Here is a 144179-nt window from a genome sequence, read left to right as displayed (position 1 = left end):
CTAAGACTCCATTCCCATTGCAAACACGAGACATAACAGCATGAATGCAACCAACAACGTAAATTAGAATACAGTCAGGGTTTGGGGGTTTGTTTGTGTTTTCCCTGAAAGGAAAAAATACAGATCACAGAAATTTACATGATTTTAGGCAAGTTCTTTATACATACGTGTATCCATTTCCTGCAATCATGTCAGCCATATATTTGGTATTGGGCAATTGCCAGCCGAATATGTCTTGAATGACGATCACGGCTTTGCCCGCATCAACGGGAGATCTGGTGACATAAGCCTTGATGTGCTCAACTTGAACTTCACGGCCCATCCCTCCATACTCTATCTTATGGCCAATATCACACGGGCAAGGATGAGCTTCGTTAGCCATTGGAGATATTTGTCAGCCTACAGAGAGAGAACACGCCTTACATTCCAAACAGTGCAAATCCAAAGATTATAAACAGTAAGTCAACTAAAATCAAGATTACAGTAAACAATTAATTTTAACTCTACCCCTAGTGCATTCATGCCAGAAATCAGTGGTAACTTCTGCCTCTGGCAACATGACAGAGTGGGGCTAAGACTCCATTCCCATTGCAAACACAAGCTATACCAGCATGAATGCAACCAACAGATAAAAACAAAAATGATGGGGCTCATAGGAAACAGAGAACAACACCTGAACCAGGACTGGAGAGGAAACTGAAACCAGGTTCAGGATGGCATGAGCAGATGCCCAGCGAGCATGGGCAGACTGGGACAGGCCAGACCCAGCACCAAGCCCTAAACAACCAGTGCTTTGGAGTCTGTGGGGATCCAGTGAGGCCTTGGGGCCCTGTGAGACGAGATTTATAGCCGAGACCTCCCCATGAAGCCTCAAAGGTTCCTATTTAGTGGGGGAAATAAAACAAACAAACAAACAACAACAAAAATAAAACAGCCAACCAGGACTTCTAAGAATATGGTAATGAAGCCCAGGAAGGGGAATAAAAACCAGCACCTAAATTGACACCGTCCTTTCCAAATAGGAAAACCTGAGCTGAGACATTAACATAACAATTGGCCCTGGGCAGAAACAAATGCAAAGCTGCTTTATAGCAAGACTTTCCTCAAAAATCCCCACAGGGCATTGAAGAGGAACTCACTTTGAAGCACTACACAGGAGGAAACTGTCCAAATAAACAATAATAAGGAGAAATTAGGGTGACAGGGGGAGTACAAACGAGGGAGGGACCTCACAAGTTTGACCCAACAAACAAAGCAGGAAAGGAGAAGAAAACAAATTAAAACCTATCAACTCCAAAGCAAGAAGTAATGTGGCTGAAAGAGATGCAAATAAATATAAGTAGATTAAATCCATATTGGAGACGGATTCTCAAATTGATTTTTTAAATCATTTTTTTTCTGTGCAATTATTCTGCAACTATTTGTTTTTTAACTTTTATTTATTTTAAGTGTATTTTTCCAGGACCCATCAACTCCAAGTTTCAATCTAGTTGTGGAGGGCGCAGCTCACCCTGGCCCGTGCTGAGATCAAACCCGCAACCCTGGTGTTACGAGCATCGTGCTCTAACCAACTGAGCTGACTGGCCGCGCCTCAAATTGAATTTTTACAAATCGAGGTGCCATCGGAAAGGAGAACCTGGGACCGCTGAACCTAAAGATGTACATACAGAAAAAAATGACCAGATGTCTGGGATTTGCTTCAAAATAGTCCAGTGGGTGACAGCGATGAGAGGAGAGTGTGTGTGAGTCAATGTTGGAACTGGGTGGTGAGTTCAGGGCTGTTCCCTGTACTTCTTTTCTCTCTGCTCTTATGTATGCTCACGATTTTCCACAATAAAAAATTTTTCATTTTTATTAAAATTTTAAAAACTATAAAAGGCTCCATACACAAAGTGAGAAGATACAGACTAGGGGATGATATTATTCTCAAAGCAGAATTCCTACCTAGGTAAAATACATAAAGAATTCTTATAAATCAAGAAGAAAAAGACCACCCGGAGAGCAAAAGGCTCCCGTTATGGACAGGCAATTTACCAAAGGTCACTGGTATTTAAGGAAATTATATAAAGAACAACAAGATACCATTTTATATCTTGCAGACTGGCAATCAGTCTGTTAACACCAAGTGATGGTGACCCGGGAGGGAAAACTGATACAAACTCTGGAAAGATGTGCAATGATAACTACACCCTGTGAGACAGGAGGGCAATTTCCTACTGTTGAGTTATTGGGAAACGTCAGTTGCTGGATCCTGGTAAGTTTCCCAAGAATATCCGCCCTAGGGTACCACCGATGGGCATCGAGGAACCTTGGGAGGCAAGCCACAAAGATCTGCGTACCAGCAACAAGAGACTTTCCCTATCACCACACAAGTGTGATGAGGCCTATGGTGACCATCTCCCTAATTTAAACACTAAAAAATCACGCCCAGCGGTGGAGATTTGCCGTACTGAGACATGCGATGCTTGAAGAAGCATGTAGCCACACTGCACAGGCGCCGAGAAACCTACGCCTTTTCCAGCCTAAACGTAGCTTTCACCCCGCCCTGCTCCCTTTACAGCCCTGCCCCAACTTCTTTCGAGGAGCCACCCTTTCTCAGTGTTGGTTCCCCGGTGCACACACTTAATGAACCTTTGCCACTTGCCTGAACTTTCTTGTGATCTCTCTTGATTTCCACCCTGGGAGACGGCAAGAACTCAGGGCACCGGTAGCATCTGCAACCCATAAACCCCACCACTGAAAATCAAGTGTGTGTGTGTGTGTGTGTGTGTGTGTGTGTGTGTAAGTTATATTCTTAGCAGCACGGATATGATGACAACAATTGGAAGCAACCTAATTAACCATCAGGAGGAGAACGGGACAAACCGTGATTCGTTATTGTGGCCTGGAATCTGTCCCTGCGGAAGACAGTTCAAGTGCTGCCCCCAGAACCCCCGAATGTGCTCTTATTCAGAAATGAGGTTTTCAGAGAGGTCAAGTTAAGATGAGGTCATCCCGGATGAGAGTGGGTGCTAATCTAATTATCGACTGCTGTCCTTGTAAGAGGGAAATTTAGATACAGAGATGGACACACAGGAGAGAAGGCCATTCGAAGACAGAGGCAGGGGTTGGAGGGATGCATTTACAAATCAAGGAACACTAACATTGCCAGCAGCCTCCAGGAGCTAGGAGGGAGGCAAGGAAGGATTCTCCTGGAAAGGTTTCAGGAGAGCTTGAGCCTGCCAACACCTTCATTTATGACTTCAGGCCTCCAAAACTGTGAGAGAATACATTTCTGTTGTCGTAAGTCACCCAGTTTGTGGTAATTGGTTTTGGCAGCCCTAGGAAATAAACTCATAAAAGGAATATTGCATGTAGCAGTTCAATGAACAAACTATATATATTTACCAATATCATAAATCTCAAAAACATAATGCTATAAAAAAACAATAGCTTTTCTGATGCTAATAGTAAAGCACAAAAGAACACATTTTTATTAATAAATATAGGGAAATAGTAAAAGTATAACTCAAGGAAATAAAGCTCACCACCATTAGACAGTGGCTATTGGCTGGGGGGAAGGGATGAAGATTGCTGGCTTTAATTATATTTGTTACATTTCATTTCCTTAAAAAGTTTTGATTTGAATTACATAGGACAAAATATTAATTTCTTTTAAATCTGGGTCACATGAATATGGAGCGCTGTTATATCCTATCATGTACTTTCTAGAACATTCTAAATGTTCATAACTAGAAATAAAATAACTAAACTTTAAGGAGAGAAATTAATTGGATCAAAAAAACGACTCTATTTTGCGAGGTTTTGTTTTCATAAGCTACATTAGAGAGCTGTGATGAGTAAGAGAACAATCCAATGTCAATAGCTGTGAATTTCAGGCCCCACAGCATTGTTGAGAACTGAGTCCTGGGGCTGATGTCTAACCTGGGCTGTCCTCTGAGGACGCAGAGACCAGGGAAAATCCCGGCCATTCCAAAGCAACCGTGTCTCTCAACCTTTTATTGACACCCACTTTCCAGAAGAAGTGTTTACAGCCAGGAGGTTCACTCTCTGGACTGATCCTGCAAGGTTATTCTCCTGCAGAAAGGGGTGGCAGCCAAGAGTGGCCCGAGCGTGCTGCATGTGGAAGGCTGGGCTCCTGCCAGACCTTCATGGCACAGCAGCCTGTGTGTCCTGGGCCAAGGCCACGGTGGGCACAGTCCACAGTGGCTATGGACTGCCTGTTATAAAAAGGAGCACGTGAAGGATTTTGTTTTACTCGGATGATAGGAGGGAATGAGACAGATGTTGTAACTGGTTCGAGGGAAAAAAGAAAAGAGCACAAATTTATATGCAGTAAAACAATAGTGAGATGAATTGCAAATAGAGACAAAACTGATGTTTCCAAGCGAGGGGAGGAAGCCAATCAATTCGCTACCAGACAGGAGAGAATTTACAAGTCTATCAGTTACCCTGGACTTTCAAAGCATTGCAAAATAGCTCAAACACAGTGAATGGGGCTAGAATCAGACATCCCAGAAGGATGTATGCTATGAACGATGATTACTTTTCCACTGGAAAGTAGAAGTTTCTTCTACATGACGTTATAGGGTCATTCATTGTGCATGATAAGGTTTCGGTGTCCTCATAGAAGGGGATGGGGGCTGTGGGTCTGATGTGTAAGGTGGGGTTCCCATCAAATGTGTGCCCAGAACAGCTTCTCTGTCATGGCACGTGGGCTTGGCAACACATTCCGGCCATCCTGAGATCGGATCTGTGGTCTCCACTGCGGAAGCCTCTGGAAGTCATGGTCCTCTCTATGGCCAAGACATGCTTCTGCAGAGGACACCCTGATGGGCACATTTTTGGCAATGCCACACCAAACGCAGCACTAACACCCGTGATTGCCCCATAACATTCATGCAAGATGCCACATGTATGAATGCTCGAGGGGCCCACTCCCCTACAGACTGACTTTTATGGTCCCTTGATGAAGATTCTCTCCTTGACCAAGCTCCTCTGAACTCTCTTCTCAATTAAGCCCTGACTTTTGGGCTTCCAAGTTCATCTCTACATTGTCCAGTTTTAGTGAAAAGCCTGCTAAGTCAATTTAGTAGAAGCCCTCACTCTCCATGTCTGGTCCCGTTCCTCACCCTCTGCCATCCTCCAGCCGATGACTGATGGCCGTGCCTTGTCTTCTGCCTAAATCCTGTTAGGTTGGTTTAGCGGGATTCCCAGGTCCCTAATGCTTCCTCTTAGTAATATCCATCCACTGACTCCTACCCTGCTCCTTGGCCGTAAGTCCCCACTTTTCCTTGTTGTATTCGGAATTGAGCCCAATCAACTCTACTGCAAAATCCCATTGCAGTGGTCCCTACACCTGTGGATGATCCTAAATAAGGTCTGCCCTACTGTTCTTCAACAGGTGTCATGAATGAATAATTTTTTCCTGAACACCCTCCAGCCCTGCCTCATGCAGCAAGTGCCTCCATGAAATGGCAAGTCAAGACCCATGGGAATCACTGTGCGTGTCTGAGCAGCAAATCCTGGGAGGCTGCCCTGTCCTGGCTCCTCTCCTAAGGGGTCCCTTCCTCAGGCATTCCTTACTCCATACAAATGTGTGCTTCTTGACTTCTTTTTGGAACCAATTCTAACATCTGCCTGGTTCCCTCTTTAATGCATAAAACAGAAGCTTTAACACGTGCTCATTTTTATATCTGTAGAAGAGTCATGATTTTGCCTTTCGCTGAAAATTATCTTTTAACAGTAAAATTGAACAGCATTCCCCTTTTCTCACTGGAAGTCAGAAAGACGAGCAATGGGTGGTAAAGTGTGATGCAGCAAGTGTGGCTTTCCTGCTTTCACTCCCCCAAGGATTTAAAGAAGTCTGACTCAGAAGTCACACTTCCCAACGCAATAAAGCTCTCCACCGGAAATAGGGAAAACAGATTTTGATGAGCGAAGAGGATTGGCCGTAAATGGGATTGTAACAAGCAAAAAAGCCTAGCAATCAATTTCTGGAAGCTTCAGAGATTTAGAAATGGAAACCATCTGCGAGCTCAACAACATTAACACTGAGAGAATACAGGGAAGCGGTGGTTACTAGAAGGCTCCGCGTTTTTGTTTGTTTGTTTTTTACTGGGCAAAGTGCACACCCACGATTTTCAATCTTGCAGCGGGGAAGCCAGGGCCCTACTTCTCCTTAAATGATTCTATGAATGTGAACGCCTCCAATTACTTACTTTTCAGCAATCATGCTTGTATTTTCCAAGGGGCGCACGGTCCAGACAGCATTAAAGAGAAAGCTAGAGGCCAAGAGCACACACTGGCCTGTGAACACGCCAATCACGTGGCTGCCTTTGACCTTTTCTTGGGTGGTTCCACGCCTAGATAGGATTTCCCTTGATATCCGCAGGGCTCACGGCTGACCACCGTGTTTTAAATGGGCTCAGAAAACAACAGGTGGCAATTTCCATCAACAAGAAACCTAAATGGCAGTGCCCAATGATAGCAAGGCCTGGGCAAGGCGACACTCCTGCCTCCCAGCCCAGTGGCTGTGGGTGTGTACAGTGTAGTCTTTCTTGGCAACAGGTACCCAGCATCCAGAACATCACACCCCTAGACCCAGAACCTCCGCTCTCAATATCCTTTAAAAAAATGCAAGTATGCTCATCCCCCCCCCCCATAGTTTTATATTAATAGTAAAAATTATACAACCAAAATGGTTAACTGTAGAAAAACAGTTACAGAGAGTATTTAATGGCAGGGAGGAAAGGTTTCTGGCATAGTGTTATACGGGGGAAAAAACAAAAAACCGACCACAGGTTTACATACAGTATAATTTGGAGTATGTTTTTTAAATGTGTGGCTAAGCAATACAGGAAAATATGCCCAGGGGGGGTGGTGGGGGTTGCTTTTCTGCAAAGACAACGAACTGCTTTGATAAGCCAGGTGTTGAAAATGGGCTTCGACAGGCTCACTACCTGCGCACATGGCAAAGACCTTCCTCGCCTCCCGCAAACACGCGCGCGAGTTAGAGCGGAGCGGGGTCTCCGCCGCGTTTCTGGGCCGGGGAAGCGCACGTACCTCGTCTGCCGCCTGGAGACTGCGGTCTGCGCGCGCGGAGGGGGCGACACGCGGAGGGCGACCGTCAGGGGCGAGCGGAGTGGGAGGCGCCTCCTGGAGGACGGAAGTGGACGCGGGGACTGAGGGCGGCGGATCCCGCGGGCCAGTGGCAGCCCCGCATTCCCAGCCTCCCGGGGAGGCGGGCCGGAGGGAGAGGGGAGGGGAGGGGAGGCCGGGAGGCAGGGCTGCGGTGGTGCAGAGGGAGGAGGGGAGAGGGAAAGCGGCTTGGAGAAGGAACAGCTGGCCTGTGAATTTACGTGTGAGCCTGGCTCCTAAGACCTGTAACTTCTCTGCTGTGAATCGAAGTTAGGCTATTCTGCAAAACAAATTATTGCATAATCATATTGCCCTCCACCGCCCCGCCTCCACTCCGCATTTTGTCTGGACAGCTAAGGTTGTGGTAACCATTGAAGTAAGAAACTGTTCAAACCTGTAGAGGATTTTTATGAGAATATTTGAGCCAAACTGAGGACAATTGCCAGGACACAAAATCCCAATGGGTTGACAAAATGCTGCAGAGAAGGGCAGTTTTGCAGCTTATTTTATACGTTAGCATCAAAGGAGGAGATGTAAGAAGGGGGGTTATATGAAATCCATTGCTGGTAGATTTAAGGGGGCTGAAGAAAGCAAAGGGGGTGGGAACCTGTGGGGTTGGATGAAAGGAAAATGGAGAAATATATGCTTCCTTTACATTTGTAGGTACAGGATAGTTAATAATTAACATTTACAGCACATAGAGATGGTATCCCGGGGACAAGATAGCAATGAGGGGTTCTGTGGGCTTGTGCTCTGGTGTTCAGCGGTTGTGGCTTGAGGGGTCGGGAAAAGAAGGTTACTCTGACACTTCAAAGGTGTGCTACCTTAGATGCACAAAGACAAGAGACAGGCTCACTGAGGTAAAGATGGACCTTTGTCAAGGACGCTACAGGCCTAGGACACAATTACCCACCATAACCCACTCTTAGTTAGGAATTTTTATGTTTAGACCACCCTATATGATGACTTTTGTTCTCTACGAGTTTGTAGCGTCCACCAAGCAGGCCTTTCCTGAGCTTGTCAGGTTTAGTATGTGGCCCCTTTTTCGTCCACATAACCAATTCAATTGGCTACAAAAGAAGGTTAAGAAAGAAAATAAGAAGAGATGTGATTAGGAAAATAAGTGACAGCAGGAAAAGGAATAGCACCTTTCTGATGCCACAAGGATTTAATTTAAAAACTTAGGACCCCAGCAGTAGAAACTTATGAATTTAGATGCTTCTGTGGATGGAAAAAAGGGTTCTGTGGAAAGTAACCTCACCAGGAGATCTGAGCATGGCTTCCTAACTGGGCAGGTCATGGTGGGTGGTCACGCCCCAGGCCTGTAACTTCTTTACTGAAAGGTTAAGCCAGCGCTGTCCTTGTTCTTGTGTGTTCAGGTGGACACACCTTTGAAATGCCAGCTGTGAGTGTTCTCCCCTGAAAACACCAAAGCCCAATGGGTGGGCTTTGCCCCCTATCCCTGTCAATTTTCGTCAACCCCAAGACAAGTTCCTTCTTTTTGGACTCAGTTTCCTTAACTATAAAATGAGGGAGTAGAAGAGATTTGGTTCTCTAACTTTAGCCATCAGAGTCCCCTGAAAGGCTTGTTAAAGCACAGAGTGCTAGCCCCAATCACAGAGCCTCTGGTCCAGTATGTCCAGGGTGGACCCCAGGAATTTGCATGTCTGTTAAGATTCCAGGTGACAAGGCAGAAGCTCCTGGTCCAAGGACAACACTTTGAGAGCCACTAGACCAGAATCACAGTGACTAATAGACCCACTTGACCGATCTAGGAAACTTGCAAAGTTCAGGTGTCCTGGGCTCAGACCAACTGAACCAGAATCTTCAGGGAGGCACTGCATTTCAAAAAAGCTGCCTAGATGACTCTTATGATGGACCAAGTTTAAGACTCAGTTGAACGAGATAATCTGTACAGGACATGTCAATGTCAGCCTTCCACGATTTTACGTTATAGATCCAGTAAGAAAGGCCCAGCTGAGGGAGGCAGGTACAACTCTCAGGGTGGAATACTTCTTGTAGCTCACTCAAACTGGAAGCATACAAGAAAAGGGAATTCTGGGAAAAATAGCTCAACCTGGCCAAGTGGGCACATTACCAAACCATCGCAGCATAGTGGGTGCTCTCCAGCTTTCCCCACTGCAGAGGTGTTGTCCTGGGGAGATACAGGTTTTACCATCATACAGATCCCTTCACACCTGTGGGGACAGAACCAGGAGTGCAGTTTCCAGGCTCTAGGCCTCACATGGAAAGGTGCTGGCTCAGGTAGTAGATGGCTATCAGCTGTGATCAGATGGCCATCAGCTGTGACCAGTTAGCCATCAGCCACTGAAATAACTGCTGTGGCTAAGCTAGCAAGGGCAGATTGCAGTTAGCAAGGGGTTTGGTTGGTTGGCAGAGAAGCAGAAGGCAGGCTGCGGATCATGTGGCTCCTGCTTCCTGTGTCTCCAACTGTGGGGCCAAACCCCAAAAAGCAGTTTCCAGGCTCTCGGCCTCACATAGACAGGTGCTGGCTCAGGTAGTAAATGGCCATCAACTGTGATTGGATGGCCATCAGCTGTGGCTAGTTGGCTGTCAGCTGTAACCAGTGAGCCATTGGCCACTAATATAACTGCTGTGGCTATGGTAGCAGGGAGAGAGAGAGAAAAATGGGGGCTAGCAAGAAGATGGTGGCTGAGCTAGCAAGAGCGGATTGCAGAGAGGCGGATGCCGCCAGCGAGAATATAGTGGTATGACTCCCCCATCTATGGCTCCATGGGTGTTTCTTTTTGGCCTCACCATGTTCTGCGTTCTTGTATGGGGAGCGGGAGCAGAGACCCCGCAGGCCTCCCTGCACGACACCAACCCAGCCACCAGCCAGAATATAGTGGTATGACTCCCCCATCTATGGCTCCATGGGTGTTCCTATTTGGCCTCAACATATCCTGCGTTCTTGTGCAGGGAGCAGGACCAAAGACCCCGCATGCCACCCCGCGTGACAGCATCCCACTCTGAAACATCCGCAATCAAATTATTTTACTGCCTTCAGATTTTTCCAAAATAATGGGTAGGTGGTTTTTGTTTTTGTTTTTGTTTTTTATATTTGAATAATTAAAAGAAGTCACCAGAGTGTTATTACCCAGAGAAAACTGAGGACCTGAACGTAAATTCTTGTTTCGATCCTAAAGCATACAGACTACTTGCAACACCCAAAATGGCAGTTTTTGCAGCTTCATCAGTTTTAGTTCCAAAGTCCTCTGGAAAATTTATCACACAAGATAATATTTAACCCAGGCTCCAAAAAAAAAAAAAAAATTAAAGTTACATTCTTATAGAAACTCTTCTTGTAAGGAAATACTAGGATTTCATGGAGTTCCTTAATAAATTTAAGAGCTATGACTCAGCAATCACAGCTGGTTATCCCTCCAAAGTTGTTTTATTTTTCATTATGAAATAAGGAACTACATTCCAGGGACTGAGTGAGCCCAAGCTGAATTAACAAAGAGAGCAAAGGAGAAGTTAAACAAAACTGTTGACTCTGTGATTCACACTGTGATTTCACACTGACCTTGAAGGCAAGGTCAGGAAAAGTATTCCATGGAACTGCTCCTCTAAAGAAATTTTGGGTCAAAATCAGAAAAAGTGCTGGTGTGTTTCAGAACATCTCAACAGAATACCTGAGGGAGAACCTGAATCCAGGTCATCTGTTACCGTTTATGGGACCTGTTGCTGACTCAGCCCCCAGACTTTGAATGCAGCCATAGGTCGCAGGTCCTACTGAGTTTTGTGCGAGGGGCAGGCATTCCTGGTGAAGACAGGTCAGAGGCTGGGTAGAAAAGCAAGTAGCTAGCTGGTTTCTAGAAGATTCTTGAGCCAATAAGCCATCACCTCCAGACAGACAGAAAGCCGAAATTCACGTTTTTAACTTTTTATTGTGAAGAGTCACAAATATGTAAAAACTAGAAAGAAGAGTACAATAAACTCCTACATACCCCAGACCTACATATAATTGTTGTTCATAGTTTGCTAAATTTGTTTCATCAATTTCTTTTTTTGCTGGAGTATGCACATTATAGACACATGACATTTTGCCCCTAAATGATTTTGTGGTTGTCAGCCTCCAAGATGACTACTGCCTCTGAGAATTCATACCCTTGTGTCGTCCCCTCCCACGCTGTCCCAGGATTGGTCTGTGGGGCCAGTGGAATCCAGAAATCGTGATGGTGTGTCTCTTCTGCTGTGCGGTTATGAACGACACTGTGGCTTCCATCTTGCATTCTTCTCTCTCTCTCTCTCTCTCTCTCTCTCTCTCTCTCTCTCTCTCTCGTCACTTGCTCTAGGGGAAGTCAGCTGCCATGTCATGAGTAGCACCATGGAAAGGTCCATGTGACAAAGAAAGCTTCTGACCTACAGCCATGTGCCTGGGCCAGGCCATCGTGGACAAGGATCCTGCAGCCCAGGAAAGTTCCAGATGACTGCAACCCCAGCCCACATCTTGACGGTAACCTCCCGAGAAACTCTGGGCCAGAACCACGTGGCTGAGTCACTTTCAGATTCCTGACCCTCAGAAACTGTGCTTGATAATAATTTCTATTGTTTTCAGCTGCTAAGTTTGAGGCTACATTGCTACACAGCAACATATAGTTAATACACATTTTGATACTTGCAAGAGGAGAGCTCTGCGACTAAAAAACCTAAAATGTGGGAATGACTTTGAAAGCGGGCAGTGGCATTGTTGAGAGGGTGAGTGAAAGCATGAAGTGCCTCGAAGAAAATGTGAATAAAAGAGTCAAGGTCTTTAAAGATTCGGGTAAGAGCTGTTAAGTCAGGCAAATGCTGTTAAGAACCGAAGTAGGGGGATTCTGGTAGTGTTGTTGCCTGCAGTTTGTGGGCAGAAGGAAGCGGGACTAATGGACACACGGCAGGTTAAGGAGATTGGGGGTCAGCGTGTTGAAAGTGCTGCTTAGTTTTTCCTAATTGTTTAGCGTTTTCTCAGGTGCTAGAGGAGAGAGATACATGAAAGGAAGGGCCGTTAATCAGAAAGAAGTTATGACTGGATGCTTTTGAAATTCTGTCTTTACAAAAGGCAAATTATGCTAGAATTAAGGAATGGCTTCCAAGCAAAGATCAAATGCAGGGCCCTGCCAGAAAAATGGTGGTCCAGAGATAAATCCTACAGTGTACCTGTAGAATCATTTCTTTTTAATTTTTTATTATTTTTTTCATTTTTATTGGGGAATAGTGTGTTTTTCCAGGACCCATCAGTCGTTGTCCTTCAATCTAGTTGTGGAGGACGCAGCTCAGCTCCAAGTCCAGTCACTGTTTTCAATCTTAGTTGCAGGGGGCGCAGCCCACCATCCCATGCAGGATTGAACTGTCAACTTTGTTGTTGAGAGCTCGCACTCTAACCAACTGAGCCGCCCCTCCGGCAGCTCATTGCCTTCAATGTACCATGTTTCCCCGAAAATAAGACCTAACTGGAAAATAAGCCCTAGCATGATTTTTCAGGATGACATTCCCTGAACATAAGCCCTAATGCGTCTTTTGGAGCAAAACTTAATATAAGACCCGGTCTTATTTTCGGGAAAACATGGTACTTGTGGAGGGCGCAGCTCAATGGCCCATGTGGGAATTGAACAGGCAACTGTGTTGTTAAGCGCTCACGCTCTAACCAACTGAGCCATCCGGCTGCCTCTGTAAAATCATTTTTAAGAGATTCAGGAAGATATAAGGTGGTACCCCAGAGTATTATTCAGTCAGACAAAAGGGCCTCTAAGGAGATTAGAGGTGTGCCTCACTGGCATGGTCTGAATGTTTGCATCCCCCCAAATTCCTATGTTCAAATCCTAATCCCCAGTGTGATGGTTTTAGGAGGTGGGGACTTTGGGGAGCTGGTTAGGTTGTGAGGATGGAACACCTCTGAATGGGACTAGAGTTTTTTAAAAAGAGACCCCATGCAGCTCCCTGGTCCTTTCCACCATGTGAAGATACAAAAAGTCTGCAACTCAGAAGACGGCCCTCACCCGACCACGCTGGCACCCTCCGGAACTGTGAGAAAGAAATTTTTGTGTATAAACTGCCCAGCCTGTGGTGTTTTGTTATAGCAGCCTGAATGGACTAAGACTTTCACAGACCCTGTCAATCAAAGGATGGTACTCCTAGGACGCTCAGCTGTATTGTCCCTCAGCTGTTTGCAGAAACCCCACACGGAGAAGGGCATTAGCTCCAAAAGATCTGTGGGTATGGCCTTTGTCTAATGGAGTGGGTTCCTGTGAGATTCACAGAAAATTCATGAAGATTTTAAGAGAACTATACATACAGAATCATCACCAGCTTGGACTGAAAGGCACCACGCAGTACCAGATAAAAAGAGGCCTGAGTACTCTCAAAATTCTCCTTGCAGGAAGCAGTCTGAGACTATGACTCAGCTGAACCCGTGATACCTTTCATGAAAAAAGAAGGAAGTTCGCAGGGAAGAACCAAGAGCCCAGAGGACAGGCAGAGGCGGGAGCCTTGGAGCATAGTTCCCAAGCCTTGAGACAAGTAAGGGATTCACATTTGTTTGCCTGGCTAGATTCTAGAATCTATATGGACCAGCAACTTCTGACAGGCTCTCATCTTCTCCCTTTTTGAGCAGGAGTGCCTGGAGTGGTTATTCCACGTCTGTCCCATTGTACGTTCAGTGAGCAAGGATGTTATTTACTGAACGTTTGTGTCTCCTCAAAATTCATATATTGAAGCCCTAACGCCCATGGTGCTAAACTTGGAGATGGAGGCTTCAGAAGTAATTAGGTTTAGGTGAGGCCACGAAAATGGGGTCTTCATGGTGGGATTAGTGCCCTTATAAGGAGACAGCAGAGACCCAGCTCTCGCTTTGCCGTGTGAAGATACATCAAGTAGGCGGCCATCTCCAAGCCAGGAAGACAGTCCTCACCAGAATTGACCGTGCTGGCACCCTGACCTTGGACTTTCAGACTCCAGAGCCATGAGAAATAAATGTCTGTTGTTTAAGCCCCCAAGTCTATGGTATTGTGTTATAGCAGATCAAGCTGACTAATGCAGAAGGGACATGGGGGGCAGATCACTTGTCAAGAACTGTTCTGGAGGAACTATACTTAAGGAAATATAATCACACCTGGACCCGGTTTAGATTATGAGATTTGGGACATTGAGCAGATACCATAATGAGATGAGACTTTGGGGAACTTTGGGAGGGGTTGACTATCTTTGGCATGTGGGAAGGGTATGAATCTTTGGTGGACTTTGGTAGTCTGCAAGTGGCCCACACTGATCCCACCTCCTGGTATTCATGCCCTCACATGGTTAGTCAGTGTGACCAACAGCATACAGCAAAAGTGATGCTATGTCATTGTGATGTTAAGTAATTCTCATACGTGTGGCTTACCTCTCTCTGTCAGATTGCTTGCTTTGGCAGAAGCCAGCCGCCCTGTGAGGAGGCCAACGTGGGGAAGAACTGAGGCTGCTGGCCAGAGTCAGCAATGAGTGGAGGCTTCTTTCCCACAGCCGTGTCCCTGGGCCACCTTGGACACAGATCCGTAGACCCAGTCAAGGCTCAGAGGACTGCAGTTCTGCCTGGCGTCTGGATAGGGAGCTCCTGAGAAACCCTGAGCCAGAACCACCTTCTGGCTAAGCCACTCCCAGATTCCTGACTCTCAGAAAACGTATGAAATACTTAAAGGATTTTGTCACTATCTGTATTAACCATGCAATTCTGATGCTTTGACATCTGGGGCCTTGCTGACCCTGGAGAGCTGGGGCCTCCCAGGGCTGGCCAATTCCAGAGATAGCACTCGCCTTTCATAGGCAAACTTGCTAATCCAGAGCCCAACCACCTCCTTTGTGGGACTCTCACACTCTGGGCTGCTATCTGCCTGCACTAATCACCCGGGGCCAAGTACCAGATACCTAGAAATAGCACCTGTGCCCCAGAGCCACTGACATTATTCAGACTAGCCGATCCTAAGCCTGCCTACCCTCCCTCACCGCTCCTCCCTGTGGAAACCACATTAAAGTCTCTTGCCCACATTCCACCTCCCCTCCCCGCACCCTGCACACCGCTCCTTCTGCCTCTGGATTGACCCTGGCTTCACCTGTGGCATGGTGTGCCCACTTCTCTTGGGATGTATAACAAACTATCTTTTCAATGGCAGTCAACTCCTGATCTGTTGAATTTGCCTTATCTAAATAATAGTAAAACTTACATTTAAAATACTGGAGTGATTTGTTACATAACACTAGGTAACTAATGCATTAAACATATGTGTATGTAGATACTGTTCCTTCATACCACAATGTCATCTTCACACCTAACAAAATTAACAAGTATTTCTCAATAGCATCTAATATTTAGACGATCTGATAAATGTTCTCCATCTCTCCCAAAATGTCTTTACAATTGGTTTGTTGGAGAACAGGATCAAATAAGGCTCACATATTACGTTTGATGTTATGGTTTTCAAGTTTCTTTCTAAAGCAGAATTTTATAAAAGGCAAAACCTGAGTATCACATAAACATAAAGGAACTAGGTATCTAACATCTCATTGACTCACTAATGAAGGACGCAGCAGGATGGCTAAGTTGTTTAAAAGAAACTTGGAGAAACTGAGTATAGATAGACATTGGGAAATGACTGTTAAGTTAGGTTTAAAAAAAAAAAAACCACAAAAAACGTGAATAACCTCCAAGGCAATAAAACTGATAATCAAAACCTTTTTGATTTTTGCTACCAGACAGGCATCTCTACCAGACAATATTAATCGCAGGTAAGACTCATTTGCACCACTATCAGTTTTGTACATGTTACCAGCTTCCCTCACAGAATTGTAAAATATCCTAATTAATCTTAAATAGTCTGAAATAAATAGTCCAACACCCTAGAGTGATAGACGGTGCCCCAGCATGACACTGAAGGGACAGGACTTAAGTCATCCGTTTTCTATTTCCAAGTTTTGAGGGGTTTTTTTCCCTCTTAACACTGTTTTAATCTAGAATAGTCTTCCCATTGGGTCCTTATCCTATAGAAAGCCCCACATCTAACTTTATTTGCTTGCTTCCTTCTGGTGTATTTCCATCAAATGTGATTTTTAAAATCAATATCTAGTTGCTAAAACTAACACATATTATTAAATAGATAACAATGTTTTTGTGTGTCAACAAGATTTATTAAGTCATTATGGGATGTTGAAACAATGTTTTATTAGTTTATTCATTTTATCATTAACCTCAAATTCTAACACATAAGATTCCCTTTGGGTACTCTCAAGAAGGGGAAGTGGGCTTGCTTTTGAGGGCATGATCCTGGCCTTGATTCAATTGTGGACCTCAGACACGGTTGTCCCCTCACGTCCACCCAGGAATCCGTCAGCACTTAACAGATGGAGGTTTCCTGGTGGATTTCTTTGAAGCCCTGGGCTGGACGTTTGAGGGGCTCTCTGTCCCCACCGTTATAGCCCACTCTTCTTCCTCCTCAGACTTTCATGACAGTCATGGAAGTTCTGCTTTTTGTGAAGTACATTGGTTTTTTTCCCTCGATACCAATTTCTGATTTGTTCTGCTCTTTCCTGTGCCTTTAAGGTCTTCAACAGGGCTTTGTTGCCCAGTTTAGTAGAGGGATCCCCACAAGTACCCCGGGTCTGTGTACACAATTCCTGTGTCTCCTTCGGGAAGAGAGTCCTGTGAAGCTCGTGTGTCACCCACTTGCGAGGAATATTAGCTAAAAGGAGAGCATTTACTAAGAAATAGAGGTTCTTATTTCCCTTGTGATAGCCTAATTTCTCAGTCTTGAATTTGAAAACTTCACCCTGAATTGGACCCCAAATTATCCTAATGTATTTATCTACTTTTGATTTTGAAAATATAAAAAAGTTAAGAATTAGTGCAATGAACACATTTATATTCTCCACGGAGATTCAAGTGTTACTGTTTTGCTTCATTTGTTTTCTCTTTTTTTCTAACCTGTTTGAAAATGAGTTGCAAATATCATGACATTTCACTGCTAATTGCTTCCGTCTGCATCCTCTAAGTATAAGGACCTTTTTCCACAATGCCACTATCACATCTACGAAAATGATCAATAATTCCATAATTCAGCTAATATTTATTTCATATTCAGGTTTCCCCAATTGTCCCCAAAATGATTTTTATGGCTTTAAAAAAAAATTCCAGAATCCAGTCAGGATTCACACATTGCTTTTGGTTCTTTTATCTCTTTTAACCTAAAATCTCCCTGGTGGTGATTTTAAAATTATGTCCACAGATTCTTTGATTCTCTCTATTCAAAAGATAGAACTTCCTCTTGCGTGTGAGCTGTACTTAGTGACTCATTTCTACTAAACAGAATGTGCCGGGAGGGCCAGCTTGTACCTTCTAAGACCAGGTCATCGGTGGCATTGTGCCTTTCTCCTTGCTCTCTTTGGACCACTGTGTGAGATAGTGTTCATTGTTAAGTAGCTACTTTGGGAGCCATTTGTTACTCAGTCACTGAGAACTGATACAGTGTCCATTTAACTAATTCCTCTACCACCCCCTGTATTTCCTGTGAACCAGAATTTAAGTTTAGAGGGTTGATGAGGTTCTGGTTAAACGTTTTTGGCAAGAATCTTTACAGGTTGTGTTAAGAACTTTGTGCCCTTGTACATCAGGACGTACGTAATGTTAGATGCCTCCCACAGAGTGAAGCATGATGACTTGGTTCCATTACTAAAGATCTTGTATCATGTGGTAGATTATTGTTCAGAAGTCCTCTCCCACCCACCCTACTTCCATAAGAGGAAGAAGTGTACTTCCCCACTCCGCTGATGCTGGGCTTGGCCGTGTGACATGCTTTGGCCAGTAGGATGCTAGCACACGTGATGCAAGTAAAAGCTTGAAACATGCTTGCAAGTGTGGGCCTGCCCTCCTGTGCTTCTGCCATCACCATAAGCAGAGCTTCGCACAGGTATCTGTGAAACTGAGCCCCAGACAGTCAGCCCTTAAAGCAGGACCATCCAGCCAACCCCAACCTAGATCAGTTGGCCTGTAGATCTGTGAAAATAAATAACTGTTGTTTTCATCTACTTCATTTTGGGTTCTTTTAGGCAGCATTTTTGTGGGGACACTAGCTAACCAATATACAACACAGACAAACAAGACTGCTATTGCTAGTAGACATTGTTCAACACCAGCTTTCCTGGGAGAATCAGCTTTGTGAGGCACAGACATAGCATCTGCAGGAATGTTTAGATTGCAAGATCCTGTTCCCAGGCCATGATGGGCCAAACCAGGGTGGGCGCCTGACCCAATAAAGGCTTTGGTTTGAGGGTGAGTGAAAACTAGGTGGTTGCTCTATGTGGAATAGTAACACATAAGTGCAGGAGCTATGGGGATAGCCATATTCTCCATGGAAGCCAGTCTAAAGTGAGAAAAAACAATGAAGCAGACCCAAGACAAATAGGGAGCGCCCTGCCAATTCTGGGTCTCATCCCTTTCTCAGGCCCAGATCCTTTCTTTCTTCTCTCTCTCTCTCTCTCTCTCTCTCTCTCTCTCTCTCTCTCTTTCTCTCATTAATTGGGGAACATTTGGGGACAGTGTGTTTCTCCAGGGCCCATCAGCTCCAAGTTGTCCATCAATCTAGTTGTGGAGGGTGCAGCTCAGTTCCAAGTCCATTCGCCGTTTTCAATCTTTTGTTGCAGGGGGTGCAGCCCACCATCCCTTATGGGAATGGAACCAGCTCACGCTCTGACCAACTGAGAGCCATCCGGCTGCCCCTCAGATCCTTTCTTGACCTTCAGTTCTTGTAAACCTTATTCTTACAAGTGCCCATTTTATGCAAGAGATAGTGTCACTGAGTTCCTGTACTTGCAACTCAAAAGTCTTAATACACGTGCCTAAACCTACCTCACCCAGGTGTGCCCCTGGACACACCTGTGTTAGTTTCTTGGGCCTGCCATAGCTAATACCACAAACTTGATGGCTTAACACAACAGAAATGTGGTCTCTCCCAGTCCTGAAGACCAGAAGTCTGGTGGGGCCGTGCTCTCTCTGAGGTCACTAGGGAAGAGACTTTCCTTGTCTCATCTAGCTTCTGGAGGCTGCAGGCGTTCCTTGGCTTGTGGCTGCACCACTCCAGTCCCTGCCTCCATCTTTCCATGTCCTGTTCCTCTGTGTCTGCGTCTTCTCTCCTTCAGTCACCTATAAGGACACTGTCATTGGATTTAGGGCCCACCCAGATTATCCAGGAAGATCTCATCCCAAAATCCTTAACTTAATTACATCTACAAAGGCTCTTTTTTTCAAAAAAAGTCACATACGTGCACAAGGTCTGAGTATTAGGACACGGGTCTCATACCTCATGTAGGCGTCTCAGCTGGGCAGTTGAATAACCTCATAAATCGGTACCTGTATGGTATCCAGAATTCAACTAGATAACATGTTAAATACCCATAAAAATGGTGTGTGGTCTTAAAAAATAAGAGACAGCAAGATTCCAACAATTATAACATTCTTTTTTTAAAAAAAAAAAAAAAGATATTTTATTGGGGAAGGGGAACAGGACTTCATTGGGGAACAGTGTGTACTTCCAGGACTTTTTTCCAAGTCAAGTTGTTGTCCTTTCAATCTTAGTTGCAGGGGGCACAGCCCACCATTTCTTGCGGGAGTTGAACTGGCAACCTTGTGGTTGAGAGCCCACTGGCCCATGTGGGAATCGAACCGGCAGCCTTCAGAGTTAGGAGCACGGAGCTCCAACCGCCTGAGCCACCGGTTCGGCCCCTATAACATTCTTTCATGTTGAGAGGAACTGGCATATACATAGTTTAGGATCCCACTTAAAGTCAATAGTGTTTGAATTAGCAACGTGTTTAAGGGGAGCATAGGAATATGGGCCGCACCCACCCATGTGCCTTCTTCAGGTCATGGAATCATTGACAAAACAGTTGTGGAAAGGTCTGCCCGTGACTGTCAAGGAGTGAGAGGTCCACTCGAGATCTCAGCTGTGTCCGGACTCATGTTTGCCTGCAGCCCTTGCCCTGAATAGCCTGTTTACTGGGGCTAGCGTCTATTGTGTGTAAACATCTCTTAGTCAGGGAAGATTTATAACTAAATATCAAAAACTTTGAAAATCAAAACCATAGTACTGATATAAAATTTGTTAAGTAGGATATGTGCATACTTGTTGTTTCATGTTCTTGGAAGAGTTAAGAGAATTCCACCTATCAGAAGGTCAGCCATGTAACAACAATTTAAGATGTGCAACTAGCAATTTAGACTTCTGATTCGAGGATGAAGTCTTCCCAAGTTGACAGTGTAGAAATGATTATGAGAACTTAAGTTTTGCTGCCTTTGTAAATTTAATTTATTAGATTTCCTATAATTATTTAGCATTCAGGAATGTTTTTTTGTTGTTGAAAAAATAACAAAAAAATGAAACAGTGAAAATACTGTAAAAGGAAATGAATCACATTCCATTTTCAAATGCAGTTAAAAAGATTTGAAGACGGTTAATTAACGAGGTTAGTAAATGGGTTCAAGTATTATCCAAAGACCTCTTAAAAGTGCTGCCTCAGATTTGTTAGATGTGTAATAAGAAAAATGAGATCTGTAATCTCGAATTTAATAAGTAATAAGAGAATAAGGATTTAGGATTTGTAACTTTCATATATTGAAAATTAAAACGTAAAGCCAAAATAAGCATCTGACAGCTCTTTCTGTACCCAAAGCTACCCTCAAGAATTGTGTGCCAAAAACACATCAGCAAATCCACAGCATTTCTTGTCCATCTCTAGCTGCCAATATACTAAGTACTTTCTAAGGTCAAACCAAAATGTATCAAGTTAAAACAAAATTTTGTTTTCATCTCTCCATCTTCAGATCATGTATAAAGCTGCCCTGCTTCAAACCACTACTTTATCGTATTTCTATCTATTATATGGACTTGATCTTACTTTTTGTCTTGAGTTGTCATAATTTCTGGGGACATATTAAGTCGTGGTAGTTATTTTATAAAAAGGTATTTATCTAATAAAAGTAATGATGCAAAGGAAATGCTTATTTAACCCCCTCAAAAAACCTACTAAAATAAACACTTTAAATAAATATCAAAGTATCCTAAACTACAGTTGAATATTTCTGTTGATAAAGTTGTATTGAAATAGACAGCATTACAGTTTTATGAATTAAAATAAAGAGACATTTGTAGCAGCTCTGTTCATAACTGCTCCAAACTGGAAGCAACCTAAACATCTTTCAATGAGTGAATGGATAAACAAACGGTGATACATCCATACAATAGAATACTACTCAGCTACTCAGATATAAAAAGGAGCAAACTATTTGTACACCCAAAAACATGGATAGATGCCTGAAAGAAGGCAGACTTAAAAAGCTACATACTACATGATTGCATTTATATGACCTTCTGGAAAGGCAAAACTGTAGGAAGAGAGAACAGGGTGCTTGAGGTTGGGGGTTGGGGGTTGGCAACAAAAGGGCACACAAGGGAGCTTTCTGGGGGGATGGAAAGGTTCTTGATCCCGAGTGTGATGCTGGATACACGCATGTCCACATATGTTAGGACACACAAAACGGTGCACCACAAGAAAAACTTGACAGTATCTAAATTTAAAACAATTTAAAATGCATAAAGAGACAAGTATCAAAAGATCTAAACAGTAATTTCATAACTCATTCTTTTTCTGTAGTATTTGTTGTCCAGTGTTCTGGCAAACAGAGAAATAAATTCTGTTATGAAATTCCTTAATTTCAAGAGAACCCATGAAAGGAACATTGTCCAGTCATGTGTTTCTTTTTCAATAAAAGAGCAAAGAGGTCCTTCCTGAAATCCTGATATTGGGAGATAAGTTTTAATTTAAATTCCTGCAAGAGAGAAAGTTCGTGATGTCAGGGTGAGAGCACAGTGTATACTTGTGTGGCGAGAGCTGCGGTGAAGGAAGTATTAGTCTGGAAAGGGGGTAGAAAGGAAAGCACAATTTTGCTAATTCCAAGCCAAGGGCAAAGGAGGACAAATTCAAACTCCTTTGAATTAGAAGTCAGCAGCGAAGCCCTGGGTAAGGACGTGGAGAAGCAATCACTGATCCCACTTATCAATTTCTTTTTCTTTCTCCCTAACTAACTCTTAATCTGAATATTAAAACTCCTCAGGTTTTTTTTTTTTTTTTTTCCAATGGGTAAACAGTATTGGCATTCAAACCTAAATTCACAGACTTTCTGGAACAACTCTTTCTTTATTTCAAAAGTGAAAACCCTACCTGACTGCTCTGAAAAATGGGGAAATGTCTCATTTGTTTTTAGCGATGAGGTCTATTTTTATAGAAAAAGACTTCGTTCTGTCACCATATAGGGTACTACTTGTATTGGTTACCTATTGCTGCATAACAATCGTCCCTAAAATGTTGTGGCTTAAAGTAACAATGTATTATTTCTCAAGCTTCTATGGACCTCCCCTGGGTTCAGACAGCTGGTGGAAATGCTGAGACTGGACAGTCTAAGATGGCCTTATGTCTTGGTCAGAGTGTCCGCTGGGCTTCTCTCTCCACATGGTTTCTGAGTGTTCCAAGAGACTGAGCTAGGAACATACATTACCTCTTAAGGCCTAGCCTCAGAGGTTGCACAGCGTCACTTCTGCTGTGTTCTATAGGTTCAAGCAAGCCCAGAGTCAAGGGGTGGAGAAATAGATGTCACCTCGATTTAAGGAGGAGCACGAAGTCCCATTGCAAAGGGTGAGGGCACAGGGACACCATGCTTTGGGGGCCCATGACTGTAACAGTGCTATTATTAATGATGTTTAACGCTTATATAAACATTAATTACATTAGCGCTTGGCTCTGAAACTGTAAGCAGAAGGAAATCAGGCTAAAGATATATTTTGGATCAGGAGCTCGAATTCATTCCAGCTTTGATGTAATGAATCCTTGTTTTAAAACTATTAGAAACCACTTACAGATGAGTCAGAGAAATTGGACCCTGTGGTTTTTATGGGGATTTTAACCATTAACTAAGAGGAAAGTAACATGGAATCCATTAGCTATTTTAAAATGCACTATTATTATCTGATTGTATGTCAATGCCCACAGGTTTCCTGATGTCTAAACATTTCAAAATGTTGTAGAATTATGAAAGGATCCAATTCCCAAGAGGATGTAGGCAAACCTGAACTTAAATGTGAACTAGAGCTGGAATGCTGGTCGGTCTCTGGAGCAGAAGTCAGAGAAAGGCCAGGATAACGACCCTGGTGCCCGCAGCTCAGACTTGGCCCTCTGCCACCACCGCGGGCTGCCAAACCTGCCACATTCTGGCAATAAGGAAGGATGCTTGGATGGGGACCAGGGCCATGCTGATGTCTGATCACGTTTGCAATCTGGGCTAATTCCAAGAATTCCCTGGGAAGAAAGTGCCTATAGGTTCAAGTCCAAATGCCCTGGCATTGAAGTCAAGCCTCAGTTTACCCTCCTGGGCCTGCCTTCCCCACTCCCATCCTTCTCCTTTCACCACTGCCAAGTGCACCAAGCACTCCCCCAGGGCTGGGCTTTACCCCGTGCTGTTCTCCCTCCCTCCTGCAAAGTCTCTTGGAGGTGGAGGTAAACATTATTTCAGCTGTAAAGCCATGCTCCTACCTATCCCCCACCCCAAGCAGCCACCGATGGGTGTTCCTGTGTTCTGCTCTCTGTGTAAAGCCTCAGGAGTGGGTTAGAGCTGGGCGTTGGGACGTCTGTCTCCCTTCTCCCTGGGAGGAGGATGTGCTCACTGGACCCAGCCCTCCCTGAGCTTTGTCTTATTCTTCTAAGTACCCTGAGCAATTCCTCTCATAGGTCTCCACAGAGTAGGCTTTCTGTATAGAAGGTTCTCCGTCAACACCTGGGAGGTCGTTTATCCAGTGCCGCTGCAGGCACATTCAATTGCTTTTTGAACTGGCCCTACCTCCCTCTTCCCAAAATATCTAATATTAGGTCTTAGACGGTTCCTTCAAACATAAGGCTTCCGGTGGCCATATAACCCAGCATTCCATTCCCAGGTATATCGCCAAGAGAATTGAAAACATACGTCCATGGAAAAAAAAGTATACATCAATGTTCACAGCAGCATTATTCACAATAGCCAAAAAGTGAAAACAACCCAAACATCCATCAAGTAACAAATTGAGAAATAAAATGTGCTAAATCCCTATAATGGAGTATTATTTGGTGATAAAAAGGAATGAAGTATTGATATATGCTACAGCGTAGATGAACTGTGAAAACACTGCGCTGAGTGAAAGAAAGAAGCCACAAAAGATCTTATATGGTTTCGTTCATATATGTGTGTGTGTATATATATATATATATATATATAGAGAGAGAGAGAGAGAGAGAGAGAGAGAGACAGAGACAGAGAGAGAGACAGAGAGACAGAGACAGAGAGAGACAGAGAGAGAGAGAGAGAGAGAGAGTAAATTAGAGGTTGCCAGGGGCTGGTGGGGGAGGCAGAATGGGGAATGACAGCGAACCGGTACAGGTTTCTTTTTACAGGGGGGAAATGTTCTAAAATTGATTGGGGTGATGATTACACGCCTCTGAATATACCAAACCACTGGATTGTACACATTAAGTGGACGAATGGTATGTATGGTGAGTTATAGCTCAATAAAGAGATATTTCCCCATTTTTCAGAACAGTAAGGTAGGGTTAAAAATAAATGTCGTTTGAACACTGTCCAGGGGTATCTAGTCCTTAAAGGATCGCATGTTCTATATCATTTCTGCTCCAAGCACAAGTACATCGCCTTCGCCACTCGGCCCTTGGGCCCTTCGCCTCTTCTGCGGGCCTCCATTTCCCTTTCCTGTTCCTTCTTCCCCTCTCGGATGGGGTGGGTCAGGCAGAGTTGTCAGCACCGCAAGGATTGGTGAGGAGCCTCTGGTCCACGTCCAGGGGAGGCCAGGGAGGACCCCCCCCCCCCCCGGCGACCCTGAAAGACGCAGGGTGGGCCTGCACCCCTGCCAGCCCCCAGAGGCTGCGATCCCGGAAAAGGCTGGCACCTAACACTAATAGACCTCTTTGTGCCAGACGCTCGCCCGCGGCCCCGGGAGATCCTGAAACCAACTAGAGCCCCAGTCGAGAGAGGGCGTTTGAGAGGGCGCGCGGGTGGCGGCCACCAACGCTGTCGGCCACCGGGCACCCGGCACCTGGATCCCGTCACTGCGGGGTAGCTGCCGACCTCAGGCTGCGGGGAGGAAAACGAAGAGCAGGCGCCGTCGGGGGCCAAGACCGGAGATATTCTTGGGTGGGCGCGATGCCCCTCGAGAACCATCCGGGTTGGGGTTGGGGGGCCGGAGAGGGAAACGCGGGGCAATAATACGGGGTGCAGAGTCAGCGGAATCCGCCCTGACTCTCCCAGAGAGACCTGACTCAGAATCAAAGGGACGGCAGGGGGCAGCAGGTTTGGAAAAACAGCAGTGTTTGTACTAGGGAGAAAAGCAAATAGGAGTGTCGGAGCAGCAGGGATTCGGGGGCGGGAGTCGCCGAGAAAGCAGAAAGGAGGCAGCTAAGAGCTAGCGTGGGCGGCGGGGGCTCGGCGGAATCTCGAGGGACCCCTGTCGGGCCTGGGGGCACAGTGGGCAGGACAGGCTGGGCACAGGCCAAGAAGCCGGAGGAGTGCGAAGGGAGACAGTGGTGTAGACGAAGCGTGCAGACCCGTAAGATGCACGGACGCGGGTTAAACACTACCGTCGTGTGCTTGCAATCCATCTACTGGGATGGAAGCCGCGTCCCAGGCGCCCAGGGTGTCTGGGTTTTGCCTCTACGATGCGTGTCAGCTGCAGAAATCGCAGAGACAGGCAAAGTGGGGACGTCTTGTTCTTTGCCGTCTGGCGCCATTCACCCGGGAGGCTTGCCTTTAGGGCCTCCTTGGGCCACTTTGTCACAAGTTGCTTCCTCTGCTGCCCTTGGGACAAAGTGGCAAGGATGTTTGTTAATGCTCCAGGAGCCCGTGGCAGATGCCAGCAAGAGGTGTGCAAGAGGACGGCTGTCCACCTGGGCCTTCTGTCTTAGCGCCTGTTTATTGCCAAAATAATTTCTGTCCATTATTTAACACCATGCAAAATACACTGTGATAGAATAATGACCCTCCAAAGTTGTCCACCCCCAAGTTCCCAGAACCTATATATATGTCATATGGCCGAAAAAGCGGAGCTAATGGTGCGTGTGTAGCTGGAGGGAACAATGAGGGAATCTCAACGGCTGTAGCGATGAGTGAAATAAGTCAGATGCTATAAAGGTCCTACTGTCTGATTCCATTCATATGAAGTTCAAAAGCAGAACAAACTGATGGTGATGGAAGTTGCATTGCTGTCCACGGGGAATGAGTGAGCATTGGGTGGGAACGGCAGGAGGGCATTCTGTGCGGTCCTGGAAATACTATCTTGAGCTGGGTGTCGTCACATTTTTAGCAAGATGTGCACTTAAGTTTTGTGCACTTGTTACTGTATATGCTTATCCTCCGTTTAAAAAGGTTAAGACCCGCCCCCCATCCCCACCTTGGCGCAGCTGCACTGAGACTGCGTCCCTGTTAACACGGCATATACACACATTCAATAGATTCGATTTACGTTGTTATTTCGTTGCTAAGCAACACTGTCCAAGCTGCCCAACCAAGTGATGCCAACCGTTAGCAGCCGACGTGGTGGATATGCTTAAGCCAAGGATCGGAGAGCGATCGACCTTTCTGCTCTGAGGGGACGGGCGGGGGGCGAGGGGGGTGGGGCGGGGGTTGCGCAGCGGGACGCGGCAGCAGGCGCGGCCCCGCGTGACGTGGGCTGGCTGCAGTGAGCCACTCGCCAGCCTGCTGCATCTATCCCTATGGCAACTGCTCCCCAGTACTGGGACTAAAATGAGGCTCTGCGAGTCACGGCAGCGATTGGAGGGCTCACCTGCCGTGGAATCCAGTGGCCTGATGAGGAAATAATGAGTCAGTCACTGCAGGAAAAAGCTGATGCTTGTTGCACAGGGTCATTCTGGTGGAAACGGGACAGATATGAGACTGAGGGACAGGCCTCGGAGAGAGTGGTGAAGTTTATCTGAAGGGCAGAGGTGGGCAGGGCACTAACGGAAAGATCTAAGGACCAGTTATAACTAAAACGATGTGGAACTAAAGAGCACCCAAAATGAGAAAAGTACAAATTGTTTACTCAGTTTGTTATACAAAAGGAGCCAGCCGCCTCCCCGGTTTGGCGGAGACTCAGAGGAAGGCAGGGGAGCAGGGAGCTTCCCAGTGGAAAAAGGCAGCGCTTCAGACGTGCTCTGATTGGTGGCTGTTGGCAGCTGGAGGAGGGCTAACTAGAAGGGAACGTCCCATGTAATTGGTTAGGGGAGCACATTTGGCTCTCTCTGGTTGGTCCTAAATGGAAACGGGGCCAGAAATTAAGGAAGCCGGACAGTCATTGATCATGTGCTGAGGTTCTGGGCCAATTGCTGCAGAGGTGTGTTCTGGCTTCCTGGGCTGGTTGCTGCCAGTGTGGGGCAGAGATCTGTTGTCATACATGGTCTGGCTTTGGCCCTTTTGAATATTCAGCCTCTCAGGAGCTACCAGAAGTTAGACAGGTCACGAGAGTGGTCCCCACCGTCTTATTAATAAGGAGGTGAGGCATTGTGCAGTGTAAGGACACAGCTGTGAGGGTCTCCCTGGGAGAAATGGGACAGAGCATCAGAAGGAGGGAAGTAAGAGGGGTAGGTGAGGTTAAACTCCCGTTGAACTCAGAAATATGGGGAGCAGGGCCACCTCTGATGGAGACTCACAGAGTTTCTCTTGAGAGCCTGGGCTGTGTTCCCAGCACAGCCCTGGAGCCAGACGCTGAGGGCAGCCACTTCGGAGGTGTGTGTGGGAGCTGGGAACTCACTGAACCTGTGTTCTCTTCAGCTCCTACCTCATCCGACTGCTGAGAATCGAATGTGTTAACCAGCATCAAGTTTGTTGGACAGTGCCTGGCACTCAGCTAGTACTCAGTCAATGTTAGATACATTATTTCAGAGCATCTGAATAACTGGTCCAAGTTTAAATTAAAACATCATTAGAATCAATGTCAGACTGTTGATGTAACTGAACTAAAGTGTCGGAAGCCTTCACACAGAGAGCGATGGAGAAGGGTAGTGAGTGGATTGCAGGAAGTAAAGCACAGCACCGAGGGGACATTGGGTCCAGCCCAGATTGCATGTCCTCCCAGGGGTGGGGGAGGAAGAGGGGATGGGCTAGTGTGTGTGGGGGGGGCTGCAGCACCCCTAGAACTCTGCATTTAGACTGAGGGAGGAGCCGCTCTCTAAGAGAGAGACAGGTGGTGTTACCAGAAGAACCAGGGTGGAGAACGTCACAAACAAATATAACACCTACCAGTACGTGTGTTCATCCGCATCAATGTTTGTGGTCCAAAAGAAAACCTAAACCTAGGAAATCCAGAAATTCTAGTTAGGCTTCAAGTTCAATCTAAGCAATCAGAATGGTGATTATCACATGGGGTCTCCAAGTGAGGCTGTAAAAAAGCTGCTTTCTTGTAAAACTAGGCAGTCGTCCCTTCTTCAATGGTGGCCTTCTCTGAGGACAGGAATCAGGCCTTGGACCTCTGTGACCTGCTTATCTCCAGGTCTAACACAGCATATTCCATAGAATAAGCACTCAGTAAATATTTGATGATAAAGAAGACATACAGGAGCATAACAAAAGCAATGCAGCTTCCGAGCATAACGGTCTCCATAAATACAGGGGTGGAAGGTGCCAGATAATCCCTACAGGTTCCTTTGGGTTCCATGAGTCTAAGAGAGAATCTGCAGGGAAGAGCTTCCCGTTAGGGCAACTACACAGTTTCAGGTTAGGAGCCAAAATATCAGCTGGAAATGTGCATTTCAAGAGACTCATTTGTCAGTTAGCGAAAGAAGCCCTCTGGGCCTGGAGCTGTCCTTGACCACTGCGTGTAGCGGTGAGTGGGTTGAAACTAGAGACTGGGCCACAGCCTCTGGAGTGTACATGTCCATGTTGAAGTCTAAACTGCTGGTGAGCGTTAGTTTTCTGTGGCTGCTGTGACCAATTGCCACAAACTGGGTGGCTTCAGACAGCAGAATGTGTTCTCTCACAGTTCTGGAGGCGGGAAGTCTGAAGTCAAGGTGAGTGCAGGGCCACGTTTCCTGCAGCAGCTCTGAGGAGAACTGGTGGAGGAGAACTCTGAGGAGAATTGGTGAGGAATGGTCCTCACCAAGTCAGCTTCCAGTGGCTGCCACCATTCTGTGGCCTGTGGCTGCATCATTCCAGTCTCTGCCTCCGTCCACACATGACTTTCTGTGTGTCTCAAATCTCGCTTTGCCTCCCACTTGTAAGGGCACCTGTCATTGGATTGCTGGTCCACCTGGCTAATGTAGGATGATCTCATCCTTAATTTAATTGCATCTGCAAAGACCGGTTTTTCAAATCAGGTCATGTTCACAGGTTTCAGGGATTAGGACATGGGCAAATCTTTTTTGGGGGCGGGGTGGGGGGCACCATTTAGCCTACTACACCACATCCCAAAGGGACATTAGGAAGTTCGCTCCTGAAAATGCTTGACTATCTGGAGCTGAGCCCACGAGCACACACTGGTCAGCCTGGCACCCACTCTCGGAGGTGGGCATCCTTGCTGGCGTGGGGTGATCTGACTTAGCTTGGGAAATCCAACACAGCTTCAAGGAATTCCTGGGCTAGGATCCTCTGGGTATGGAAGGTTCCACAGGTGATCTACATGCTTTTCTACTCTCAAGGGTGGACCTCTTGGTTCATTTATCCTGGGGGTCCACGGGGATTGTGTAGTTCAGCATTTTGTGGAGTGGATGCTCAGGCACTCCAGCTCTGTGAGATGGCCCCTTAAGAAAGGGTTCAGTGGCCCTTTTATAAATTTTAATACAGTAAAGGCACCCAGAAATCCTATTGTAGCAAAGTCTAGTATTTCCCAACTTGCTGGCAGCTCCTTACAACTCATAAATCACATTTTGCTTTGGAAGGGAGGTCTCCAAACAGGAAATGCATGGGCCTGTGTTTCCACTGTTTCCTCTGGGTTGACAGAATGAGGGAGTGTCAGATTATGCCTCTTTCTGACCCTATTTGCACTACCAGGGCTGGTGCCAACTGCTGACTCTAATGGGCTCTGTTCCCTGCTAGGCACGCACTCACCTGCTGGGGTTTTGCCTCATTGCAGGGCTCAGCCGTGTTTGTCCAGGGCTTATTGATCTGGCTCATCGAGGTGGCAGCCGAGAGCAGAATGCTCAGTTAGGCTGAGTCCCCCGCCGCCCTCCCCAGACTCTGACTTTTCACAGTCCTTAGGGAACATGCCCTGTTTGTGGGCGAGCTTTTGCATATGTGTGCACTAAATAAAGCATCTCTTTTATCTGGCTTCATTCAGTAATGAGGCCAGAAATGTGGCAACTCGATCAGAATTTATTTGTGGCTCACAAAGGGGTTTCCAGCTTCTCTTTTTTCCTCCTGGGGTCTCTTCAGAAGGAATTCTCAAGACCTGCTCTACATCATATGGATGGACGCTGTCACTCAGGAAGAACTGTAGTAGTCAATCGTGATTTGTCTTTCTTTTATTCCTTTTATATTTATTTATTTATTTATTTATTTATTTATTTATTTATTTATTTATTTATTGCAAGAATGAGGGCATTGACACAAACAGAACAAGGTTTTATTTCACTGGAAAAATCATGGAAGAATTTTGTAACAAAGAGCTTAGAAGGTTTTGTAAGATACGCATCATTATGAATATCAACAAGGATGTTTTTAATGATGACATGCAATTTCAAATTTTAACATTTGGCTGTCCTTAATGGAGAAGGTATGAATGACAGCATGGGAAGGACTGCGGCGTTTCTGTGTTACTGCACGTATTATTAATAAATGGTAGCCATCACCGTAACTCAGCAATCAAACTCAGCAACACTAGCAGTGGTCCAACCTGACTTTCTGGCCTCCTAATCTGCTGCCATATGAAAAACACAATGTCATCTCTGAAATAGTCTTGCCAAAAAAAGTTTAACTTGAATCATATCAAGCCTCTCAGCTAACTTCTGGTTTCTAGGAAATACAGGGGCTAAAGGAACATGTTAAATGACACCAGGAGAAATCAGGACAAATCTAGAATAAGGGATAGTGTATAAAACGATTGTCCTGTGGTCTTCTAACAGGTACTGTCATCAGAAAACTAAAGATACAGTGACTGTTTTAGAATGAGGGAGACTATATACAGACTTATACCAGCGGCAATGCATGAAGCTAGATTGGATCATTGTTCAAAAAATAAAATTCAAAACAAAACTATAAAAGACATTCTTGTGATGATTATAGAAACTTCAGATTCTAGATATTATTATGGGGTTGGTAATGGTTACAAAGAAGATTATTCCAACTCTAGGATATACGTGCTCCAATGCTTAGGGGTAAAGATGTTCAGACACATATTTCCAAATGATACAGAAAAGGAAAACTATAGTTAAAATACATATGGCTAAATGTTCGCAATTGTTGAATCCAGGTTAAGAGCGTATAGGAGTTAACTGTACTATTCCTTCAACTTTTCTGTGTATCTGAAAATGTTCGTAATAAAAGTTTGGAGAAAAAAGAACTGTGATCTTAAAGGCCTTCATCTCAGCAACATTTTGGCTTAAATTATAAGTAATTTACATGTGAACAATGTCTGTGGAAATGTTAGGAATAAGAAATAGTTGGGACTCTATTTTGATAATTTGATTTGACTGTACATTTTTGTTGAGAACATCTGCATGAAGTATTGAAATTGAATTTATTACAACCAAGAAATGCAGATACAAAAGTACAGACACACTAAAATTAATGTATCATTGTTGCTCAATTGATATTTCAGCTACCATATGAATAAATGCCAAGGGAGGCATTTACACCTGTTGCTTTTTCAGCAATAAAAGTATCTCCTGGAAAAATACAGTTTATCGATTCAGCCTTTATTCACATGCTACACAGGTCAAGGCCTGTGTTGGCCGCAGGGAAATATCAGTAAATGGCCAGAGGAACCACAGGCCACAGACCCCCCCACCCCCCCTGTGCACACGGACAGATGTAGCTTCATTCATGCTAACGAGCCAAGTTCTCTAAGGATTTTACTTGCATGTCCCCTAAAACATTATATACACTTTTAATTCTTGATAAATAACATTTTCCACTTTATGTTTAAATGGTGGCAAAAGATAATATTCTGGTATAAAATTGATATTTTAAAATAAAATTGTTTTATCACTGTCGCGTCCAGCGCAGCACGGGCAGTGAGGGTGCGAGAAGGGGCGGTTTGGGTTAAGTTTTTAAGAAAGAAACAAACAGAGACTTAATGCAGTTAAATCTCTCCGAAGGCCAGGGGTCTCTCAGTCTCAGAGGACTGGAGCCCAGAATAAGGCCGACTGGGGGTTTTTATTGAATAGGTATACAAAAACAAGAGAAAGCAATATTGTTTCTTACAAGGTTTCTGAAACTCACACATCACAACAGAGAAATATTTATCTCAATCACCCTTTGTCAGTCAACAGCTGAAGCACAAAGCCGACAACAGCTTTTCCCAGGCAGGGGGAAGGGGAGGCAAGGCCCCTTCCCATATTTTTCTAAGGCAGCTCATTGGGGGTCCCCACTCGGTTCCGCCTGGCTTAGGTTGTATCTCCCGTGAGATATCTTACCCGTCTTTGGCTGCAAACCTTCTTTTGGGGACCAGACAGAGAGACATAAGGTGTAAACATAAGGATGGAACAAAGTCCCAGAAAGGCACAGTCTCACAGACTCTTCTTTCCTTAAGGAAAGACATGGGGGGACAGTTGGCTAGGCTGTTGTGTGACTACATATCACTTTTTAAAAACAATCATAAATCTAGTTTCTTTATAATCTGTCTGGTAATTTCCATACCCAAGGTGTCTTTGTGGGATGGTTTCAGCACCTGTCGTCTGTTAGTTCTTGTTCAGGTACCATGTTTATCCTGGTACATATTTGGTTATGTTTATTGTGTGAAGCTTATTCTCCCTGTGAATTTATTTGTGGAGGTTACCTTGAGGGCTAGTGTTATGAACTATGTTCCTCTAACATTCATTTCTGGAAGCCCTGGCCCCCAAAGTGACTATATTTGAAGACAGGGTCTTTAAAGAATTAAGGTTAAGTGAGGTCTAAGTGTGGGGTCCCAATCTGCTGGGACTGGTGTCCTTAAAAGAAGAGGAAGAGACACCAGGGATGCACGTGCACAAAGGACTGGCCATGTGAGGTCACAGTGAAAAGGCCCATCCACAAGCCAAGGAGCGAGTCTCAGGAGAAACCAACGCTGACGCTACCTTGATCATGGACCCGTGAGAAAACTAATTTCTGTTGTTTGAGCCACCCAGACTGTGGTGCTCTGTTATGGCAGCCCGGCTAAGATGGCTGGGAAGCAAGGACATTCCTCTAGAAGGAATGTGTGCTTGCTTCTGCCAGATGCTTACAGGTCCTAGCAGTCCAAGATCATTTTGAACTAAATTCACTGGGATATTTTTGTCACTAGAGTGACATGAATTTGGGGTACAATCCATGCCAGGGCTGGTTCATGGGTACAATTTTTCACTAAGTTGCAGCTGAAGACAACTTTTCATAGCAGTTGGAGAGGGGTCAGGTTTACTTCTGGCTCATCTTTCCTCTGAGAGAGCAGTCCTGTGGGCCTTGGGGAGGACCATGGAGGAAAGTCTCTTAACAAATGCCTCACCTTGGGCAGGCTTTGGGCTTGGATAGCCATTCTTTTGGCCTCTAGAAACTGTTCAAACCCAAGTTGAAGTTTGCCTGGATCAGTAGAGCAAAAGGAACTTCCACATTTTTGGAACTCCTCTTGTCCTCAGGTTTTGGCCTGGTAGTTATTATACTACCTTTTTTTTTTTTTTTTTAAATTTTATTGGGGAAGGGGAACAGGACTTTATTGGGGAATAGTGTGTACTTCCAGGACATTTTCCGAATCAAGTTGTTGTCCTTTCAATCTTAGTTGTGGAGGGCGCAGCTCAGCTCCAGGTCCAGTTGCTATTGTTAGTTGCAGGGGGCACAGCCCCCCATCCCTTGTGGATGTTGAGGAGTGGAACCGACAACCTTGTGGTTGAGAGCCCACTAGCCCATGTGGGAATTGAACTGGCAGCCTTTGGCGTTAGGAGCATGGAGCTCCAACCGCCTGAGCCACTGGGTCCGCCCCTGCTATACTACTTTTGTGCTTTTAAGAATATGCTTTTTATATTTTATCAGGTATTTTCAGTTGTTGGTCTAAATAACCTAGCCTGCTATATTCTTGGAAAGGAAAGTGAACATCATCATTTTTATCAATACTTGAACTGAGAGGTTCTTTGAACCTGGGGTTTGTGCATGGACTTCAAGGCACCCATGAATTCCCCTGAAATTGTGTGCACATTTTGTGCTTATGGAATTCTTCTGGGAAAAAAGTCCTTAGATCTCATCAGACTGTCAAAGGTGTTTATGACTGATCCTGTAAATTTGAGACCATTGCTTTGGAGTTCCATCAGCATTTAGCAATTTTAATTTTAAAGAATGATTTCAGAATAATTTCAAGCTCATAGAAAAGTTGCAAGTACAGTACAAAAACACCTCCATATTAACCACCCCCACAATTCACCAACTTATAACTTTCTCCCCTGCCTACCATACACACATACTTAGTCTTTTTCTGAACCACTTGTCTACAAGCTTCAGACCTGATTTTGCATCACCTAAATAAGCACTCCCAAGAAGTCAGGAAATCATCATTGATACAACACTATTGATACAACTAATAGGGCCATTCAAAGGCAAGATTCAAATTTCAATTTTGACAATTGTCCCCCAAAATTCTTTTTTAATTTTCTGGTCCAGGATCTCATCCAAAGACATACAAGGTCAGACAATTAAGTTCACAGACTCATCCTAGAAAAAGTGCTACACACCTCATTGCTGAGTATCACTATGGTCACCTTCAAAATACTCCCCTTGGGAAGCTATGCACCGACACCAGTGCCTAGTCCACCTTTCAAAGTAATTTTGGAACTCTTTCTCTGGAATGGCCATCAGAGCTGTCGTCGTAGTATTACCCTTGACGTCCTAAATGTCATCAAAATGTCTTCCTTTCAATATTTCCTTTATCTTCGGGTAAAGAAAGAAGTCATTGGGGGCCAGATCAGGTGAGCAGGGAGAATGTTCCAATACAGTGATTTGTTTACTGGCTAAAAACTCCCTCACAGACAGTGCCATGTGAGCTGGTGCATTGTCGTGATGCAAGAGCCATGAACTATTGGTGAAAAGTTCAGTTCAGGTCGTCTAACTTTTTCACTCAGCCTTTTCAGCACTTCCAAATAACAAATTTGGTTAACTGTTTGTCTAGTTGGTACAAATTCATAATGAGTAATCCTGTTAATATAAAAAAAATGTTAACAACATTGTTGCAACAAGTTCGGGAACTTAATTGTCAGACCTGGTACATTGCATTTAGTTGTCAGGTCTCTTTGGTCTCCTTCAATCAGGAACAGTTCTTCGGTCATTCTCTATTATGCCCTTGAGAGTTTAAAGGGATACAGGCCTTATATTCTGTAGGATGACCCTCCACCTGAGTCCTTCGGATGTTTCTTCATGCCCAGACTCAGGCATGCATTCTTGGTAAGCTTTGCTTTTCTCATGTCAATCTTTTCATCACTGGTGATGTTAACCTTGACCATTTGGCTATGCTGATGTCTTCCCTGTAGAGTTACTATTATTCTTTTGTAACTGTTGGAAAATGTGTCAACAATATGCAAAAATCCTGTTCTTTTTCGAATTTCACCCAATCTTAGCCTCCATTGACAACTCCAGCCTGAAGCGCTATATGTTTGGCAAATGATTTTCTATTTATATCATACCTTTTACATTTATTGGTTGGCATTATACTGCAAAGGAAGAGCCTTTTCTTTCTCTCCACTTATTTATTTGTATCACTATCAGCTTATAGATTTCTATTTTATTTGATACATTATAACCTGTTACTGTAAATATTTATTTTCATGCTCAAATTTTCCCCAATTCGGGGAAGGAGAGCCCATTTGAGCTGGTTTCTGTATCCTTTAAGCTGTTCCTATTAGTCTTTGAGCACTTCCTTAATTTTTGTCACAGGATGTTCTAGGCTCATCTTGTAGTTTTTCTACTCTAGCCCTAAGATCTGGTATTTCCTCAAAGAGTCTTTGTTCCTTTTCTTCCATATAAATACTTAAAAAATATACCAGACTTTATTTATTTATTTATTGAGCAGTTTAGGATTCACGGCAGGTTTGAGAGGAAGGTACAGAGATCTCCATACACCCCTGGCTCCCCCACAGGCACAGCCCCTCTCCCCCATTATCAACATGCCCCCTTAACAGTGGGACATTTGTTACAATTGATGAAACCATACTGATACATCAAAATCATCCAAATTCATAGTTTACATTATGGCTCACTCTTGGTGTTTACAGTCTGTGGGTTTGGACCAATGTGTAATGACATGTTTCCATCATTATGGTATCATACGGACTTGGTTCCTTTTAGTGGAGCATGGTTTTAGAAACCAAAATCCATATACTCAGTGTACTCAAAGCCACTGGGATATTACTGCATATAGACCTCGTCAGAGGACAGAATTAGGAAATGCATGTAATTCCCAGTTTTAATATCTAATATCTAACATTTTAATATCTAATATATATTACATGTAATATATAGACTCACATGTATATACAGAGGGTGCCAAAAAATGTATACACATTTTAAGAAAGGAAAAAATGGTACCAAAATTGTAATATTCAATATATACCAATAACAAAAGAGTACAAGTCGTGTGCATACCTTTTCTTTTGGCACCCCTGGTATTTCTATGTTTGTTTATATATTTTTAAGTGAGTCCATAGTGATACCTACATCTCTAATCCAACACGTCAGCGTTGTTTCTAGCTTTCGCCCTTTCCATCTTAGTATTTTCTCCAACGATGGGAAATCTGCCCTTCATTGTTATCAATACCTTTACTCATTTGCTCACCATAATCAATTGTCCAACCACATCAGTCTTCTTCTCTCTCTGCCACCTGCATGCTTCTCCCTTTAGCACCCATGTTCTCGCCCTGTTGTGCCTCACTGCAGGAAGGGAAGAGAAATAGAAAAGATGGAAAGAAAAGGAAGGTAGGATGGGAAGGGAAGATAGGAAGGAAGGGAAGATGAAAAGGCAAGAGAAAATAGGAGGGAAGAGTTTAAGATAATGCCGTAAATCACCTGCAATAATTTGTTTATGGTAGTAATTTTAAGCTTATAGTAAGGCCCTTTGCCTAATTCACATATCTATGCTTGTTCAGCAGCAATTCTGTGCAACTGTTGCAAAGTCACGAGTTTCTGGATAAATATGGGCTCACAGTAGAAAGTTGAGAGTTCAATGGCAGTGTTAAGAGGGTGGCTGCTAATGGCAAATTGGTGAGGTTTAACACTCAGAGAGGCATGGAGTTGGACAGCCCTGTGCTTTAATTCTGGTTCCTCCTATATGCGTATGGCCCAGAGTTAGCTACCGATTAGCTGTCAGGCTCACATTACTCACCTGTGGAATGGGTACCATATGTACTTCACAGTTTTGCTATTGATGTTCATTGGACATAATAGGGAGTTTGGTTAATTATTGTTATTGTTAGTTTGTTATAGTTAGTGCTCAAAAAATTATACTGTGTCTTCTTACACATCTCTTCTTACTCATTTTATTGCTGTATGAAAACCCAGCATTACTAGACTATAGTACCCTTATGGCACAGTAAACACACACACACACACACACACACACACACACACACACACACAAATGAGGCTAGAACATGTGAATGCTATACCTTTAAATGTGTCTTTTAATCAAAATAACACTTTTTTTTTCCAGAGTGAAATTCTGTACCAATTCTAACATTGGTTTCCTTGGATAAAAGTGTGGCAGATGAAAATATTTCTATGTAATATTGGTGTTCTCATTTGAAAACAAGGAGAATTCTAATACAATGGACATCTATTGTTTTGTCTTTGCCTTTCTTGTGGGAAATGCTCTTTCCTCACCTGAATAATATAGTTCAGTGGCAGTGTCCACGTTCTTACACATCCTAGTTCTTTGGTACCGTCATTTGGTTCAGGGGTGGGCACCTAGCTGGACCCATTAACTATCCTTCCCTGGGAATTTTAACTTGGAACAAGAAGTTACAATCCTCAGCCTGTCTGATGGTGAGGCTGAAGATGTGACCTTGAGAGCTATCCATGGGCTTGTCTCCAGCCACTTGGAGGAAGCTGGTCTGACAGCATAAAGCTAATGTGAAGACAGAAGCAGAGCTTCGGGATGGGGTAGAGAGGGGGACTCTGGCAGAGAGCAGTCCCTGAGGCCCCGTGGACCACTATTGTCCCAGTTTATTCATAGCAACAATATATTCCTCCCGTTTGCCTACCAGTTTAGTTGGGTTCCTGTCAATGGCAACCAAGAGAGGTGTGACTGACTTATGTAATCTGTCATGCGGGACGGCCTGCGGGGTCTCAGCTCCTGCTCCCCACATAAGAACGCAGGACATGGTGAGGCCAAAAAGGAACACCCACGGAGCCATAGGTAGGGGACTCATACCACTATAGTCTCACTGGCAGCTGGATTCACATGACTTGCGACCTGCTGTCCACTATTCTGCCAACCGACGGACTCGACTCTCGACTCCACTCCCCGGCGCAGCTGCGGCAGTTATATTAGTGGCCAATGGCTCAAGGGTTACAGCTGACAGCCATCTACTACCTGAGCCAGCACCTTTCCACGTGAGGCCAAGAGCCTGGAAACTGCTCTCTGGGGCTCTGTCCCCACAGTATCTCAAAGGGCTGTCGTGAGGACCGGTGCCTGGCCATGCAGGGACTCAACAAATGTTGGTTTATACTCTTATATTCAACCTTCAAAGGCTGAATGAAAAACGTGTGGGGCAATTCTCAATTCTAGAAGGAGCTTTCCTTCGAGCATCACTAAGGAAGACACCTAAAGACGAAAGGAAGGAACCCTCCATCCTCACTCCATAAGTATACACACTCCCCTCCAATCCTAACGCGATTTGGCTGCGTGGAGGTTCACATACCTGCCCTGAAATACTAGTGCTTCCTTCAGCAAATCTCGAACTCCGTCTCCCTCTCTCAGAATCCTTCCCCGTTTTGCTATAGGACATGAGACTGGGTCTGGGGGTCCTGAACTGTGTCTCTGGCCTGAGGTGATAGCAAGTGCTCTGCCATTGGCTTTACAGGGGTGTGAGCACATGGGTGTGTGTAAGCTCATGGGGGGTGAACTCAAGTTGGGGTTGCCTTGGGAGATTGGGGAATGAGCCTCCTTCAGATTCAACATCAAAGCCTTAAATAAGCTCATTTCTCTAGGTCAGAAGCCATTGAAATCAGTGGCTTTATTGTGTCAAGAATGTGCTTTCAGCCTTGGGTAACATGAGTGACATTCGTCAAATTCTGAGTCTCATTCGGATTGAGAAGGCCTTGGGGGAGGGGTCGTCCGAATGCCTTCTCGAGTCTATCTCTGCAAGTCACCTGCATATTGTTCAAAATATTTTTTATTGGTGTTGGAACATCTTTACTTCTGCTCAGGCAATTCTAAGGTGGTGGCCTTTCTATCTGTCCTTTCTAACCAGTTCTTCATTTACAAAGCCAAGATGAGGAGGAAAAGCGGTGTATGGCGGCGGCGGAGCCAAACCTCCCCTCCGGCCGAGCCGCTCCGGCCGTGGAAGCGTCCACAACGTGGTGTATCAAGCTCCGTCCGCATACGAATCGGTTTCTTCGGTTCGTGTTTCAACCCCCAACCTAAGCAGTTTAGCGCAGTCGCCCTGCCACCCAAATGCAGAAGTGTCCCCGGGAGGAACCTCGGCCGCGTTAGTGCTTGTCTTGTTTTCGGCGACGTTTCAGTGCTTCCTTTTACAGTTAGTGCTTCCTCAAAACGTGCATCAGAGCTACCCGGGACCCGACACCAGCGCACCTTCCGGGCGGGGGTGGGGTCGCGTATTTCCACCGGCGCCCAGAGAAGTCTGAAGCCCCCCAGGATCCGCCTCCGTCGTGCACCGCGGCCGGGGCCGGCGCTGGGGTCGCCGCCTCGCCTCAGGCGCCCGCGCACGCTGCTCTCCCCTCGCGTTCTCTGTCGCCTTCTATGGGGCCACTAGAGCTCAGCCCCGGCTTAGGTTCCAAGCCCACAGCTGTGCACAGTCCTCGGGACAGGCCCTGAAAGCCCGGCGCGCTCGCAGGAACGCCGTTCCAGCCCGGGTCCGGCCCTCACAGCGCCCAAGGCCGCCACCGGAAATGACGGCACCGGTCGTTGGGGGTGTTCCCGCCCCTTCCGGCCCGCGCCCCGCCCAGGCCTCGCCCCTCCCTCCCCCGCCCCTCCCCCTCCCAGCTCTCGCCCGCTTTCTGTCAGCCTCTCTCCCTCTCCCTCTCCCCCTCTCTCCTTCCTCTCGCTTCCTCGTTCACACCTGAGCCCACGCACCTGCCGGGGCCCGGCCCAGCTCCCTCCTCCCTCCTCCCCTCCCACCCTCCCCGCCCCGGCCGGAAGGCTCCGGCCTCGGCCGCGGGAGCCTCGCGGCTGCGTCACCACCGCCCCCCCAGACAAGATGGACACCGCGGAGGAAGGTAAGTCGGTAGCGCCCGCGCCCTTGCACCAGCGCCGGGGTTCGGGCCCGGCCCCTGCCCGGTCCGCGGCGCTCGAGGCGGGCGGCGGGGCCCGGGCGGCGCGGCGGGGCGCCTCCCTCGGGCAGGGGCGCGCGGTGACAGTGGCTGGGCCGGAGCCCGAGCCGTTTGCCCGCCGAGCAGCCGGCGCGAGGGGCGGTGGGCCGCGGGGCGGGGGGAAGGTGACCCCTCGGCGCCCCCCGCTGTTTCCCGCCCGCGCGCGCGGAGGGCGGGGACCCTGCCCGGCGGGGGCGTCCGCGCTGCGGGACCTCGGCTGGCCCGGCCCCTCGCCCCCCGCATTCGCCAGGCCCGGGGGACGGGGCTGTGGCCGCCGCTCTGAGTCGGGGGGCGGTGTCCACACCCTCCCCCGCTCGGTTTTGCCTTTCTTTCTGTCGCTTTGCCCGTCGCTGTGCAGGCCCTACCCCCTCGCCGCGGAACTTCTTTGTTGACTCTGAAACTTCGCGCAGAATCCCCGCCAGGTGACGGCCGGTGACTGCGCTGACCCCTGTTGAAAACCTCGCACCCTGTTTGTTTGCGCCCCGAGAGAGTGTGTTTACCGGCCGCAGAGGAGGGAGGTCCAGCGAGGTTACTGGAGAGGGAGGCTCCGTAGAATCCTTTTGTTTTGGTTGGTTTTGTGTTTAATCCTTGACACGGAAACACGGGTGTGTGTGTGTGTGTGTGGTTTTGTGAGTGCGTGTGTGTGGACACGGTGTTTTGGAACAAGCCTACCCGGGTAAACTGAATACATAAGGTAGAAACATCCATGGGTATCGAAATGCGTTTGCTTATCCGAGACTGAAGGGGGTTGGTTATTTTTAAGCAGTTTTATCTTTTTACAGTCTATCACGTAATTTAGTGAGTCTATGGAAGAAATCACTGAATTATACTGTTTCTTGATGTTTTGGTCATCAGTGAAGATACATTTATGCTTTGGGTATATTTATATGGGGAAGTGATAAGCAGCCTTCAACCTTATCGGTTGCAATTTTGGTGGTTTTAGATGAAAATCACGGAGCACTGACATGGCGTGCAATAATGAGTGATAAAAAGCTTGATGTTGTCTATATATGTGATGAGGTGACAGAACTTGATTTATCATTTTCTAAAGCCTTTGGTAATCAGTAAGAACCTCACCTGGAATGACATTTGCGTGTGACACTTGGCGGCTTTCAAAGCAAACTCAGATGCGTTCACATTTGATCTTCACAAGAACCCTGCAAAGTAGCTAGGTATTATCTTTTATAGGTGTGGAAATGCAGGCTTAGTTGTATTAATAGCTTGTCCAAGTTTCACACACTAGTAAGAGACAGATTTGAATCTAGGCATTCTGGTTATAAATAAGTTTTCCTTTCATGATGCCTCAGTTGTTTTGACAGAATATTATTTTGCATTTGTTTTATGAAACTACTAATCATGAAGTGAAAATGAATTTTAATACTCCTCATGCCTACTTTTGCGAAATTCCAAATTAGAAGTCTTCTGAAATTTTCAAAATTAATTTAAATTTAACTTGAAAAAACACTGCAAGGAAAGGGAGGGTTACAGAGAATTTCATGTTAAAAGTGATAAAGTCAAGATGCCAGAAAACTTAGAAACAACTTCTGTTTGCTACATTAGTTACTACAGATTTCTTAAGTTTAAAAAAAATGCAATTGGGTTTTTATCTGACTACCAAAGAAAACATTTTTGTAGGAGACTTGGAAAATAAAGTTAAACATAAAGAAAATTAAATTGGAAAAATTTTTAATCCTATCACCCCTTATTGAAAACACTGATATTTTTTTTCTCTTTAATATGTTAATCTGAGCAAACAGACTAAGAATGGTGCTAAAATACCAACCATGCAGAGTGTAACTCTTACCTCTTTTAAAAATAGCATGTTGCTTTCCTCTAGTGGCACCATATATGATGTTGTAATGCTCAGGTTGTTTTGTATTTGTAGTCAACAATACTGAATTTTGTTAGAAAGTTGGTTATTTGCCACATGGATTTTGGCCATTCATATTAAGTGTTTGCTAGATTTTAAAGATCTCTTAAGTGTTCAGTGTATTAAGTTTTATTTTTGTAAAATCAACAGGTTTATAGTCTATTTTCATAATACCAGAGGATGGATGAATTATTGTTAGTATGTAATTTGTATGAGTGCAGACGTGTTACATAAACTGTTACCCATCATCAGACCTTTAAACTTCAGACCTGGAGGAGACCATAGATACAGTAACAGCTTTCTCATTTTGTGGATTAAGAGTGATCCTACAATGCACTGAGATTTTTCAGTTTCAGGGAAAAAAACACACCTGTCCTTTGCTCAAGGATATGTGTTTTTTAAAAGGAAAAGCACCACACTATTAGAATAGACGTTGCAAGCAAGTATTGATGTGTGAAACTCTCGAAAGATATTAAACATTTTGCCATAGTAGAGTGCTCTCATTCCAGCCCAGTGATACGTAGAGAGCTGATTTTTATTTTCGTTTTGCCAAATTACTGCTTACACTAGCAGAGCATAATACAAAATCTTATCAGCAGTTTTTTTATGGAGTGCCAAAGCAGTTGTTCTTTATGAAACTTGTTCATTGAGAAGGTATGAAGCTGAAGTGTATTGCAGTTGATCATGTTTTATTTGCTGACAAAATTTGAGGTGACTTAGATTTGGAAGAAATGAGCTAGAAGGATGAGATGTTGTCAGGATCAGACACAAAATACACAATTTCCCCCTTAAGCACCCCCCGCACCAAAAGTAAGAAATTATGTCACAACTAGAAGTTGTAAGTGCTGTGGAGAACAGTAGATGGCGAGGGAATACAGAGGATATGAGGACCAGGTTACAGTTTTAAATATGGCAGTAAAGGAAGGCCTCATTGAGAAGGAGCGAAGGAGGAGAGGGAGTCAGACATGCAAATAAATGCTCTGTGGGCAGAGCATTCTAGGTAGAGGGAAGAGCCAATGTGATGGGAGTATGCCAGGAATGGTCACGAAACAACCGGGAGACTGATGTCAATGCAATGGAGTGAATGAGTTGGTAGAAGAGTAGGTAAGGTGAGGTCAGAGAGAGATCATTGACCCAGTGGAGAGTGGAGAGAGGGGGTGCGAATGTGTAGGACTTACATTGACTTTTACTTTCGTGAGGTAGGGAGCCCTGGGAGGATTGTGAGCATAAATTGTCTTGCCACTCTGTCACTGGCTACTTTCCTGAACCTTTTCCTGCTCAACTCTTAAACCCAAATTTCTGGGAGCTAGAATCTGTTTGGCCCGACTTTGGTCAGGTGCCTGCCTCTGATCCAGGTAGTTGGGTGGTGGTGAGAAAGACAATGTAAGAATAAAAATCATGTCCAAAGGTACAAACTTCCAGTTATAAAATACAGCCTAGGGATATCATGTACAGCATAGTGACTGTAGTTACTATTATATTATGTATTTGAAAATTGCTAAGAGTAGGTCTTAAAGGTTGTCGTAACAAGAAATATAATTTGTAACTGTGGTGATGAATTTGACTAGACTTATTGCACAGCATGTATATGTAGTGAATCTTTATGCTCTACACTTGAAACTAATATAACATTATGTCAATTATGTTTCAATGAAAAAACACACAAAAGAACAAGAATAAAATCATGGCTGGCTGTGTCCATTCTTGATCTGGGCAGACATCCCAAAAGTCGTCTGCTACATTGTTGAAGACCTTCTAAGCTGGAGTGCTGTGAGTGATTAATCCTGGGCTGCCCTGTGTCCTCTTCCAGACCAGGCTGATTTTAGTGGGTTTTACTTTTCTCCTGGAAGGACATGAAGAGCGTTTATTTTTAGTGTAATACAGGTAGACTGGACAGAGTTCTTAAGGGAACAGGAAGTAAGACCCTAAGGAAAAACGTATTAATTCAGACTAAATTTTAGAATGCTATTGCAGTGAGGTAGGCAAGATATTACAGGCAGACCTTGGGGGTGTTGCAGGATCGGTTCCAGACCACGGCAATAACGCGAGTCTTGCAGTAAAGCGAGTTGTAATCTTTTTGCTGGTGGAGGGTCTTGCCTTCAATTTGTAAAAAGCACATCTGTGAAGTGCGGTAAAGTGAAGTGCAATAAAACGAGGTATGCCTGTATAGAAGTTTAAATTAGGATAGTGGGAATGGGAAGAATGAGAAAGAAGAAACAGATCAGGGTGGAATTAACAGAATAGTGATCGATGAGGTGATGTAAAGGGGAGGAGCATTTTAAAATGGTTGATTTCTAGTGTAGTTTCATCAACTGAATGGGAAGAGAGACGTGCAGTTTTGAACATTGTATAGTTTGCAAGGGTTGCCATAACAAAGTACCACAGACTGGGTGGCTTAAGCAGCAGAAAGTTATTTTATCACAGTTCTGAAGGCTGGAAGTTTGAGATCAAGTTGTCAGCAGGATTGGTTTCTTCTGAGGCTTTTCTCTTTTATCCCTGGGTCTTCACCTGGTTTGCCCTCTGTGCATGTCTATGTCCTAATCTCTCTTTGTTAAGGCACCAGTCATATTGGATTAGGGCCCACCCTAACTACATCATTTTAACTTAATTACCTCTTTAAAGACCTTGTCTTAAGTGCAGTCATTCTGAGGTACTAGGGGTTAAGACTTCAACATACGAATTTTGCTGGAGGTTGGGGGAACAGCACAGTTCACTCCATAACACACATGATGAGTTCTGGGAGGCGTGGAAGACATTGAAGCATTTTTGTCCATTTATTTCTTCTTTCTTAATTTCATTATAATATCCTTCTTACTTTCCTGTCTCTCTTCTTCCCTATTCCCACCTGACTGTATTCTTCAATGATAAGTTAATAAAATATAATTTACACACAGTAGAATTTACACTTTTTAATGTGCAGTTATGTTCATAGTACTTTTGGGATGCAACATTTAGAGCTTGCTTATCTTTTTTCCCTTCTCTTCTCCACTTACCAGATATTGAGCGCCTGCTGTGGACTTAGGTCCCTGCCAACAGTGTGTGAATTTCACTCCCCCCCCCACATTGCAGAGTTCCTTAGAGTCACTTTTATTGAATGGAACAGTTTGAAGACCATTGGTCTTAGGATTCCTTTACATTCTTAAAAATTGAGGATCCAAAGGACTCGTGTATGTGTGTGTAGTTTTAGAAATGAAAACAACTTTAAATGTAATACATGTGTTAAAAATAACTGATAAATGTATCTTTTTGAGACACAAAACTAATGAGAAGAATAGTACTGTTTAAATTTTGCAAATCTTTTTCATGTCTGGATTATTAAAAGACTGTTGGATTCTCATCTCTGCTTCTGCAGTTACTCTGTTATATGTTTTAGTTAAAGTATGTGAAGAAGATTTGGCCTCAACAGTTTGAAAAGGGAGACATATTTTCAGATAATTTTGGATAGTCTTATATTATGCCCAAACTTGACAAGTAATAGTTTCTTAAGCAGCAGTATATCTGAAAACACATCAATCAACTTTTTAAATATAAATTGACTTAAATTAAAATCCACTGGTCTGATGGTTCAAGATAGAGCCCTGAAAGAGAACCATACATATATATAGATGTGATAAAAAAATTTGGTGAATGTTTAAATTTTTAAAAAATTACAGTAAAAGACACATTGTCATTAATCCCCCTCGCTCCGAACACACTTATCCCATCATTCTTGCCACTTTCTGAAGCAGTTCTGGAAGTCCTCTTTCATGAGTGTCTTTAGTTGCGCTGTCGTTGGTGCCTCGATGTTCTGAATCGTTTCAAAACGTTTACCTTTCATTGGTCATTTTGATTGGGAAAGAGCCAGAAGTCACATGGTACCAGATAAGGTGATTGAGGACACACTGTAATGTTTTTATTTGTCAGAAATTGCGACACCAGAAGCGATGTGTGACACGAAACATCATGATGGAAACTGTCCATTTCTCAGGCCATTTTCTACGCACACTGTTTCTTAAATGCTTGTCAAGACATTCACGAAAGAGGACTTGCAGAAGTGTTTCAGAAAGTGGCAAGAACGATGGGATAAGTGTGTTTGAAGTGAGGGGGTGTATTTTGAGGGGGATTAATGGCAATGTGTCTTTTACTGTAACAAATTTTCTTATTTTAAACATTCACCATGTTTGTTGATCACCCTCGTATAGACAATTGATTTTTGACTAAGGCACAAAAGCAATTAAATGGAGAAAGTACAGTTTTTCAACAAATGGTGCTGGAATAATTGAATATCCATAGGCAAAAGTGAACTTTGACAATACCTTGCACCATATACCAAAATTAACTCAAAGGGATACTAGACCTAAATGAAAAACCTAAAACTGTGAAACTTCTAGAAGAAATATAGGAGAACATTTTTGTGATCTTGGTTAGGCCAAGATTTCTTAGGTACAACAAACACTAAAAGCATGATCCATAAAAGAAGAAATTGATAAATTGTATGGCATAAAAATTCATAATGTCTGCTCTTTAAAAGACACAGTTAAGATAATGGAAGACAGGGCACAGAAAGTGTTTGCTTGCAAAATACATATCTGATGAAGGACACATTTAGAGTATATAAAAAGTCTCAAAACTCAGTAAGAAAATGAATAACCCAGTTTAAGAAATGATCCAAAGATTTGGACATACACTTCACCAAAGAATATATGCGCATGGCTAATAAGCACATGAAAAGATGCTAAATAAGCATTATTAGTCAGGTACATGCAAATCAAAACCACAGTGAGATAAGGCACACCATCAGCATGTAGCTTTTTTGTTTTAATTATGGTTAGCAATGGTTAACTATAATCCTAGGTTTTTGTTTTGTTTTGTTTTTTTTAATGGCGGGCACAACTCACAGTGGTCCATGCGGGAATGGAACCTGCAAGTCTTGGTGTTACCAGCCCCATGCTGGAACCAACTAACCAGCCATCCAGGATGTAGCTTTTTGAGTCTGGCTTCTTAACGGGATGCTTTTGGGATTTACTCACATTGTTGCATGTATCAGTAGTTCCTTCCTTTTTAATTACTTTTTAGTGTTCTCTTGTAGGGTTGTACCACAGTTTGTTTATCCATTCCCTGGTTATAGAATGCTTGGGTTGATTGTTTCCAGTTTGGGGTAATTATGAATGAAACCATTATACATATTCACATAGATTTTTTATGTGAACGCAAGTTTTCATTTTACTAGGTTAAATACCTAGGAATAGAATTGCTGGATCAAATGCTAAGAGTTTTTTTCTTTTTGTCATTTAATAGGTATGTAGTGGTACTTAACAGTGATTTAAATTTTTTTTTTTTTTAAAGATTTTATTGGGGAAGGGGAACAGGAAGGACTTCACTGCGGAACAGTTTGTACCTCCAGGACTTTTTTTCCAAGTCAAGTTGTTGTCCTTTCAGTCTTAGTTGTGGAGGGCGCAGCTCAGCTCCAGGTCCAGTTGCCGTTGCTAGTTGCAGAGGACAGAGACCACCATCCCTTGCAGGAGTCGAGGAATTGAACTGGCAACCTTGTGGTTGAGAGCCCTGTGGCCCATGTGGGAATCGACCCAGCATCTTTCGGAGTTAGGAGCATGGAGCTCTAACCGCCTGAGCCACCGGTCCTGCCCTAAAATTTTTTATTGTGGTAAAATATGTGTAACAGAATTTACCATTCTAACCATTTTAAGTGTACAAGTCAATGGCATTAAATGTAGTTACATTGTTGTGCAACTATCACCATCTCACTGTGATTTTAATTTGCACTTCCATAATGACGTCAGCATTTTTTCATTTGTATACCTTCTTTGGTAAAGTACCTGTTCAAATCTTTTTTTTTTTCCTTAAGACACAAATTAGTAAGCTGGACAAAGGACTTGAACAGATAATTCACAAGGAAAATTTAGTAAAATGTGGAACTGTCCAGCTTCATTAGTGATAAAATTACTTTTTAATTAACTACTGTATTACCTAATTATTTTTATCCTTATATTTCAATAATGTAATGTATTTTGCAAGAGGGAATAGTCTACTGTTCCAATGGGAGACTATAATAAAGTTGGAGGAGTAGATAGTGAAATTATATAGAATACTGACATTAAATTGTGGGGAAAAAACATTCAAGAAAACTTTATCACACAACCAAGGTGGTTGGGGAGGAAGTAAATAAAGTCAAAATCATTATTCTCTTGGAACTGGGGCTTAGGTTAGAATCCTCATTCCCTCATTAACGTTGTTGATAATTTAGTTAGGTCTCAGTAACTGAAATAGAGTTTAGCGAATCTAAGACTACTCTCCACTTGGCCTTGGCTGGCAGAGATGGTGTTGGGGCCGCATTTATGTCCTGTGGTGTTTGCCTGGGGTAAAGTTTTCTGTTTTGGTAGATTGTCTCTTTCCTGGTTCTTTGGCTAGAGAGAGCAGGCTTTTGGGGGAAATTTTTCTGTCCTCATTGGTGTTTGTAGGTTGCCAGCTTCTCCACCTTCGCCATCAGTCCAGGCTACAAGAAGCAAAACGCAAACCCAGAGAACTGCCATATGGGCAGTTCTTGGGCCCCCAGCTGCCTTGTTGGTCTGCGTACTTGTTGCCTTTTAGAGTCTCTTACGTTTGTGTTATATATAATGTGTTGGGTTTTTAGCTGTAGTTGGCAGGAGGAATAGGGAGAAGTGCATCTTATTTCATCTTGGTTTGGAACCTTACGTCCTCTTCATCTCTTCTTGTGGTCTTTACTGCCTCCCTCCCTTAGATGGAACCACTATCTAGTGCTATATGTTAGTGTTCCCTGTGTTTGAGCTTTTTACATGTGGGATTGTAGTGTAGGGTTCTGTGTGTCTGGGTTCTTTATCACTCAACATCTCTGTGTGATAAATCCAAATTGTGGTTTATTGCTTTAATTGGTTTATTATCATTGTCATACAGTATTGTGTGAATATACGAAGATTTATTTATCCATTCGTACTGTTGATAAGCAATTTGGGTATTCCATTTTGGAGGTATTATGAATAGTGCTGCTATGAACTTTTTGTACATATCTTTGAAGGTAAGTATATAGGAAACTATTGATTTTAAAAGTTAAGATACTAGCAAAATACCACACAATTATATACTATAGATGCAACACATACAAAATAAGGAAGAGACTTCTTTTCCCCAACCCTGATCCATCAAAGGTAGCAGTAGTTTCTGATATATAGCAACAGTTCCTTATGTATTCTTCCAGAATAAATGTTTAGCTCTGTAAATTTAAGCCTTGTTTCAGATTTTTTTCTGCTGAAACGTGGATTGTTAGGGAAGCTTCCATTCCTTCCAGATTACACACAGATTAGCTGAAGAAATTTAGCTGAAGATATAGAGCAAGAGTAGGTGCAGCCTATCTTTGGCAGCTTTTCTTGGCCTCTAGTTCCCTAATAAGGTGTGGATATGCCCATGACACAGGCTGAGCAGGGCTCAGAGCTTGCTAAACAGCCAAGTGTTTGCTTTACAAGTGTTTTATAGCTAGGGCTTATCACCGTTCTAGTTGATTTATACCAACAATCTTTGCCTTTCCATTTAGGGGAATATTTATACATAATGTGCTCTTGTGCAAAACTCATTTAGTTACATCTTCATCATGTGGGAAAAAACAGTTGATACTACAAAAGAGATTTGTGATACTATTTTTTAGAACAAATTCCATATTAGACTTTTAGATTAAATTGTTTTCAATTGGAATTGAGTTGTTGATTGCACAGACATGGGCTTTTAAGACTGTTGAAACATATATTTAAATCTGATTCTGCTTTCTTACCCTGATGAAGATACAGCCAGTTTAACTTTTATCACATTTTTAAAAACATGACCAATGAAATAAGAAAATTGCTAACATGAGTTTTCAAATTTGTGTGTGTATTATATAAATCACACGCTAAGCCCTCTTGCTAAAGCACTTCATTGATAAAATCAGACTTGGTAGTGTCAGTAAAACAAAAGTTCAGCTGTGATATTTGCAAATTAGACATTTAACCTTTGCTTATTTTTTTTAAAGTTTTAGTATGTAAAATTTCCAACACTCACAACATAGACTAATTTAATAAACCTCCATGTAACCACCATCTAGATTCAAAAGATACAAACTGATAATTCTTTCATCTTAAACATTTCCCTCCCCCCTTTCACACTTGGATTATTTTAAAGCACATCCCAGATAAGATCTTTTCATCCATAAATACTTGTATATTCTAATAAATAACTTCTTAAAAAACACATAGCCACATTTCCACTATCATACTACTTATTGCCTTTATCCTCCAAGTACTAAAATGACTACTGATGTATTGCTATTAGTACAATGATTACTGAGGTTTACAATTTTTTTTGCAGTTCCTTCTTTCTTAAGATGTGGCCTACTGGGGATGTACGATCAATCATAAAGTCTGTAGAATAATTCTTTTCTGTGGTTTAGGTTGATACACATAGGTTCATGTGTTTGATTTATTTTTGATTTAGGGGTTGCTTATTTTTCATTCTGATACAATTTTGTTTTATAATTATGTAAAAGATTTCTGTGCTTCTAAAACAAGGTAATTCAGATGTCTAATGTTCCCTTCTCTTTCCTTTTATAGAATCAATGGAGGCTTCTGAAGCCACTGATAAAATAATGAAAATATTGTATATATGTGTATTCTGAGAGAACCATAGTTTTTCTCTGATTTTTCCCCCAATGGTTCCGTGAGCAAATACACACACACACACACACACACACACACACACACACACACACAGGAGCCACTGCTATCGAGCAGTGGTTGTCTTACATTTTTAGTTTCAGGATCCCTTTACACTCTTAAAACCATGAAAACTGACATCTTTTATTTATGAATTCTTTTTAAAATTGAAAATATTCACTTAACATACCCATTACGTCTTAACATAATTTTTTTTATGAGAATAACTATATACTCTAAACCCAGGATATTGGTGAGAAGAGTGAATTTGTTTTATACTTACAAATCTCTTAAGTGTCTGGTTTAATGGGAGGCCCCTGGGTTTTTTCAGCTATGGCTGCATTTAGTCAGTTGTCTCATAGCATCTGGAAAACTCCCACCATACACTGGCAAGACAATGAGAGTAAAAGACAATGTCTTAGTGTGACAATGAAAATGGTTTTCATCTTGCAGAGGCTGGGTGAGTCCCAGTTCTCTAAGCTGGGTTCTGTGTTAAGCAGAGCCTTGGAGCTTTAGATTTGTTGTTTGCTAGGTTTGTGTTTGTTGGTTTGTCATTCAGAAGGACGGGGGGTCTTCTGAAAATCTGTGTCCTGTTATTCAGGTGTGTTTCTCAGTCTTGTCCGCCACCCCCCACCCCAAGCTGGCCGCTGCATGGTTGTTGCCACAGCTCATTCGTGCCTCTTGAGGCTGGTGCATATCGCAGGACGAGGCCACCAGGATATGGTTCCTATCCATGTGGATGTCACCCCAATGTAGTTCCGGCGTCCTGGTGGCAGTAGTGTACCCACAAGGTCATCCCTGCCTTATGCCAGCCCATTGCTGCGTGTGCGGTGGCCCACTGGGTACCGTGTTTTTGGAGGGCTACTAGGTGACTCATTCGCCTGAGCGCGGTGCCCCCAGCGCCTCCCTCTGCACTGTGTTCTGCCCACAGGACACCCCTTGCTACTGCTGCTGCACCCCATTTCCTACATCCGCAGCTTCCTGAGAAGCAGCTGCTGGGGAGACCACCTCACTCTTTTTCTGACCATCTCACCCACATTTGCACCCAGCGGACTCTGCCTGGGTGATGCTGCGGTAGCATGTGCCTGTGGCTAAAGTTACCTCGGGGATCCAAACACTTGAGGCTGATGTTGTGAATGGCTTTGAGCTCTTGTTCCACGCCTACCGGGATAACTGATAATTCTAGAATTAATCCATGCCCACGGGCACCAGCGGCTCAGATGATTCTAGATAACCTAGGTGGATTGCGCATCCCATGGCCCTATCACCCACTTTCGGGAGAGGTCTAGTGCCTTAACGTGATGGGTGATGACGATGGCAACTGGGGATCTGGGTTCGGTTCCACAGAGGGAGCCTCATGGACTTGCCCGACCACGGAAGGCTGCAGACACGTGTTCTCCCTCCTTGCGACCCAGGAGAGAATGGTACAAACAATGCTAGACTCTCTCAAGATCCTGTCATTGGAATGAGCCCACTTTTAAGGAGGATCTGCTGCTCTGAAAGTCTGGTGCTGGCAGCTGCGGTAATCCCGTCTTCAGCGCCAGGTGTTGAACTCGGTGCAGTGGTTTGAACACTGCTTGGCTTTCTGGCGCGAGGCCGCCGCAGGGGAGCCTCCTCCACGCCCGGCCTCGGCTGAGGTGTACACTTGGAGAAAGTTACAGTGCTCAAAGCGGGCGCCAGCTGCCCGCTGGGAACCGGGGACTGGGAGCGTGAGTCTCTTGTTTGTGCCCGAGCTTTGCGGACGCCGCATGGCTGGGGCGTTAGTGTTGAACTCAGAGTCTTAGACCCGTGCAAGACCCACCAGGGCGAAAGCTTTTTGCCAGAAATGCTTTCGTGAAGGATGAAGGTGAAAGTGGGAGGTTTGAAGAGGTGCAGCTCTCCTGTAGTTCTCTGACTACAAATGATGCAAACCGCCAGCGTTGTTCCCATGACTTGCCGGCAGCTTCTGGGAAACCAGACCTTCGGGTGGTGGTAGCTGGAGGGTCTGGTTCCAAAGCTGAAACTGAAAGGCATGGCAAATGGAGTCTGTGCTTAATTTAAATCACTCCAAACAACCCGACCCCACTCGGGCACGGAGGAGATTGGCACATCTGTAGCTCTTCCGTAGGCAGTGGTTGGCGTGTCGCTTGTGGAGTACTTGTCTGGGTCATCCGTAAGCAGGGGCGGAGTAGCGTGCCGTAAGCATTTAGGCCATCCTTAGCGCTCAGTATCCTTCAGCTTGGACCAGTGGCGTTCAGCTGCCCGAGATTGAGCCGTCCTAAATCTGTGGTGCTCTTAAATGTCCAGGACCATGTGCCACACCACTCAGCGCGTGCGCGCCCCAGTCCAGCGGCTGCCAGGGACCCGTGAAGCCATTAGTGGTGGGCTTGGATTGCAGTTATTTCACATCAAGGAGGAATTCCTGTAAGAGTAGATCAAAACGTTGCGTTTAAGTCTCCTCCCCTTGTACGCACTGCCTGTTGCCCCTCAGATTGCCTACTTGGGGTTGGCACTTGGTCTAAATAAAAGTTGCAACCAGGTTTGAGTGGGTGGTTCTGCAAGAGGAACATTAAGGAACGAGTGAGCAGGATGGATCTGTTGCAGCTCCTCCTTCGCCCGTGTGGGGCCACCCCAGGCCAGAAGATGTACACTGTGCCCCAGAGCGGGGTGGGATGGTGAGGGGTGAGCTACTGGCCACGGATCGTATAGCCCTGGGTTCCAGTAGCTTCTGCTTAACGTGGCCCCTGGCTCAGCTTCTCCCTGGCCTGGCATCTTTGTGGTCTGTCCCCTCCCCCCCATTGTATGTGTCTGTCTCTCTCTCTGTCTCTCTCTCTCTCTGTCTGTCTTTCTCTCTCTCTCCCTCTCCCTCTTGTGGAGTACAGTAAAGCTAAAGGACATCTGTTCCTGCCCACTGTTACTGTTAAGTCCTTAGGTCTGTTTTTGTAGAGTGTAAACTGTTAGGACACTAACAGTGACCTGATTCAGCGTGTTTCTACTTAGCATGTGTTAGTTATGGAACAGTGCAGTTTTAAATAAAAACCTGTTATTTTCAAATCTAATATACTTACAGAGCTCTTGTAAAAAGGAACAGATGACCTCATTATATATTAGAAGTTTTTTAGTTATGATATATAGTATTTGATTATTATCCGAATCACGTTCTAGTTCTGTGCTGTTCATTAATGTTTTACCAAGTGATAGTCTTGCTTTAACATGCAATATTTTAGTTTTTGATGGTCTATTATTTTTTTTTAAATTATAACCAAACATAATTCAATTTTTCTTTCTAATTAACAGACATATGTCGGGTGTGTCGGTCAGAAGGGACACCTGAGAAGCCTCTTTATCATCCGTGTGTATGTACGGGCAGTATTAAGTTCATCCATCAAGAATGGTGAGTCATCCTTTTAGAAAATGTTCTGTCTGAGCTTCAGTTTTGTCAGCTATGCAAGGGGGATTGTTTTAGGGAACTTCCTCTATAATTAGTCATTTTTTTAAATTTTTGTGAAAATTTGGAAATGACCCATATTCCTTATTACCATGCTTTGTTATGGGGTATATTGTCTTCCAGGTGCATGAGTACCATTTGTTTATTTCTACCGTGAAGAGATTATTTTGTTCACTGGAAGGGTTAATTAAGGTTTCTAGTTTCGCTTGGCATAATAATAGCTTACATTCTCAAATGCTTTGTGCCATGTACTGAGTGTTCAGTGCTTCCGCACATTTTAATCCTTACAAAAACCATGAGGTGGAGTAATTGTTGTTGTTGTTATTGTTATTCAGATGAGGAAACTGAATACTTCAGATGAGAATAGAAAGGTTAAGTCACACAGTCAGCAAGTTAGGGACAGAACCAGGATTCAGACCTCGCCCCCTGGGTGGCAGTATTATCAGACCAGTGATAGAACTGATGTTGATGTCTGAAGAGATTCTTCCTATTCAGTTAGCTTTGAGGAGATTACAATTTAGATTAATCAAACCTTTTTAATAGTAGGAATACATACAGAGGGTGCCCAAAAAATGTATACACCTTTTAAGAAAGGAAAAAACAAAATTGTAATACTCAATATATACCAATAACAAAAGATGAATACAAGTCACGTTTGACTTCTGCGACTACAAGAGGAGCTCAGAGTGTGTACCATCAGCATCCAGACACTTCTGATGACGGTGAACTGCTTGAGCAACGTTGACCAAAGTGTCCACTTGTATCACTGCGCATGCTGTTTCAATTTCTTCCAGAAGTACCACCAGTGTAGCCGGTTTTCTACCATACACTGCATCCTTTAAGGTCCCCATAGGTGGAGGTCAGGGGGTATTAACTTGGAGGTTCTGTTGCATACTCGTGCCTCTATCTATTGTTGTCGTACTTCCACAATGTTCTTGAATTTCAAATATCACTACAAAATGGACTTGGCTCCTCGGACGACAACCGTGCTTTCGCCATTTTCGTTGACTGTCCTGCCTGTCGCATGGTGACGCTAGCATTCATTTGATTAACGCCATCTTTTGAGCAACCATCATACTACACATTGCTACTGTAATTCAATTCAACTTTGAAAAGTAATACATAGATAACATCTCTTAAAATATGTATACATTTTTTGGCACACACACCCCCCCCCCCCCCCGGTATTTTTATCTTTATTGTAAGTTATTGTTTTGTGCTCTTAGAAGGCATCTGTTATAAAAAGTTCAGAATAGTCTAAATTTGAAATTGTCAATTGTAGAAGCTCTATGATTTGTAAACTTTTAATGGAATAGAACATTAGTCTTCAGTTAGACCTTAAAGTTGCCTTGTTATAAATACTGTACTTATGAATGTATTTGTAATTGCAGCTTAGTTCAGTGGCTGAAACACAGTCGAAAAGAATACTGTGAATTATGCAAGCACAGATTTGCTTTCACACCAAGTAAGTATTTTAGTTTTCACTGTATTTTTGGGCTATAACTTGGCCACATGAAGTTGTTCAACAAGTGTAAAATATTTTCAACATAGTTTGTCTTTAATAGTGGGAAGTATTGCTATAACATTTTAGAATATATCTTTCAAAAATACATGTCAGCTTTTAACATACATATGAGAGAGATTGATTTAATTTGTGGGATTTTTTTTTTTTATTATTATGGACAAGTTCAAATATATGCAAAAGTAAAATGAGCCCACATGCACACATCAATCAGTTTGACCCATTTTCAACTCATGGCCTTTACATGGCATTAATTATGCTCTTATTCTCCACCTCTCCGTCCTTTTTAAAGCAAATCCCTTTATTTACAATTTCATCTGTACATATTTTAGTAGGTATCTCTAAAAAGTAATGGTTCTTTTTTAATAATATATAGTACCATTACCCACCCAGAAAAATTAATAATGATGCCTTGATTTTATCAAATATATCACTGTTCAAATTTGGGATATCTTTTGAGTTAAAATTGTGTAGGTCTGAATAATAATAAAGACAAAATTTTAACTCAGGTTTTTATTTTATTTTTTAATTAAATTTGTTGGGATGATGTTGGTCGATAAAATTATGTAGGTTGCAAATGTACATTTCTATAATACATCATATGTATATTGCATTGTGTGTTCACCACCCAGAGTCACATCTCCTTCTATCACCACATACTTGATCCCATTCACCCTCTTATAACTCCCTACCAACCCTCTTGTCCTCTGGTAACCACTATATTGTCTGTGTCTATGTTAACTCACTTGTTTAAATGAGACTTTTTAAGCTCAAAATTTTGTAAGCCTATGGTAAATATTTTTGCAGGTCTTTAAAATTTCAATTATATTTTATAATTCTTGTACCTATTGATTGATATTTAATGTTGTTCATGTAAATAAACCATTAGAGGATTCTTCTGACAAATTATCAAAAATTGGAAGCATAATTTTTATTCTGGGATCCTAGTACGTTGCCCTCTTCCCCCAAAGATTTCTTTTGTGTTTTAGTATTTTTTGTTTTTAAGTATCTTGAGCTGCTGAGTATAAATACTGTAATTAGTATTAGTTTTACTTTGTTTTTATGTGATGAGTGTAAGTGATGAAAGTCATTACAGTTTCACTTTTGGAGCTTTATATTCATCACCATCAAAATGTCAATTCTGTTATTTCATAGTCTTAATTTTTTTGGAGAGGATAAAAACTACAGCTTAGTTTTATAGCAAACTGTAAGACTAATTGAATATCTTTATGAAATTTGATTCATTAGAAATATTCGCGTGAGCCTTTTGACTTGGAGGCCAATAAAAGCTTGTGTTTATACATTTTAGTTTGCATTTATCAGTCATATGTTGTTTTCTTCATGTTTCTCAAAATCTATTTACTGGTTTAATGACTTGTTCTTATGTATCAAGTATCTTCTTAAAGTAAGTGATCTCTGTGGGTATGTTGTAAAACGTTGCTGTTTGTTAATTGTTTATTCCTTCATGTTTGTAGCTAGAAATCATTGTGCGATAGTGCTCTCATAAACTTTAGGCATTGATTTTAAAACTTTATATATCATAATTCCTTGTTTTGGCCTCACTGGAGAAAGACGTTTATTCCTCCTCTTTCTTTGGGAGATAACCTGTGGTAGAGCAGTGGTTTTCATTGGAACCATTTAAAAAAGGAAATCTTTGTAAAACATGGCAAACCCTCTTTCTCTGAATGTATTGAATGTACCACATCTTGCAGAGAGTAGGAAAGACCTGAATTTACCATTTGGAATGTTGATTATTACGTTAAAATTAGGGGATGGTGGCTAACAAATGCCAGTGGGCTGTTTGCTCCCGCATACAATGGCTCCACTGGAGACTGTTGTGCTTTTTGAGTGCTGTGTCTAAGGCTTGTATTTGAAGGAAGGTTTGTTATTAATGATTTGTCATTAGCTTCACCTTTTATTCCTTTTTCTGTATCTGATCTTTTATAATTTGGGAAACCAGAAGATGACATTTTTGAATGCTAAAGTATATGTAAATTGGTTTTGCATGAAGTTCATGGCTATGAGTGAGGGAGGTGGACTTCCCTTGAATCTTTTTCCTGCTCAGAGGCCGTTTGTATTGGCTTCTACATTTCACATGATTAGCTCTATAAATGACTTCTCGGTAAATGTGGTATTATTATAAGTATTTGGTTAACTTTTTAAATAAAATATATTTAAGTGTAATACAAATATTGAAAGTTAAGATAGCTCTACATGCCTGTTTTATATTTATGAATTAGGCTATTTTTAAATCTTCATGAAATTATATGCACTTATTTTCTTTAATAGTTTATTCTCCAGATATGCCTTCACGGCTTCCAATCCAAGATATATTTGCTGGGCTGGTTACAAGTATTGGCACTGCAATACGATATTGGTTTCATTATACACTTGTGGCCTTCGCATGGTTGGGAGTTGTTCCTCTTACAGCATGTGAGTATTATTTCTTCTCTGGTTAGAGTTATTTAAACATTGTGTAACTATTTAGTATTATACAGTAATATTGCATTGTATTTCTGTTCGAATGATGTTTAATTCTTTGATGTTACAGTGTCATATGTTAGGAAAGCCTCACTTACAAAACATTATTCATCTGAATTAAGAAGTATTTTTCAACAGGTCAGTTTCTTGAATGGATGTAGGAAAGAAAAATACAGCGTACAGGGCCGGCCTGCTGGCTCAGGTGGTTGGAGCGCTGTGCTCCTAACGCTACCGCTAAGATTGTGAACAGTGGCTCTCCCTGAAGCTGGACTGCCGTGAGCAGCTGGAGGTCGTGAGCTGCCATGGGCTGCTGTGCTGCTGTGGGCTACTGTGGGTTGCCCGGAGCAGCCGGTGACCAGTGTGAGTGGCCGGCAGCCGGCGACAGCTGCTGTGAGACGCTGTGGGCAGCTGACTGACTACCAGCGACCTACTGCATCAGCCAGGGGAGCACAAGGCTCATAATACCAGCATGGGCCAGGGAGCTGTGTCCTACACAACTAGGCTGAGAAACAACTGGCTTAAACCGGAGTGGCGGGGTGGTGGGGAGCAGAAAAAGGGGGGAAAATAAAGTATACAGAGGTTAATAATGAAAGTTCATGAAAGAAATGAAAAAGCAAAATCAAACCATAATTGAAAGGAACTTGAACTTTATTGCTTGGAGTGTGCTAGAGCAGCTTTCAAGGATTGCAAAAGATGAATTCTTTTGAGATTCCGCCCCCCCCCCCCCCTTTTAGGAGTCACTCACATATATAATGGACCTGAATAATTGGGAGGCTTATCTTTCAAATACATGCGCTCTTGGGGAAGTTGGTGCACTAACCCTTGGTTGATAACCTTTTGGGTTCTTTGTTCTTAAAGGCATGGAGGGGAATATATGGTGCCAGAGTATATAGATAGGATTCTTAGGAGTTAAAAGCAAACAAGATTTTTGAATACATGTAAATATAAGTAATGCCCTCATGTTTCCTTAAAATGAAATAAACTTGATCATTTATAAAAATGAAATCTTGGGCGATACACCAAATAGCACAATATAGGTACTTAGAAGAGTGAATTAGTGAGCTAGAAGATTGAGCAAGTTCTCTAGGATGTAACTCAGAGACAAGAAGCTGTAAATATGAGGGGAAAAGTTGAGCGATGGAGGCTGCACTGAGGTCTGGTAAGTAGCTCCAGAAGGTAAAAGAGATAATGGAGATGAGGATATAATAGGAGTTGTTAGATTGAAAGAGAGAGAGAGCTGATCATGATAAAGGAAAGAGACTCAAGAGACCTAGAGACATTCTAAAGTTTTCCAGTGCTTGGTAGAGTGGTGTATAGGTGTTACGCTTCCAGATTATCCCACAAAGTAATGAAAATCAGACTAGTGTCAGACTTATAATCAGCTTTGCTTTTTTCTTTGCTGAAACTAGAAAACAGCAGAAACTTCAAATTGAATATTAGAAGACAGAAACCTCAGAATTTGACAAAATTTTTGAACCTGAAATCTTTCACCCATCAATCATTCTCAGATGGAAGGACAAAATACAGACATTTCAATAGATGCAAGGGCTTAGAAAGTTTACCACTTCAAACTATGAAATAAAATGTTTGAGAATATGTTTTACTAAAAGGAGCAAGGAATCAGAGAGAAAGATGTGAGCTACAAAGAAAAAGAACAAATACTTATAGCTAAGTCACAGTTGTTAATCTACAGTAATCAGTAATTTTTAGTTAATAACAACCTTGACAGTCTTAACATGGGAGAAATTGTAAGGTGAGGATAGAAATGAGAGCTTTTTAAGCAGAGGCCACTGCTGCTCAGTGGAGGAAAAATGGGCTTTTCAATAAATGGTCCACTGTCAACTGGATGTCCATATGGGGAAATATAAACCATATCATTATCTCATACCTCACACAAAAATTTATTCAAGATGGATCAGAAGCGTGATCTATGAATGTTAAGACTAAAAAGTTCTAAAAGAAAATGTAGAATTACCATAAAAAAATACTGATCAGTTGGACTTAATTAAAATTAAAAACTTTTATTCATGCTCAATACCTTTAAGAGAAAGGCATACCATGTTGTGAAAGAAGATATCTGCCGTACACATATCGAGCAAAAGACTTGTTTCTAGAGTATATAAAGAACTCTTATAAAGCAGAAAAAGGCAAACAAGTTAAAAAGTGGACAGAAAGTTCTGTCCAGTTAAAAAGTGGACAGAAGATTTGAACAGGTGTTTCTGGAAAAAAGATTAAATGGCCAATAAGGACATCAAAAGATGCTCAGTTCTACAGGTCATAAGGGAAATAAATGCACAAGAAGATATGCTGTATATGCAGCAGAATGGCTCAAATTAAGACAAGACAGACCCACATGTCTCTTAAGGTTGGAGCTCTGGACACACATACACGATGGTGGGAGTAGCCACTTTGGAAAACTTTGGGTAGTACCTGCCAGTGATGAACCAAATACTACAAATACCTTATGCTGCAGCTGTTCCGTTCCTGGGAATGTAGCTAACAGAACCCAGAGCCTGGTGTCCACTAAAAGACGTGTGTATCAGAATCATCACAGCAGCTCTGCTAATAGTGTTAAACACTGGAACCGCCTAAGTGCCTCCCACCAGCAGTAGAGTGGATACATTGTTGTTTGTCCATACAGTGGATACCAGGCACCAGTGGGAAAAGCTGACTATTGTGACATGGGATAACATGGATGATTTTCACTTTTTTGAAAAAAAGGAAGCCAGGTACAAGAGTATGGATTGTATTATTGCAATTACGTGATATTTTAAAATAGGCCACATTGGTCTATGGTAATAGAGATCAGAATAGTGGTTACCTTTGCCAGAGATACTGACTGGGAAAGGGCGTGAGGGAGCCTTCTGGGGAGCGAGAAACAGTGATTTGGTGGCAGTTATCTGAATATATACATATATAAAAATTTACTCATACACTGAAGATTCATGTAAATTTTACATTAATAAAAAGTAACACAACAAAACTTAAAGGTAACTGCTGGAAGAATAGAAATAAGACAATTGGTTTTATCCTGGAGAGTAAGAGTAGGACACAAATAAAATTTGGAAAGTCCAACAAAAGAGGAAAGATAGGAGCGGGGGGCAGGAGGAGGGAAGTAAAAGAGAGGAAAGGATAAGGTTATAACATCTGTCATCATAAGGGATTACATGTCTCTATTGCAAGACAAAGCCTCACAGTTATGAATGTTTAAAAGTGTTGCACTATGAGAGAGAAGTACAAAGCAGCCCAGATTCATGGTAGAAGGATTTGTTAGCAAATGCTAACAAAACACAGGGATGGTCTTACTAGGAGGCATTCAAGATGAAAAGCTTTAAATGGGGGAAAAGCATCATATTTCATATTAATAAAAGGTACAGTCTACTGAGAAAATAATACTTAAGAACTTTTATGTATCAAAAAATAGGACTTAGAAATATGGAGAGCATTCACAGTCGTAGTGGAAGACTAACACACCTCTCCGAAATCAGTTGATCAAATGATCAAAAACTAAGTAAGGACTCAGAACATTTAAGTAACATAGTTAACAAGCTTGATTTCTGTTCTGACTTGTTCATACTCATACAAACACACAATCTACATTATGTTGCACAATACATATTCTGTAACTTTTTAAGTTAGCAATGTACCATGTCTGTTTTCATGTAAGTACATGGTGAGTTACCTTATTTTTTAATGGATGTATAGCACTCTGTAGTAAGGAGGCCGATAATTTATGAGCTCATTTTTCTATCTACAAACATGGTTTGTTGTCAGTTTTACTTTGTTACAAACATACTTGCTTTGAATATTTTGTATACAGATGTAAGTAATTTGTATTACATAGAATCTTTTCCTACCATCCCATTTTGAGTTGGCATTTGAACACAGCCACTGAAGTCACTGAAAAGTTCTGATACAAGGCTACTGGGAAAACTTAAACTAATATATACAAGCTCTGGTTTGAAAGAAAATTTCGGCTGTTTCCTCTTGGTCCTCATTTCCAAATCTCTTTCTGCCTTGTCTAAGGTTAAGGGGACGGTGGCTGTGTGTTCACCCACACTTCATTTTTCCTTTCCTGGCCAGATTTAAGATTTTCTCTTTCTGAGGATCCTTGAATTTGTTTTTTAAAACAATGGTTGTTAGTTTACTATTCATGGCATTGGAACATATACTCTCTTGGTAAGTCCTCTTTGTTGCAAAAATGTATACCCCCTAAACTGAAAACCTTTATTTCCGTGAGCAGATGCAATGGATTTTAGAATTCTAGCTTAAAAAAATTCTCCATGTTATAACTTTGGAGATATCTTGACTTTAGATTTCTTTTCCTTTTCAGACATCTAACCTCTTTCAATAAAAACAAGCAAGTGAATCTAGAGAGAATCTAAACTTTAAACATTACTGTGTAAAATTGACTGTTCACTGTCACTATATTCATGACCATTTTGTTTTAAATTTAGTGTTTTGAGACTCAGCCTTGTGAAGACTGAAGGTTTATTTCCATGCCAATCATGGTGTTCTGCTCACCTCTGTTAATTGAGCGACTGTATGAGTTCTTGGTGAGAGTCATGACCGTGAGCTGTCTTGTCCTTTTTTGGCAGGCCGCATCTACAAGTGCTTGTTTACTGGCTCCGTGAGCTCACTACTGACACTGCCACTGGACATGCTGTCCACGTGAGTATGGAACCTTGGGACATAGGCGGGCTCGTTTTTCCTCCACATGTTTATTTTTGTTGTATTTTGAAAAGTCCTATTCCAAGGACAAATAATAATTTGTATCTCTTATTCTCAGTTATAGCAGAAGTAGCTGACATACATATGCATGATGTTTGTTATAAATCATACCTGTCTTAACTGCTTTGTAATGGAGGGACAGCTTGTCGTTCTACTGTATCTTAGTTTGACATTAAGCACTGTAATTCCATTTTCTTGGGAAAGACATACATGTGTTTTATTTACCACTGATGTCAGAATTAGAAATGCTATAAAAAAGTAACTATATCAAGATTATTAGCGTATTAAGCCTGCAAAAGATTGCACCTGTATTTGCTAAACCTTATTCTGTGCCCAGCTGCCCTGAGGTTTTTGGGCCCTGTGTCAGTCAAGGCAAGTGGAACAGAAGCGCTCAGGGTGTACCACCATCAGAGTAAGCCAGCTGGCCCAGAAGTGAGCCGGAGAGCACACTACCTTCCTGATAGATTAGGACTTTAGGCGGGGATTTGAAGTCTCGGTATCTTCACCGGTATTTTTAATTATGGTTGAAAATACTTAGAAGCATTAGATGTGTCTGTGACTTGGTTTTTCTACTTGCTGGTTATATATCTTTTTTTTTTTTTTTTTTCTTTGATAGAACAGGTGAGTTATTTATGTCTGTTGCTTTGGCATTGTAGGGCATAGATAAAATAAAAGGTTTTGAATTTGAACCTTATTTATGTTGGAATTGTTTTTTCTTTTCATTATTGAAGAACAGCTTTGATTAAGTAATGTTTAGAAGTAGACAAGGGCCTTGAAATTAGGGCACTATGACAAAAAGGCGAAGCAGTGATTTGACACACTTGAAAGTTTGGAAATGGTGTAAGAAGATAATCTGTTGTATAAAAATATAGACCTTCTGAGAAGTTGTGGAGTAGAAAGAAATAGGACAGTATTCCTACTTCTAGACATCAGATGTTGATCTCAGCCATCCAGAACACAGTCTTAGTATAGAAGCAAGGAAATCAGAACTCAATGGCTCAGCCGTCATTCATTGAGTCTCTGTATATGACAGTTCACCTCTGGCTTTTATTTAGGAATCGTATGTAAAATAAAGATGCATATTAGAAGTAGTGAGGGTGGTCAGAAAAAAGCAAGGGTGACTGCTAAGAGTGATGAAAGTTATTTTTTAACATCTGTAAAAAAATAAAAGATTGTTAAACAGGACAATCCTGTTCCATTTTGTTCAGGGCTGAAATTCCAAATGTCATTGAAGTTTTTCAGAGTACAGAGTAGCAGCAAGTCAGTATCTCAGTCGTCTAGAAAAGGTGACTTGATTTCCGATCTGTGCAGTTTAATAAAGCAGAGTAATACTCCTTTTTAAATAGTTTCTGTTGTTAATGGCTAAATATAATATTTACCAAATCTTACATTGGTAGGCTTTGGCTATATGAAAACAGGTGTTCATGGAAGCCATGTAAGCGAAAATGCTGGACAAACAAGGTAGTACTCCACTTGCCTACCACCTTTACTTCTCGTTGGTGGAACCATTGAACACGGTTGTTTGGCAGATGTGATCACTTAGGTGATCACTGAAGCAGCTGGCTTGTAACAGAAGGAACCCTGGTATTGGAATAAATAAGTTCCTGCATCTGCTAGTTTTTGGGTGAACTTGCGCACATTATTGACCTTTCCGAACCCGTTTCCTCATCCATAAAATGAGAAAGATTATGCTGCAGGGATTTGAGTGGGCCGTTCAAAAATGAAATTCACAAATCTATGTAAAAACTACATGTAAATTTTGAGCACTATGTTAGTGGATGATAAGATTATCACCGAAGCTCGTCATTGCTTGCCTTATGTTGGCAGGCTCCCCTTTTCTCTCTGACCTGGTTGGTTAGTGTGTCACCTGAATTGCCTTCATGAGACTGACTGCTCAGTGACATGGGAGGGATGCCAGAGGCATGTTGGGGACAGTCAAAATAAATTGTAAACATGGCTTGGTCTTCTAATCCCATGCTGCCTTTTACAATTTGGAGAATTGAGCCAGTTTTTCTGAAAATACTTAATACTAACCTATTTTTTCCTGAGTAATGTTTTATTTTCCCTATAGTATTAATTTTATTTCTGAAAATTTACTTCCAATTCTTAATATTGTCATAGCTACTACATGTTCTGTAGCTCACTTCTTCCGGTCATTTCTAGGCACAGCATATCAGTTGACTATTGCTTTAAAACATACGGTCCTCCAAAGCTTAATGGCTTCAAACAGTGAGCTTTTTTTTTTGCTCATAATTCTGGGAGGTCAGCACCTTGGGCTGAGCTCGGCTTGTCAGTTCATCTGTTGGGCTTTCCTCAGTTTCTCATGTGTTTCACTGGTGTTGGATGCCTAAGACAGCCCCAGCGGGGGTGCCGTGGTTCTCTTCCATGTGGCCTCTCATCTTCCAGAAGGCTAGCGGGGTTTTTTTACATGGTGGTCTCAGGGCAGCATCCTAAAAGGGTGAGAGTGGAAGCCAGCAAGCTCTTCTGGGCTCTAGGACTTAGGCGACATCATCACTGGTCCAGGCAGTTCACAATACCGGCCCAGATTCAAGGTGAGGGAAAAGGACTCTACAAAGAGTTTGTCACCATTTAAAGTCCCCAACTAGTAGTCGTTATTACAGCTGATGACGAGGAGGAGAGGAAGTTTTAACCCTGTAAAAGTGTTAGTATCCGGAGGGTTCCTTAGCAAGAGCGTGGTTAGGATTCCTCTTAATCAGGGTGTGTTTCAGATAATATCCCAGGGCCACATCAATTCAGTTGAGTTTGGAGCTACTAGGCCGCGATCTCCCAAATTGACCCTTCCTCAGGTTTTCCATGGAGGAAAAAAGTCATTCCATAATGACAGTGGATTTCCAAAGGCCACTAAGATTCTTGAGTTATCTTTGAATTATTCTGAACTCAGACATAGACTAGGGAAGAATAAGCTCCTCCAGAGAGAAAGAGAACAAAGGAGGTCTTCAGTATTATAATACTGCATGTATTGTCATGTACGATTATAAAGGAACCATACTTTGTCTATCTGAGCTTGTTGAGGAGCTGACGTACACTTTTGGTGTATTTGCATCTAGCATCAAAATTTAATCTGCTTGCTTTTTTTTATTAAATTTATTGGGGTGACAATTGTTAGTAAAATTACATAGATTTCAGGTGTACAATTCTGTATTACATCATCTATAAATCCCATTGTGTGTTCATCACCCAGAGTCAGTTCTCCTTCCATCACCATATATTCCATCCCCCTTACCCTCATCTCCCACCCCCCACCCCCCTTACCCTCTGGCAACCACTAAACTATTGTCTGTGTCTATGAGTTTCTGTTTCTCATTTGTTTGTCTTGTTCTTTTGTTGTTTTTGGTTTATATTTTAATCTGCTTTCTAAGTGACAGGTCTCTGAAGTATGTTACACTTGGTCTTACACATCACATACTGAGTATTTCTCGGCCATCTTTTTACGTTGTCGTCAGGTCTTTCTGGAAGTGCTTTTCCACCTTTCTGATTTGTTGATTCTGTTCATTTGTTGGGGTCACGTATCAACTAACCAAGTTTGTTAAACTTGTGTGTAAAATAAAGACAAGGAGATTCTTAGTAAGGATTGACTAGAGTTGCTCTCTTTTAGTAAATTGTATATATAGTTGGCCTTTTTTGGCTGTTTTTGGTTGTTTGCTTACCTTCCTGTTTCTAAGCTGTGTTCAAAGAGAGACGATGCAAAGCTAATTTCTGTATAGTTCTGATGTTATTCATTGCCCACTAAAATATAAACACATATAATACAAATGGATAAAATATATTTGGCCAGCTTATAATATAAATAGAATTTCATCGTCCTTAGAAATAATTCTTTTTGAGAAACTGGTTTTAATCCAGAGAATTATGAGTTTTCTGGCTGTCTTTTCTGAGGTTTTACTGTAAAATGAAATATTACCTGTGGTTTCTTAATTTTAGGTGTTCTTTGGAGTAATGTATATAATTTTTTTTTAATAGGGACAATTTATTGGCGGATTGTTTGCAGGGTTGCTTTGTGGTGACGTGCACACTGTGCGCCTTCATCAGCCTGGTGTGGCTGCGCGAACAGATTGTCCACGGGGGAGCGCCGGTGTGGCTGGAGCACGCCGCTCCGCCCTTCAATGCTGCTGGGCACCCCCAGAACGAGGTAACGCCCTCACCCCAGCTCACGTTGTGTGGGCAGCACACGGAGTTACTGTCACCCTCCAGGACCCTTGACTCTTGTGTCCCTCATTGCAAAGCAGGATAGTGAAAAGGTTTGGAAGGAAATAAGGGGTGTGTGAAAACTCAAAAGAATGCTACTGTGACTTTGCCTCTTCATTTTCTGGTGAGACTGGGAATAATATTGAGGGAATAGTGAGGTGCCCTTTCCTTCCCTCTGCCTGGGTTAACTGCTTAATTCAGGCCTGGACGATCAGATACAGACTTCTGCACATGCTCCTGTCACGCTGGGTAACATTAAGGAGGCTGCCTACCTTTTTGTTTATCAGTTTCTTTGTGAGTAAAATGCCCACCTTCGCTTCTCCCAGGAGGAATAGTCCTCAAAGTCGAAAAATTGGAACCCTGTTGATAACAGTCTTGTGCAGTTTTATTTTTTCTTTATGAGATGACATGCTTAGATGCAAGAGCATTTGCTAGAGACATTAAGATTATATAAATGATGTTAGTATTTTGCTTGCTGAGAAATTATGGGGCTGAAAATGTCAAATATTAGCTACTTACATATGAAAACAGTGTACACTTCATAAAATTTTATTATGAAAAAATTGACTGTGATATACCCAAAATGATAATTCACGACTTAATTTTTCATTTTATGACCTACTTTTGTAAGGGTGTAGATTGAGTTCATCAAATTTTGCCATACCTTTTTCTCTACAGAATTTAGAGTGCAACTTCTCCTTTGAAAACCACACATAAAAAATGGGACTATAAGGAAAGGATACTGTTCTTATCCAGCATGAATACTTTTATCGTTGTACTGCATGTTTTGAAGCATTTAGTGCAGTTCTTTTAGAAGGTTCAACTCCATGGGAGTTGAGTATTTGAATGAAGTACAGCTATGTCTTTGCTGTGTAGGTAGGAGAGCTCAGGAAGAGCCAGAGAAGAGGCATGTGGGAACTAGAAAGTCTGTCTGGGCAGCTTACCTGCTGAGCAGAAGTTAGATGTGTTTTCCTCAAATGCTTAACTGATAACTGAGAATTAAGTTACGTATCTGTATGTATGTAACCAAATAGATGCATAAATAAACACATGTTCATTCCTGAAGCGGTCGTTAAAGACCGGGGATGTCTTACAAAGAGGGAGTATAGAATGACGTATTCAAGATAGCCCGATTTGTTAAGCAGTCTTCTACAATGCTTTATGAAATGGTAATCCCCAGATTATGCTGAGTGGCTATAGACGCTGAAGGGATTCATATCTTTATATGCCAGGTTGGTGCAAGGTCAGGTGCCTTTAGAAAAAATGAGAAGTGTTTTTTTGAATTTTAATAGTTTGTGCTTGATAGCTAATTTTTTTTCCCTTTTTTTTAAGAAAGCAGAGCACAATTTGGAAATAGAGTGAGACTGAGACACGTTAGTTCGTTAGCTCTTCTGTCATTTTAGGCTCCAGCAGGAGGAAATGGTGCTGAAAATGTTGCCCCCGAGCAGCCTGCTGACCCAGCAGCCGAGAACGCGGTGGTGGGAGAGAACCCGGATGCCCAGGATGGACAGGCCGAAGAGGAGGAGGAGGAGAACGAGGAGGAAGATGAGGCTGGTGGGGAGGACGCCGCCGATGCCAACCCCGGGGCCCAGGGTAAAGGCTGCCTGTCCTCGCCCTCCCCTCTGGGCCAGGCGCCCACCCCCAGCTTGCCTGGGGAGAAGGGCTGAGCTTTCAAAATTTAATGGGTTTGAAGTTCTGTTTTTAGCCTGTTTTCACTTTATTTTGGCAAACCTGCATTTATGACTATACATATGCATTCATTTTGTTTTTCTGTGAAGCACAACACATTTTCTGTTTTAAAATCCTACTCGATACAGGACTTTTGTAGGATGGATGAGAAGAAATTATTTGTAAGTTGGAGTAGACCCTAGTTTTTTTAAAAAAACGGAATTTGATACAGATTTGCCTTATTATTTTGCCATTTCTATGGAGTCAGTACAGCTTTTAATATGAAAGAAGAATTCTCGGAGTGTATGGTATAGGGCGGAAACCACCTAAAGAAAGCAGTTGCTCCTCTTCTGGCCGTGAACTCCACAGTGCCAGAGGAGATCGAGACTGGCCCTCAGGACTGTCAGTAGCTCAGAACCTCCTTTTCTGTCCTCTCACCCCAGAGTTTAAGTGCTACCCTGTCTCCGGGTCCACTTGACATTGTTAACATCTGTGTTCCAGGCCCTCGCACCAGGGGCCTGCCTTCATGGCGTTTCTGGCCTAGTGAAGAAGTAGGAAAAGCCAAGTGAGCAAAGTTAGCAGTACACATTGATCGTTGTTATGCAGGTTTCTGAGGGTGCCACTGGGAGACATCTGTTTTAAACAAGAGTCCTCAGGTAGCTCAGAGTAAGTGCTATTTGAGCTGAGACCTGAAGGATGAGAAGGCGCGAGTTGTGTCGGGGGAGCAAGGGACCTTTGCAGGGAGACGCGAGTCTGTGTCCAGAGGCTCTGAGAGAGCAGCTTGCTGCCTGCGAGCCTGGTGCCGGCCATCAGCTCTATGTCTTGGTCCAGTGCAGTAGCTTCCGTTCTTGCTCCACATTGTATTTCTATTGCTCTCCTGCCTTTAAAATCTTTCAGTGTTGTTTCCATGATACTACAGAACAAAATGAAATCCACGCTTCACGTTCCTCCTGTGTGAGCGGATCCCTGTCTGTTTGTCATCTGTACCTTCTGCCTCCTCCTCACCCAGCGAACTCCAGCCCCCCGGCTTCCTTACTTTTCTCATCCACCACCAGAGTCATTCCTGATTCAGAGCTGTTGAATTCCTCTCTCACAAAACCCTATTTATTTCCTTTGTAGCACTTACCACAATCTAGAATCACGTATTCTTACTTACTGGCTAACAAGCACATACTCTTACGGAAAAGTTTTAAATGTGGTTTAGCTTCTCAACAACAGTTTACAAAACACCGAATTAAGAGAGTGCATTTTATCATTTATAGTTCAGGTTCCGCCAGTAATCTTTAAACTACAATTATGTTTCCAGACGACATGAACTGGAATGCATTAGAATGGGACCGAGCCGCAGAAGAGCTGACGTGGGAAAGAGTGAGTCGGACTTCTTTCTGTCAAGCATCCTAGGGTTTTAATTCTAAAGTGTTTTCTAAAGTTGGGCATATTTAGATGTGTACACTAATTTTGTAGTTATTAATAACATTTGATGAAAACTTGAATAGAACTTTAATTTCTAGAAAAAATTAGGTGATGTTTTGTTTATGGCGACAGTATTAAAAATATTAAGATGAATATTTATTGATGACTGTTTTTCTGTCTTCTGGACTTTTAATACAAATCTTGCTCTACCAAGAGAATGTTTAACCTGAAATTGTGGACTTTTCAAAAAATTAAGTAACAGTTTAAATTTGAGTATTATTCTGTTGCTTCAGTTGACATTGTAATGTATCATGAAATCTTGACTGGCTTCGTATCTAATGTCAGAGTAAATCCCAAAATGCAATTTTTTTGACTTTATAATCATGATTTGGAATAAAAGGAGACCGGAAATATAAAAATCCCATAAACAGAAATTTCTTACTCTCTGAAAATGATAGGCCATATTGGAAAGTAGTGGGTAAGGATTATGTTTAAAGATCTTGAAAAGAGAAGGAGCCTTTCTCATAAATTAAAACCTATTTTATCTTGAATTAATTATTAATTAATGCATATTATTATTTATTTTAGATGCTAGGACTTGATGGATCACTAGTTTTTCTAGTAAGTAAAGCTATTTTTTTAATAATAGAATTTTGACTTATTTGTCTTAGTGATTCAGTGATTTAAGATTTGCAATATGTGCTAGCTCTTAATACTAAAGCTCAAAATGCCCTTTGATTTTTTTATTACTTGATACGTTGAAAAAAGTTTGTATGTATTGAAAATATTGGCAAAGTGTAAAGGTAATACTATTTTAAAAGGAAATTACTAAATATTTGATTTTTAGAAAAGAAAACGAAATACAAAATGAATGGTAGTTAGGAAGAACTTGGTCTTGTAACGTTCCCCCTTGCATGTTTAATGCATGATCTGGTGGGAGTGGAGCAGCGTGGTGTTCACAGCGGAGCCTCGGGCTCATTGGTTTCCACTTCTTGCTGAACCCACTTTACCTTGTTAGTAAAGAGTACAACTCAAAGGCGAGGGGACAGTTCTTCAAAGAACCTGTTCTTTAAAGGAGAAATGATTTTTTTTCCTTTGTTTTTTTTTTTAAGGTTCTGTATTATAAAATCTCTTACCATTTTGGATTTTTAAATGGCTTTGGCTATCAAGATGACTTTGGCTGCTGGTTGCAGAAACCTTAGTGACCGAAACAATAACATAAAAAGTTCAGAGGAAGGATGGGCTTGAGGGGTCCTTGATCCAGAGGCCCAACAATGTCATCAAAAACCCAAATAATTTCCATCCATCCCCTCTCCTGTTCACAGTGTTGGCTTCCTCCTTGGGCTGGCTCCAGATGGGAGCCAGAATACTATTTCCCCAAAAGTAACAGTATTCCCCTAGCCGGACCAGAAGTTCTAATGCATCTTTTGGATTAAAAATTAATATAAGACCTGGCTTATATTATGTGAGATCCGGTCCTATGTTATATTAAAATGAGACCAGGTCTTATATTAATTTTGCTCCAAAAGACACATTAGAGCTGATGGTCCGGCTAGGTCTTGTTTTGGGGGAAACACGGTAGGAAGTTGAGGTGAATAGTTATACTGAGGAATGTATCTGGTTACCACCAGATAATTCACAGATTAGCGATCTCCTATTCAAGGTTTGATCATGGTCATTGTAGAAAGTATTATTTGGCTACATACTCATTTAGTATGTCTCATGCCTCGGCAATTCCTCATAGATGAGTGACAGAAGTCATTGAGGCAGTGGTGTTGACTCAAACCCATTCTCTTGACTGCAAAAAACCATTTACAGAATGCCGTCATTCATTCATAGAAAATTATTTTTAGTATCTACCGTGTCCCTGCCATTGTGATAGTTCCTGGAGATTCAGAGGTGAATGAAATAGGGTCCCTTTTCTCAAAGATGCTTTATAGTTTAGTCAAGAGAAATGAACGAGTGAATACAGAACTTTAGAGGTACTGTGTGTTAAAGACGCAGGAGAGAAGGTGTGCATAGGACTCACGAGGTACAGAAGAGGGCCTGATCAGGTGTTTCGCGGGGATTTGTCAGCAGAGAATTTTTAGAGAAGGTAACTTAGAGGTTGAGGTACAAAAGATGCTGGGGATAAAAGGACAGTTTCGGAGCCCTTAAGGCAGAGAAGCTGAAAAAATTGAAGGGCTATGAGACGGCGTGGGGAGTAGGAATGTGGCAGTTGGCCATCTCTTAGACAAGCTAACCACCCTTCCTGCCCCTTGGGTTTGCGGCACGTTGGGGACCTGATCAGAACAGTCTTTCTAGAAAGAAAATCTCACAATGGTGGCCCCTTTGGGAAGGGTCATTTAACTCGCTATTTGGGGTGCTGGGGAGGTGGTGGACCTAGACAAATGAGCTTGGACATTCTGGTGTCAGCATAGAGCACGACTAAAGTGTATGACGTGGCTGGAGGAATAGATGGTAGCGGTCATCTTGGAGGTGGTGACACATAACTGGAAGTGGACCGATGGCCCAGTGAGAATGAGCATTCTGAGGCATGGACAAAGACAGCCAGGGTACCATGGGGAGACACGGGGCCAGAGAAGATCGAGTGACCTTGTCAAAGTCACGAGAACAAAGTGGACATCGAAAGAAGCACTGTGCAGTTTACTTTCCTATGTTTTTAAGAATTAATGTGGTTTTCAAATTTTTTCCATTTGGAGTTTTTCAGTGTCATTTGAGTTAGTTTAATCTGGCAGTTATTTATGAGAATCTGTGTAGTTTGTGGTGGATTATTAATTTCTGAAGAGGAAATGTTTAGTGGATTGATTCCTTTGATTTGTTTTCTACATGTAACATGAACTTTGAGTTTTATTAGGTTTAGTTTTATAAGCTATCTAATGAAAAATGTAAAGTTGCATATAATTTTTGGAATGAAATCTTAATTATACAGTGACAATTTCAGTCTTCTAACTATGTGGAACTGTCTAAACATAATATCAGATAGGAATTTAATATGTTTTATTAATGCTCTTTTCCTTTAGGAACATGTCTTCTGGGTGGTGTCTTTAAACACACTGTTCATTCTTGTTTTTGGTAAGTGGTGTTTATGCTTTTGTTTATGGTATTACGGTAGGAGTTTAGTTTTCTAGAAGCCTTCTTATGTGTAGGTTCTTGTTTTGTTTGTAAACAGGAATATGTGTAACGATTTTAGGTAGGAATCCTGTGCAGATCTTTTGTAAGCCGCACGGACTTCAGCAGCCTGTAGTTACCTGCTGTCTCTGTTTCTGTTGAGTATTTCTGCCTCTTTGTAGAAGCCGATTTTAGACTGATCTGAGAATATACAATATCCCATGTGGGGAATTAATTTTGCGCTGATTACCTGTGTGCTCCTTCATGTGGCAGAAGATGTTGTTGCCATCTGTCAAAATCCTGACCAAGGCCTTACCAGAGACCCTGGCTTGGGACCTGTCTCCAGAAATGGATGTGGGCTTGAGGGACGGCAGTGAACCTTCCCCAAGTGTGAATTCCCCTTAGAACCAGATCTCAGTGAATGCAAAGTCTCTTCCAAACAGTTTCACAACTGCAGCTGTGAGGATTCTGTGACAACACACGGGTCCCTCCCACTGGGAGTAATTAGAGAAAGGAAGGAGGATTGAGGAGACTCAGTGGACAGACTCTTCTGCTTTGGGAAAGATAGGTAAACTGAGTCAAGTAAACCAAGGCCTTCGAATTCCATTCCTGCTTCTCTCAAGGAAGAGCAGGTGGAGTCTGATGGAATCAGGTTATGGTTGGGCTGTGCTATGACTGTGTCTCAGAGAGAGAACTCAGGCTCCAGATCTTGATGGTCTTTGAGAAGTCCCTTCCTTTAATGCAGGTGAGTTACTTCAGTTCTGCTGAGGAGGAAGGAGTAGATTTCCCAAGATTCCTCCTCTGAATTCAAACGGCTTTGCTTCCTGTTGAGGACCACATTGTGACCCAGAAAATAGTGTCTTTAGCAAGAAGCCACGTGGTCGAAAAGACATGGAATATGTAGATTGAGAATGAGACAAAAGTTAATATCTGAGTATTATGTGTACAGAGCAAAAGAAAGTTACAGGTAACTTGCTGAAATAAAATATCTTGAAAAAAAGATGGTGCAAATTAACAAGAAGCTCATTCTTTGTTTCCCCTTGCATATGGGGGTGAAAATGTGTTTGCAGATTATTCTGTATTTATTTTTCATTATGTAAAATAATTGGTATATAGAGTATGAAACTGTTTTGATCTTGACCAAGTTTTATTTGAGAGAAAAAATGATCTATTGAATTTAGTCTTTGCTCTTGCAAGAATAGCTTAATACTAAATTAATGTTTGGAGGAACAAGTCACCTTTAAAACATGAATTATAGACGTAAGAACTCTATTTAAAGTAAATCTCACCTAAATAAATTTTTTTCTAATCTAATTTCCTTAGCTTATATAAACTTATATGAAAAAAATTTGTCTTAGCAAACTTACATACATTATACTTAGGAGGTCTTGAAGTGAAACAAGAAGTTTTCTTCCTTTTAGGGATATAGGTGAACACAGTCATTGGGATTGAGCATAGTCATGTTTCTCTTTCCTACTTGAGTTGCTCTACTGCAATTTTCCTCTGGCAGTTTTTGGACTCTTGTGGTCATGTACTTTGCAGAAATAAACCCTTACAACACTACTGTCTTCCAGTAGAAGAGAATGACCCTGAGAAACTGACTTTAGTGTCAGGATACCTCTCTGGTAGTTACTGTGTAATGGGATAGAAACTGATTGTTACAGCTGGTGCTCAGGTTAATATTTAATCAACCTATTAATTACTGTAATGATTAATAATACATATGTAAATAGAGTTAAAATTTGGAGGCCTTTCCCAGGGGCCTTTTTGGGTTATCCTGAGTAGGGTGTGAGAACAACCTAGGAAAAATTATGCATATGTTTTCTTATTTCCGTTTAAAAATTTCTTGTGCTTTATAATACACATAATATATATTAGTAAAATAATGCATGTGTCTAATTTATAATTAAATTCTAAATAAATTTTAGACCCATAAATAAATTTCCACCCATAGAATGCTTGATCACAGTTGTTTGGTGGTAGATCCCTATAGATTCACTCTAACTTTTGTCTTACTGATTGAGACCCCCTCCTCCCTTCCTTAGTAATCTATGCCGTTCAGTTTTTTGGCAATAAATAAAAGATAATTAAATTTTATTAAGAACAAATTTAAATTTTATTAACAGGGCAAGAAAGACTTGAGGAAAATAAACTGAAAATGCTTACTATAAAAATTTTAAGGATATTTTCTTATTTAACCATAACATCATTATCACACCTTACAAAATTACCGGAATTTAATATTTCCTAGTAATCCAACATATTAAAAATTCCCAGATTGTTTCCTTAAATGTCATTTTATAATTGGTTTGTTTTAATGAGGATCCAAATGAGGTCCACAAGTTATTTTTGGTTGTTAATCCTTTTCATCTAGAGTATTCTTTTGCGCCTCCACCACATTTTGCCATTGATTTGTTGAAGAGACTTAGGTCAGCTGTCCTGTTAGTGCCTGACAGTCTACATTTGTCCACCTGCTGCCTGATGATGTCAGCTACCTTGTCCCCTTTTTCTCCGTGTTTCCTTTAAACTGGAAGGTAGATTCAAGGGCCTGATTAGAATCAGGTTCAGTAGGTTTGGGACAAATCCTTCATTGGTCATACTTTGCCTATTAATACAACATACCAGGAGGTAGATGATGTTTCGTTCTCCACCTTTATCTGTGGTTCATGTGATATCATTTTGAAGCCTATACTGGTAGCTTTCATTTTTCTCTTACCCATCAGAAAGTGATCTGTGTGGGTATTGATCCGTGTGATCTGAGTATTTTATTTTATTTTATTATTATTATTATTATTATTTATTGGGGGAGGGGAACAGGACTTTATCGGGGAACAGTGTGTACTTCCAGAACTTTTTTTTTTTTTTCCAAGTCAAGTTGTTGTCGTTTCAGTCTTAGTTGTGGAGGGCACAGCTCAGCTCCAGGTCCAGTTGCCGTTGCTAGTTGCAGGGGGCACAGCCCACCATCCCTTGAGGGAGTTGAGGAATTGAACTGGCAACCTTGTGGTTGAGAGCCCGCGCTCCAACCAACAACTGAGCCATCCATGAGGCAGCTCAGCTCAAGGTGCCGTGTTCAATCTTAGTTGCAGGGGGCAGAGCCCACCATCCCTTGCGGGACTCAAGGAATTGAACTGGCAACCTTGTGGTTGAGAGCCCACTGGCCCATGTGGGAATCGAACTGGCAGCCTTCAGAGTTAGGAGCACGGAGCTCTAACTGCCTAAGCCACCGGGCTGGCCTGATCTGAGTATTTTAGTATCATGCAAATGTCTAGTGTTCCATCAGCATCTCACCTAATGATTTTATTATCCTTTGATGATAATTGCCTGAAATTATTAGGCACTGCAAAATGATTTTTATCAAATTCTGTCATTTTTTACGTTTATTGGCTGGCTTTTCTGTCAAGAACTGATTTTTATCAGCTCGAGCTACTTAGTTAATCCAAACTTGTTAGTTCAGATGGAGCAGGACAGATGCACACTTCTTCCCCTTTAATTACTAGTTTTCAGGGTAAGGAATTGGTGCACTAACTACTTCATTGGTGATACAAGTGGTTTTTGTTATGTTGGTTTTACGCCCTTTTGTTTTTGTTTTTGGCCTGCCACATTTTGAGTATTATGATTCTCATGGATTTGTATGTGTCCAGTGTGTTTCCATCAGTTTTGGCTACTACTGTTATTTTTGATACTCATCTCATCTTTCGCCTGTGACACCCTCTTCACAGTGGTTTCTGTGTTCTTTTGCCATGAGCTTATTAGACCTTGATAACTTTGTTGTTCTCTAGTTATAGAGAATGTCCCAGGAAGTGTGTTTTTGACCCCAGCTCTGGAATGTTCCATTTGCTTAAGAAGCTCTGGTTCCTTTTAGTGGTTGATGGCATTAGAAGTTTTCATTGTTTTGATTTTGAAGTTTTCATTGAGTTTTTTTCCTCCCTTTTAGCATTTTGTCCTTACCACATCGGTCATTTCTCTCTTGTTGGTTTGGGATTTGAAGAACACGTGAGTATAATACTTTTACAAACTTACTTTCATTACCCTCCCCCCAATGTGATGTTTGTCGAGCAGCAGTAATGTTGTGAAGAGTTACTGGTTTCTCAGTTGGCCTTATACAAAGAACAGTCAGCCAACACGTCTTGTCCTTTTAAAACTGACAGTAGGTCATGACACAGTAGGTCATGTTGCCAGTTAAGAAGATGTGCTCATCTCCCCTCCTGTTGGGTGGGCCAGGCCACACCGGGACATCTTTCTCGCAGGCTGACGTGGACCAGTTCCGTGAACTTATGTGGCCCTTCTCTCCCTCTTCTCCTCAGTGAGTTTAGGAAAGTAACAGTGTATCAGTCAGTTTGAAAAATGGTTTGTCTTGGAATGATGGACTGGAGTGTTTTCTAAACAATGTGCTTTAATTTTGACATTTTATCATTGTTTTTTAGAAGTAGTTAAATATTTGCATGTACGACTACCATTTTGGGGTGGCACAGAAAGAGTTCAATCTTAAGGATGATCTAGCATATCTGAGATACTGTGTTCAATTTGTGCTGTGAATCCTAAGAGATCACATTCTGGTGTTCTGAAAGCGCAAAGAGAGATGTCCCAGTATTTAACATAGCTCTCTGAATTCTTACTAGTAGAATGCAGGAACTTGAAAAGTTAGGCTAAATTCTTTGATAAATTTTGACTTTCCAAGCGATAGCCACTTGCTATCTGAAATTCAGGAACCAAAAAGATAGGCAGTATTTGTCACTATCAAACTATTACTCTGTTGATTGAGAATGGGCCAGATTTGGAGAGCAAGGGAAACAGCTCTCCGGTCACTTCCAGTGGCAGAAAGTGAGGCCCTGGGACGCACTGGGCAGGTGGCCAGCTTGCCACCACGCTGCTGCTTATAGCTCAGCCGTGAGTACATCCGCTCCAGAATGGAGTCGAGTGCAGACAAGTATTACTGCCTGATTCCTGTAAAATTTAATTTACTCTTTGTCGGCTTAAATAAAGTGTTATTCTCTAGTTTTTCCTTGTCCTTTCACAGTAGATAGCAGTCAGTGGGAGAGTCTTGTTTAGAGAAAGATCATCCAAAGGGGATTTTTACTGTTGTTTTCTAGTTATACATTGCATAGCTGGTTTACTTGTAGTCTACTTGGATTGTTTAATACACTGTTAAACGGGGGGATAGGTTGTGTGGTACAATTAAAGTTTGTTTATTTTTTTCTTATTTCCAGGTCCAAGCATCTCATTTTGAAGGCCTAATCACAACTATAGTTGGGTATATTCTTTTAGCAATAACACTGATAATTTGTCATGTATCCTTTAATAAACCAATTTGGGTCTTTAGTAATAATTCATAACAAAGAGTTGTTCCTATTAATGACAAACTATTTCTCTCCCCTTGTCCTTTTCGTAGAAGTTGTAGTATTTGTAGTGATGATAAGGGCAGACAAAATATGAAACAAATTAATTTTGTTTGCCAAGTAATACTAAGTATTGCCTAAATTATTATAGGTGTTTACTGTACTTTGAAATGCTCAGTTTTTCCTTGACTAGATGCTGTAGGGCTTGGCCACTCTTGTTAAATTTCATAGGTCTCGTCGCTTGCTTGGAGTCTGCTATATTGTTGTTAAGGTAATTCCTGTCATAAATTAAAACTGGAAAACAGTTTATCCTCATTTGGGTGATATTGATCACCTATATTTTTACTTAGGTCTCTTTGCTAGTAGTGGTGGAAATTGGAGTGTTCCCTCTCATTTGTGGCTGGTGGCTGGATATCTGTTCCCTGGTGAGTTTATTATTTATTATCATAACAATCTAATAATTTGAAGGCTTCAGAAAAGACATCTTTAGAATGGGCTCCTTTTAAAGGAGAGTCAATATTGGATAATTGCTTATTTTTTTCTAAGAATATCATTGTGGAGTCTTAATGTTACTAATTTTTCTTGAGTGCCTGCTTTTTTTGAGGCCTTGTGCAGATTTTTGATGCCATGGTATTTTGACTAGAATCTTTCTGATAACCAACAGAGAATATTCTTACTCATTTTACTTTTCTAAATTTCACGATAATGCCAAGACATAGACATAAAAAGAGCAATCTGATAAGACTGTCTTTGTAGTAATAAATTCGACCCTAAACCATTTGTTTTAACTAAGATGCTGCTCGGTTTTGATTATAATTTTCATGGGTGTCAGTGATAATCAGGTTTTGACTTTTCAAAAACATTTTATATGTAGAAAAGCTGCCTTTGGTTCTGAGGTAACATTATGCCCAAACCTTACTATTAAAACTTGTCGTGAATGCAGACCTGTAACCAAGAAAAGAAGGTATCACGTTAAGCAAAAATGGTTCTTTTATAGCAGTAGTATTGTAAAGTTCTTACTTACCAATTGGTTTATCAGCCTTGCTTCTTATATTTAAAAATTTTTAAGTGTCATTACATATTTGAAATAGCGTCCAGCCTCATAACATTTATATTTCTGTGACACCATGAAACGGCATTAAGAGAACTGTGTTCTAGGATATCAGAGCCCACATGCACAGCCATGTTACTCACTTCCCAGAAGACGGACGTGTGAATTCGGCAGATGTCCGTGCTCCCACCCTGGCTCACCTGTTCTGTCTGCCGTAGGAAATGTTTGATGCCACTCTGAAAGACCGCGAGCTGAGCTTCCAGTCAGCCCCAGGCACCACCATGTTTCTGCACTGGCTCGTGGGGATGGTGTATGTGTTCTACTTTGCCTCCTTCATCCTGCTCCTGCGCGAGGTGAGTGCCACGGGGAAGTGCCCACGCCCGCATTCATGAAGTGGATTGCGCTTCAGGATGTTAGGATTCCCTGCCTAAATCATCTCTATTGTTCTGTTCTAAGGGGCATAACTAATAGGCAGATTTAGCTTAATTGCTTTAAACTGTTTTCAGTCATTTGTCTCAAAAATTGACTAGTTTTAATATTTTTGACTATATTTATGAGTTTCAAAGATGAGTAGCACTTGCTTTACTTGGTATATATTGTGGCCATACTCTAATACAAATTCTTGGAGTTTTATGTGATGTGAGCCTGTCTTGGACTTCATTCAAGGAAATGTAATGCTGGAAATACCCAAAGGGTATGATTTTGCAGAATCAAATATGTCCAATGATCTTGAAGCCGGAACCTTAAGTGCAGAATTAGAGTGCAGGTCCTTTATGATTCCAGTTCACTTCCAGATGGGTACCTTCCTAATCTTATTTTTGGAATATAATCCTTGCTAATAAGAAGACAGAGAGGAGGGCCAGTATCTAATTAGTATACCTCTCATGCTCGGTCACTGGTGCAGCAGGAAGTACGTAGTTCTGATAGCTGCGCATGCCGTCTCTGTGTTAGTCACCGTGCTCTCTGCCAGGGTGACAGTGAGAAACAGACACGACCCCGTGTCCTTGGTTTGACACCCTTGAAAGGAGTACAGCCTTTGACAAGTCAGCTGACTGCTGTGTGAGTGCTGATGGATCTGTGCAGGGCCCGAGGCGCAGGCCGACTCATCGGTGTAATGGAATAGGAAAGCCCAGGGACTCCATGCTGGTCATGGTGTGTAGTGCTGGTCATGGTGTGTAGTGCTGGTCATGGTGTGTAGTGCTGCTCGAGAGGCTTGAGGAAGGGCGTGGGGGTGGGGACCAGCGTGTTCTCCTGAGTCATGCAGTGGAAGGTCAGCAATTCTGTTTGCAAACAAAGCTTGTATTCTTTCCTTGAAGCCAGTGATCAAGACTAATATGTTTTTTAAAATTATAACTATATATGCATTCTAAACGTTGTTAAGCAGTCAACATTGTTTAGGTTAACATTGTTTAAACACTTAACATTGTTAAGTGATTAAAAAGTTTCATATGAATTTTTTCAATTTATCTGTGTGTTTTATTGTTGATACAGAATCCTAGTATTTGGGAGTTAGGTCTTGTATTATAACTTCCTTGTTTGGGAGAGGAGAAATAGACTTTGGGCAGATGAGATGCTTTACTCAGTGAGTTTGGAGCACCCAGAACTAATATCCAGACTCATCCATTGCCCCATCACCCACATCTTCTTGGGGTGATGATTTCCACTGAGAGAGGGAAAAAGATGTGGGTAGTGAAATGAAGATACGTACTGAGAAGCTATAGGGCTTCTTAAGATAAGTTCTCTCAGGAGTGTAAGACTGAAATATGATCTTCTACTTAGGACAATTATAAATTGCAACCTAATTCTTTCACCAAATGGTACAATAGTCATAATTTAAAAAAATACATGTTTCATCTTGGAGATATCAAACTGTCCTTAATAATTTTTTTTTTTCATGAAATGATTAAAAGCATCAAAGGACATCAAACACAGGATGGTTGTCATAAAGATTCTGATTTAGGAACTGCTTTTCCCAAGAAAGCCATATGAATTTTCTGGGGCCCATTTTATAAGATGCCAGACTAATTTTAAGAGCTTATTTTTCTGTTAATGTTACAGCGCATATACGGAGCCTTGAAGACATTGGTGTCTATAGCATTTAAAATCTATTTGCAGGTACTTCGACCTGGTGTCTTATGGTTTCTAAGGAATTTGAATGATCCAGATTTTAACCCAGTACAAGAAATGATCCATTTGCCCATCTATAGGCATCTCCGAAGATTTATTTTGTCTGTGGTAAGCAGACCTTTTTATTGTTTTGGAAGTAAAGTGTGCTACTTTAGATTTATTTTTTTTTGGTCAGGAGTACTGGTAGCGAGGATTGGATAATTTTCTGTTTACATAAGCCTGTGGAACTTGGTTGTTAAGTAGCTGTTTTATTGGTTATGTTGCTAAAACAAATACAATGTCTACTAACACAAAAATACCTTCTATTAAATACTTTAGTAGTATAATTGATTGCCAAATTATGAGTTTCTGAATTACATTTAACTTACATTAAAGCAATGGAGACTTGCTACTAGCTTCTAAATTAAACTCAGCAGTAGAGTCTTTTCCCTGCCTGGAAGAAGAAATTACCTAGTTAAATCTAAATTTTTCCAAAATAAAATTCTAAAAACAGTATTGCACCCTTTGGAAAGTTTTGTAGCCATTAATATGGGTCATGTCTTATAGTTAATTACAGGTGACTTATTAAGTTGCAGACAGTCCTGATCATTCATTCTGAGTTTAGAGGTCTCTCCTCACATACCATGCAGTGATTATACTTTGTGGCTCCGTTTGAGCCCTGGTGTCCTAGAGGGAGAAGAGAAGCCATCACAGGAACACATTCTATACACAGAGTGACCCAAGTATAGTGTGCCAAGGGTCAAGTATAGTGACCCAAGTATCGAGGCCCTGGGGGGGACTTGGATTGCCCATTGGTTGGGTCTGTTCAGAAGCCTGCCTGCCTCTCACAGGACTGATTTGCAGAGGTTTGCCTTGTTCTTTCCTGCAGATTGTTTTCGGCTCCATTGTCCTCCTGATGCTTTGGCTTCCTATACGAATAATTAAGAGTCTGCTGCCGAATTTTCTTCCATACAATGTCATGCTCTACAGGTATGTTTTTGAAATTGGGAGGCTTTACTAATTTAGCTCTGTTAGGGATTTGATATGCATAGTACATACATTTAAAACATGCATTTCTTACAGATACTGAAAATCATCTGACGTTAAATATGGTCATGTCATAGGTCACATAAACATTAGTTCAGCAGTTACGTTTCCCAAAGGACAGACTTATTGTGCTGCAAATGAAGTTTGCCTTTGTTCACCATTGAAATGTTCACCATTCCCAACGAGAGTGTGTTGGTAGAATCATCCTTATAAGAAAAGCACATCATAAGAAGTGTAGCCATAGTTGCCCATTGAATTATGGATTAAAAATAGGATATAAGGCTTATAGATGGAAAATCTTTTTTGAAGTTAAAACATAAGTCACCTGGAAACCTAGTCTCACTCTTCCTATATTCCCTTTTCAGTGATATGCATTATCCCGTCAGTCACTTAAACCAGGAATTTGCCAGGCAAACTGGATTTCTGCCTCAATTTGACTTCTCATTAGTCTTTAAATCTTGTCAATTCTAATTCTTTAAGGTCTCTTATCTACTCAATTTACTACTCACTACCTTAGTTTAGGCCTCCTCCTTGTTCTCCATTTATAATCCATCCTTAACCCCATTCCCTTTCCTCCATAATCTACGTGAAAATCTGGGTCAGGATGATAAGGGAACCCATGAGTCTTGGAAAGACGTTCAAGGAGGTGTTTTGAGGAGCGAGAAGTGACCAGTCATGTAATGTGCTACTAATATAGCAAGTGAGGTGAGGACCAAGACCTGTCCATTGGATTTAACCCCATGAAGGTCATTGGTACCCTTGCCAGGAACTGTTTTGGGGGGGTTTGAGGGAGAAGCCTTTTTGGCTCAAGAGAGAACGGAGGAGAGGTGATAAAGACAGTGGGTTCATTCAGCTCTTAAGGGAGTTGGCTGGCATCCCATTAAGTTTAATATGATACGGTCTTTGTGGGAAATGGAATGCACGTTGTAAATTATGGCTCTTTGTCGTTGCCTAGTGATGCTCCAGTGAGTGAACTGTCCCTTGAGCTGCTTCTGCTTCAGGTTGTCTTGCCAGCGTTGCTTGAACAGGGACACACGCGGCAGTGGCTGAAGGGGCTTGTGCGAGCGTGGACTGTCACCGCTGGATACTTGCTGTAAGTACAGGCAGGTGTCACACAGTACATGTGTCGGTGTAATAACCTTTCTGAAAAAGAAGGATCCATGCCCCACTGTGGAAAACTTTGTTTTAGTAAGAGACCATTTAGTGATATCTGCAGGTATATATAATACGTATTTCTAAAAATTCTTCTCTAATCATTGTGCATCATTTTCTGGAGAATATATACACGTTTTTACCCTCTTATAGAGGTTTCCTGCTGGCCCAAGTTCTTTCTTTCATTACACAGGTAAAACATATAATTTGGGGTTTTTTAGTGCATTAAAAACAAACCAACTTACCCTTGTTTTAGAAGTCTTAACCTGATACCTATTTCCCCGAAAATAAGACCTAGCCAGAAAATCAGCTCTAATGCATCTTTTAGAGCAAAAAAATAAGTAAGACCCAGTCTTACTTTGCTATAAGACCAGGTATTATATAATGTAATGTAATGTAATATAATATATCTAATATAAGACTGGGTCTTATATTAATTTTTGCTCCAAAAGACGCATTAGAATTGATTGTCTGGCTAGGTCTTATTTTCGGGGAAACGTGGTATGAGCTCCTCTCAGATTGGGTTTCTCAGTCATTCAGTCAGCACATTGCATTTATTTTTTTCAAACTTTATGCATTATATACTTACTTAAAAGTTGAATCTTTGTGATTTAAATTTTTTTTTCCAGAAAATATGTGGCATGCTTAATGTGACATGTATTTGGTTGTTTTTTATTATTTGTCCTTCTCTATCTGCCCCAAGCCCCACCCTGAGCCTCCTCCCCCAACTCAGTTTTGCCTGAACTGATTTTGGATTGGAGGTTTTAGTTGAGGTAATGTCACAGCAGACACAGTTAGCTCTCTGTAGAGAAGAAAATAAGTTGTTTCTTCCTGAGGATCTTCACATAGAGTATCTTGTATCTTTTTCAGCTACGATTTCTTCTCAGATGCTGGCTGAAGAAAACATAAAATAGATTGAATTTATGGGGTATTCTATATGTTAATTAACATTAAATTTAGAAAGGTCTAATTTAAAGCAGGTAACAACATTTAGACTGGGTTGAGGTCATAGTGCCACGTAGAGAGTCTACTTGGCATTTTCTACCCTAAATAATTAAGAAAGTAAATCTCTTGTCTGCTGTTTTATTCGAATCTGAAGTGAGAATTTTCACTGATACAATTTTTACATAGGGACCTTCATTCCTATTTATTGGGAGACCAGGAAGAAAACGAGAACAGTGCAAACCAACAAGTTAACCATAACCAGCATGCTCGGAATAACAACGCTATTCCCGTGGTGGGGGAAGGCCTGCACGCAGCCCACCAAGCCATACTCCAGCAGGGAGGGCCTGTCGGCTTTCAGCCTTACCGCCGGCCTTTAAATTTCCCGCTCAGGGTAGGTACTGTACAGACTAACCAAAGGTCTAGTGTTCTCAGATTTCTGTTGAGAAATTTTGGTGCTGTTGTTATTGTTGTTGTTAGTGGGTAGTCCTCTGTGGAGACATGTCCTACGGTCTCCTGACAAGAACTCATGTTTAGTTCTCTCATTGTGCAGCATAATGTATGTTAATGTCAGCTAAGTTTATCTAATTTAGAGATGGGTCATAGAGTTGGGAATCCATGTGCTCTTCCTCCTTGCTGTTTGAAAGGGCTAATATGAAAGACTCTTGAGCAAAAGTGAAATGAACGTTGTTGATACCTTTCAACTACGTGTCAGGAACTGGAGTGGGCATTTTAATGTTTTTCTCCCTTTTAATTCTCATCCAAATACTGCAAGACATGAATGGTAATCTCTTATATCTGTCTTATATCTGATGAAACTGAAGACCATATTGTTTAAGGAAGAGCCTATCTGGGTGAGAATTGCCCCCCAGACTCCAACAAAATGGTTCCTGGCAAGGGTACCAGTGACCTTCGTGTAGTTAAACCTGATGGACAGGTCTTGGTCCTCACCTCGCTTCATTAGTAGCATGTTACACGACTGGTCACTCCTTGTTCCACATAGTTCTCTTTCTGGAAGGTGTTCCGGAATCTTAGTGGAGGTGATGCCTGAACTAAGTGTTTAAAGCTCGGAGGCCAGGCAGAGAGCAAGATGGAAAGTGGGAAGGGCATTGTACACAGGTGCCAGGACGAGAGGCAAGTGAGACATGGTAGATTTGGAACTGCAGGGAATTGAGTGTATCTTGAGGGTGGGGGGTGAGTGGTGAGAGGTGGGGGTGCCAGGAGAGCTGGGGGGAGCTGTGAGAGATGAGGGAGGGGGATCCGAGCCGAGCCAGGAGAGAAGACAGGGAGCGGGGAGAGATGAGGCTCTTGGATTGGCAAAAAGTCCTTCCTGGCCCAGATCAGAGAGTCATTAATGGGTTTCTCAAGCCGTGAAGGCTGACAGCCCTACAGCCTTCTCTCGGAGAACTGACAAATGTCCCTTTCAGTCTTTCCATCAGAGCTCTGCCCTCTGGGCTCAGGAAGCTTGTGCCCAGTCAGGTGGAAGGCAAGCAGCAGTCAATACCTTTCTGCCCAGGTTGCCGCTTCCTTCCTCTCTTCTCGTGCTCTTTTTGTCTTCTCAGTATAGGAGCCAGTAGCTACACGTGGCTATTTCCATTTAAATCTAATTAAAAGTAAATACAGTTTGTAAACATGCAAGGTGATAGATGTGCTGATTATCTCAGTGGTGGAAATGCCCTCACAATGTATACATGTATCAGGTCATGTTGTGCACTTAAATATATTACAGTTTTATTAGTCATACTGCCATAAAGCTGAAAAAAGAAAGAATACATTTCTTGTAGGCAGCAGGCATGCACACACGCACACGAGTAAATACAACGTAAAATTGCATTACTCATGCACACTGACCCCATGTCACATGCTCAGTGGCCAGGTGCCAATGGCTCCTTTGTCAGGCAGCGCAGATGTAGGCATTTCTTCCATTGTCACAGAAAGTTCTAATTGGACGGTACAGTTAGAGAGTAAGTTTTCCCTTCATGAGTAGTAGTTTTTGAGAATTTCATTTTAAAAAATGAATATTTCTACTTTTAATTAATAGTAAGGGAAAATTTAAGCTAATTATATTTTATTGTTGTGCTCTGATTAAAAAATATGTTTACGTGTTACTTGCTGATTTATCTGATTATCTGAAAATGGACATTTATTTTCCTGTTGGTTGAATTTCCTTATAGGTAATTTTACCAAAATAATTTCCTTTTTATGTAAAATGGGAGGGAACCTGGAAATACCAGTTCAGACCATTTGTTTTCACTAGGAGAATTTGTGTTGATTCTTTGGTGTCATAAGATACACTGAGCTCACATGAACCATTTACACACTCGCGTGTTTTGCCTTGCAGATATTTCTGTTGATTGTCTTCATGTGTATAACCCTGCTGATCGCCAGCCTCATCTGCCTTACTCTCCCAGGTAGGAGCTTCTCCTAGCTCTGCTAGTGACGTCATGAGAAGGTGCTTTGTTCTAAAGGGTATATCTTGCTGAGATGTGATCTTCCATCAGATACAAACTCAAAATCATTTTACCTCTACTTTTGATTGAATAGGGATATTAATTTATTTAGGCTTGGTTCTCCTTCTCATTGAATTTCTTTGTATTGGAGCAGAGGGGGACAAAGTCAAGATTTATGATTTGTGTTTGGAAGTTAAAGTACTGTGGCCACTCAATTTCCATGGACGTTGTCTGATTACAGTATGGGTTTCCAAAAAGTCGTCTGTGTGGCTTAAGTCATTTTTTCAAGCCGGTCTTTTGATGCTGATTATAATTGCCCTTGTTATGTAATTATCTTTCCAATCCATGGCACGCCTGTTGCTAGAGACCTTTATGAAGCCAGACTGTTTCCCTTTTTCGTCTGGTATTCACAGATACTTATCTTCAGATTTCAGTTAAACAACATTTCTGAATCTGACAAATAAGCTGTGAATGAATATAGTAGTTTGTCATCTTCTCCAGAGGTCAGGGGTAAATGGGGGTGGAGTCCAAAGCTGATGACAAAGTGGCAGGAACAGCTTTCTGCCCTTCACACGCCCTCCAGGTTAGTGTTTATAGTGAGCCAGAAAGTGTTAACCACTTAATCAGTAAGATAATTTTAAGCTCTTACAAAGCATATAAATGTGTATTTGGTTAGTGTCTTGATTATAACACTAACTCAATATAATTTTATAAATCAAGTTTGTATTAAGTACTTGAGTTTTTCTGTAAGGACTAAAGATTGTTTTTTACTGTTTCTGCATAATAATTGTTGACCTTTAGAACTTTGCTCTTTGGCTCACTACTCATCACAGCTGTTAAATGACAAAGTCTAATTAACCATTGGATGCGATGTATGTAGTAAACATATTGCTGAGAACACTTAATTTGTGAACTTTGGACAGTTTTGCATTTATGGTTTTTATGTTCCATTTTCATGTTTTTACAAATATTAAGAAAAAGTTAATGAAAGAAACCTAGATATAGTACTTGAATTTGGCAATAAAAGTACTTTTAATTTCATTGAAGATTATTAACTAAATATTTCTCTGTTAATCCAGTCCCACCATCTGGTAGAAAGAATTCCATTATGTTTAATAATGGAAATGTTGAGTAGCATCGTGCCATTTAAGGTGGCGAGGATGCTGTTCTCCCATAGGGTACTGTTCTGCAGCTACAATTTATCTGAGGATAAGTTACTGCAAATGAAAGCCTAATCCAGTCCTCTCAAAAACACTTCTAATTAGAAGTATGTGAAGTATGGCATAGAAAGTGGCTTTTACATTTTTAAAAACCAACCAAAGAAACAAAACCCAAAAAAACCCACAAAAAAACGTGGCGTAGAGATATATATAGATATATGAGTATACACACACACACAGCCAAAAACATGTATACAGATTTTAAGAAAGGAAGAAACTGTATTAAAATTGTAATACTCAATATATATCAATAACAAAAGATGAATACAAGTCGTGTGTATACATTTTTTGGCACCCTCGAGATATATATGTAGATAGATATACATACACATAAACACGCACATATATATATACACACACACACATATATGTGTATATATGACACGACATTTCTACAGAATGCGTTGATGATTTTTATATCTTCAAATTAACATGCACGTGTTATGTCATGTAACATTTACATATATTTGTCTTTAAAAATGAAATTTATCTTCTCACCCAAGCTATTTTGTAATGCTGCAAAGAAGTCTGTGCTTGTCAGCATTATATCTTGTAAGACTTGAGAGTTGAGCTGGGTTGTTTGGTTGGAGGCAGTGTGGTTTCAGCAGTTAAGAGCATCAGCTTTGTCATGTAGACAGGAGTTGATATTTTGCCTCCACCCTTGTGTGATCTTGATTGGGTAAGCTTCTACCTGACCCTGGGTTTCTTAATCTTCAAAATGAAGGTAATAGTGGGGGACTGGGTAAAAATAGTGAAAGGATTAAGAAGCACAAATTGATACTTATAAAATAGTCACAGGGATGTAAGTAAGTAACGCATAGGAAATATAGTCAATAATACTGTAATAATGAAATATAGCGCCAGGTGAGTACTGGACTAACCGGAGGGATAATTCATAAATCATATGTCTAACCACTATGCAGTACACCTGAAACTAGTATAAAATAATGCTGAATGTCGGCTGTAACTGAAAAAAAACCCCACAAAAAACCAGGCAGTAGCTACTGTAGAGGTTTGGCGAGGATTGATGAGGTAACATTATGTGAAGTGCTCAAGAGGCGACTGGCCGCTTGTAGGTGCTAGGAAGTAACAGGCAGTTTTGTACTAAGGAGAAGTCAGCTCAGAGAGAAACGCACTGGAGATTTGGGTCTTGCTGTTCTCTTTAGCCTTACTAAGAAGTAACCATGTAAAGAAAGTTACTAAATTAATGCTCTGCAATGAGTTAGGTTTTTTTTTTTGTGAGTATTGTAAATTTATTTGTAGTAACTCTGTGTGAGGCTGTTTCTTAGACAACTTTAAAATCTGTTTCCTAAGTTTCATTATATTTAGATCCTAATTTTTTTCCAAGAAAGTTATGATATTCTCTGGTTATTGTGCATTAAAATGTTACAGTGCCTACTTATTAAAATAAGCTTAATTTTCTGTCTTGACAAACAAGTCAAATGAAAGAAAATGATTCTAAATTATTTGTAATGTTCCTAAATATTAAAAGTATTGTCAGCACAAATAATAGAAGATAAATTCTCTACTTTTGTCCTATTACATGCATAACGATTTCATTTGGTGATAAAAACAGTGAAAACAGCAATTCCCTCAAGGTTTTTTAGTCCCCAAGAACAAGTAATTGGCATGGCAAGTTGGAGTGCGTGTCACGGGAGGGCTTGCTCCTAATGACTTGCTGGGTTTTGGTTGCGTGTTAATCAAATAATTGCATTCTTGAGAGTGTGGGGGTTGGTTGTTTTTTGTTTGTTTGTTTTTTGGGTTTTTTTTCGCTTTTAATGAAGACAGTGATATATCAAAATGTGATATCTTTTGACTAATTATGTAAAATGATTGAAAGTACTAATAGAACAACATTAATACAAAGATTGCAGTTCTCCTTATGTAGTCACGTGTCTCATTTATCAGCTTTTCTGTTTTCAGTATTTGCTGGGCGCTGGTTAATGTCATTTTGGACCGGGACTGCCAAAATCCATGAGCTCTACACCGCTGCTTGTGGTCTCTATGTTTGCTGGCTGACCATAAGGGCAGTGACGGTGCTGGTAGCGTGGATGCCCCAGGGACGCAGAGTGATCTTCCAAAAGGTTAAAGAGTGGTCCCTCATGGTAGGTTTTCCTAAGAAAGACGGATCTTGTCTGACAGGAGTAGTAGATGTTTTTCCAGTCAGTTCTTTAAATCTTTTCACTTTTGTTTCTTTATTATGCTGATAGTGTCGAGAGAGTTGATTTTTTGAATTAGAAGGAATATTGCTCTCAGATAGTAGATTTCTGGTTCTTTGTGAGAACCACAGTCAAATGTATTTGAGAGATAAAAGAAAAATCATGTTATTAAGTGATCCAGTAAGGCTCTTGAGTAAATATAATTAGAAAACTTATTTTGGAGATTGATTATATTTTAAGGAGTAAGATATTCTGTAAAATTTAAAATCAGTTTGTTTAAGTAGAAATTTCCTTTAATGATATTTTTTCTAAAATTTCATTTTCTGATCTGTTTGCATATGTAAAATCTTGACTTCACGATCGAGTCAGTGTTTTTCATATAATTAATTGCTATTTAATCCATAAGATGAGACAACTATATTTAAAATACATAAAGCAGCTAATTTTTTTTATATTGCTGTTCTTCCGTATCATCAAATTGCCATGTAAAGGAGCAAGAAATGTGTCTTCATGCACACCATGTTCGTTTCTTGTTGTTGAAACAAATGTACTCGCTGAGGCTACCTTGGGAAAAGGGGAGGTCATCAGACATTGAGGCCACTTGAAAGACTGATTCCTTTGTCAGGATTTCATAGTGGTTCTTTCATACATCTTTTCTTTTCACTTTGTGTATGCTTTATGTTCATCTGATGCCTCTGTCCAAATTCTAGAGCCGCACTGCCTAATACAGTAGCCATGTGGCCAATGGCCACCATATTGGACAATACAGATATAGGACGTTCCTATTATCATAGCAAGTTCTGTTGGATCACACTATTCTACCAGGAGCCAATTTGATCAGCTTGATCAATTACCTTAATTAGGGCTATGCAGAGCCCTTCTCCTATACCAGTCCACCTCAAGGGTCATAAGCCAGCCTGTGGATGGGTCACCATTGGATCAGGGGCCTGGGGCAATGAGTTGCTTTTTGTAGACAAACAGAAACCTAGTACTGAGAATGAGATTGTGAAAGACAGCACAGCCACCTGGTTAATATATGTAATTAAATTAAATTTCTGTAATTTTATAGCAGTAATGCATGGTAATATGTTTTCATTATGGCTTGAGCTTTTAGTTATATATTCAGATCTCATTTAAACATGAAACATAAAGTGTGTGTAAGTTGTTTTAAGTAATATATTTATTCTGTTAGAGGTCAAACAAGAAAAGTAAACTTTCTGATGGAATGAAGAGCTTGGCTAGAAGTCAGAAAGACTCTCTTTGATGACCTGGCCTCTCGTTTCCTAATAGATCATGAAGACTTTGATAGTTGCAGTGCTGCTGGCGGGAGTTGTCCCACTGCTCCTGGGGCTCCTGTTTGAGCTGGTTATTGTTGCTCCCCTGAGGGTCCCCTTGGATCAGACTCCTCTTTTTTACCCATGGCAGGTAAGTACGTGTCTTTAGTCATGATATGTCTTTATACATTTAGCATCAGAAAAGTCCTTAATTTTTTAAAGTGATTTTAAGCTGTTTGGAAAGACTCCCTAATTTTTTCTGTTGCAGGAATTGTTGTAAAATCAATTAAATAATGCATTTTAATCTATAGCTTTCAAAATATGCAGGTCATATAAGTCTTTTAGACCTTATAGATTAAATTGTCACTCACTATTCACTTAGGATTCACCAATATTTAAAGATACAAACTAACATGTGTTGATCTTTTCACCTTTTAGTTAGGGTACGATATCTTGCTCCTTTGGCTTTCATACTTTAAGGAGTATCTTCTACTTTGCAATAATTACAGCGTGTTATCCCACAAAGTCATAGGGTGTCATCTCAGAAGTCCTACAGCCTCACTTTTCACTGTATTCTACTGGGTACAAGGAAGTCAGAGATGGGCCCAGATTCAGGGAAGGAGATGTAGACCCCCTACCACTCGATGGGAGAAGTATTGGCTGGCATGCTTTGACACCACCACAATGCAGAAGTGAAGATTTGCATGGTGGCAAAGTGTCACCTTACAGATGACTTGATAGTCTCAAAGGGAAACAAACAGCTTTACAGGGAGAGGTCAGATGATGTGCCTTAACCCAGTGGTCACTGCACATCCAGTGCAGTGTGTGTGCAGCACTCAGAGAGCTGAGCTGGCCTGGCACTGCCCCCTAGGCCTCTGTGTTCTCCTGTTGGCATAAACGGTGTCACAGGACATCAGCATTACACAGGGCCCCTCTGACCACGATGGATCAAGGCAACCCCTTCCCCCCCACCCCCCCAGCCCCCGGCCCTGTAATCATGTCTGAACACAGGCAAACGTGAGTATTGTCCAGACCACAAAAATGACCAAATACCCCGTCCTAGCAAACATGGTTGACTGCTGCTTCATAACCAATAGAGTTTCAGCCTCACTCTACCCCTTCTGTAAGATTTATTACAAAACCCAGTTTTAGATTTCCTCTGCTTTCTAATAGCATCTGGCACAGAATAAAGCCTGTTTCCTGAAATCCTCCCCCAGTCACTTCACACAAACCTCAATCCTATAATCCCTTTGTAGCACTCTCAGCACCCCACATTCCTTGTAGGGTGTGTTCTGCTCACTGTAGTGAGTAGCAAGTGCCGCTTATTCGGTTATACGTGTGTTCTCGGTGGTCTTGACAGTACCCAGCATTGTTGCCTTGGAGAATTATCTGAAATGGTCCAGTTTTAAGAATGCTTATATATTGTGACCCTGCAGTTTCACTTTTCAGAATCTGCTGTAAAGAAACATTTACACACGTGCACAAGGAGTCAGAACAAGGCTGTTTCTGCTATTGTGTCATTTTTATAGTGTGAAAAAAATAAGCAGCAACCCAGATGCCCATCAGGAGAGAGTAACTAAATAAATGTGCGAGAGCTTTCTTTAGAATGTAGTGCAGCAGTTTAAAAGGATGGAGTAGAGCTGCATGTTTTCACAGAGATCTGTCTCAGACATGTTTGAGAGGCGTGAAACACAAGTTGCAGACTGATACTTGCAGCATGTGTCCTTAATGTTTGGATAAAACCCTGAACTTTGGAAGCAGAACAGGTTGCTTTTTCACCATTCCTGACTTCGAGCTACCTGCCTTGCCTGCGTCAAGTGGTTGCAGATCTATGGGAGACTGGGCTGTTTGGAATTCTAGCCGTGGTGTGTGTGGTATGTCCTGCCTGTGGGACGAGACTAGAAAGCAGGGGAACTTGAAAGAGCTTGAACCCCAGCGACCGGTGGGCCTCCACAGTGAGGCAGGTGCCTTGCCCAGTGAGGAGCCTGGCGTGGCTGACGGAGTGCAGCACGCCAGAAAGAGCTCTCTGTGAGCCTTCGGGGCAGTTTCTGCAGGCCAGACATGACTCCACAGTCGTACTTTGACAGTCAGCTCAGCTGAAACCGATAAAACAGCTTAATATGTTTTGATGAAATAAAATCATGGCACTGGTTTATTTATTTGCTCCTTGAGATCTTCATTAATGTCCATAAGATATAAGAATGACTTTTGATAGAAACATTGAACTTGAGCTGTTGAGGAAAAACATCCCCTGGATTTTCCAGCATACCTCAGTCTTCTATAAAACTGTTGCTAACCCTGCAGGACTTACGTTTTGAAATGAAATAATTAAGAAAATTTTAAGCTTCTATGTTGTGTATTGCTAATGACACAATCTGCTAAATGCCTTTTATTACCCAGGACTGGGCACTTGGAGTCCTGCACGCCAAAATCATTGCAGCTATAACATTGATGGGTCCTCAGTGGTGGCTGAAAACTGTGATTGAGCAGGTAAGCAAGGCCACTTTTCAGAAAAACGGGGAGTAGTAGTGATGGCATTTAGCTGATGGGACTCATTTTCCTGCTTTTCTGAGTTTTCTGTATTTTCTTTAATGAGCGTATATAACTTTTTTTTTTAAGGAGAAGGCAGTTTGCTCTCTTATCACCATGAGTTTTTATCAACCACTCTTAAGACTTCCCTTATCTGATGGTTAACCAGTAGCTTAAACTACCTAGAACCCTATCTAATGTAAAGGCAAAAATTAGCGTATGTGCCTCTTTTCAGGGCAGCTTGTTATTTTTGATGGATGCTTGTTATTCAGGTTTCTAAACCTACAGTAGAGAAAAAAGTTACTGCTCAAGCAGTAAATAAAAGAACGGGCAGAAAAAAATAATAGATTAAGAAAGCAGAGCTGTTTGGGAATATTCTAGCTATATAGAACCTAAGAGTGTTATAGTATTAAGAAACCATCAGATAGTTTGATCATTGTGGTGACAGCCTTGAGAAAGATAGGTTGTGCTTCTATATCTGATGATAATGCTTGGAAATACGATGATTCATTTTCGGAAGATACCTATCCAAAATAGCCAACATAACAGATTTTGATACTTGTTGAAGTTTTGGTTACCGAGGGCGTGTTCTTTACGTTTTAGTTACCTACAGCATGTTCTCGTGGGCAGTCTTTTTGTCCTTAGGTCAGCACCAGGTAAATAAGGTGGGACAGTTGTGTAGTAGGAAAGACACACCTCCTTTTGATGGATAGGAAATACAGACAGTAGTTTTTAGCACAAGAAAATGGTCAAAAAAATTCCTGTACCTGGAGGTTTGTGGGCCTGGAGAGCCCGGGAATTGCTGTGTGTTGGCCTGCTTGTCCCGTGTGGGCTGATTCTGAAAGTGTGCCCGAGTGAGGTGGCTGTGGGGTGCAGGCAGCACGTCGTCCATGATAGGAGACTCCGCTCTAGAGTCCGCAGGAAAGACTCCTTTGCCCTCGCAAAGGAGTGTGGAGAAAAGGGTTTAATCCCAGTTGGAGGCTATGACGTTGTTGATCTTTGTAATATTTTGCTCTCTGATGCGTTCTTGCCTCAGACATGTGTGTAAGTTTAAATAAAATGGTTGAGTCACTGGGATGCCTTGCTGTGTGAATACACATGCATGTAGGTACCAGGCTTCTCTGGGACCAGAAGCTGCCTCGGGGGTTCAGCCCATTGGCATTCCTACCCGAGTGCTCTGGGTGCTCCTCAGGGAGTGGGCTGAGTTGTCCCAGGGGGGCCTGGGGGCCAGGTGAGGTTCAAGTGCTGGAGGAAAACAAGAACGACACTCTTCCTGTTTTAGCTCCCTTTCCACGCCATTTCTATTTTCCGTTATTCCCGAGGTTTCCCCACTTGCATCCATTCTTTCCTCTGCAGTACTATCTATAGAACTTTCTGGATAAATTGATGGAATTTCTTGAATTTGAAAAAATATTCACTGTAGAAGTCTTTTGTACTAAATTTTTACATAAAATACCTTTTGGGTTGTTAAAATTTGATTTATACAAGGTTTTCAGGAACATGTTTACTGTTTATAATGTTTTCTTACCATATTCAGATAAAATGAATGCAATCTTGAGTAGTAACACTGATCACTCTTACGAAGTTACTTCCAGTTAATGTGGTCTTAAACTAACACTACTGGTGTTGCATAGATTGTGTAGTGCAAGGCTAGTGTAATTATGGTTCTAGATTATGTCTTATTATTTCATCCCTTAGGAGAGTTAGCTGCCAAGTGTAAGGAGGTAAATGCATTTCTTTAGAAACGCATGGGTACCATGTTTAGGTTTGTGTTCCAGAATTTGCCTTGACGTCGAGAAAAATAACCAGTTTGAATCCTTGGGGGCTGGTAGCTTCGGTTCCTTGCAGCTTGGATTCGCAGAGTGCTGTGTTTACCAGGAGGGATGTCTCGTATCCTTGTTCTGATATTTTCCTGTATGTTTCAGGTTTACGCAAATGGCATCCGGAACATTGATCTCCACTACATCATTCGTAAACTGGCAGCGCCTGTGATCTCTGTGCTCTTGCTTTCCCTGTGTGTGCCTTATGTCATAGCGTCTGGCGTCGTTCCTTTACTAGGTGAGTAATGCTGGCTGCGGGGCTTGAGAGAGCACATTTACTGGCTTTGTCTCATTGTTGTCATTTCCAGTATCATAGACTGGCCGGCCCCAAGTGCTTTATTTGTGAATATAAAGCCAGCTCAAACAATGAGCTCAGAATACCATTTTTCTTAGACTTGACCTCAGGGCAAGATTCAGAGGATCCCAAAGCCCTTTGATACAGTTTTTATCTGTAAGCAGGTGAGACCGTATTGACTTGTACTCTGTCCCCCAAATAGGCAGGAACAGATTTCCTTCTCCTGACTATAAGTGCTGTGGTCACATACTTACAAAATTAAACAAAAGTAATATAATTAATTTTTAAAATGTTCTTCAGCATAAAAGGAAAACCAAATTTGTGACACTTCGGCAGCTAGAATTATCAGTTTTGTACTGTGGAACCCTCACAGGACCTTAAACCCAGCTTATGTTCAAAAGTATAAGCACTGCGTTTCCCCCCCAAATCTTTCCCTGGATTTCCTCTGTGACCAGCGTTGTTATCCAACAAGTTGCTTGAGGGTCCTCCATGTCACCTGAGGCTCTCTGCTCTCCACACGCAAATCGTCTCCACGTCCCACTGATCTATCGTCCCTCTGGGACCCATTCTCTCGTCTCCGGCACCCTTACCTGGGCTCTCATTGGCACCGTAATGTCAACAGCCCCCTTTCTGGTTTCCCTGCTCTGACCACTAATTCATTCTCCACACTGCAGCCTGCCATGATGACCTTTCAAAAGGATGAGTCATTGTTTCTCTTTGGTGGCATTTGAAGCATGACCTGCTCCCCCTCTTTCTGTCTCCGGCACCCGTTTGACCTCACTTACTGCCTCACTCCATTTCATCTGCCATGAGTGTCAGCTACGCACCACCAGCCAGCCCCCTCTTTTTACTGAAAGCACATCCGTTCATTCCACTGCCATTCCATACTCACTTAGAGTTTCCTGTGGTTTTACAGGTGTGACTGCGGAAATGCAAAACCTGGTCCACCGGCGGATTTACCCGTTCCTGCTGATGGTCGTGGTGTTGATGGCCGTCCTGTCCTTCCAGGTCCGCCAGTTCAAGCGTCTTTATGAGCATATTAAAAACGACAAGTAAGTCTAGACTTCCATCCGTCTAGCCACTCTTGGTATGATGTCTCATTGCTTCATTTTTGTGTCTACTGTGATAAATCACAGGATGGAAAAGTGCTCAGATTCTGGATGTATTTTGAAGTACAATTAATACGATTTGCTAACAGATTGGCCACAGGATATTATTAGGGACACAGTGGGGCCGAGCGACTGGGAATGTGGAGTTGTCACTTGTGGAAATGGGCAGACTGGGAGAATCTGGTTGGGAGGAGGATCTTCTAGTGCCCATCCCAGGTAGTGTTCAGTCTGTTTTCAAATACATTGATCTGACAGTACACTAACTAGTTGGAGAGAAAAAGAAGCCTGTTAGCGATTAGCAGTACCTGCTAAGCGCTGGCTGCAGTCGGGGCCCAATAAGTTCCTCTGACCACTGCTGAGAGAGACTGCAAAGTACTGCCAAGTGCTGGCGCCCTCTGCTCTGTGGGCACCGACCTGACCTGAGAGTGAGGGCAGCCAGAATAACAGCTTTTGGGGGTCATGGCCATTTGACCATCCATGTCTGTATGGAAGACTGGGTCCTGCCCGGCTTCACTGGTATCTGAGGGAGGAAGTGCGTTTATTGGTGCTGGTTTACCGGGGAGAGTTTATACATGCTACCTTCGCGTCGTTATTAACAGCAGCCCCGTACTCAGTGCCGAGTTCCCCGCTTTGGGCACGATATTATATGGCCACCTTATTTACTCTGAGGACTCGTAAGAGTAATATTTTTAAGAATGACATTTATTAGCGTGTTCACGGCTTCTCCAGAGCATGTACTACTGACGGTAGAAAATACAAGTACACTTTCAGGTGGTCGGAAATTTCTGTCAAACATGAAAGAGGGGGAAGGGACTGCAGTGAGGAAAGTCAGGTTTTCTCACTTCCCTTTTTTTGGCAGAGGAGTAGATCCTGCAGACAGAAAGGCAAACGAGACAGGCCCTTGGGAGCTTTCTGCTGCTTTCTTCTTCACACCTGTCACCTGTCCTTCCCAGGCTTCATCAGTGAGCCTTTCCTACCCATCTCATTTCTTACCACTTTCTGCTCTTGTCCTGCAGCCCAATATACTCTCTGACCCTTCCCCACGTGCTCCTTCATGCAGGAAACTATTGCACTGCAGACTCTGTTGAGGGCCCATTTTGTTTGCCTTTGCACATCTGCCCTCCAGCAGTATTTGGTCCATGTGGGAGGGGCTGGGTGAGCGTGTGTGCCTGCGTGGTGGGCTGGGGTGACAGAGAGTCTCGTTTTTCTGCCACTGAGTTACTTTTTGGTCCTGGGCAAGTCAATTAAATCACCTTTCTCTCTGCTTTTTATTGCATTTTCATTGCCACAGTGCTAACCCCATTCTTGGCATATCTTGATATGTTTTATGATTATGTGTTTCAGGTATATATTATGTGTATATATTATGTTACATGTTGCTCAGTTGTCATTATTTAAAACGTACAAAATCCTCATCGTTTAAAAAAACACTGCTTGGCTGGAAAACAGTGGGGGTCAGGAATGTTTAACTTTAGGAAAAGTATTAGTGAGACAAAAAGGGTTAGACAGTGAGAGCATGGATGAAGAAGCAGTAGGATTAGAGAAATGTTTTAAAAGGTGAACTTGGCACAAACTGCTAAAATAGCTCGTCAGGCTTATGTGTGTTGACAAAAAAGGGATAGATGAAAGTTGGTGAAAAGGAAAAGTTACCACACTGAGCCCCTCAACACGTGCCAGGCGTTTGTATGCTTCCTGTTTCTCACAGCAGTCATGGGGCACAGGCCGTGTTCTCCTTTCATTGATGAGTGAGCTGGGTCTCGGAGAACTCCGGCCCTGGCCACCCTGGTGCACAGGTCCCCCGCTCCCACTCTTAGACCCGGTGTGCCAGGTCTTACCGGGCGCTCCTTGCTCTGCATCCATCCTTCCGAGGCACCCCTGTGCCCCGATCTTCTCTAGTTCACTGCCATCGGCTTTGTCACCCACTGCCCTCCCGGGGTCAAGCTCCAGGCCATTCCCCCATTTCACGTCACTGCTTTTCCTTTGCAACTCCTGCCATTGTCATGGGATCCTGGTGTCCTGGGGGCAGACCTTCAGTCTTGTCATTTCAGCCACAATGGCTTCTGTCTCTGTTCCTGCGGTCCTGCGTTCTTTGCCCTAACTGTGTCATCACATCCCCTGAGTTCGGAGCCCTTCGTATTCTGTTCTTGGACCGTGACCCCTACCTTGCTCACTCGTGAACACTCACTCCTCTGCGGTCTCTCTTTGACCTCACTGAAATCTGTCCTTTGATTTCTCCCCTTTTCTCTAGAACTAGAGCTGTTCAGGTCCGACTGAAAAGAGTAGGCTAGGTCCTGTCTTCCCAGCTTTCTGATAATGTACTTCTAGACCATTCCTTCAGATCTGTCCACTAGGCTGTTTCATAAAATACAGTCCATGCCGGTAAATCCCGGGCATAAGCTTGCTCTGCCTTGCCCTCCTCTGGCCTCTGAGTGTCTCAGTTCACGAGAAGCCCTGACCTGCGGACACTGCACACAGCCGAGGCCTCGTGACCTTCGCTGCTCACGTACCTTCCCCCTCCCCCCCCGCCTTCCTCGCTGTAAGTGCCGCTTTCGCACCTTTGGCAGGTGTCCATTCTAGACTCCCCTTCTGCCTGCCTAACCATGGAACGGTTTTAAGTAGAAGTGAAGTGATCTGATGCGCATTCTAAAACAAGTGTCACCGCGGCTCGTAGGAAGAGTGTTTTCATATGTAGGATCATATAAGAGAGTAACCACCTGCTTTTACAACCCAGGTACCTCGTGGGCCAGCGCCTTGTGAACTATGAACGGAAATCGGGCAAACAAGGCACATCTACGCCACCTCCGCAGTCGTCCCAAGAATAAAGTGCTGTCTCAGCCACCTGACCTTCCCCTTGCCTCTCCGTGTCCTTTTTTGTGGACTTCTCTCTTTGGAGATTCCCCCCCGTGATCTCCCAGCATTGTTTTTAAGTTAAATGTATTTGACTTGTGTTCTCAGCATTCGGAGAGCAGCCCTTTCAGCTCTGCTGCCCGTCCGCACCTTCTGACCTCGCCGCTGCCTGAGGTCTGTACATGTGTAAATAGGAGCTCCTGGATACCCCCAAGCCTTGGATTAAACAGAATGTGCATTGTACATCTTTAAACAAATGTATATTAATTTATTAAATCTAGTTGTCACTTTATTTTGGACCTGCTGTGATCTTGACAGGAAACGTGCCGCAGAACCACAGTGCAGAGGCGACACTTGTAACGACGTCCTGGGACACAGTGTCACGTGTCCCTAGCAGTTCTTACTAAGTAAACTGTATGTTCTGTCTGTCTTGGCTGTTGAGCCTTTACCAAGAACAGAAAAGGAGACAAATAGAAGCCAGCAGTGGAGTGTCTGTGGTAAGAAAACATGAACTTTGTGCTTCACTGTCAGTCATTTCTGGAAGTTGTTTTGTATAACACCAAAGCTGTTGTACATTTTTTACTGCCTGATTTTTTTTCATGTGTCTGTGTTTGTAATATTGTATAGTATCTTGTGCTAGGTGAGGAAATTATTTTTAATTTTGATAATTTAATATTCCTAGTGATGAGCATTGGGAGTTGGGTGTTTGTGCTTGTTGGGGGCATGCCTATACTTAGAGGGAAAAAAGTCTAAAAGATTTTCATTAGTCCCCCCACCTCCCTTTTTCCTACACACAGCTCTCTTTTTTTCCTTTTTGGCAGCAGTGGCCACAAGTCATGCAGGAGCGTAAGTCTTACAGAATAATGTCACCAATGACACTGCATCTTACTGGAATTAGAACATACTGAGATAGTCACTAAATGTAGATGTATGTGGTTTGTGGTCTTAGATTGACAGCATTAGAAGAGTCTGGTGAGAACACCTACTCCTTCTGGGTAGTGCATCATTTTGTGAGGATCAGCTTTTCCATGAGTAAATCCCAAAGTTTCCAAAGCTTTCTGTTTACAGAATAAAACTACAAATAAAACCAACTTGATTCATTCATCCAGAAGGAACCTGGCTGAGCTGGCCTTTTAACATAAGAGTGCAAAATGCGTTTTACACCCTGTAAAATCTCAGAGAACTGAACACTTACAAACTTGGTTTTCCCTTACAACCAAAGCTTCAAGTTAGAACTTTAGAGACCTAGAACGGTTGGACACACCATCCAAGTATTTATGGCAACAGTATATTATAAGGGTAGCGTATGTTCGTTAATGATAACCTAAAAGTTCTCAGAGAAAATAGGTCTTCAGAAACTGTACAAGGATTTCCGTATAGTATTAAAACCCATAAACTCAAATCTGAAGATTTTTTAAATATGAAAGTCAGCCAAACATGCTACTAAAATCAAAGCAACATGTTGTGGTTGTTTTATAGTTCAATGAGTTTTCCCAAAGTGGTGATTACTTTAAAATATATTTTAAAACATCAGTATCAAATAAAAGCTTGACATAGGATTCAGTGTTACACTTTTTGGCACTTTGTAGTAGGCCTTTCTCTTGTATTGAAACAAGGATTTTGCAAGCCCTACCTTCACTTAGAAATTTAGTCCAACTATAAAAAATTAGGAGTATTTTAAAATGTAATGCCACCTGTCATGGTATATGTCTATATAAGTTATTCTCTTTGGGAGAAACATACTCTCAAATTGGGCATATAACTTGACTATATCAATTTAGGTTTTTGAAAAAATTTTTCAGGGAATTTGTAGATCTTATATAAAAAGTCATTGGAACACATTTATCTGTTTTACCAGAAGGACAGAGGCAGAGGATGCAAAAGATTAAAAATTGTTATTCTGCAAAATTTTAAATCTTATCAGATATTTTGTAAAATATATATATATATATATATACACACACATACATATATATATATATGTATGTATGTGCGTGTGTATATATATATGTATATATATGTGTATATATACATATATATATACATATATATATATGTGAATGGCCAAAATGTTGCCCTCCATTTCACTTGCAGATAACTTGATCTTGTCTTACGTAATGATTTTCCCTGTTTTCCATTTGTGCTTTGTCCTGTTGTTTTTATGAATACTTCCATAAGGAAAGCATCTGCTGGCATACTCTTTACTTGGGTAGCATCAAGATTTTATTAACCAATGGTCTTATAAATATTTAAAATCTCTAGTTCAGAAAGTGTTAGTGTTGCTGCCCTTCATGTAGAATTTAAAAAAAAATAATAGTGTTGTTTTGCTTCATTTTACATTGGGCTAAAACAGTCTTCAAGGAAAAGTTAATTAGCAAAGACCTTTTTGCTTTATTTTTACTGTTTATAAGTTGAAGACAAATCAACATTTAGGTTTAGATTAACATGACCAGTTACCAAACGGTCATAGTATGAGGTGTGCAGTTGTTCACTTTTAGCAAATTATGTTTGATTTTTAAACTATTAAGTACTAATAGTTGAGGTGAAAACTGAAGAAAAATGCCAATGTGAAGTTTGTGTATCGCTAGCTTTAAAAAAGCTCTGTGTTTTTAGGTGATCTTCCCTGTTAGTTCCCTGGAGAAACAGTGGGGACTGGACGTCTCAATTCCAGATGTAAACAAAGAGTAATTTTTATTTCAACATTTAATATAACTTATTACTGTGGATTCTTGTCTTGTGTTTTTTCTTCCCCTTATTCAAGTAATAGAGAATAACTTTTTCTCAAATGATTTGATCTTAGATATGTCATTTCTGTATTTGCACAATGCCATTATTAAAAGTGTAATTCTTAAATGTAGGTTGAATTGATTACTTTTTAAAACAATGCAAAGGAGTACTGGACATTTCTACATTGTATTGCGTTTACACACACACACACACACACACACACACACAGTAGCTAGCACCAGTATACAAACATCTCTCTTTTTTTTTTTTAATAATTTTTTTATTGGGGGACAGTGTTTTTTTTTTCCCCGGGCCCATCAGTTCCCTGTCAAGTCATTGTTTTCAATCTAGTTGTGGGGGGCACAGCTCAGCTCCAAGTTAAGTCGTCGTTTGTTTATTTTCAATATAGTTGTGGAGGGAGCAGCTCACTGGCCCATGTGGGAATCGAACCAGGGACCTTGGTGTTACAAGCACTGTGCTCTAACCACTGAGTCAACCGGCCACCCACCGGCAGCTCAGCTCTAAGCTCAAGCCATTCAAACGTGCACTTTCTTAAACTTGACAAGTTAGCTACTTATTCTAATTTTTAAGATTCAGTATTTTAAGCTCTTTACTTACTGTGATAGTTTTTTTACATTGTAAAATTAAATGATTATGTTTAAAATTCTCCTTTAGAATGGTACCTATTCAACTGCAATCAAGAAAAGACCAAAGTAAAATGTCCTAGGGCCGGCCGGTGGCTCAGGTGGTTAGAGCTCCATGCTCCTAACTCCGAAGGCTGCCGGTTCGATTCCCACGTGGGCCAGTGGGCTCTCAACCACAAGGTTGTCAGTTCAATTCCTCAAGTCCCACAAAGGATGGTGGGCTCCACCCCCTGCAACTAAGATTGAACACGGCACTTTGAGCTGAGCTGCCGCTGAGCTCCCGGATGGCTCGGTTGGAATGCATCCTCTCAACCACAAGGTTGCCGGTTCGACTCCTGCAAGGGATGGTGGGCTGTGCCCCCTGCAACTAGAAACGGCAACGGAGCTGAGCTGTGCCCTCCACAACTAAGACTGAAAGGACAACAACTTGAAGCTGAACAGCACCCTCCACAACTAAGATTGAAAGGACAACAACTTGACTTGGAGAAAAGGCCTGGAAGTACACACTGTTCCCCAATAAAGTCCTGTTCCCCTTCCCCAATAAAAATCTTTAAAATAAAATGTCCTATTACTGAAGTATTATTAAAAGCCTCATTTGTGGAGATTCTCTAACTTCCTTCCTGGAGCTTTCTTGTATGTCCTTACTTAATATGCCCCCTTAATCAGATGTTTCCCCTTCAGCCTTTTTACTTTCCTGTGTCATTTTTTAAAACAGTTGTCATGAGAAAGGGATTCTTTCAAATAACCTCTGACAACATCTCAGCATTAATACAACCTAAAGCTAAGACAGTCTGTATCTATTTACATTCCCGTCTGTTTCATATTGAGTGGTTCGTTTTGTGGTCATGAAGGTAATATAGTACCTGAAATGAACCTGTAATGACTATGAGCGTAGACATGACTGCTGTAGAAGCTACATAGAATCCATAGTTATTTGGGATGTCAATTTTCCAGTAAGCAAACACCTTAGCTATTCCCAGACCAATTTTATGTGTGTATATATAAACACACACTCACACTAAAGTGCTCCCTTTTTTTTATGTGGTTGGTTGTTGCCTTCTGAGTTGAGAGAACAAAATCGAATAAAGTGAATGTTAGTTGTAGCCTAGTTTTTTTTGGTTGGTTTTTGCTGTATTAATATGTAAGAAAAAGAATTTATTGAGGTTACGTGTGATTACAGGCCCTCCTTTCTAAATATAAATGTAAAATTAGAGGACACATCCCTCCCCTTCCCTGCCCCCACTGTCACTAGGAAGAGTGAAGCCCTCATCTTGTGCCCCCCACCTCTTCCTCTCCTACAGGATCCCAGCCTCAGAGCTTCAAAAGTTGCCTCTATTAGGTGGATACTTGGATAGAATAAAGCCAAGCAAATCCATGTGACGTAATTGACCATGTGTCGGAGAACAAGGAAATGAGTGCATGAGGATTTTTTCCTCCTAAGTGGCCTATGTAAAGAGATCCTTTGTTTCCAGTTTTTCTGTTTCTAGGTTCAGTTTTTTTCTATGCTTTTTAAATCAAGTGTATTTTTATTTATTTTAAATGCAGTGGTGGTAGGCAAAGTGCTATTTGAACCATAGAGCATCTTTAATCTGTGAAGTTGAAATTTTACAGCAAAGGAAATAGCACGCTGAATGTCAGAAGGTGGCTGTTAGTTACTCCATCCCACGCAGCAGTTTGCAGCTCCTCATGTTGCAAATATAGAACCGATATCACAAGTGGGTTAATGATCTAAGGAGGTAACATTCTCCCCTTCCCCCATGTTTTTTGGGTGTCAGATTTCCTGCACTGTACTTGGTCTATAGTTAAATGAGGCATGGGGTCTGCTTTCAAGGAGCTTAGAGTGGAAAGGAACAGGAAAAGGAGCAAAATGTTCTATTAGAGATAGGAATAAAGTGTCACGAGGAACACAGAAGACCCACCTGGGGGGACTCTGTGATGCCCTATTTTGTGTGTATGGGCACCCTCCCCCCACACCCACAATTCCTCTTCCAGCCTCCTTCAGTCCCCTGCCACTCAGCCCCACACTTCACTAAAACTACCCATATGTCAACAGCCAGTAACCTGGGTGGAGGTCTCTCTTTGCACCATTTTACATATCCGTCTTTTTGAAGTTTCTTCCTTTTACATACGTAACAGTATCATGTCTGTTTGCTTCTCCATGTTTGTTCAGTAACTCTTCTTTGGAGCAAGAAGTTTTGTGCCAGGAACCCCATTCATTACTTCTCTGTTCTTTGATGAAACATGAATCCGGATGGCTGCACAGATCCATTGGTCTGATGGAGCAGAACAGAGAGCCCAGAAATAGACCCACATGTATGTGGACATACGTGGCTTTTGTCAAAGGTGAAGAAGTCGAACAAATGCTGCTGGAATAATTGGACATCCTAATGCAAAATTAAAAATTGATCCATGTCTCAACATATGCAAAAATTAACTCAAAATGGATTATAGTCCTAAATGTAAAACTCCAAACTGCATAATATCTAGAAGAAAACCGGAAAATGTTCAGCCTTGGGTTAGGTACAGGTTTAGATTAGATACAACCCCAAAAGCACAATCCATAGAAGAAAAATTTGATGAATTGGACTTCATCAAAATTGAAAACATCTGCTCTTTGAAATAACATATTTAGAGAACAAAAAGACAAGCCATGGAGTGGCAGAAAATATTTGCAAAGCATTTCTGATAAAGGACTTGCATTTAGAATAAAGAAGTCTCAAAATGCAATAATAATAAAACCTATTTGGCGATTTAAAAAATGGGCAAAGAATGTAAACACTAAAGGTGATCTACAGATGGCAAGTATGCACCTGAAAAGCTGTTCATCATTAGTCATTACGATAGGAAAATGCACATTAAAACCACGGAGCAATACCACCACATATCTGTTAGAAAGGCTAAAATTAAAAATACCATGTTGGTGAGGGTGGAAGAGCGGGAACGCCCAGACTGCTGGAGAGAATGTAAAATGGTACAACTACTTTGGAAAATAGTTGGGCATTTCTTAAAAGGTACTTACCACTCCCAGTTATTTACCAAGAGAAAAGAAAGCATAAGTCCATATGAAGACTTGTATATGAGTGTTGATAGTAGCTTTGTTTGTAATAGTCCAAAGCTGGAGACAACCCATGTGCCCATCAACAGGTGAATGGACAAATGATTATCCGTACAATGAAATAGTGATTAGCAATAAAAAGCAATTAACTATTGGTATATGCAACATGGACAAATCTTAATTATGCTGGGTGAAAGTAGACCAAAACTGTATGCGTTCATTTATATAAAATTCTGGAAAATACAAAGTAACCCACAGAAATCTATAGAAAGATTAGTGGGAGTGGGGGGTGGAGAGGAGGGACTTGAGGGATTTCAAAGGGGTATGAAGATACGGGGGTGTTGGATGTGTTCATTATCTTTTGTGTGTGTGTGTGTTCATTATCTTGATGGGGTTCTGGTTTGACGTGTGCATATGTCAAAACTTACCAAATTGTACACTTTAAATTGGTGCAATTTATTGGCATGCTAATTACATCTCAATTTTAAAAAGCAATACTGTGTTCATACAGGCTGTCTAATAGACCAGTTCATACCTTCCTTCCTCAAAGTGCCACTTTCTTCTCCCCCTTCCTCATGTTTGGCTGATAACTTTTATTCCTATTTCACTGAGAAGATAGAAACGATCAGAATGGAAGTTTTCACAAGTTCAAACCCTCTCTGACCCATGACACCCTGTGTTTACTGTGCTCCAGGCAGCCTGTAGACCTCAGGGCCTTTGCACTTGCTGTTTGCTGTGTCTTAATGTTCTTCCAGGCTTTCCCCAACCTCATTCTTTACTGAAGTGTCATTCTAAGTGAGGCTTATCTAAAATGGTAGCTACTGGAGGATTCTGTCTTTTGTATTTTTCTTTCATGCTTACTAACATTCTATAGGGTTTACCTATCTTATAGATATTTGTGTGTTTTCCCTTACTTGGATGTAAGCGCCAGAGAGTCTTTTAAAAAACTATTCGAGGATTAGTACTGTGTTCCAGAACAGTCCTTGGGACAAATTTGACATCCAGTAAATATTGTTAAGTAAATAAATGAATTGGAATCAAAATAACGTACATGTGGTTAAAATGCAACCTGAAAGCCTTGTGCCATTCTGCAGAGGTAACCTAACCACTGTCAGTCGTTTAGTACGTGCGTCCAGACAGCGCTGCATAAACACGCTCACAGACCCTTGCATCCCATGCAGGAGCTGTGCTCCCCAGACTGCCCTGCCGGCTGCTTTCTCTCAGTTTGTACTTCATGGACGTGTTTCATGTCAGCACAAAAGTAGCTACCCCGTCTTAAATTCTATTTCATTGTGCAGATAAGACTCAAGTTTTCTGACGGTTAACCCATTTTATTATATGCTATCATAAACATTTTTGTCCACATTTTATATACTCAAGCTAGTATTTCTATAGGATAAATCCCTAGAAGATTGCTAAGTCATCGAAAGTATTTAAAGTGCCAACTTGCCACCAAAATGTACTAATGTATACTCAACGCCTTTCTCATCGGTGTATGAGATTCCTTGTTTTCCCGTTGCATCAAATTAGTGACTTTTCAGTTTTTGTTAATGCTGTGAATTTGGAAATGTGTGTATCTTCCTTTGGCGGGTTAGTTGCCTAAGTAGTGGAGTCATGATTGGGGCCTGATGCCTCGGGAGGGAAGAAGGGCTTGTCATTGGCCCCTCCTGGAAATAGCTCATTCTAGCTTTCCATCTTGTCTAGAGGTGCGCGAGGGGGAGGTGGGTGTTAAGGCAGTTGCCCAGCCAGCTAGGATACTCCCTAAACCAGGGCTCACAGCTCGCATGCTGCCCCGCTGTCAGCATCCACCAGGATGGAACAGTTTCTTCCACCCAAAGCTACTGTATCAGAAGAGACGGCTTATTTTCTCCTTTACCCAATCAAATTGGCTAAACCACCCTATCCACCTTAGGAAAACAAGTTACATAGAATCTGTTTAGCTGAAAACTCCCCACAGTCTAGGTGGCTTTTCAAACTCAGATCTGAAGAGGGAGTTCGCTAGGGAAACGACTGAGCAATGGGAACCGTATGTGCAGGCGCCGAGGCCGCACACCAGCTGCCCGGGGCCGGTGCAGGATGAACGAGGCAGCTGCGGAAGGCAGGGCTTCGTATTCCTTCAGGGAGGCTCCTGCAGCCTGCACGATCAGCCCCCGTGACTTCACGGCTTCCAGCCTGAGTCCCCTCGTCCCTAACGTAGCCGGAGCGAGGAGAAGGGTGCTCCTTTGTGAGTTCGCTGCTCACAATCGACAGTGGGAAAGCGACCCAAAGGCCTTTTCTAAGGGAAACGTGCAGCTCTTGCAGCTCTAAACTGTCAGGGGCAAAGGGTGGGGCGGGTGGTGGTGGTGTGTGTCTGTCTCCACACCCGCGGCACAAGCGCACCGCCTCCGGGACGCCCACTGGAGACAGCCCACTTCGGCCGGAAGCGTGTGCGCGGGGCTGGGGGCGGGGCGCGCGTCCCGGTTGCCTGGATACCGCTGCGCAACAGTGGAGGCCGCTGGAGGTCCTGAGGCGCTAGGTCTGCGCTGTGGCTGGACGGGGCGGTTGGCCCCATTCTCCGCGGAGCCCGAGGAGAAGCGAGTAAGAGCCCGAGCCCGCGGCCCTGGCCCCGCGAAGCCGGCCGCTTGGCCTGCCCCAAACCTGGGATCCCGGCCGGGACCGGATCCCGGTCCCCGGTCCCACCCCAAACCCAGTACCTCGGCCGGCCCCGCTCCAAACTCCGGACCCTGACCTGTCCCCAAACCTGGGGAGGGCGGCGGAGGGGCGACCTTCCCGAGACCGCCGCACCACCCTTCCTCCCCCGCAGCACACCTTGGCCTCCGTAGCCTGGTCCTGGTTTTTGGAGAGCGATGCCGCTTCCCGACACCCTGTTCTGCGCGCAGCAGATCCACATCCCGCCGGAGCTGCCGGACATCCTGAAGCAGTTCACCAAGGCTGCGATCCTCACGCAGCCCGCCGACGTGCTGCAGTGGTCCGCGGGGTAAGCGCCGGGCCCCGCGCCTGGGCCAGCCGGGCACCGCCGGGCCGCGTGCGTGCGTCCTCCTTCCTGCAGCGCTGGCCCAACGCTCAGGACACAGTGTGGGCCAGGCTTTCGCTTTAGCACCGGTGCTTAGCTACCTAAGTATCGAGGAAGCGTCACGGTTTATTGACCCTGGGACCAGAAATTACTGCAAAATGCTCACTTACCTACAAACTAACGACACCTCCGTCGTCGGGGAGGGGTATTTATGCAGACAGACTAAAACCTAGGAAGCAGTTGCGTTGGGTATAAAGTTTCTGCGTTGTGTTATAAAACCAAACCATTACAGTCCCTGCATTTGTAAGTGATTTTTATTAGGAGTAATCTTACGTCTCTGTGCCTCCTCCGAGGGGAGTCCTCCCAGGGTTAGGTACTGGCTGAATTTATTAGAACAGATGCACTGGCACCATGCTGGGTGCGATTGGGCTAAACTCTGCCCAGCTTCGTTCACAGCAAATATGCCTTCACCGTTTCCAGACATTCATACTTTTAAAGTTCCAAGTCGACAGGCCTTAGAACCATTAAAATAAACCCTTTTGATTTTACAGGAAAACCCTTTGCCCCTTTTCAATAAACAGACTTAGAAGCTTACTTTTATGATCACAAGAATCAGTATAAATTTAATTAAAATGTGTTAGTAACTACCATGTCAGATTTCACTGATCTTCTCTAAACTGTATAACCAAGGCAAATTAGTTTCCCATGACTGTTCTAACAAAACCCCACAAAAACTTGATAGCTTAAAACAACAGACGTTTATTCTGTTTCAGTTCTGGTGGCCAAACGTCCAAAATCGGTGTCGCGAGGCTCAAGTCAAGTTGTTGGCAGGGCTTTGCTCTCTCTGGCAGTTCTAGGGAGAATCTGATCCATTTCCTTGCCGTTTCCCTCTTCTGGAGCTGCATTCCTTGTGCTCTTGGGTTCATGGCCCCTTCCTCCATCGTTAAAGCCAGTGGGGTGGTATCGTCTAGTGCCCCTCGACCTTCCTGTTCTAAGGACACTGTGATGGCATGCAGGCCCCAGCCAGGTATTCCAGGATGATTTTCCCATCTCAGAATCCTTAGGCTAACTCCCTATTACCTTTCCAAATAAGATCCACGGGTTCCATGAGGTCCAGATGACGACCTGGGTGTCCCTGGGGCCCTGACTGAACCTACCACATGAGGCTACTTATTCATGCAGTGCTTTGCCTTCTGGCAAACCTTTCTGTCGGTTGCTTTTGAAATATTCTCTCAGGGTTCTTGCCCAAAACATTATGGCCTCTGGTTTTAACCATTATTCAAGCCTAAATAGATAGGACATGTAAGAGTTTATTTGTACTCTACAAAACATTCCAAGATTTTACCTTGTTTTTTTCTTGGAACATTATATGTGGTAACACTTGAGAGACAACTTTTTTTCCTTTTAATTTTAATTAAAGTTTATTGGGGAGACAATGGTGAGTAAAGTTACGTAGGTTTCAAGAGTACAATTCTGTAATACATCATCTGTATACCACATTGTGTGCTCACCACCCAGAGTCAGTTCTTCCATCACCATATATTTGATCCCATTACTGTTTTTAAAAAGTAGTTTTTTTTCTATATCCAGTGAAAATATACTTCTTTTTTTTTTAGTTTATTGGGGTGACAATTGTTAGTAAAATTACATAGGTTTCAGGTGTACAATTGTGTATTACATCATCTATAAATCCCATTGTGTGTTCACCACCCAGAGTCAGTTCTCCTTCCATCACCACATATTTGCTCACCCTTACCCTCATCTCCCACCCCCCACCCCCCTTACCCTCTGGTAACCACTAAACTATTGTCTGTGTCTACGAGTTTTTGTTTCTCATTTGTTTGTCTTGTTCTTTTGTTGTTTTTGGTTTATATACCACATATCAGTGAAATCATATGGTTCTCTGCTTTTTCTGTCTGCCTTATTTCGCTTAGCATCATACTCTCAAGATCCATCCATGTTGTCACAAATGGTCCTATTTCATCTTTTCTTACCGCTGAATAGTATTCCATTGTGTATATATACCACAACTTCTTTATCCATTCATCTATTGAAGGACATTTTGGTTGTTTCCATGTCTTGGCCACTATAAACAAAGCTGCAATGAACATTGGAGCACACATGTCTTTATGTATAAATGTTTTCAGATTTTTTGGGTAGATACCCAGGAGAGGGATTGCTGGGTCATATGGTAATTCTATTCAAAATTTTTTGAGGAACCTCCACACTGTCTTCCATAACGGCTGCACCAGTCTGCATTCCCACCAACAGTGTATGAGGGTTCCTTTTTCTCCACAGCCTCTCCAACACTTGTTACTATTTGGAGAGACAACTATTTTAAGCTTCACTTTCATTTAAAAGCTTAATCGAGAACTTTCTGAATGTTCCATGCAACCAATTTCTCTCAAGAATGATTTTGGAGTTGAGGAGAAAAACCAATTCATTAAGCAGGGTGTGTATGGCAAATCTCTCAGAACAGAACCGAGATGTTGCTCAGAAGAGGGTAAATTATAGTCTTTGAAAGATTTTGTAGGCAGAGATTGGGGTTAAGATAAGGCAGAGGGTATTCCAGGAAGAGGAAATGACGTCAGGAAGGAAAAAAGAAAAACTGAAAACAAAGCAGAAACCCAGGATGCATTTGGCGGTAATTCTGCTGTGGAAGACTCAAGTAGACGGTCAGGAAAGACGTTCAGACGTTCTTTCCAAATGAGGCCTTAAGGTGGCAGAGGCGAGTCAGCCTCCCTTCCCGAGCCTGTGTCCTCTGCTGTGTCCTCCCGCTGGTCACTGTGCCTTATGATGCCCTTGAGCAGCTGTGCATCATGCATTATGGTGGAAGTGCCTTCGCTCACATGTGCCTCCAGGGAGCTAGCAGAGCGTAACACAGGTGGTGTTGCCAGTAATACAGGCTTTCTCAGCCTCTCCTCAACTGACTCTGGCCAGGACAATTCTTTGGGTGGTACATGGGGGGAGGTCGGGGTGTGGCGATGTCCTGTGCATTGTAGGCTCCTTAGCAGCATCCTGGCCTGTACCCACTAGATGCCAGCAGCACCATCCACCCCCTGGTGTGACACCCAGAATGTCTCTGGAAATTGCCAGTGCCTTCATGGGAAGGGGCAGAACCCAAACTGCCCACCGTTGAGAACCCCTGCTCTACAGGCTGTATCAACCATGGTGATGGGTTTGAGGGGTTATGAGGAATAAAGTCCATGAAATAATTAGGAACACTGTGGCAAAACTAAGCACCCATCTTTCAACCTGCTGGCACTTTACACCTTCCGGTCCTCATTGGTCTCACTGCTGCCTTCTTTTTGACTCTCCCTCAAACCATTAAGTTAACAAAATATGGCCAGAGTTGTCTTAAAAGCTTGAAAGCAAAGTCGAATTTGAGGGGATGAGACATGAAGTTTCTTTTAGCCTGTCAAATACCTATGTACATTTTGTAACACATTCAGAGATGTTTCTAATTACTTGTCTTTTAAATGATTACCTGTGGCCCTAGTGGATGATGTGCTGTCCCTTTGCCTGGGTATGTCGTTTCTTGTGGTGGTGTTAGTCATCCGAGCAGCATAAGATGTGGCCCAGCGGCCGGCCACCTCTGGCATGTGTGCCCGAGGGGAGTGAGTTTTGCGGAACACTGGGTCTGGCACCTGCTCCCTCTCCCCACCAGCCAGAGGCCCGGGGTGTGCCCCCTCTTGACTTGTTGCCTCAAACCATTTCTCTGCCCCCAATGTAAGTAACAACGTCTGGGGTCTAGTAAGGAACAATTAAGGGAAAAATACTAAAACCAAACCAAAACAAAACCAAACAAAAAAACACACACCCCAGGCGGGAGCAATGAAGGGTGGAGGAGGGGTGGTCTCTGCCTCAGTGGAGGGGTGCTGCCCATTCCCTGATCCTGGCAGGTTACCATTACAGAGATGCTTGGGATGAAGCCCCTGCAAAAGCCACAAGGCCAAGAAAAGGGAAGACAAAGCCCAGCTGCCAGAGTGGAATGACTGGACCATGACATTGCCCTTGGGTCACTGAGGCCCGTATCCTCCACCTCCTCTGGCAGCATTTCACGACCACTCATGACATTTGTTTGATAAGAACAGCGTGCGTTTTGTCCATTCAGTGCTTGGAGGAGCCCTAGGACAGGGACTGTTGTCCCCACTTTGCAGACGAACATACTGAGGCAGCAGAAAGGGTTAAGTGGGTAGAATGGGACCTGACTCAGGCCTTTAGACTCTAGAGCTCTCCCTCCTCCCTAATGTCTGTCACGCTCAGGGGTCGTTTAAGAAAGCACTTTAATTCTTAATTGATTGGGTTTTGTATATTGATGCCTTCTGTGATGCCTGTTGTTGTCAGGTATTTTTCAGCTCTGTCAAGAGGAGATCCACTTCCTGTAAAGGACCGAATTGAAATGCCTGTGGCCACTCAGAAAACAGACACAGGCCTCACTCAAGGACTGCTTAAAGTTTTGCACAAGCAGGTAGGAGAGGGCTTAAGTGATCTCAAGTGAACCTGAGATAAAGCCCAGCCGCCTGCTTACTGCCTGACAGAAACCTCCAGGGTCACCCTTGAAAGTCCTTGCAGGTCCGCTTTCCCTGCAATCAACCTTCAAGGTTCATTCAAAGAGGAATCTGTTTTATCCAGTGCCTTTCTCTAGTTTAAAGAACCCAAAATAGCTATTCATGATGAGGCTGCAGAAAAGTGAAATGTAATTTCTTTTAAATACCAAATTAAGATGTTTAGAGGCTACTAGACTAAAAAAAAAAAAAAAAAAGTCTAATGAAAGTATGATATTTTAGACATGGGAGTTGTAAGTCCCTTCTTGAAATATGTGTTAATGAAAGCTGTGTATATGCTGAGAAAATGATCATCTGAAAGATGTATCGCCCTTGGGCGTCTGGCCGCCGACCCTCCAGAGAGCCTGGGCCTGGCACTGCCCCAACAGGTTTGTCTTCCAACCCACCATCTCGCATGAGGATTGGGTCTTTTGCTAAAAACGGCACCGGTGCTATGACCTTGATGTTTAAAGTGACTGGTCCCCATTGTGCATTTTGAGGTACTGTGCTTCTATGCAGGATACGTCGACTTCTGAAAATAGGATTTTTCTATGGCTATTTTAAGTGAAAATGAATAACCATTGAAAGGGTAGCTAGGAAAACACATGCTACCATTGCTCTAACCTTTTCACATGAATACTGCTGGCTGATGGCAGAAATCCATTTTCACAGATTGTTTTAAAATCGGAGAAAGAATACATTTATTTTCAGTTTTAAGATTTCTCCCATTTTAACTGTTCATAGGTGCACGGGGTTGGATTTTAAATGTTTTTATTTATTGAAGTTAATTTTTTTACTGGGAAGTAGTTCAGACAGACAATAGAGAATCATATACCATCAGCATGCCCATTTTATTTTTGCCATATTTGCTTCACAGTCCTTATTTAAGAAGTGAAATGTCAATATCTAGCTCACCGCCCCTCTCCTTGCCTGTGTGCCCCTCACAGAGCACACATCGCCCCTTCCCTCCCCAGGGGTACCTGGGTCATGAACTCAGGGTTCACCTGTCCCTGCAGGGGGTGGGGTACTTGGTATATGTTTAAGGATTCACAACCTGACATTATTTCATGGGCTTTTTAAAACTATATAAATTGTATCATATTGTGTTTCCTAAACAGTGTGGCCACAAGCAATATGTGGAATTAGCTGACCTTGAGCAGAAATGGAAAAATTTGTGCCTGCCAGTAGAAAAATTCAGAGCTGTCTTGCAGCTGGACCCTTGTGAGCACAACATGGAGTGGATAAAATTTTTAGCACTTGGATGTAGCATGCTTGGTGGGGTATGTACCTAGAAATAGCATATTGATAATTCTATGTAATCATAGGCCTGGCTGAAAAAAATTTAGGTATTTCAGGAACTGAAGGAAACACTTTCGTTACTTTAGTAACTTTGTCACAGAAAAGCAAATTTTTTTTTCAGATGCCTGTTGTATTATCAGGCTTATGGTTATTTTATTTTACAAAAGTTACTTATGTATACCTCAATTTAAAAGGTGTTGACAGTACATAAAATTATGGATACTATTAAAATATATTTAGGTTTTAGAAGAGAATTCATCAATGACTTTTTATTAAAATGCACATCATTTGGTAAATGGATAATATCTGTTTTCTTAATCTGCCGGAAGGGGCATAACATATATTCCATACTTTAGTTAAAATCTATTATTAGTGACTAGCAGAGACAGTCCAGCTTTGCTGATGTTAAAGAATGACCCAAGCAACTTAGTACCGAGGACCCAGACGACCCTCCGTTTCTGAGGTGAGAGCGATGGTGAGCCCAGGAGGCCGGGGTGCGAGGGCAGGTTGGAGCTGGAGGACACTGAGGGCAGAACTCCCTTGGGAAGTCGAGAACCTCTCTCTTCAGCTCCCTCAGTGAGACACCTGGTCAGGTGAAGGGAGACTTACCATGTTAAGCACTGAAGAACGGGGGTTGAGAAAAGGCAACTACCTTTACAGCAGAGATGGGCTTTCTTTTTAACCCCCTCCCTTCAATCTTTGGACCCCAGAGTGTGTAACTGTATAATTCATAACCCTCGCTTCATGGCACACACTTATCTTAGGGCCATGCATGAGCCTCTTTGATTCAATTTGAATTTTTAAAAATTACTTTATGTAATACTTCCCTACATGATCACTAACACTGGCAATAACCTGCAGCTAAACTTCCTGTGTTCCCCCCTTCCATCCTGGCCCCCGCCGGCTGCGTCTGAAGGAAGCAGGCTGTCCTGAATCGCATGCTCCCCTTTGATCACATCTGTACCCCCAAGAAATACCTTATTTAATGGTAGTTGGTTTTATCTTTTTCTGGGGGGGGAAGGGGAACAGGACTTTATTGGGGAACAGTGTGTACTTCCAGGCCTTTTTTCCAAGTCAAGTTGTTGTCCTTTCAATCTTAGTTGTGGAGGGTGCAGCTCAGCTCCAGGTCCAGTTGTCGTTGTTAGTTGCAGGGGGCGGAGCCCACCATCCCTTGTAGGCGTGGAACCGACAACGTTGTGGTTGAGAGCCCACTGACCCATGTGGGAATCTAACCGGCAGCCTTCCACGTTAAAAGCACGGAGCTCCAACCGCCTGAGCCACCGGGTCGGCCCCAGGTTTTATCTTTATGGGAAGTTAATTATGTTGTTAGTAATCTTCCAGGACGTTTTTTCATTCCCAGTTTGATTTCTGTTTATTCATCTGTATCATTCAAGACTGCTGTAGATAGCTTCCTCTGCTGCGTAATGCCCACTGTGGGGACATACTGTAATTTCCTGCCTACTAATGGCCCCCGTGAGAAACTCTGAAAGCCCAGTAAGGTCAGGTGTCAGGCTGCTCACTGCCTAATGTTTTGCTTGCTTTCGTTGTGTTCCGGGTCAGTCACAGAGAGGGCTGCCAGCCCTGGGCTGACTGTGCCGGGGGCTGGCCACTGGCTGACCACATAGCAAAGACAGGCTCAGGAGTCACCAGTGGGGTACCTCAGTGGGGTGCTGTCAGGAAGGACACAGACAGTTTTCATTTTAATTAAATTTAATTATTGAAGAAAATTTTACGTTGCTTTTTTCCTTTGGAACTTTGTGAAATCAAGATTTTAATAATATAAAATTAGTATCTAATGTTTGAATTCATGATTATAGTCTGTGCCTCTAAACTTAGTTGTGAAATTTAGATTTTAATAATGATGAGAAAGTAGAATATTTCGAAAATCTTTGGGGATCTATCTTTGTAATTTCTACGTGCCTAATGGTGAAAATAAAGCACTAGATTGAAAACCAAACAGAAGCTGTTTTGGAAGATGAGGTCTCTTATGCATGTGTAGTGTGTGACACTAGATGGAGACATTTTATCAAGGATGGAGCCTCACCTTCTAAGCTACGTACTGAGTGAGGAAGGGAACCGAAAAAGAGCAGACAGGCTTCTCTTTTCTTCCTGTAACGGGTTACTTATCCCGTCGGCCAATGTGGGGTCCCGTCCTGTCCCCTCACTAAGCCACCTCAGCAGTACTGTTGGCCCATGACTCTGGGGACGAGGCTCAGGTGGAGAAGACCCCTCCTCCGCCAGCCACCCGGCCTGGGTACCTTCACTGCGGCTTCGACTCCGCCTGGCCCGGCCCCGCCCACAGAGCAGGGGTTCAAACAGCCTTGGGAGGCAGGGTTCCTGCGGAGACTGGCCTTATTGACGCCACTGTATGCCCACGTTGGCGGGGTGGCTTGGAGGTGTGTCAACGCGAAGCTGTGACGTCCAGGGGTGATTCTTGGTGTAGTTTGGCATCTTAGCATTTATCTTTATGCTTAAAAACAAAAACCAAAAAAACAGAACTTTCAAAAAGGAGGAAATGAAGAAGTGAAGCGAGATGATGAGGAGGAATTTAGAATGGATTGTTGCCTCTTCACTTTTCTAGGTAGGATTTCGCTAAACTTGGAATCTAGTCGCTCTGCTTCAACACGATGGACGCTATTCTGGCAGCTGTGTGGCTTCTGGCAGATACAGTCTCCGTGCTATTGAATTTTTCTTAAAAATTACTTAAAAATTACTCTAGCACCATGAATGGAAGACCAGAACGCAGTCTTTCATTCCTTTGTTCCTTCACAAATGTTTATGGCGCCGCCGTGTGCTGGGCCCTGCTCTGGATGGAAGGTTCTGGAGTGAAAGCGAGAGGCCCGCGCCCTGCATGCAGCCTTGGAGCTGGCGTCCTGTTACCTCCCTGGAGCGTTGAACTCTGCTCTGGCCATTGCATTGAAAGCTGCAGGTGGGGGCTAGGGACATGGTGGGGTGCCCCAGGCAGGTCAGGTGTGGGGTGTAAATGCCCGCCTTGGTGTGGTGCTGGTTCCTGGCCCCCGCCACGGTGCGCGGTGTGCTTACCTGGGGAAATGATCACGTCTCCACGTCGATGACGTAAGCATTAAAGTGGTGGATAGAATTGTTTTGTTTTTTTAAGCTTAGGGATCATTTTTATGGCATAAAAAACTTGTGAGGCAAACCCCCCACCCCTGCACACACTGAGTAAGAAGGTCCGTAATGGCAAACCAGCCAACCCCAGTGAGGCTTGGAAAAGCATTTGAGCCTTAGTAATCGAGACAGCATCTGTGTTTGCCATGGCAGTGACGCATGTGGGTGACATCGGTTTTCCGTGGGAACAGCAGTGGTCGTTTGTAGTGTTCTCAGCAGGGGTGGGGATGCCCAGAGCCCTTTGTATTCTCTTTACTCCCCGCAGCACCCCTTTGAGGAAGGCCCTGGAATCATAGGATGGTGAGCTGTGGAGACAGAGGCTCTATAGGTTGAAGTGGTGGAGCGGGATTTGAACTCAGAGCACAGGTTCAGACCTGGCGCTACCAACGCGTGAACACAGGGGTACCAGGACCCCTCTGAGTGACTCTGTAGCCCAAGAGGTGTGCCAGCCACAGGTTGGGGCCACCATATGAGAGCCCAGAATTTCCTGTCTCAGAGAACAACTAAAGATTGTCATCAGTATCGTTTTATGATCTAAAATGATTCACACCCGAAAAGTCTTTCAGTGTCACTTCCCACCAGCGCTCACTGTGGAGTCCTTCGCACACTCTCCGCCCACGGCTGTGCTTCCGCATGCCGGATTTGGTGTCTCTGACCCGTCCCAGGGCCCTTGTGGCCCACGGTGGAGGCGGCGTCCTGGCCTACTCTCCTAGTGCTTTCAATTCAGGTTTCTGCAGTGGCCTCCTAAAGCCCGTTCTGAGATTGCCAAGAAGATTCCTCACGCTCCGAGGCCAGTGACAAGATACAGCCGCCACCCTGAGTGAGGCCTCCGGCCTGGGCCTGGACGTGTTCCCCAGAGGCAGGGGCCGCTCTGGGCCCCTGGGCTCACCTGCCCACAATGCCACTGGCCTCACTGCTGAGTGCCTCCTCTGTGGGGAAGAGAGGAGAGGTGGGGTGCGCTTCCCACTGGGTTGTCACCGTGCTCACATCCCATCCACACTCATCGGAAGGTGCTGGACGTGGGGGCCCCTCCATCGCCTTCCAGGACAATGCCACAGGCAGCGTCCGGCCGGCCTGGATGGGCTTCACCCTAAGGCCCTGTCCCAGCCTCCTGCACAAGGCGGGTGTCCCCCATCACCTACCACAAGCCCCAGAACCGCGTTTTAAATGAGAAACCCTGTGAGGATCAGAAAAAGAAATGAAAAGGATCGCAGGCTTATAGAACATTAGGTCTGGGGGTTAATACCACTGCTTGAGCACCGTCAGGAGTCAGGACACACCTCAGGGAGCGAGAACGTCTCTGTTCTTACTCTGTTTGAAGGGGCCAGTCAAGATATTGTTCTCATTTTTATTTCCTCGCCTGCTAAAAGGGACACTTTGGGAGCATGTGTGAGGGGGCTCTGTGTGTCATCATGATAGCAGCTAAAATTCTGAAATTGAAAAAGTCCACAGATTTGGCAAGCCGAAGACGCTGAGGAAGTAGCAGGTGCCTCCACGCCTGTTTCTCACACGTCTGCCCTTTAATTTCAGATGATGGCTCAGGCATGCGTGCATGCGTGGCTGATAACGTGCTGCTGGCCAGTCACCCTCCCGGGAAGTCTTAGGTACTGGAGAGGAAGCCGTGGCAGGAGGTTGGGGGAGGCTGCCTGCCGAGGGGGTGAGCAAGCAGCCTTCCTTCCTACCACCCTGTGGAGTGGAGAAATCTGCTTCTGAGTAACACAACGCTCGGTGCAAAACTGTGCTAGTTGCTTTATGAACGCTTTTGGATGTGAAAATGGCTGCAAGTCTGACCGTGAGAAATGTTAACACCTGTAATGTCATTGCGCCTTTGCAGAAGGCGGTGATGCTTGGATGTTTTGATGTATCTTTTCCATAAATACCTGTTCCTCAGAAGTGTCTGGACATCCCGTCACCACGCAGACCCCACTGCCTGCTCCTTGCCAGCAGCTGCCCCCCCCCATCCTTGCCTGGCCCTGCAGGCCGGCACTCAGCACTCAGTGCGGACTTCCACGCGTGTCAGATAAAAAAGCAGAATCAAGCGTTATGACATGTCTTTGCAACGTTTCAAGCACGGCACACATACTGTAAAACTTCAGTTTTACACAACTTTAGTTTTACCAAGTCTTCGTTCACGGACAACCTTGTAGGGGGTGGCCGCGCAGTTCCCTGAAGAAGTTCAGAAAACAATCTGTTTTTCAAACTGAGCATCGTTTCGCTGTTCCCTCCACCCCCCAGAGTCAGGCCAATGTCAGGACTGTGCTCTGTACCCCAGTATTCCATCACAGCCAGCGAGAGTAGGAAGTGGCTTTCCAGATGCCCTGAGTCCCAGCCAATGGTGATGGGAGAGTTTGTCCTGCTCAGACTTCGTCTCCTCCCGCTGCATGTCTGGAACCTCGAATATGGCAGCCTGTCTGCCCTTGTCACTCGCTCCTGAGCCAGCCCGGCAGCTGTCAGCGGTGGGGGAATGTGGTGTCAGCAGGCCGACTCCTGCACTCCAGTCCCGCTGGCTTACACTGGGCCAGTGACAGCCTCCCCGGGCCCCACCGCCCTTATCTCACACGGTTACTGTGAGGAGCACAGGACCTGCCTAATGAAGCTCTCAGCGGGGCCCGGCGCATGGCAAGGCCGGCCAGTTCTGTGAGAGAACCTCACTTCTGTCCTGCGGCCTTTCTCCTCCCCCCACCAGAAGCACAAGGTGACTTTTCTCTGATACTTACTCCCTATGAGAACCTGCTGGAGCCCCCGGAGCGTTGAGGAAGCAAGCGCCGTGTTGTGCTGTGCGAGGGCCACATAGCAGGGCCCCGCAGGCAGCCCGAAGGGCATTGGGCGGCCTCCAGCCAGCAGGGAGCAAGAAGCGAGGCCCGCCAGTCCTACGGCCACAAGGAAGTGAGTTCTGCCAGCAGCCTGAGTGAGGGTGGAAGGGGGCCTGAGCCCCGAGCTTCTGATGAAGGCCAGGCTCACACCTTGACTGGAGCCTGACAGGACCAGCTAAGCTATGTCCAGACTCCAGACCCACGGACACAGCAAGATAAGAAATGTGTGTCATAAAAAAAAAAAAAAAAAGTCTGGCTCCAGCCCTGTACATGTCCCTACGGACGTCAGAGTGCTGTCTCCACACCGTCACTGTTCCGGTCCGGCAAGTCTGTGTGTGACTGCCTACACCTGCAGCTTTCCCCTGGGGATTGTCCTTGGTGTCCGGCCCACTGTTTGTTTGTTTTCTTGCTCTTTCCTCCTAAGTGCAGCCCAGATTCATTCCTGCAGGAGCTCCCCTGGGGGAAGGCCCTGATTTGCAGCATTTGCCCATGAATGTGGTGTAAATACGCCCACCACAGCTGATTTCAGCCTACGAACATGTGATCGACCTTCTCATAAAATTCCTGGGGGTTTCACAGCCGGTCTGCAGGAGCTGCTCCCACCCCTCACTGCTGTCGCCCTCCCACCTACACAGGCTTCAGACCCTGCCACTTAAGTCACCAGGAATGGACAAGATCTAGTGTGGAAACCAGCTCTCGCCTGTGACACAGGCGATGGCTCCCCGAGCCTGGGTGTGCCTCCCTGCACCCTGGTGGCGTGAAGGGAGGATGGACTGGAGCAGCATGCCCTGGAAGCTGATGTCAGTGGGGTGGGAGGTTTCCCTAAGGAGGACCGGCATTCAGGCTGCAGTCCAGGATGTCGGCCAGGGAGGGCTGGGCGTGACTGAGGGCGAGAGAATGAGCGAGACGCACAGTGCACAGGGGGAGAGGCGTGCTCCCCAGAACAAGACAAGACCCAGAGCGAGGGCAGGCCCTGCAGCAGGACCATGCACCCCACTCTCCAGAGGTGACACCTCTAGTTGGTGACAGTTTGTTTAGTCCCTAGGTGTGTCGTGGGGCCAAAGGGGCTGGAAGGTTCTTGTGTTGGCTTAGGAGGTCCATCTTACGGAGATCAATGCTTCCTCTTGTCCGTAACAGTTACTCCCAGTTCAGTACAAAGTCTGTGGATTAAATTTTTTTTTCACACCCATTGCATCCTGATCAAACCTTCCCTTTTTCTTTCTTTCTTTTATGGCGATTACAGATTCACCTAGTTCTTAATTTAGGTGGAGAATGTACTTGTTGGAGAATTTCTGTAAAGGATCGTGGAGTGTTTATTCTGCTGGGTCTTTGCTTCCCACGTTAGCAAACCTGACAGTAATTGTCCCATTTGTGCTGTTTCTAGAGCCTGACCAGCGCGATGAAGCATCTGTGCGAGATCCTGACCGCTGACCCCGAGGGTGGGCCCGCACGCATCCCGTTTGAGACTTTCTGCTACGTCTACCGCTACTTGTCCAAACTGGACGCGGAGATCCCTGTCGCGGATACGGAAGTGTACCTCGCCTCTCTAAAGGACAGCGTGTGAGTATAAGCACCCAGGCACGCAGGCATGTTGGTCATTAGACATCGCCCTTTCTCTTGCTCTTTTCTCTGCTACCTTGGTCCCAGCTAGTCCTGCTGTGTCAGGAGGGACCCACACTGAGAAGTTTCTGAGTCCTGCTCAGGGAGCTGGTAGTGGTTCTTCCCTAACTGTGAATGTGAGTTCCCGCTGGCCTTCATTTGGAATTAACACAATGAGGGCAGTGACCACACGTTATCCTGCAGCTCAAGGAGCATAGCGGGGGGTCAGGGTGACAGGCGTCATCGTCCAGCCTCCCTCTTTCTCTAAGTGTCCACGTGACAGTCACTTCCACAATGCAATGCCCCTGTGCCTGTAAGAGATGGTTGAGTTTTATGGTAAAATACAGTTTAGAACCACTACCAACTTGTGTTCCTTTTACTTTTCAAATATGAGCCCTAGAGACAGATCTCACTTTCCCCATTGACATTGAAAGTCAACACTGTTGCAGTTCAGTATTTTTACACTACATTGACTGACAGCAGTTGACTAATAGTCACCATCATTCAAGAAATAAAAATGTCTATAAAGAGAAGACTCGAAAGCTATACTATATAGTCAACACCAAAGCCTCATAGACTCAAGAAGACAGTCCTTTGAATTTTAGTAGACCAACTTTTTAAATAAAAGGGTAATTTTGTTACCTAGTGACTAAAATTTGAATTGTCAATAAAGAAAAATCTTTAAATATCATCTGATTTTTTCACCTAGAAATAAATGCCCATTTTTGTACAAGAAAATAGAATGCTTTATATTTAGAGGTAAAAATTACTGATTAGAGACCATAAATATTCAATTGTTTAAGGTAAAACTTTAAATTATTTAACTTATATTTAATTTACACTTAAATTATACTAAACCATATTGTTTCATAAAATTTGTTTTGTGTGCTGTGAGAAATTACTAATAAGTATCTTTATCTGTTTCTAATTTAGAGAATCTAGAAAGAATGGCATGATAGGAATTTCAGATTTCTTCGTTCTAAGAAAACCTTGAAAAGAAAACTCAGATGTACGCCATCAATACAGAGGAGACCATATTTTAATGTCAAAAGAGGTGCTCTGTAAAACCTTGGCACCAATTACAATCTGTCGTTAACCATATACATGAGACTGTGTGAGTTTTTCTGGTCATAATGGGAACTTAGTGTAACTGATGGGTGTCCTGGGGGCCTAATTGAATGCTTGCTCTTCACTGCGTTCTTGTAAGAACCTTAAAGGTAAACCACTCATAGCAGTGAAATGATCCATTTGAGTCAAACAATCTCCTTGGATGCTACAGAGCACAGAGGGGGTTGTTCAAAGGGGCTGTTCTTTCTCTTCCTTGGAAACCCTTGACCAGCAGGAAGCAGACGTGTTGCTCCCTGGCAGCTGTACCTGAGACTTGCTGGGAAGAGCATCTTCTGCCGAAGCTGGCTCTTCTCTGGGAAAAGCAGGCCTGGGCACTTGTGCCCTTTCCAAGAGCAGCTGTGGCTGCGAAGCAAACCGGACAAGCAGTGTGGACCAGCGCGTGGTCCACTGAACCAGGAATGAGCGTCCAGGGTCCTTCATTTGCTTTGCTCATATACAGTCTTCAAAATGACAACGCCAGTTAGTACCTCGTAAGTCATTTTCTGAGAGCTTGGGGATGGTTCGGTTTGTTGGCTCTCTGCAGATTAACCGTCATGCTAATGTTTTCAGTGTTCCAAGACTTACGAAAGCCTGAAGTTGTGAGAAGTGTTTTGCTGTTATCTAAAAAAGTATTTAGTTTTTCGCACTGAAATGCGTAAAGTATATTTTCCATTAAACTGGATATTAAACTACCTTATTTGGGATGATCATTTGCTTGGACTTTTTGGTCACCTTCCCCATGAATAGACAGCATGCAGAGAGTATTCAAAAATTTACAAGTAACTTTTCAGAGTTGGAGTTTTTAAAAGCTTTTACAATTTTTAAATTGCTTTAAACCTTCTAAAAACTTGACTTCCCCAAAGAATTTAAATATGTTTTTCCCCTAATTATAATGCCTCACTATATGGAGATCAGAAGAAAAGAAACCTTCGAGTTTTCTAAAGAGCACTTATAAGTCCCACAGAGTGAATAAGCGTGCCGAGGGCAAGAATGCTGCCGCAGAAAGGGCTGCACGAAAGAACACAGAACAGCAATGGCTCCCAAACTTCTGTCCACTTGCCCCAGACCTGACAAAAGGCACATCACAGGTTTTGTGTTTTTTTTAAAGCTGGAAAATCAGCCACCTCAGGAGAGCACACGTGCAATAGAGAGTACACAGGATAAGTGCATTTTATGAAGAGACGCTGGCCTCCTATCAGGAGACTGAAGAGGGAAATTTTAATACACTGAGTGAACAGCTGTCCCTCAGGAGACAGTGAAGGGACCGAGGACTGGGCCTGGGCTCCACAGGCTGTGACACTGATCTCTAGAAGGGGTTCGCATGGGTTGAGCTGCCCAGAGCGCCTCTGGGTACTGAGACGCCCTCAGAGGTCTGCTGGGTTCCCAGGTGAACAAAAAGTGAGGCCAGAAGCTGAAAGGGACATGTGTTTTGCCCCTGTCCCCTTGGATGTCCCTCCAGTGCTAGATTGTTGCCAAAATCAAGCATGGAGCTAGTGGGCAAGGAACTCTGAGCGATGACAGGCACAGAGAAGCTTGTTGGAAAGACATGAAGGAAACTTACATGCATGTTACTTAGTGAAAGAAGCCAATCTGAAAAGGCTCCACAGTGTATGGTTCCAATGACATGACATTCTGGAAAGGGCAAACTGATGACAGTAAAAAGATCAGTGGTTGTGGGATGGAGGGGATGAATAGATGTATCACAGAGGATTTGGGGGGCACTGAAAATAGTCTGCATGATGCTATACTGATGGGTGCATGTCATTATACATTGTCTAAATCCATAGAAGGGACAAGCCCAGGGTGAACTCTAAGGTTAGCTTGGGTGACACTGACGTGTCAATGCAGTTTCATCGATTGGACCGGATGTGCCGCTCTGGTGGGGAGGCTGGCAGTGCGGGGGCTGTGCCTCTGTCTGTGCGGGGGGCGGGGTATGGGACGAAGTACTGAACACACACTATGCCATGGGTGTGAGGAAACCTGCTCTGGCCTTGGTCCCTTGTCTCAGAAGGTGGGTCTTTCTAAGGATGACTTTGTCATGGAACTGCAAATGGCATTTCCTTTGAAAGAATTGTTTTGGTCTGATTTAAGGCCCCAAAGTTCAAACAAAAAGAACTTGAAACAGAAACATGAACTGACCTTTGTCTAGTTGATGCCTCCTGAACACATACAACATGGGGAGTGGGGGGTGGGACGTGACCAAAATGCAAATTCGGCTTCTGAGGGTAAACACACATCTCAACAGCCAGATCCAAGCTGGGTTTCCAGAATATTCTTTAGAGTTGATTTGGGATCAGCAGAATCAGAGTTGGTTGTCCACCCAGATCCTGTCCCCTTACTGCTGGCCCCCGGGCTGTCCCAGTGAGGAATGAGTGAAGAAACAATGTGCTGTCCATACAGCTATGCTGACTGAACATGGAGTCTGGAAGCCGAGCTGCCACAACTGGCTCAGAGTACCTGGGCTGAAGCACGAGGAAATGCTTTTACTTTCACTAGCCTGAGGACTCAAACTTTTGAACTTTTCAGTTGGGTGTCAATGCCTGGCCAAAGTCCTGGAGAGGGTTACCCCTGGAGGACTTAGGGAAGACTGTCCAGAGTCCACATTGCCTGACATCCATTACCCAGACCACCAAGCCTCTGGAAGTTCACCATCTTGGACCACTCCGGGGGCTAAGAAGGCAGAACTGATTCTTCCCGAGAATTCGTTTTGCTCTAAGAACCCTCACCTTTTTTCTTCAGAACACTCTGGGTGATACTTGGTAGCAAATTTGATTTGCAAATCCTAAGACCCTTGAATAAAACACTGTCATTATGGAGTTTAGCAAAGACTCCTGGTTCGTTTATACTTAGTGGACACCAGCAAAGCGGCCCCTTAGATCTGACACCACAGTGAGAGCTTGGTGTTCTGTCCCCACCCTTCCCACAAGGTCCCAGAGGTTGTACCCCTGTATTGACTGCCGCCACTGGGGCCTCAAGTGCCCCGAGAGGCTGGGCTCCATCAAGGTGGAAAAGGAACGAGTTTTGTAACCAGACAAAAAGGGGGAGGCACACTTCTGTCCCATGTTTGTCCAGGAGCCCCCAGTATCTTGATATAGCACCTAATTAAGGTACCATGCTGCTCTGTGCCCACAGTGGATGGTTTGCTCTCAACTAGATTTTCAGTATTCAGACAGATGACCTCATCTCATTAAAGAGAACACTTTTCCTGCTCTCATGCTGAGTTGGACTCTTTCTGTGACATAGTGGAATCATGTTTATTCTCCTTCAGACACTGCAGTTATTTCTTTTTAAAATAGCCATAGGAAGTTTGGCTTTCAATCAGGTTGTTAACCATTTTTGGGGAGTTCACTCAAATTGTTTAATCAATAACTACAGGATTTGCTGCAAGTATCATTAACTAATCAATGTGTTGGGTAAAATAAACTGTTCAAGTGACTGGAATGTTTGAACAAAGCTTGAGAGGGACACCAGTGAATACATGCCTTACCTGTGTGGAGACTGGGGCGGGGTCCCCGAGGACCCGACGGGACTCTTAGGGGTTCAGGCATGAGGGACCGTGTTCTGTGTGTACGCCGAGGGGAGGCAGATGGCCCCGTGTGGATTTGTCACCTCAGGAGACAAGATTTTTCCAACTAAAGCCACTTCAAAATAGGCTTTGACAGTGATGGAGACTGAGCATTAAAACAAAAAACCCTGGTATTTGTGAGGCGTGGGTTTGGAAATATCTACTTTCTCTTGATTCAGGGGAGTGAGTTGGGGGGAATCAGGATTGGAAATGCCACAAGATGCAAATCAGCTGATGGGGACTTGGGCCTCATGGCTACAGGACGTGTCTGTCCCGTGGAGAGTCACGTCAGTAGTTTTTGTCGCTGCAGCAGTAGTAACCAGCGAATTACTTGGTTTTCAGCCTCACTGTGTTTGTCGGCTTCTGTAGTTTTCACTTTAAAGAAAGTGGCTTTTGTCTTGTTTTGCTTGATGTTCATGATGTGTAAGGAAGAGAAAAGGTGGAAGTAGAGACGATTCTAGAAGTCTGTGGTCACCTAGCACGACGGGATTCTCGGGGGGCTGGGCAGGGCCAGTAATTTTGTTCATAAAATGACTTAGATACAAGTCGCCCATTTAATTTATAATTAGCTGTTATTTCCTGGCAATCACTGGCATACTTATGAATTCTTGTAATGTGAGAAAATCTGCCTCTACAAATGGTTTTCAAATGTAGTGAGATTTTTATATATGCTCAATTTAACAGTTAATATAGAAGAAATATATAAATTATTTGTTGAATTTGATTTTGCTATCTCTATAATTTACGAACTATGATTGTTTTCAAGCCTTAAATGTTTTCACAGGGCCTTGGAGCACTCAGTGGGCTGGGGGCTCTGTGCCTTAGCATCTAAGGGATGAAAGGCATTCAGACACTCCCTGAGTAAAATCCTAACTCTATTATGCTGCTTTGCAGAATTCGTTCTCCTTGTTTATCAGAGTGGATTCTCACCAGAGGCCCAGGAGGTGGGCTGCAGAAGTATACTCAACCCCCTTTTCTAGAGGATTGAACCAGAACTGAGAGGCTCTGGGTCCTTCCCCTGCCTCTGTGTCCTGAGCTCTGGGTCCTTCCCTTGCCCCAGCGCTCAGGCCCATCCACCTAACCTCACACTTCTGTCCCTCTTGACACTTTCCACATTCAACCACATTTCTAGTATCTGCCACATTTCCCTGGTGCTGGCTCTCCATGAGGTCAGAAGGCCCAATAGGTAAAGTAACCTGAATTGGGTGTTGCTGGGTTAATGTACAGTCTGCCCTGGAAGGGGTGGGTTTTTCCAGAAGCCTCATGGACAGTTGGTGTGTGACCCGCCTGAGATGGAGCAGGAATCCCATACTTTCCCGCGCTGAGATGGAGCCAGTCCACCTGGGATGGAGAATGGCTCCCCCTGGGCACCAGCTCCACGTAGTCACCACCTCACAGCCCAACCCCACGCTTGGATCCAACATGGAGTGGCGTTAACAGGGACTAAGACGGCCAGATGGGACAAAATGTGCCCTGGCAAACGCTGTTCGGGGGCCCAGGGACATTTGGGTTGGGCTGACGGTCCAGCTTAGACGAAAATGCATTTATGCAGCACCATTAAGCCTGGGCCCTGTGCCAAGGGCTTTAGAGCTCATTCAGTTCTCACACCAAGTGCACACCGGAGGTGGGCACTGTCATTACATTTTACAGGACAGGACAAGTACCTTGCCCAAGGTCACTCAGGGAGAAAGTGGTGGAGCTGTCACTGGACCCTGGCAGTCTGGCCGCAGAGCCTGGGAAGACTCTCCTCTAAACGGAAGATAAAGAGGAATGTGGCTCTTGGGGAGGAGACAGTAAAGAGGGGGAGAATTCGTTTCTTGATTCACAAGTGGAAAAGTGTATAGAAGGGGCCACCTGTTAGGGACACCTGAGCAGGGTTTGAGAGGAAGATGTTGTAGAATATGGTGTGGGGAGAGATAGGGGACCCCACAAGAGCTCTATAACCCTAGGTCTGAAAGGGCAGGTGGGGAGTTGTCACTGGAGTTCAGAGAGATTGCTGGACTGGGGACCTGGTAGAGGGGTAGACACCCCTGGAGCCCCATAGGGATGCGGCTGGGGGATTAACTACCCCACTCTCATTTGCCTCCCACCCTCTGATCTTCTGCCAGAAGATCAAGCACATTGACCAAGCACAACTAGAAGCCCGCAGGTAGGAAGGCTCACGAGACAGAGGTCAGCTGCCTTGGGCTTGCAGCAGGGTGGAGCAAGGAGAAGAATGCTGGAGACAAAGAGGGGAAAATATTCAGCACACAATCGTTTGTGTGAAAAACAGGTGGGGGAGATTCATATCTGTATTTCTACATATTCATATGCACTCTTATAGATGCATAAGTTATTTCTGGAATGATGTGCACACCAGAAAAACTGGCAGAAACTTCTGAGAAGACGTGGCCTACTTTCCACTGTGTAACTTTATCTACTGTTTGATCTTTCCCTTGTGCATTCATTATAGATTCAACCCATCCATCCACCAATCATTATCAAGAATTGGTGTTTTCGAATCCTTTGGGCTTAGGATGTAGCCAGTGGGGGCATGCATGTGACCTAGGCTAGACCAATCATAGTGCTCCCCCTCCTGGCCACAGCGATTCATTGACAGGGTTGGTACATGACCCACATTCAGCCAATCAGAGCCTTCCCTGAGCTTTTCAGCCTGGAGCTTGGAGGAAGAGGGGTTCTTTTCCTTTGCTGGGGTTGAGGAGCCTTCAGGATGTGGGTCTAGAGCTGTACGTGGTCATAGTAGATAATGATTATGATACTTACCTTCTGATACTTACCTTCCATTGAAACACATAAGTTACTGTTAGACTCCATTTTTCATCCCCCAGTGGCAATTTTATCTAGTTCAATCTAATACACACCAGGCCCTCAAAGAGAGAGGATTATGCAGGGTGTGTTCACCAGAGGGGTGGGAATTTGGGGGTGTCTTAGAATTCGACTGCTTTATGTACCTTAACTCACCAAATCTTCAAAATGACCCCTAAAGTGGGTATTAGTATTAACTTCATACTACAACTGTGACAACTGAGGAAGAGGGAATTTAAGTAACTTGTCCAACATTGCACAGTGGGCTCCAGAGGCCATCAGTGCTCACCTGGGTACCCCTCTGATGTGTGCCCCAGTGTGGTAATTTGTTACAGCAGCCCTCAGAGACTAATGTACCCCATTGCCTCTCTTCTTGCAAACTGTATACAAAGGGGCATCCAACATGGAGTAGAGCTCTAGTCTGATCGGAAACACGGTGTGCATTGAGTTTTCTCTTGATCCCAAAGAAGAAAGCCCTTTAAGGATTCCAGAGGTGGGGAGGGCAGGGTTGAGAGTGGTGGCAGTTGAAAGCAAGTGAGGGAATCTTGGCTCATTTAGAAGATCAGAGAGTTTTCTAGAATAGGAAGAAGATAGACTTGCTTTAGATACATTTTCTAATTTTCCCAGACTTTCTGAGGGTCTGTGGCAGGCGGAATTCTGAGCTGGCTTCCAGGATTCTGCCCCCTGCTATATGCAACCTGCATAACCTTCTGTCCTCGAGTGTGGCTAGACATGTGACTACAGTGGGAGAGCTCCCCCCTCCCTTGATGGTGTGACATTATATAAGGTTCCACATTTGCAGACTAGGGAGAGATTCTTCTGCTGGCTCTGAAGAACTTAGCTGTCATCGTGAGAGGGCCAGGTGTCAAGGACCTGGGTGTCTTCTGGGAGTTAAGAGCCACCTCCAGCTGACAGCCAGCAAAAAAATAGAGATGTCAGCTTAATGACTGCAAGGAACTGAATTCTGCCAACAGCCTGGAGGATTTGGAAGGGAACCCTGAGTGTCAGATGAAATTGCAGCCTCGGCCCACACCTTGATGAGGTATGTCTGCCAGGGAGCAGAGAACTCAGCTTGGACTCCCAACCCACAGAAAGTTTGAGATAATGAATGTGGACTGTTTTAAGTCACTATGTTTTTGATAATGTGTTATGCAGCAGTTTCTGACCAAAGTTTCTCAGCTGGAGCCTTAGATTTTGTGGGGCTTTGTTTAAATGACCCAATATTAAAAATAAATGTATATTTGAAAGTTGCATTTTTAGATGAATCACATATTAGTTTAAAATGTTTGAAAGTCTCTGAAGAAAATAGAGAAAAGATAAACAAAAGTTGATCATTGTGTGCACATAAATGTGTTCTAAATGTCCTTGGGAAAGGCGTGCTCATGGGTCCTTGTGTGGCCGGCAGCTTCCCCCATAAACCCTTTAGGTGTTTTCATGTCTCCCCATGAACAGCTTTTCCTAACACCCTAGAGGGCAGATTTCCAGCAAGTTCTGCTGGCATGGCACCACAGTCACTTCTGTGACATTCTATTAACCACAGCCACACCCTCTCCAATAAAACCTGGGTCTCGGCCCTGGGGGGGCGTCTATCTGGGGTGTGCCACCTCAGTTCTCAGAGGTCATGGCTGCTTCTTATATATCTAGTCATATATTCTTTAGAGTTCTCTTTCCTCCTTACCAGCCAATTCCTCATATCCCAGCCCTGTTACAGTTACTGATTCTTACATTGAACTTTCACTGTGTGACTCACTGTGTGGTTTCTCTCTTGTGACTAGACGCAGATGGAGGCACTGTTCCCCAGGATCATATGGGCACCAAGAGCTAAGCACTGGGTGGCTTGATTCAGAAACCTGAGATGACACGGGACTACCTCCAAAAAGCAAACATGATGCCCATGTGACATGGACAGAGCACAGAGCTCTGAGGTGAGGGGCTGGTTCTAGACCTGCAGCTGAATATGGCGTTGGGGGGATCACCCAGTCAGTCAGTTCCCTCACCTGTGACCAAAGGTAGTGAACTGCATAGCCTTGTGTTAGTTAAGGTACAAGCTAAGCTGCTATGAGGAAATGACCTAAAGAACACAGATGTTCACTCTCTCTTAAATGAAAGTCCTTCCATGAGGGGTCCAGAGTGATGGACTGCTCTGCTCCATATGGTCATTCATGGACCCAGGTTCTATCTATCTTGTTGCTTTGCCGTTTCTTACGGTGTCACCCTCATCCACATGGTTGCAGTTCATGGGAAGGTGGAGGCAGGGAGAAGAGCACACTGAAGGCCTTAAGGCCCAGACTCAGAAGAGATGCTTGCCACTCCATTCGCATTCCAGCTGGGTGCACTTAGTCACATGACCATGCTGAACTGTGCAGGCAATTGGGATATGGAGTCATGCCCAGCCAAACTCGATTACATGGAAGAAGTGAGAGGACGGTGGGGAATGACTATCAATGTTCACCATGCCTGTTCCAGCTTTACCAGACTCCTCCACAAGTCACCCCAGCCACTGGCAGTTAAAAAAGGAAAACATCCTCGTCCACATGGGAAATTGTTCTGCGTTTGCTTTTAGAGTCAAGATTCGTAGAGCTTGCAAAAATGTCTTTTAATGCCGAAAAGTAAGGAGGTGGCAGATGTGACTAACAAAACAGTCCTTGTGCATCTGCTAGGGAATACAGGTTTTTTTTTTTCCTCCAACATAACAAATTAGAACCCAGATGGATTTGAGAAGCCTGAGCTAAGGTTTCTTGGATCTGTTTGCATATGGAGCAATAATGAAAAGTGAAGGAAATGAACAAAAGCAAAGAAAATGATAAGTTTAAAGAACTCTTGTATGTCAAGTAGGATGAAGGCTTGTGAATTTTTATGCATTTTACTCTGGTGTAGGATGGTGGCGTTTAAAGATTTAGGGAGTCAAGATTAAAATAAAGACCCCAAAATAATTTAATCTATCTATAGTTCTTCTATGTGCCAGGCACTGTTCTAAGACCTTAAAAATGATAATTCATTTAATCCTCACAAAAATATTTTGAAACAAGGACTATTCTGCCCATTTTAAAGCTATGGAAACGGAAGCAGAGAGGAGAAATAACTTGCCTCAAGTCACACTGCTCGTGGGTAGTGGATCTAGAATTTGAAGCTAGATAATTTGACGCCAGAGTCTGTGCCAGTGGCCAGCAAACTTTTTCTGTAAAGCATCAGCTAGTACATATTTTAGGCTCTGTGGCTCATTCAGTCTCTGTCACAGCTACTCAGCTCTGCTGTTGAAGGGTGAAGGCAGCACTCACCCTTCAGTGTAGAAATGACAGTGTGGAAATGAATGGGTGTGGTATGTTCCAGTAAGATCTGATATGGACACTGAACTTTGAATGTCAAGTCATTTTCACACATCACAAAATATTCTTCTTTTTCTATTTTGTTCCAACTATTTAAAATGTAAAAACTATTCTTAGCTTGCCGGCTGTTTGCAGGCCCATAGTCTGTGCAATTGAGCTTGACCTTCTACAGATTCTTAAAGATGTGAAGCATTCCCTGAGTGCTGACTGTGCCAGGTGCTGCATGAAGGGCTTTCCATGCCCTGTTCCCTGTTTCCAGAACAGCATCTATAGGGAAGGTCCTCCTACTGTATTTCACACTTGGTAGACGAAGAAAGGGAAGTGTCCTTACAATACGGCAGGACAAGGACATGCAGCTGGTGAGGACCAGCTGAGACTTGTTGATGGGCTGGTGGGAAGGATTTGGGTTGTCGATCAAGGCACTCACTGGACCTGAGACGAATGATGGAAAATTCACTGGGAGTGAGGAGAAAGGGAGGGCATATGGTCCAGAAGGATGGGAGGAAAGGACACGTGTGCCTAATGTGTAGATAATTTCCTGTCGAAGGAACTCACAGCTGAAGGAAGCTTTGGTCCAATGTGAGCACATGGAGAACACGCTCCACTGTGTTTCCTCACTGGGGCCTTTCATCAGTTTGGCCAGATGATGCTTCTTCTTCCATAGGTACAAATGGAGATGTGGGGGTGCTGGCTTGTTGGGATGGGGTGGGCAGAGAGGATGGAGTCATGCTGACTCATGACTGTGCAGTTTGGGTCAGAGGGGGCCCGAGTCTTCTCCAGATGCCTGATGGCAGCCCCTGAGTGTTCTCACAGCCTCTGTGAGTTCCCGTCTGGGCCTCTGGTTCCCAGCTCCTAGTTCCCCTTCTGTGTTAGTGTCTGAGGGCTGTCATAACAAAGGACCACAAAGTAACAGAAATACATTCTTTCACAGTTCGGAGGCAGGAAGTCCAAACCAAGGTGTCTGCAGGGCTGGGCTCCCTGCCAAGGGAAGAGTCTTTCCTCGTCTCTTGCAGAATCTGATGGCTAATAGCAGGTTCCTTGGCTTGTGGCTGCATCGCTCGAATCTCCAGCAATGTCTCTCTGTGTGTTCCCCCTCTTCTTACAAGGACACCAGTCATTGGATTAGGACCCACACTACTGCAGGATGACCTCATCTTTACTAATTACATCTGCAATGACCCTGTTTCCAAATAAGGTCCCGTTCACAGGTTCTGGCTGCAGGTGCATTTGTGGAGTAGGGGCCACCATTCAATTCACTATTCCTCCCTACCCAAATACCATTAGGTTTTCATTCCTAAAAAAAGAAAAAAAGTATTAATTGGGAAAAATAAGAATAGTTTCTCTATTTATTTTAGGAGTGAGGAAAGATGGTAAAATGACATTTTCTGTTGTGGAAAGACTACGCAGTGCACATTGAAGATACATCACGATGATATTTACACTAATATTAGCCACCTCCTGTCCCCACAGAAGCATTAAGAAGATTAACGCCTTGGAAATCTGCTACATTCTAGGACTGTATTATTATTGCTCTTGTTAGAATGATCCTGGTGTTTCCATTTTTTGAGGTGGCTGCTGTAATTCTGGTAACTTGTGTGGGTACATTAGATTTCACGAGTGATTACGCTATAAATTAGTCACTCAGAGTGGGCACCGGCTCTTGCAAGTTCCGGGAGTACAGTGCGGGTGGGCATGTGTCTGCACTTACTATTCCCACGTCATTCACGGAGAAATGGCGGCGCAGAGAATCCAGACACGCTCCTGTGCTCCCAGTGAGTCAGTGCCAGAAAAATCTTGAGCCCAGCACCCAGTTGCGTCGACTGTCCTCTTTCAGATATTTTGACGAGATTACCGGGGAGTTCATGCTCAGTTCACGTGCCCCACATTTTTCAGTGAGTGGTCCATACACTGGCATTTGGTCCAGTTCTCTTGGCAGAGCTGCGAAGGCAGGGACGAGACTCCCGAGTCAGCATCACACGCCCCCCTCCGGCGGCGGAGAGAAAACAAAATGCGTGCAGGTGGGGCCCTTCCCCGGGCTGCCTGGACAGCACGGAGAACAGAGTCGTCAGAGGCCAAGGCACTGGGGTTTGGCGGGAAGGCTGCCTCAGGACAGCCCGCTGTCCCTCCAGGGCCGCTCTTGCCTGCCGTTCCTGCCCTGTGTTTCCTGGGGGCGGAGGGAGGAGGCGTCCTCCCCGAGCTGCCACCCGCACTGTCTCCTCCTGTTGAGTGTACTCCTATGACACGATAGGACAGGACTTTGCAGTTTAAGAGGGGGAAATGTCAACCTTTGACGAGAGCTTGAAGAGGAAAACCAATCCATGCTGGAGTATGGGCGCTACTAAAAATAAACACTTCCCAGCTTCTAGACGAGCAGATAAATGAGCCAATAGGCCATAAACAATGTGGTTATTTTGGCTGGGCGTTGTCTTTTCTTTCATTTGTCCCCCAGAGCTACAAAATAAACAGATGCAGAGTGATAGATTTTTTCCATTAATGCAGCAAACGTCTCCTGGACCCCATCTATGTGAAGGCAGTTGACGCAGCAGCCAGATTCTGGGAGGTTGGAGGCCGCTTGAGGCACGTCCTCTTGGGGATGTTAGGAAGGGAATGGAGACCAGGGCCGTTCTGAGAACTCCATCTTCTGTTCCGGAAAGTTCCTGAGGTCCCCGGGGAGTCAGAGCCTCCAGTGTCCCATTGTGGTTGCTGAATTAGTCCACACTTCAGAGTGAGGCTGTGTGTGGGCATGGGGTGGGGGTGGGGGCCAGTAGGAAGCAACATGGGACAGGGTGGGGCCGGCGCCAGCCTGAGGAGGTCCTCGCCCCCACCCCCCAGGCTCACCAGTAAATCTGCGCCTTGTGTTGAGCTGTCCCCAGCCCCCGTGTCCCAAGCATGGTCTGAGGACTAGCGGCACTAGCACCCCCCGCCGGAGCTTGTGCGAAGTGCAGACTCTCAGCCCAGCCAGACCTCCTGAATCAGATCTGCCTCTTCACAAGCCCCTGGCGGTTCACGTGACGACCTGCTCTAGCTAAGACTCCACAGCTGTGACTGACAAACCCCCTCCCACCTCAAACTTCCCTCTGCCTTTTGGAGAAGCCAGAGGACCCGGTTCCCCACACACCGACCTTTCAATACTGCGCCCAGTTGGATACAAGGCTGGGGTGGGTGTCTTCTTTGCTTCCAGATGTTCTGCTTCTTCCCTCAGACACCACAGCTGCTGTAACACCCAGCGTGTACCACGCCCGGGTCTTGTCTGAACTGTGAAACGTCTGGTGTTTAGCCTGGTCCCGGGCTCACAAGGTGGCCTAGCGTGTCAGGATCACGGATGCTGACAAATGCCACGACTCCCGGCCAGCTTCGGAGGACATTATCCCTCATCGCACAGCAGCAGCGTGAGCTCTGCTGTGCAATGTGACATAGTAACAGAAAATCTGAGGTATAGCGAGGCCAACAGCCCGGAAGATAGTTAGTTATTCACAGTTCCCAGGGGTGGGGAGCACACCATGTCACATGAGCCTCACGGGGAACACCACGGTCGGGCAGGGCAGAGGAATCGAGGGAAAAATGTGACAAGAGCATTGTTGTGGCTTCCGTGGGAAGGGACAAGCTAAGCAGGGTAAGCATCTTTAGGACCCGCTGGTCTGAATAACGCCCATGGGCTGCGGGCCACAGGCACTGTCCCCAGTTTTCTGGCACCTGGCTCTGGGTGATTAGGGCAGGCAGACAGTGGCCCTGAGTGTAAGAGCCCCATAAAAGAGAGGGTTGGGGAGTCAGCTCTGGATTGGTGGGTTTGTATTTGAAAGGCACACTCGCAGGAGGGGTATTTGCTATGTCTAGGAATTGGCTAACCCTGGGAGGTCCCTCCATGGTCAACAAGGCCCCGGATGTCAAAGCCTCAGAATCCTGAAAATACCACCCATGGTGAATACATACTTAGCCACTACATTCATTCCCTTGTCCCCAAGGCCCACGGGGTGGTATGGAGAGCTCAGGGGAGGCTGCCATGCAGTGGGTCTGCACCACGACTGGGAGCCCTGAGTTCAGGAAACATGCTACTAAATAGGCAGTTAGCAAACGCACAAGCCTCTGCCCCAGACAGAGACATTACCTGTCTTCTACTGGACAGTCCCCTCTCTGCAGGGAGATACCACATGGCTGCTCCTCCATCTGCTGTACACACGTCCTTGGAAGGTCATCTGAAACAAAAGGGCAGTTAGCACTTCTGCTCTCAAGATGAGCAGGAATGCAGACCATGGGGACCACCTTCCACAGGCGTCACCAGTGCCGGCCCCGCTCACCACCCACCTCCCCTTTAACGATGGAGAAGCCAAGACTCAGAGCCGTGGGGTGGCCCAGGCCAGTCCCCTCAGGATTGCAGGCTACCAGGGCACGGCGGGAAGGGAACAAAAACGCAAGTGCTAGAAGTCTTGTGATTCGTCCTTGTGGTAAACTGACACAAAACTGAGATTTTACTCAACATTTGTACAGTTCTGAGAAAATGTGGTTGCTGAAAAGGTTTTGTTTCCTAATTCAGCAATTCTTGGGCTCTGCTTGCAGGACCTGGGCCTCCTTTCTTCCGGGAATATGGGCTTCAGTGGGAGCGAAGAGGCAGGGAGGGCTGCCCTGTCCCGGTGCTGTGGTTCTGGCCATGGAGCCAGACGCCGCAGCCCTGGGACACCCACAGACTTGTCCTGAGCTCGGCCGTCTCCTGTGGAAACCAACACTACTAGTTCAAACCAGTTCAGCTTGAAGTCAATCCAGTGTTTCCTTGCTTGCTTTTGCTAGTATTTCTGTAAACTGTACATTTGCAGTGTGAGATTTTTTTTTCTCTCTACTTTTGTGAAATTTGAAACTGATGCTTCACCTTTCCTTTAATAAACTACTTAGAAAAACAGTTCTGGAAGCTGCCCTTGGAGGTCAGCCTGTCTTGTAGTCAAAAGCACAGGTTTTAGAAAGAGCTGGATGTGAATGCAGGCTCTTGCTTGAACTCACAGTTTAATTCTCTGATGCTGGTCCCTATGTCCCCAAAATGGAAGGATAAGAACACTCGCCCACAGGGTCGTGTGAGGACTGACCGACGGGCACAGCAGAACCTGCCACACAGTGGCAGCCAGTTGATAGTAGCTGTGGTTTCACCTCCCCCCCCCCCCCCCCGCACCCAATATCACGTCCACATCACCGGCCTCCTGAGCTCACATCAACTGGGCAGCCCTGACCTTCCTGGAGGGGGCCTTGACACTCACTACCCCCACCCGGGGTGACTGTTCTTTTGGGTCTGCATGTCCCAATGCTCTGTTCTCTGCAGATTTTGCTGAAATGCCATGTCCACCAGCAGCCTGCGCGGGCCCTGTCAGAGCTCACTGCTGACTCCTGGCCGTGAGACTGGGGTAGTTCTTGGTGCAGGCTGTCCCATGCAAACCTGGAGCTTGGGGTGCAGGGCTCACCATGCTGGTACCCCTGGAAGGCCAGGCACACAGAGGCAGCGGGTGTCCCTCCACCCCTAGGATGGTCACAGTGAAAGAAGCTGACAATAGCAAGTGCTAGCATGGATGTGGAGAAAATGCAGCCCTTGGGTGCTGTTGGTAGAAACATGAAATGGTGCAGCCACTGTGGAAAGCGAGTTGGTCGTTCCTCAAAAATATTAAAACATAGCATTACTATATGATCCAGACAATCCACTCCTGGGTACATGTGCAGACGCACTGAAAGCAGGGTCTCAAAGAGATATTTGCACCCATGTTCTTGGCAGCACTACTCACAGTAGCCAGCAAGATGGTGTTCAAGCAGCCCACGCGTCCAGCTGTGGGTGAAAGGAGAAACAAAATGTCGTCTCTACACACAATGGAATGCTATGTGGCCTCAAAAAGGAAGGTAGTGCTGACGCTTGCTACAACACCGCTGAACCCTGAGGACATTATGCTCAGTGAAAGTGGCCAGTCACAAGAGGACAAATATTACCTGAGTCCACTCACAAAGGTACCGGGCAGAGTCAAATTCATAGACACGGAAAGTAGAAGGGTGGTTGCTAGGGGTTGGGCGGTGACGGGAGGGATGGGCGTTAGTGTTTGCTGGGGACAGACTTTCAGTTCGGGAAGATGGAAAAGTGCTGGAGCGGGATGGGGGTGATGGTTGCACAGCAGTGTGAAAGGACTGAATGACCTGCACCCTTAAAAGTGGTTAAAATGGTAAATTTTAGGTTAGGTGTATTTTACCATAATTAAAAATAAAAACAAAACAAAACAGACATACTTTTTTGAATGCTTCTGTTTGTCTCTTCTGCTGTCTCCTATCAAGGCCTTTCTGGTATATTAAAGACCTGTTCCAAAGGGGGGAAAAGGAAATGGGTGTCACTTCCTGACCTTTGATAACATCAGCATTACATGCGTTTCTTTCCCATCAATTCTGGGAACTTTTCAGTGGTATATGGGAGTCCTTGGCATGGGAGATCAGATGTTGGGGGTGCAGGGACCCTGAACCAAACGGGCGTGAGCGCCAGGGTCCTTGCAGGGCATGAAGGCAAAGTTGGGGGATTCGCAGGACCAGGATCCTGGGGTTATAGGGAGGAATGGAGCATCGCAGTGGGTTGCACAGCGTCCCCTCAAAACCCATGTCCACCTGGAGCCTGCGAATGGGACCTCATGTGGAAATAGGGTCTTTGCAGATGCCATTAGTGAAGGATCTCAATTTAAAATCATATCCTTATAAGAGGAGGAGAGCGCACCGAGAGACACACACAGGGGAGGGGTCCAGGTGAAGAGGGAACCAGACTTCAGAGTGACACCGCCCCAAACCAAGGAACGCCTGGAGCCCCCAGGAGCTGGCGGAGGCAGGAAGGACCCTCCCCTGGAGCCTTCAGAGGGAGCACTACCTGCTGACGCCTTGATTTCAGAGTCTGGTCTCCAGACAGTAAAAGAAGAAACCCTGCTCTTTGAAGCCCCCGTCTGTGGTAATTTGCTAGGGCGGCCCCAGGAGACTAATGCAGGCCAATGGGCAAAGGTGCAGACTATGGGCGAGGATCCTGGGGCGACAGGAAGGGATGAAGGGTTGAGGGAGGGTGTTCAGGGTCTCCTGGTTGCAGGGTCAGGAACCCCAGCCTAAGCAGCTGAGCAAAACAGAGCATTTAATGGTTCTTGTACCGGAAATGGACAGCGGGTGGCAGCTTCAGAAGCGGCAGGATCTGGTCATTCAGAAAAAGTCATCTAGCACCTTCCTTTCTCCATCTCTCGGCTCAGCTTGGCATTCTGGTAAGCTCAGGAGCCTCTGGCTTTGGGGACCTGTTCATCCAAGGCGATCACAGCAGGCAGGGAGGTAAGGCCTTCCGAGTGGCCAGGCCGGGGTCCCACTCACACTCTTGGACTGACGTCAAGGACAGGGGGACTCCCCAAGGAAAACTAGGGTGCAGTTACTGAGAGAAGCAGACAGGGATAAGGACAGGCACAAGTACCAGGAACATGCCGAGTGCCTCCCGATGGCATCTGTCGCCTGAGTGGCAGCACTCAGTGTCATTTTGAATGCCCAGTGTGGTGAGACCCACCTGTCCGATTCTCTCAGACACCGAGCGCAGCTGTCAAGTGTCTGCCGCAGGGGTCTTAGGCCTGCCCATCCCAGGGGATAAACCGAGGATGACGTCTAGAGGATAAGGGCATCGGTGCCCTGGGTCACCTGGCTGGAAATACCATGTTTCCCCAAAAATCAGACCCAGCCGGACCATCAACTCTAATGCGTCTTTTGGAGCAAAAATTAATATAAGACCCGGTCTATAATATAATATAATATAATATAATATAATATAATATAATATAATATAATATAATATAATATAATATAATATAATACTGGGTCTTATATTAATTTTTGCTCCAAAAGACACATTAGAGCTGATGGTCTGCCTAGGTCTTATATTCGGGGAAACACGGTAGGCTCTAAATTGGGGGTGGTGAAGTGGGGATGGATGGAAGCAAGTGGAATGGACAGATGGAGTTGCAGGGGTACATTTTTCTATTTGGGGAGCATCTCAGCTGCCAAAAAGCCAGCCCCCCACATTTCCCTACAACAGAGGCAGGGAAGTAGTAACAGGTGGTATATAGTAACCCCTTCTGCTGAGAGACAGGGAAGCGGTGTGAAGAAATGCTGGGAGAAGGTGAGAGAAAGGAAGAGGAAGTGGGGGAGGAGAGAAAATGTGACCAACCAAGCAAATCCCCTGAGATGCTAACTGGATGCCAGACACTGTCCTAAATGCTTCCTGAGCACAGAGACTCCTCCTGACAAGCCCCTGAGGCAGGAGCTACGATTTCCCCCTTTTAACAGATTGGAGACCGAGGCACAGAGATGGTTCACAGCCTTCCTGATAGTTTTCATGAACATTGACAGAAACACAATGTGCTCATCAACAGGGAGGTCAACAGCCACACATGGAGTGTGGACGCTCCGTCCATGGTGTGTGCCAAACATGTTCTGTGATTCCGAAATCCACTGGCCAGCCCCCAGGGCTGCAAGACCCCACAGCCCTCAGGGCTGCCCATGGCCTGGTGAGCAAACACAGGTGCAAATTATTGCAGTGCAGTGGGATGATGCTGTGGTCCCCCTGCAGACACAGGAGATGTTGGGAGGAAACAAAGGGAGGGCCTGCAATTTCCCTGCAGGTGCCCACACCTTTGACGAGTTCCCAGCACAGGAGCTTAGCTTCTGTGGGAGGAAGTGACAGATGTGGAGTGAGATGGGAAGACCTCTGAAAGCCAATGTGAGGGGTGTGACCCTGTCCCCCAGCATGGCGGCCATGGAAAGATTTCAAGATGGGTATGTTAGCACTTTTTCAGTTACAAAGAACAGAGACCAAATTCAAACTAGTTTAGACAGAAAAAGGGAATGCAGTAGAAGGACCCTGGGGAAGTGACTTCATAACCTCAGGACTAGAAGGGGGCTTTGGAGGGAGCCAGGAATCCCTCTTCTGTTCTGATGCTGATCTAATGTCTCTGTGCCTGCTACCATTCCCTCACGGCCGATGGCATGCTCCGTGTGGCAGGGAACTTCTGTGGGGCAGGGTACCTTGAGGTGCGCACATCCACATGGCAGTACCACGAGAGAGTACCGTGGTGTGGCAGTACCGGCTAACATCATTCCACTGCAAAGACCCCCGAAGAACAAAGAGGAACTCCATTTCCCAGCTTCAGTATGAAGAGCCCCAGGGAAGAACTCTGATTGGTCTAGTTTCAGTC

At 43.6% G+C, this 144179-nt stretch overlaps 3 protein-coding genes and 1 long non-coding RNA gene across 7 annotated transcripts in view; 2 read left to right on the top strand and 2 right to left on the bottom strand.

Moving 5' to 3' along the window:
• CMBL (carboxymethylenebutenolidase homolog) overlaps positions 1-7380 on the bottom strand; it is a 14927-nt gene extending 7547 nt beyond the window's left edge. The window contains exons 1-3 of one of the 4 annotated variants that reach the window (XM_074329088.1): positions 7362-7380; positions 7066-7158; positions 168-399 (exon numbers count right to left, since the gene is read on the bottom strand). In XM_074329088.1, the coding sequence (XP_074185189.1) occupies positions 168-382 (215 nt within the window). In that variant the 5' untranslated portion in view covers positions 383-399; positions 7066-7158; positions 7362-7380. Of the gene's footprint in view, positions 1-167; positions 400-6221; positions 6359-6962; positions 7247-7361 lie in introns of those variants that run through there. The other 3 variants (XM_074329089.1, XM_019746022.2, XM_019746027.2) reach the window with 3 other exon arrangements.
• Positions 7381-40539: 33159 nt separating this feature from the next.
• Positions 40540-101630, top strand: MARCHF6 (membrane associated ring-CH-type finger 6). Its single transcript, XM_074329077.1, has 26 exons — positions 40540-40786; positions 54719-54815; positions 56261-56334; positions 58681-58824; positions 63471-63543; positions 67585-67753; positions 69213-69402; positions 70784-70845; positions 71479-71511; positions 73914-73965; positions 77936-77994; positions 79209-79289; positions 79540-79608; positions 79688-79762; positions 80607-80741; positions 82504-82623; positions 83384-83484; positions 84497-84634; positions 85825-86029; positions 87977-88046; positions 91229-91410; positions 92755-92889; positions 95139-95228; positions 97193-97325; positions 98299-98434; positions 101223-101630. Exons 1-26 carry the CDS (start codon positions 40768-40770, stop codon positions 101311-101313), a joined length of 2733 nt encoding a protein of 910 aa, XP_074185178.1. The 5' UTR covers positions 40540-40767; the 3' UTR covers positions 101314-101630.
• Positions 101631-106274: 4644 nt separating this feature from the next.
• Positions 106275-110705, bottom strand: LOC141570734 (uncharacterized). The gene is made up of 2 exons (XR_012495182.1): positions 110573-110705; positions 106275-106982 (listed from the first exon to the last, which is right to left on the bottom strand). It is a non-coding gene; the product is annotated as an uncharacterized LOC141570734 (long non-coding RNA).
• On the top strand, positions 110611-125968 carry ROPN1L (rhophilin associated tail protein 1 like). Its single transcript, XM_019746029.2, has 5 exons — positions 110611-110741; positions 115125-115248; positions 116443-116604; positions 123950-124125; positions 125098-125968. The coding sequence occupies exons 1-5, from the start codon at positions 110611-110613 to the stop codon at positions 125156-125158; spliced, it is 654 nt and encodes a 217-aa protein (XP_019601588.1). The 3' UTR covers positions 125159-125968.
• Positions 125969-144179: the final 18211 nt, after the last annotated feature.

This window comes from Rhinolophus sinicus, linkage group LG03 (assembly GCF_036562045.2).
Source record: "Rhinolophus sinicus isolate RSC01 linkage group LG03, ASM3656204v1, whole genome shotgun sequence".
Lineage (NCBI taxonomy): Eukaryota > Metazoa > Chordata > Mammalia > Chiroptera > Rhinolophidae > Rhinolophus > Rhinolophus sinicus.
The sequence above is the reverse complement of the archived record's forward strand: the minus strand, read 5'-3'. Positions and strand labels throughout refer to the sequence as shown.

Bases quoted from the DNA above. Each gene is read 5' to 3' on its own strand.
- MARCHF6 (XM_074329077.1), top strand. The intron at 83,485-84,496 runs GTATGTTTTTGA...GTCGTTGCCTAG, and splicing joins TACAATGTCATGCTCTACAG to TGATGCTCCAGTGAGTGAAC. The intron at 91,411-92,754 runs GTAGGTTTTCCT...GTTTCCTAATAG, and splicing joins TTAAAGAGTGGTCCCTCATG to ATCATGAAGACTTTGATAGT.
- ROPN1L (XM_019746029.2), top strand. From the start codon at position 110,611: ATGCCGCTTCCCGACACCCTGTTCTGCGCGCAGCAGATCCACATCCCG. The intron at 116,605-123,949 runs GTATGTACCTAG...TGCTGTTTCTAG, and splicing joins GATGTAGCATGCTTGGTGGG to AGCCTGACCAGCGCGATGAA. The intron at 124,126-125,097 runs GTGAGTATAAGC...TTTCTAATTTAG, and splicing joins GCCTCTCTAAAGGACAGCGT to AGAATCTAGAAAGAATGGCA.